The 144,179-nt window shown below is 41.5% G+C and overlaps 1 protein-coding gene across 1 annotated transcript; it reads right to left on the minus strand.

Annotated features, from left to right (window-relative positions):
* Positions 1–6,689: 6,689 nt before the first annotated feature.
* LOC124620126 (odorant receptor Or2-like) lies at positions 6,690–72,912 on the minus strand. Its single transcript, XM_047146797.1, has 6 exons — positions 72,577–72,912; positions 52,321–52,769; positions 34,003–34,102; positions 19,011–19,115; positions 13,889–14,050; positions 6,690–6,850 (listed from the first exon to the last, which is right to left on the minus strand). Exons 1-6 carry the CDS (start codon positions 72,910–72,912, stop codon positions 6,788–6,790), a joined length of 1,215 nt encoding a protein of 404 aa, XP_047002753.1. The 3' UTR covers positions 6,690–6,787.
* Between the last annotated feature and the right edge of the window lie 71,267 nt (positions 72,913–144,179).

Here is a 144,179-nt window from a genome sequence, read left to right on the forward strand (position 1 = left end):
TCCAACATCTCTACGATCGTCTCCATGGGAGAATAGCAGCCTGCATTGCTGCGAATGGTGGATATACACTGTACTAGTGCCGACATTGTGCATGCTCTGTTGCCTGTGTCTATGTGCCTGTGGTTCTGTCAGTGTGATCATGTGATGTATCTGACCCCAGGAATGTGTCAATAAAGTTTCCCCTTCCTGGGACAATGAATTCACGGTGTTCTTATTTCAATTTCCAGGAGTATATATATATATATATATATATATATATATATATATATATATATATATATATAGAGAGAGAGAGAGAGAGAGAGAGAGAGAGAGCGAGAGAGAGAGGGAGAGAGAGAGAGAGACAGACAGACAGACAGAGACAGAGAGAGAGGGAATGATATATATTTCTTGCTTTGGCTGGATTTAAAAGTGAATTGTTTTTAACGTTTGTTTAATTGATGTACTTATCAGCCCACAACTATAGAGGAAGATGTGAAAGTTACCAGAATAAATAAGCATGAGATACGTCTCGTCGAAACGCAAGAGCGCTGTCATGTCCACAAAACCCACGGCAGAGAGACAAACAGTTGATAAATAGCCAAGCTGGTGTAACCATTACAGAAGACTAAAATTGACTAAATACGCGATATGGATATAAAACACACAAACTATTGACAATAGACATCAAATGATCAGTTACTTGCTGACAATGCTACAGAAAATTGAACATAATAACATGGTGTTTGGGGCATCTGCTGAGCTGACAAATATTATTGATGGTGGAGGCAAATAAACAGGTTTACAGTAGAACAGCAGTGACACATTTAGAACGACACCAACACACAGTGTAAATAAGGAGGAAGTCCCCAGCCAGAACTTACTGCAGTTTGTAAACATAACTGTACAGTATGTAGTTGAAAGTACCGCATTGTGCTGGAAATGTGTGCATATCTGAGACCTTTAAACTGTGGTACAGCTTGCCTGACTTTAGGTGAATGTCATTTATTTTGTGGCACATAGGAATAGCTTAATATAATTTAAGTGATTTATTATTGGTAACTGAAGGTAGATGGGTTAACAATTTTAAAAAAAAGTGACAAAACGTCTGTATTTGAAATATTTATCAATGCAGAGATGGCGTCTCAGGTTAAGCACAGGTGAGATTGGTCGGTAGAACAAATGACGTTAAGCCTATATATTGGAGGCCTAATGTGTGGCTTAGGGAGATACTTAACAGTATTAATTGCGAGACTTTGTGCAGGTTGCACAAGCTGTTGTTTGTTTCTTACATAGATCAAATGATATTTTGGAGACAGCATAAATCAAGTGGCTTTCTAGTATCAGTCAGTTGATACTTAACAGGAATTTGGGAGACATTAGCACCACTCCATTTACACGAGATTTCTAAAACCATGGTATTACAAACCTATTTCGATCAACTGCAAGTAAGACCTATTTCATCCTTAAAACACCATTGAACACCTTTAGTGCAATGTCCTGAGATACAGAGGTGCTTCTCGAGGTGAAAGTTCTACCAATGTCTTTGAAAAGTTACCCTGCAAGTTAGTGTCAATAGTACATTTATTTTAATGTACAATTGTTTTTAGACGAAACAAAATTTTCTTCCTCATACAGTCGACCTACTGAAACAAGGAGAATTTTTGCTTTAATGTGAGTAACTGATATTGAGTATTAATGAATCACCTATGATCTGGTGTAATTATTACCGATGGACTACACGCGAACATAGAACTGCTCAGTAATGAAAAGGCACTGTATTAAGGAAGACGTCTATGTATTCAATTTGTTTGTACACACAGCTGTGTTCTTTGAAACTTTATTAACGGAACTAGGATAAGAACAGAAGCAGAGGCAGTGAGTTAAAATTTGTTAAACAGCCGGGAACCGAACGAGGTGGCGCAGTTTTTAGCACACTGGACTCGCATGCTGAAGAAGGGCAGTTCAAATCTGCATCTGGCCAACATGACTTAGGTTTTCCGTGATTGTTCTAAACCACTTCAGGGAAATACCGGGATGATTCCTCTGAAAGAGCAGTGCCGATTTCCTTCCCCATTCCTATTTAATCCGATGGGACCGATGACCTCACTATTTGGTTTCCAAATCAACCAACCCAACACATCTGAGACTTGAACCCACGGCCGATGTGCTAGCCACTACACCATCATAGGACGGTGCCTACGACACCAGCATGAACTACACTAGTCCAGTGATCTCCGTAACACAAACTTCAATACCGACTACTTAAGTACAGAGAAATGAGCTGAAGCTGTGTTAGAACGGACATCACAATGCTATGATGCTGTAGTAGTAAGCGAGAAACCTGGGTTCAAGTCTTGGCTATAGCACACATATTAATTCATTGCTTAAGCTTCTATCCACATCGGTGATAAAGTTGAGATTCATATGTCTCCTGTATAATGAAATTCCATCAGATAGAAAGATAACTTGGGATAGATACAGGGTATGTAAGTGGGTGGTGGTTGAATATTGTGACCCATGCAGGCTTGAGATCCTGAATGTCGCTGTGTTTCTCAGTTGGATTATTGGCGGTCTCAAAAGGGTTCATGAGGATAATTGAGGTATACTGAAATCATTAGCACATGAATAAACTGCCAAAGAATGCCACTCTATGTGGAAAAGAAATTGCTATATAGAAGCCAAGCATTACAGCACAGCGGTTCCTCTTCCATCTTGTTGTGGAATTTGAAATGTCATTTTGAAGGAGATGTAATAAAGGCCTTTTTTAAACTTTCTGGTCTGATACGTAGTATCGTGTGGGAAAGAAAGATAAGATTTGTAGGTCTTATAAGAAGAATTCCGAGGAATATCTAATTTGGTGTTAGTGAAGGGTTCTACAATTTTGAACGACACCAAGTAAACATGAAAGTGAGTTATATTTAGTACAACAAAATTGTTCGTGGTACTAGGAAAATACGAGTATGCGTGACTAATAAAGGAAGAATGAATGGACTTATAGAGTTCTTATATCATCTAGGGGCAGGCGCCTGATTGTGTTCAGGAAGCGGTAGGGACATGACTTCTAAAATAAGAGAAATATATCAGTAGCCAGATCGTATCACAGCGAATAATGGCTGCCCAAAATACTTACTACGGGATGAAGTGGAGAACCACATCAAACTTGTTACATGCAGATGACCAAGCAAATAAGTTGAATGTATATTCATATTCATTTACAACAGATTTCCATATATGTATGTTTGCATATCCAACTTCTACAGGAACTTCAGTATCTCAGATATTACTATTTTCCCCGTCGTAAGTTTTTTTACAGGTTAACTATGTTGGTCAACAGACGCTTTTCCCTTTTATTTACAAAGTAACGTCAGTGTTCATTCCGAAACCAGTGTTCAAATCACGTTTCTACATCTAACTATTTGTGGACGAATAAGAGTTTTGCTTTATAAATTTTTCTTGAGCAATTTCCTTTGGGTGTTCATTGCACTTATTACACACTATGAAAATATATCCAGTGGCCATTCTGTAACAAGTGCTCAAAATCCGTTTCAACATTTAACTGTCTGTAGGTGAACAAGGATTTTACTTTGGAAATTTATAGTGCTATTTTCTTTCCGTGTCTGTTCCTCTTAATATATATTCGGAAGTCGACAACTTTTTTCCTCGTTGTTGGCGAAATCCGAAACAGATGAAACTATACGAATATTCCTATGAAGAGAAATTTCGTGAAGGTTTACAAAAGGGGCGCAAAAAATCAAGAAGTTTGAAAGTGTATTGTGTCGGAGATGAGTGAATTTGAACATCGACAAACCGTTGGTGCTCATGTGGTGGGTAACAAAAGTAGCGAACGTGTTTGGTCTTTCACGAGGCAGATTTATAACGCATACAGAGAAAGTGAAAAAATATCATGTGGTAAGTCACAATGCGGATGAAAATGTGTGTTGAATGAGCGCACAGATGGTCATTGAAGTCAACCGTGGGGGAAAATAAGATGACGACAGTTGAAAAACTCATTACATAACTGAATGTCTCACTCTCGAAGCAACACGAAGACAGCTCCCTAAGCAGGGGACTGCAAGGCGAGCCGGAATTCTGAACCACTCCTCAGCGATGCAAATGATCGTAACAGGAAAACATGGTGCCGAAGCCATATAACATGGACTGTGGAGCGGTGGAAGTTACTCATTTTTCTGCATGAGTTTTGTTGGAGCTGTCAACTTCTGGCTGAGTTTCCATCCAAGAGCAAAACACTGTGAGGGTCCGGTGATAATCTGGGTAGCTGTATCGCAGTATTCCAGGACCTCCATGGTTACATTGCAAGGTCGTGTTACTGCCTAGAATTATGTGACCACTTTGGTGGATTGTGATGCTGTGTTTCGAGAGAACAGGGCCCGAATTCACACAGCTCTGATCGTCCAGGACTGGTTTTGTTAGTACGAGGATGATATTGGCTTCTCTCCCCTGGTCTCAACAAGCAGTAGATTTCAATATTATTGAGCCTTTGTGGTCTACTTTGGAGAGAAGAGAGCATTATACTTATCCAACTTTACATCGTAGCCCGAATGTGCCAATATTTTGTAGGAAGAACGGTGGTAGATTCCCTCGAAAACTGCACGGGACCCGTATTTCTCCATTACCATTCGACGAGAAGCTGTTTTGAATGCCAATGGGATTCCTACATCGTACAAGACATCACAAAGTGTTGTGTTTGTTTGACACTACAAGAGTGAAGGCATAGTCACGGTACATATTTTTTTTTCTTTGAAGTACATCATTTACTGTGACTATGGCTTCGCTATTGCAGTGTCAAATAAACATCTAAGTTATATTTTGGTCACACTCCTTACTTACGACAATTACGTCAGAATATAGGAGCGGCGTGTTGTGTCTTTGGGTTTTCTGTGTTTTTGTTTACCCACAGTATGTACAACAGTCTTCCTACCGTAAGTGCTTAAGATTGCAAAGGTAACTTTGTCGTTACCCCTACAGGGTCTCTTCACATGTGAATGGGAAAGTCGGAGGTTTACCATAAATCAACGAAATCCCAATACGAGCTGTCGACGTTGAAGATCGCAGCATCAGCACGAGTCGACTGGGACTTTCATTCCCCATACCCACCTCAATACCATCAGTCAACGACTGTTTGCCGGTAACACTGTAGTGTACAGGCAAATGTTGGCTTTTTAGTTAATGTAGGAAGATGCAGGATAACTAGTACAAAACTTTTATTTACTGTGATGGACGCAGCTTGCTGCAAATGTGGAAAAATGTAAGTTAATGGGGTAAGTAGGAGAAACAGTGTGGGAATGATCATTGTATTAGTGGTGTTTTGTTTCACACAGTCATGTTGATTAAATGTCTTCACGTTGCGCTGCAAAGATACATTAACTGGAAAGAGAACGTAACGTCGGTTGCATGGCAGCCGAATGGTCGACTTCGGTTTCTTCGATGATAACGGAAAACTAATCTCCTATAAAAAGGAGACAGCAAATAAGAGGCGTACTTCTACGTTCAGTTATAAAGCAAGTATTAATTGAATACAAACTGGGAAATCCTACACCGAACCATAGTTCTATTTTCGAAACAGTATTGAGAAACTATAGAACGGTGCTATTGCCACCAACATTCATCCTGGTGTAAGGACCGCGAAGACAACGGAAATCATGGGTCTCACTGAAGCGTATAGAGATTCGTTTTTTCCTCAATCTGTTTGAGAATGGGGACAAGAAATTTAATAATTATCCATCATTCAAGCTACTCTCAGACATGCACCATATGGTGATATATGGGGTATATACATGATTGTAGATGTAAATGAATAAACTCCAGGTGGTAAGAAAATATCATTGATTACTTGCTGATCAGCAAGGCGGAATACATTTTGACGAATAGTGCGTTATATTGTACATCACATATGTGTCAGATTTCCGACGGTGATGGCAATCAGGTACAGTGATATGTACGTCGGCAGTGCAGTGCGATGGATTCTACACCATTGGATACGACCTCTGCCATGCATCTGACAGCGCTTTGGAGAGTATAAATGCAGACGCAGAACTTAACTAGACATCCACTTCATAAGAGCAATTTATGATACAACTGCTAAGCCAGAGAGGAATAAGAGCACAATTCATTATCATCTAGAAAATCCCAAAGCCATTTTTCACAGCTTGTGAACATCCTGAGGTAGGTTATGTGAACTATATACATAACCGGACTTTAGTTTATTCCGTTTCACTACATGCTAATACGCTGACTGCACCTTGTACTGACTTCTCATAGTAAGGGCTCAAGCAAATATGTGCAATTCTGATCATTTGTGTACTGTCACATACCTAGTCATTGGTATGATGTTCAATTTAGTCTCATGTCCCGTTCTTGGTTTCGCAGTTTTGTATGTGATGAAACAACTCTCCCAAGGAGGGTATGCTACGTTAAAAATCATGTAGTATAGCAAATCGCTACTACTATTCTTGACGTGTGCGCTGGTGATTATGTTTTACCTGGAGTATGTCAGAATCACGGTCCAAAAACAGCGTTATTTATTCAGGTAATACATTTGCTGTGTAGTCGGGTTTATTGCTGTTACTGCTACAGATTAACTTTCATATTTGCGTACGCTGTTCTCATATCTGTTTAACGAATTATTTGTCGCAGTATATAAATTAATGGTACTATATAAAGCATCTGGAGCTATCATGAAGAAAATATACCGAGCCTCACAATGAAAAATAAAATGTTGTTGCTCAATTTTGAAGTCGTGTTCCTGTGTAACAGAAGAAAGCGTGAGAAAAGCATTAGAAGCGCGCTATTCCTCTTCATTCTTGAAATTTCGCAGTATTGCGAAGAATGAGTAAGACACATTGACGACCTGTAAGAGAAGAAAAATGATGAGTGCAGATTCTACACATATTCAGGTATTTGTTGAGAATTACTTCGTCGTTCTTCGAGGTCTGTTCAAAAAATTCTGGAACATTCGTAATTTCGCGCCAGTGGTGTGGTGCAGCGAAATGCGGTTGGCATTCCTGCACTTCCCTGTGCTTAATATGTTAACTGCTGGAAGTTTCATCGTTGTGTGTCTGTTAGTTATTGTTCAGTGCTGTATTGAGTAGTTCGTTGTGTCTCGCAGTTTGGGAATTTCGAAATGTTAGAGTTAGAGGAGCAACACGAATGCATTAAATTTTGTGCGAAACTAAATAAAACCTGTAGAGAGTCACACCAAATCATGCAGGGAGCCTACGGTGATGAGTGCTTAAGCCGTACTCGGTGTTACGAATGGTTCACACGGTTCAAAAATGGCCGGACGGAAGGTAAAGGTGACTCTCGTTGACGACGCCGTTCGGCGTCTACCGATAATGCTCCTATCAGGAACGTCAACGAAAATGTCCGTACCAATTGAAGGCTGCCCGAGGGATTGCAGAAGAGTGTAACATTTCAGTTGGATCATGTCATGACATCCTCACACAGCATTTTGCATTGCATCGTGTCGGTGCCAAGTTCGTCCCACGGCTCAAGAAAAGAAATACTTTCACCTCGCAGTGTGTGAAGAGCTTTTGGCTTGCACAGATGAGAAAGGGAAGTTGCTTAAGAGAATGGGTCTACGCTTATGATGTTGAAACCAAGGTTCAGTCTTCACAATGGGACAGGGAAGGTTTTCCAAAACCAAAAACAGCTCGTCAGGTCAGGTAAAATGTCAAAGCCGTACTGATAGTTTTCTTTGACTTTGACGGATTAGGTCATGAGTTCGTGCCACAGGGACAACCTGTAAATAGACAGTACTCAGTACTACCGGGGCGTGTTGCGACGCCTGTGAAAAAATATGAGAGGCTAAACGTGCTGAAATGTGGGGAGATAGGTCATGGCTCTTGCACCACGATAACTCTCCCTTTCATTCGTCCCTGTTGGTGCGTGACTAATGCACAAAAAACGAAATCATTGTCCCGCCTTATCCCTCGTTACCTGCAGACTTGGCTCCTTCGGACTTTCTTTATATTTCCCAAGTTGCGAATCCCATTGAAAGAATGACGATTTATAACGATAGACGGGATAAAAGAAAATTCGCAGACGGTGCTTCGTGCGATCCAGCAACAGGCGTACGAAGACTGCTTCCGCAAGAGGGAACTGCGTTGGGAGTGATGAGGAGTATTTCGAAGGAAACTATGCTCAATAAGTAGAAGACAAGCTTACAAAAATTTTGTAGACGATGTTCCGGAATATTTTGAACAGACCTCGTATAGTGGCAAATATGAATTAATCATTGATACCAGATTACAAATTCTTATGAAGTCAGAAACTACTAAGCCAATTTTTTGTTTTCGAATTGTTGCCAATACTAACATTTCAGAAACGCTATCCGATCCTGGCAACATATTATTACATTTACTTCATTGTCCATTCCATTGGTTTACAATGACATGTGTACGTGTAAACATCTAAAAATCTGAGATTTTAATATACTGATCAGTACGCTGGGAATCTCTGGGGAAGACACGGCCGAATGCCTTTTACTATATGCAGGCCTGCTAAGTAGTGGAGAGGTTATGCTAAAATTATCTACGTAGTATTTACGTTGCCCTTTATAGAAGGTGTTTAGCGTCATTGTACAACCCTCCCACTAAACAGTTTCTTAAAATTTAACAGTTATGTTTTAGTAAGAGAAAAAAACATTTTTTTCATTTTTGCAGGACTTGTGCTGTGCAGATCACCGCTTTAACAGAAGTGAACTGTGTAGTGTGTGTAACAGTTTCCTTCTATTAACCTTTGTATGGATGCCACAAGCTGGAGCAGAGTTCGAGAATAAGCAATATCAATTTTTGTGCGCTGATTAGTTCAGAAAAGATTGTAGCCTTTTGGATTCTGTCAGTAAAAAATTATGCAAAGAATAAATAAATAAATAGATACGAAAATCCAGTTCTAGAGACCAGTGAAGCCGTCGTCTGTGGTTCCAATATGTGACCATGTCAGTGACTTTTATACTTGTAGAGGACTTCAGGTGGCTACTGGAGGAGCGAAGTTATTACTGTCTCATAAGATTTGACTTTGAGCTTGTTAATACTGTAAAAAAAAAAAAAAAAAAAAAAAAAAAAACCAGTAAATAAATCAGGCTGAGAGAGGGCATGGGCATGGTTGACATTATCCTTGTCACAACAATAGGTTTTTTAACAAAATAGAAATACTTAACAAGTAATGATCACAACTCCTTTCGAAATAGTCCCCTTGGCTATCTACACATATTTGCCAACTTTTCTGGAGGTCTTGGAAGAAACAAGGGAAATTTTCAGCTGCTGTGCTTGTAGGATCATTTGTCAAATCCCGTTCGATGTCTGTAACACACTGATGAAACTTTCCTTTCAGCTATCAGTCGCCTTTCCACTCGCGGAAAGAAGAAGAAGGAAAAAAAAAAAAAAAAAAAAAACCACAAGGCGAGAGGTCGAGCGAGTATGGCGGATGTGGGATGGCAGTAACAGAATATCTGGCCAGATACTCAACAGGTGAAGCAATAAGTGGTCTTGCTTTGTCAAGCAGTAAGAACCAATCCTGAGAAAGTCACAAATCAGGGTGGCGACGTTGAATTGCTCACTTTTTCACCTCGAGGAAACATACACTTGGTGAACTAATCCTTTACTATCAAGCAATCAACATTGTCTTTGTTCTCGAAGGTTCTCGTTTGACAGTTTTCGAGACTGGTGATCCAATACTCCGCCATTCAGCACTTTGACACTTCGTATGAGAGTCCTACTGGTAGCACCAACTTTCATTCACAGCCGTAATCTTTGGCAGGATATGTGGGATCACATGTGGCTCTATCCATTAGTCCAGCAGATTTTCATCGTGTTTCCTCTTTCTGTCTGCATGTTAGTGTGTGAGATACAAGTTGTGCATTAAGTTTCCGTTTCCCTAAATCTGCGCGTAAGGCCTTATAACACACATTAACATTCAAATTAAGTTTTTCTGATACCGCACACATAGTTATATTACCGACCTCTTGCAATAACTGAATTACCCGCACCAAGTTTGCATCGGTATGTGCTGCTGACGGGTGACCAGCTATGGGATCGTCTTGCACTGAATCTCTGTGTGGTGTGCGTACTGTAAGACCTTCGGCACACACGCCATCAGATTATTTGACTTGTCGCTCTAACGAAGTAGGCGAGCGTCAGCAATATGTCTCGTGGTCTAATCGTGGCGTGCTTATCTTCTGCCGTTAGGTCAGACGATAGAAATGCCACTTGCATGCTTAGAGTAGCAGATTGACGGTGGCCAACTTTAAACAGAACTTGATTAATTTCACACACATTTATTAAAATAATAACAAGCATAAACAGTACGTAACTTGATTCTGGATGCTATTTAAATTGACAATCTGAAGTTCCTTTGGTCTTGGTACGTTAATCTTATTCTCACATATCTCTGATACTTGACAAAGTGTCTATACATTTATCTTCATGGCTATGTACAGGAATATGACAATCTTATTAGGCGCAGACTGAAACTTGACTACAGACTAATGCAGACTAATCGGAGGTCTGTACACTCGTTATAATACCTCGCGCGTTCATGTATCACTGGGCGAGTGTGATCCGCGAGGAGAAAAGGTTCTACGTTAGCAGCAATCTCATTGGCTGCGTTACATATTAATACGCGGATCGGCGGAAGCAGAATTTTGTCCGTCTCTATGACAGCGCCATCACGTAGTGCGGAGACGGACGAGCGCTGCGCCTGAGCTGTTGTGCTTAGCGGGGCGCGCTCTAGTGGGAAAGTTGTGTACGCGCTGACCACGCGGAACTATGTACACAACACTCTGCCTCCCGAAAACCTATTTTGCCACTCGAAAACACAACTCCTTGAAAGTGCCTCGCCTATGTATGTTTGCATAATGATTTTCCACGTTCCATTAGGGGTTTTCCTGAGATTAATTCACTGGAGTCAGAGAATGATTTCTGTGTTTCCTGAATCGCAAAATGTTTGGGAAGCTGTGGTATACAAAATGGAAACCTGAAATCGTCACTATGATCCTGACATCAGCTGGTAATGTGTTTAGTGACCCATCGTGAAACAGTGTGGGTACAGTGAGTGTATTGACTGGGAATGCGAAACGAATGAACAGTGTATCATTAGTCTTTTACATTATAGGCCTAAAGGATTTATTTATAGAACTCTATTGTACACTGGGGATGTAACTGACGAAGTAGCATGGTTTGTAAAGGCTGGCATCGTATTTCAGAGGGTGGAGTTGCTAATCTTCATTCGGCCATTCAAATTTAGGTTTTCCGTGGTTTCCCTAAATTACATCAGGCGAACGACGGGTTAGTTACTACTACATGGCCGCGACCGACTACGTATCCAATCCTTGTCAAACTAGACCTGTAAGAACGTAAATGCTTGTGTACACGAATTACGTAATTTTTATTGACCTTAAATCGTAATACCACGATATGTCTAATACTCTCATAAAAGTGATCGACATGTGAATAAAACTACTACTACTAATACTAAACATGTGGCATGATTGTTTAGTTTCTCAGTGTTGTTGACCTTAAGTCCCTAGAAAGCTCAACAACAGTAGTGCCGACCTTACCGGTCGGGGCGGATTACTCAACAAAACACTTCATCATTTCTTTCCCTGTCGTAGTCCAGGGAAGGAGGTAATACCAATTTTGTGCTGGTGAGTCATTATTGAAAAGAGCATTACCTACTCCTCAGTTGCACTGGTATAAAAAAATTTACTAAGTTTTGAGGTGTGAATATTCATATTAAGCATAAACCATAAACTTGTTCGCAGAAATCATTCTAGATTGGCGATATGGGGCAGTCACTAATGAATTCAACGGTATTAGTATACAAATTGCGACAGTAAAATAGGTATCTGTTTCATTTAATTCTTGAATTATTTATGATAAATATAGATGTACACTGAACACAAATAATATCTGAGTTATTTTTCAGTTTGATATTTCAAACTACAGTTAAAACAGTTTATGTATACTGATTTGACGTATATTTACATTTTAACGGTTTTTCTACGTTTTTATCATAGTGTGGTATACTTTTAGAATCCCTAATACGTAAAGACCTACTTAATGATTTTTAGTTTTTAAAATTATGTTTTGGAAATAATATGTACAACACACCGTGCCCAGAAATTTTTTAACGGAAACTCTCTACTGGCTCTGAGCACTATGGGACTTAACATTTATGGTCATCAGTCCCCTAGAACTTAGAACTACTTAAACCTAAGTAACCTAAGGACATTACACAACACCGACTCATCACGAGGTAGAGAAAACCCCTGACTCCGCCGGGAATCGAACCCGGGAACTCGGGTGTGGAAAGCGAGAACGCTACCGCACGCCCACGAGCTTCGGACGAAACTCTCTACTACTGTAGGCTGATTTTCATAAACAGCAGTTTTATAGTTAATGAACTTACCACTATCTAGAACAGAGAATTACAGAAAGCGAGATTTCAGCTTTCTCTTAATCACTGTCGATAAAAGTGTAAACGTACCGCTCGGAAATGCGTTTTAGTTACTGCTCATTTCACAGTTTTCAGACAGCATAACATTTTCTCTCGTAAAAACAAAAATTGCAAACTAAATGTCAGATATTAAATACGTACATAAAGTTTTAATTTGTTACTCATGAAAATATTCTACCATGACATTCAGAAGGACGTGAAAGTGCTTCAGTGAAAGTGAAAATATCTTATGTCCTGTCGATATCGACTTCATAAGAGATTGATAACACTTAGCACGAGAAAAGGATGGAGGAAGGCATTAGCTACTTTAGAAATCATTGTGATTTTTATGAATCGTAAGGAAAATCTGAAGAGATCTATATGAAATGGTCTCGGCCTGGATCTTCCTGAATACGAAAACATTACGATCACCACATCGCCACCAGAGCTGATAAAGTTCTTTGAGAACTTCGACAGATCAAGACCACCTGCGTTAGCAAATAGTATCTACCATAGAATTTGAAAGATATGGGTTCCAGGAAAATGAAAGAGAGACATTCTTCTGGTTCAGCTGGCAAAAATTTCCTTGACGGGCTGTGCACCACTGGAGCTTCCTAACGTTATTTTGTCACAAACAGCAGATGTTGTTTGCAAAATTCTTGGCTCTAGGAAAAATCAGTTGTTAGATGCAGAAGTAGATAACAGTCAATCTTGTTTTGTTTAGAGGGCTTAATTCTGTATGTACTCTAGGGTCGAAAATATGCTCTTCCACTGGAAATAGTACATAAATTTTGTAGCTTTCATCTGTTCCAACATTTCGTTTTACCATTACTGTACAATTTGTGTAATGAGCGGAATCCATGTATTACACAAAGAAACAACAACTCTTGTAGCATTGCAACCTGCAGGAAATTTTTTCTGGAAACTTTGGTAACGTATTATGGGACCAAATAGCTCAGGTCATCGATCCCTATGCTTACGCACTACTTAATCTAACTGATACTAACTTTCGCTAAGGACAACATAAACACCTATACCCGAGGGAGGATTCGAACCTCCGACAGGGGGAGCCACCCGGACCGTGAAAAGGCGCCCCAGACCTCGCGGCGCGACGCAACCTTCAAGGTTCACTAGTTGAAGAAAATGAATATTTTCTGCTGGTGCACTGGAATTTCTTAACAATGTTTCGAGAACCTTCAGGACAACACTTCAAACTGTTTCTGTAACAGTAGCTGCTATCAGTTCTTTTCTTCTTGAGAGCGAGGAAAGGAAAGTTACAGTTACAGCTGTGTAGCATTAGATCTTTCACACACAAGGTTATATGAAGATATGTAAGTTGGGCAACGTATAAACTATTGCTGATAAAAGTGAGAGTTTTCCGTGAGATGAGCTGTACTACAGGAGGAACATGAATTACAGAATGGGATCAGGAATACGGGACCAGTCGCCTTACCGAGACAAAGGACTCCCTGGAGAGTGGGAAGAACCCACCGGCGGTGATACACAGAGGACGCTGCGCGCGTTGCATCACGAGCAGCAGCGACCGTTTGATGGACACGGGGCACTCCAGCAGTGACGTCACCGCGTCGTACGCCGCCAGGGCCACGTTCTCGCTCTGCAAAAGTCCACCACCTTCAGCAGGCCACTCGTTGTGAATGAATACAATCATCTTATGCAGAATAGTTTCAACATTAAAATGACATAGAATACTGTATCTTGCGAATAAAAGTATGTGGCGTACATCGAATTATGGATAAAAGATTAAGGGACTGTGAAATCCTCAGTTTAACGTTGTCAGAATAACTTTGGAAATATGGAATTTTCCAAATCATCAGACTCGTGCAGTAGAGTTGTTACTACAACACGTAGCAGGGTGTGAATTACAAATAATATACTGCAGCATACCATTTTCCGTTCTGTGTTGCGCCGGCCGCTGTGGCCGAGCGGTTCTAGGCGCTTCAGTCTGAAACCGTGCGACCGCTACGGTCGCAGGTTCGAATCCTGCCTAGGGAATGGATGTGTGTCATTTCCTTAGGTTAGTTAGGTTTAAGTAGTTCCAAGTTCTAGGGGAGTGATGAGCTCAGATGTTAAGTGCCATAGTCCTCAGAGCCATTTGAAACATTTTTTTTTCTATGTGGCCTGTATATCCCTGACGTGTAATCAGACTTAATTGCCACATTTTGTGGAAGCAGTTTTCTTTCCAGATGCAAAAGTACTTTTGTATGAAGCATTTGCTGCGCAGCAGGGAGTATAATGATATGAAATTTCTGGAGCGAAACAACATTCTGAACCGAGTCTTGAGGCAGTACCCTTCCCTCTTTCAGAGAGTTCTCTGCCGGATGAATCGTCAGAAAATGTCTGAAGGATTCAATCTGCCGTTGAGAGTCGGTAAGGAACGTCTAGCGGTTGAGTAACGCGCTGAATGCTTGCTCTGAACCATGTTTAAATGCTGAAGTTGTTAAAGCGTTTCCTGCAAAAACTACGAGTTTGTGAAGTGCTCTGAATCGTTGTTCTCAGGAAAAGGAATTAATAAGGAAAATTAACGAGAATGAACTGAAATAGTTAGCGTCACTGATATTACAGTGATAACGTTGTGGGATAACTATTCCGTTAGTAGAAAATTGTTCAACTCTTTCTTTCAGTGAGATTTAGTAACTAAAGTCGAAGAAAGTAATTAAAACTTGCTTGTGGTTTCTATGTCAGTAATCATTGCTATGAAATTATTAAACAACTTCGATTACTGACAACATTTAGGTGAGTAACATGCTACATGTGCGACTTATATAACAACAATTTACAATACATTTCTGTATAGATAAAATCGTACTGACTAATCTATTCTAGTCGTGGTGAAACAGCAAATTCCAAAATACAGCTCCAGGAGGGAATATTTATTATCTGTAAACAGTAAAAATGGCATTCGATAATTAGCAAGTAAAATAAGTTTTCTCAAATGTGCCAGTTTAATTTGTTACAAATAATCTATACTCGTATTATTTTCAGTATTTTTTTACGCTATTTTACAGTTTTTAACATGGCTGTTATTCAGCAACCGTATACTAAAATGAGATTTTCACTCTGCAGCGGAGTGTCCGCTGATATGAAACTTCCTCGAACTCGGGACCTTAGCATTTCGCGGGCAAGTGCTCTACCATCTTTTTTTTTGTATTTAAAGTGTTCCCTCGTCTCCCTGAGCTAATTTTTTTCCCCCCTCAATTTGTTCGTTGTTGTTCATTGTATTTGGTCGTAGCGGACGTCATATGGCATCCATTGAAGTTCGTTGTTGATCGTTTCACTCACCGTTGGGTGGCTTGCGGAGTATAAATGTAGATGTAGATGTACAGAGGCCAGCTAGCTCTCTGATCGAACACGCTGAGCTACCGTGCCGGCACCATCTGAGCTACCGAAGCACGACTCACGTCCGGTCCTCACAGCTTTACTTCTGCCAGTATCTCGTCTCCTACCTTCCAAACTTTACAGAAGTTCTCCTGCAGAAGTAAAGCTGTGAGGACCGGGCGTGAGTCGTGCTTCGGTAGCTCAGATGGTAGAGCACTTGCCCGCGAAAGGCAAAGATCCGGAATTCGAGTCTCGGTCGGGCACACAGTTTTAATCTGCCAGGAAGTTTCAACCGTATACTAGTTTCAACTTTTGATCAAACAGCCAACTGCTTATACATACAAAGACACAAGAAGAAAATAGTTAAACACAGGATTTAGCAAACATTTCATTCTGATGAAGACACCTCTAATAGGTGTCAAAAACTGTCATTGTACCTATCGCTTATGTGCAACCGGTTGGCTGTTTAATCCTATGTTGATGCAGTTGATGAGTCTTTGGAGTAACATATAAATACTGTCTCAGTGTGTGCCAGCGTACACGTCCAAAGTGCTCGGGTTTGATCACCAATCAATACCAGGTTTTTTTGTCTGTCACTTATCCCATCTATCATTTCTTGCAATATTTGGTAACGTGAAAAATGATGAGTTACACTTTGGTTCAGAATCCACATTAAATCTTAGCCTCCCATGCTACTGGCTGGGTCGGAGGAAGGCATCGACATACCACCTCTAACAGGACCATGCCTAATGACGCACTGCGGTGTTCAGAACAACTGTCATATTGATGATTGCTTCACTTGCTTGCTTACATATCCATATCAATAGCAAGTATTTAAAAATTCAAAATTAACTTTGTAACTATGTACAGCTATGTACTATTTCAGTCCTTCCATGCTACAGAAACATCTGAGTGGCATTTATCAAATGTCTAATTTCTCTAGATATTGTTCAGTATTCAAGTGTTCAACGTTCTCACGACTTACGTTCGCATTAGCACATTTGTTCCAGTAACAAATATAAGTCTGTTGTAAGATACATGTATGTACACTCCTGGAAATGGAAAAAAGAACACATTGACACCGGTGTGTCAGACCCACCATACTTGCTCCGGACACTGCGAGAGGGCTGTACAAGCAATGATCACACGCACGGCACAGCGGACACACCAGGAACCGCGGTGTTGGCCGTCGAATGGCGCTAGCTGCGCAGCATTTGTGCACCGCCGCCGTCAGTGTCAGCCAGTTTGCCGTGGCACACGGAGCTCCATCGCAGTCTTTAACACTGGTAGCATGCCGCGACAGCGTGGACGTGAACCGTATGTGCAGTTGACGGACTTTGAGCGAGCGCGTATAGTGGGCATGCGGGAGGCCGGGTGGACGTGCCGCCGAATTGCTCAACACGTGGGGCGTGAGGTCTCCACAGTACATCGATGTTGTCGCCAGTGGTTGGCGGAAGGTGCACGTGCTCGTCGACCTGGGACCGGACCGCAGCGACGCACGAATGCACGCCAAGACCGTAGGATCCTACGCAGTGCCATAGGGGACCTCACCGCCACTTCCCAGCAAATTAGGGACACTGTTGCTCCTGGGGTATCGGCGAGGACCATTCGCAACCGTCTCCATGAAGCTGGGCTGCGGTCCCGCACACCGTTAGGCCGTCTTCCGCTCACGCCCCAACATCGTGCAGACCGCCTCCAGTGGTGTCGCGACAGGCGTGAATGGAGGGACGAATGGAGACGTGTCGTCTTCAGCGATGAGAGTCGCTTCTGCCTTGGTGCCAATGATGGTCGTATGCGTGTTTGGCGCCGTGCAGGCGAGCGCCACAATCAGGACTGCATACGACCGAGGCACACAGGGCCAACACCCAGCATCATGGTGTGGGGAGCGATCTCCTACACTGGCCGTACACCACTGGTGATCGTCGAGGGGACACTGAATAGTGCACGGTACATCCAAACCGTCATCGAACCCATCGTTCTACCATTCCTAGACCGGCAAGGGAACTTGCTGTTCCAACAGGACAATGCACGTCCGCATGTATCCCGTGCCACCCAACGTGCTCTAGAAGGTGTAAGTCAACTACCCTGGCCAGCAAGATCTCCGGATCTGTCCCCCATTGAGCATGTTTGGGACTGGATGAAGCGTCGTCTCAGGCGGTCTGCACGTCCAGCACGAACGCTGGTCCAACTGAGGCGCCAGGTGGAAATGGCATGGCAAGCCGTTCCACAGGACTACATCCAGCATCTCTACGATCGTCTCCATGGGAGAATAGCAGCCTGCATTGCTGCGAATGGTGGATATACACTGTACTAGTGCCGACATTGTGCATGCTCTGTTGCCTGTGTCTATGTGCCTGTGGTTCTGTCAGTGTGATCATGTGATGTATCTGACCCCAGGAAAGTGTCAATAAAGTTTCCCCTTCCTGGGACAATGAATTCACGGTGTTCTTATTTCAATTCCCGCGAGTGTATATCTCATTTTCTTACCATCTGCCGCAACCAAAAAAAAATCACATTTGTGACAACTTGTTTTTAACGGTGAATTTAATTTTTTGAATATCATTCCCATATTACACATGAAACTGCGTTGCATTTCCATGCATTGCAGGATGTGTCTGTCACTATTCAACCGGTGTGGTGCTTTGATATGCACTCGATGGAGTGATATGACCTCTTTTCCCAGGTAGGTAAGCAACTGTCTCTACTACATCCCACCACGGGGAATGTGAGCTCTCCAATGCGCCGACTTAACGTGGTTCCGGAAGAAGTTGCTCTCTCTCGTATACTGCTGCCCATCAAAGTAGTATCAGCCAGTCAGTGAGTTAATTAACTGAAATGTTTTTGTGTGTTCCAGTAGTACGTGAATTCATACTGAACTTTACTGAACGGATTTTGAAACAGAACAATCTCAGTAATGCCACCATTTCAAAACTGAAACTGAAATTTCTCAGATATCAAATACTAGATATTTTTGCTGACTTTCTACTAGTTAACTGAGTCTGCCAAATTTAACTTGTTGTGAAAATCATAATAACAGTTTGCACAACTTGTTGACAAAAATCGGTTCACCTTTTCTGGGCGACACGTTATGTTTTTGAGGCCTGGCACCTTACCACTTGAGAGCTCCTCACTTGCTAACCTGTTTCACTAGTAAACGAAATGTCTGCTGAAAGAAATCTTGGTAGTGAAATAAAACCAAGTGCAAGCGCAGATCGCATATTCTACAATGAAATACTCACTTCCGTAATGAGGTCATCTCCAAACCAGCAGTATTCAAAGAGCTCTGCAAGCATTACAGTCAAATGGCAGCCAAATTTTCCTGTCTCTTGCAGGCCGTTTTTATTCTGTAAAAAAGCTGCTATTAGGCACAAGAAATCAAAATATTTTGTGCGCTGCCAGAAAACTATGTGCTCAGTCTAAAGAAAGAAAAATTATTGTAAAATGCAGCAGAATGGAAGAAATTGGAATATAGATACATGGAAATCAGGAAGACAATGGTTAATATAGAAAATAGAAACTCAAAAGGTTAAAAAACTTTGAGACAGACATGAGGTTTCCAAGAAGTGAGCACTAGAGATCAGAAATACCAACTGGGATGAAAAAAATGTAGTCTTAGTTCGGAACCTAAAAAAATTTGTGGAGGAGTTTGTTTTAGATAAGTCAGCTGAGAATTTCTTTACTTTGCACTGATAATAATTATTTTCCTTTAATTTATTTTATATTGCTAAACAGTGCAAATGAAGGTATAATTCGATCAAATGGTTGCTGTTATTTACGTGACGCATCAGTGCATTTATCTTCTTCATGTTTCGTTGAAATGGATGTAATGAAATGCTGTACCGTCATCTAAATTCTTTCTGTTGTGTGACTTAGTGCCAGTGGGACTCATCTAGAAATACTGAAGATACATGGAGATACTTCTTCTTTGTTTTCGAAATTTAATAGATGGACAGCTGAATAGTGGAGTGGTATATCTTTCCAGGTATATGGTATTCTTAGTGGTCGTTTGAAAGTGAACTAGCAATGGAAAAGCAAAAAGTGCATGCTATGATAATGGACGTGCAGCTGCATAAAAATATTTGGCACCAATTTTGTTTCAGAAGAGAGGAGGGTACATTATACATTAAGAATTAATATTGAGCTAGGTCTGATGAGATGGAATCCCATTTGTTGAATTGAGACTAAATGCAAATTCGAAAATAACTGTTGAATCATTGTAAGAAAAAATCCAGTTGATTTAGCCTACCATTTTGTTACTACAGAAGATTGTGCCATTCTGTGCCGCAAACGGAGGGAGGAGGTTGATGGAAGCCTGTACTGAGGCGTGAGTAGAGACAAAGCTGGCTTCAGTAGTCAGCAAGATTATGACTGGCGTTTTCTGGAATGCAGAGGGATTCTTCTCATTGTTGTTTTTATAAAGAGTACGACCAGTCCTCTGGCCAACCGGATGGAGAAAAACCGAATGAAAGGGACCGTATCACAAACGATGAAATAACGAACCACGGTGGGTCTTTTAACTCCCACACGACTTTGCTCAACTAAAGCGTATCATTATAATGATCTTTAACCTGGTGTTCAACTTTATCAAATATGGATGTGAAATTTTCATGTTCACCCAGAAGGTAATGTGCAATATGTTTCTTGTCGCTCTTGGTATTCATGTTTACAGCAGAACTTAGTGATGTTGTAACAGCCTCTTGACCACTACCAACTCCCTGTTCTAAGCTGAGTCAGAAAGTTCAGGTCTGTTGGACAGCAACAGATAAACTCCTTCACGAGTCGGTTATCTCCGATTTACTGCGCAAGGAATTTTCGGCTGAAGCATTTAGAGCAATTTCAGACGACTTCATCCCACTTGTCAGCCATTATCACTTGTGTCTCCCAGACTGTACTGGTAAGTTGAAATTTGCATCTAAAACTGTGCTCGCGTAAGCTGTCGCCAGCACCCTGGTCAGCAAAGATGTAGTAAGAAGAAAGATAGTAGACGCTGGATCAAGCGCACCTATCGGGAGAGAGGCCAAAGACAGACTCGCAAGCAATACGCCGCTAATTCCCTCTTGACCACAAGTATTTAGATCAACGCCGCAGACTGGACGGCTCAGTCAGTCTCAGTGTCTGTCACTAGCACAGTCGCTCGATCACTAGCTCAATCACTGTCGCACCAACTCGCATACCAGTTTGATGTCTGTCATTCATCGTGTACCGGGACTTGTGCTTCACCAGCAGTAAGGCTAACGTGGACTATTACGGAAGAGCTTGTACCACAACACATGGACCCTCTTAAAACAAGTAGCTTCCAGTTAATGTAAGAAAAGAACCCTCTTAAAACATGTGCGCAGTAGTGTTGTAGAAAGAGGATACTGGCCACAAACAACATCCTCTCCCTTGCTCCCTATGGTACAAGACTCAACAGTTCCGACGAGGACACAACAAAAACTATAACTGACCGGAACGTTTACGCGATATAGTCTCCAAATTTCTCCCAAAATATTCTGCCACTGTTGCTTCTGAGGCATCAGGTCCATACACCGTTCCCTAGGTCTATATATTCAGGAAACCACCTGATCCCAAAACAGCATCAATTCGGCTCCACACCAGGTATTAGTTAGTGTTTTCCGGAGACGCAGGTCAGATCCAGACGAAATGTCTTAAGGTTCCACCATATCGGAAATATGACAGTTGGGATGACATGATATCTTTGCCAAAGGTATACTTTTACCTGGTCGGCAGAGCCTGAAAGAAAAGAGTTAGCAGGGACAAATTCCAGGTATTTGGTGTCAATTAGCAGTGAGTCCGCATAGCGGAAACGTACGAACAGGACCCAACGTCATGGTGGAAATGGCACAGTCTTACGTACAGAATGATGTGGTCCTGTGCAATATTGCAAATCTGAGTATGACAGCAGCCGACAAAAACTCACACGTGATGAAAGGAGTCAAATCAGACATATACCAAGCTCGTCTAGCGAAGAATATCACAAAAGCCACTGAATTCATCAGACGGTATCAGCGCATCAAGAGAGCGCAACAAGTTTTGGACGAAAGAAGTATGAGCGACTACAGAATTTGGTTCCTAATGCATATGTGGCACACCACCTCGATATCACCTCTCTGACACTCTAGGTGATGAGACAAGAAGTTTAGCATTTTATACAAGCCAGAACTGATGAAACGAGTACCAAATACAACCTACTCCTTCACCCACAGAACTAGCATATGGCGGACAAAGAGCAACATGCTGTTTTGTTTTCATTGTGGAAGTCCTGAGCATATTTTGAGCTACTTCAAAGAGAGAAGACGAGTGTTCGACAACTACTGCAACGCCAGATGTCAACCGTCAAAACAGATTTTCTCACGCCAGTCAAATGCAGACAATGACAGTCATCATGTCACACGAAGTTAAACACTGTACCCTAGTCGAGGGGCTTTCCAAGACTCCCTTTGCTATAACGAACTCATCCGCTCGCCAGATCGTCAAATTCAGGAAAACTAAGCTAAGCGAAAGTCTGTAGTGCTGAGACTGCCACGGATGAAGATAATCCAAGTGCGTCGGTCATCAAGATGTTGGGAAATCTCATCAACATCGTCATCGATGGCTAACCTGTCCAGAATTTAGTCGACTTGTGGACTTCTTTTTCTGTAATTTCAGATGCTTGTCATCAACCGATCGACTATGTTTCGTGATATGAAGGTAAATGTGCTGAAATTCTCAAATGGGACATACATCCAGCTGAAAGTGACACGGATTGGAAGTGCATCAAACAATGACAAAACATAGTCCTTTGAATATTCCGTTTTACCAGACTTCAGTGATAATATTATTGCTGGATGGGACCCCTCGCACACTTCCCAAGCAGTTACGGACTATGGGAGATCAGAGCTCCAGTTCGAAGAAGCTACTACAACAAGCACAAATAACTTAGATTCCTTTGAGCGGTCGTTTGCCGTTGGAAATATTGTTACACGGCCACGATCGACATTTCCAGTCGCCATTCTAGATGCTCAGCGAAACTGTGAAGATATTGTTGATTACAAAACGCTTCTCAGGCCTACAAACGAAATCTGCATACCAGCAACCGATCATAATCATTGCAGATGGACGAGGAGAACTAGGAATTACTAACTGTCACGAGCCCCACAGCTCATCCCTAACAGGCGAAGTAGTTCAGTAGAGGTAGCTATCATTAACTAATAATGGTTCTACAGGTAACGCAGTGGAGGAAACTGCTGTCGAATTGCCTGAGAAGGAATAACGTAAGGAAATGTTAGTCTTTCTACGACAACTTACGGATGCTTTAAATTCTGAAGAGGAGAAGACCTAGCATCCTATGGTGAAACACCGCATCAGGACTAAGAATCACTCACCATTAGGGTGTCGCCAAAAACTCACATTCCGGATCTAACTGGGGAAGATTCTGCAAGGTGAAATAACTGGACCTCAGGAGAGTCATTGGTCGTTTCCTGTAGTCTTTATGAAGAAGGTGGATTGGCATATGACATTTCTACCTCGACCATCATCGACTGGCCAAAATCGTGTCGAAAGGATCAATGAATTATTCAACTATGGACGTGAAGTTGGGTTACTGGCAAATTCTGTTGATGAGGGTTGCTAGGAAGAAAATTCTTTCATAGCTCCTGATAGGATGTATGACTTCAGGGTTATGTCGCTGGGACTACATTCTGACACCATCGAATGCATGATGGACACTCTGCTTCCGCACCTTAAATGGGCAGCACGTCTTTGCTATTTGAATGGCTTTGTAGTTTTATAAAGTCATTTAATTAACACGGAAGCCACCTGAAAACCTTGTCGAAGTGTGTTTAGATTGCAGGTCTCTGACCAACTCCGAAAAAGTGCCCATTCGTTCCCCCAGGGACGAAAAAACTTGAGGCAACTAGTTCATGGGCATGGTGTCTTTCCCGGTGCTGTGAAAATAATAAAAGTCACAGATTTAGTAACTCCTTCGCACATTTCAGATTTGAGAAGTTTTGTCGGAATGAGCTTGTACTTGGAAATTCATAAACAAATTATGCATCGGGGCACGTCTCTCACAAGAAGTACTATGAGGAGACGCGAAACTTCCATGGAACAAGACAAAGGAAAGATCTATCCTCGTTCTTAAGAGAGTGCAAAAATCTTCTCGAGACATAGCATAGAATAACGAGAATGTCGTGAAATTACTTGAAGCCGACACTAGCAGCTACATGATAATTGCAGTTCCAGTACAAGTTCATGAAGGGGCTTTAGAGGTGATTAGTCATGCTTCCAAAGTACTCTACATATCCAAGGTGAATTACTCTACAACCAAGAAAGAAATCCTTGCAGTTGCTTAGGGCTACAACAAATTCCCGTCATGTATTTGTTTGACAGAGCATTCATATTTTATTCCACTTTTCTTTATGGGCCTCTCAGGCCAACTAACGAGAAAGTCACTGAGGTTTCAGGTGGACTTCGTGTAGAATGTATGCAAAATCTGGCGAAGAAACGAGGACGATATTGCCTTTCAAGAAATCTTTTGGTGCATCGCAGCAGTGCGAACAGAATTTCAGGCATCGCTGCAATAAATAACATTGATGCTGATCAGGGGAAACATTCAGCATTACTGGAAATCATAAGAGCCTTGAGACTTAGGAACTATGCAAATGAAAATTTCAGTATTTAAATGTAACATTGTATTTGCAAAACTACACTCATGCTCATAAATTACGGATAATTGCAGAATGTGGTGCCACACATATGGCTGGCACACTCTGGATTAGGTGGTCGAGCAGCTGCTGGGGTACAGCCTCCCATTCTTGCACCAGTGCTTGTCAGGGCTCCTGAAGTGTCGTAGGGGTTTGAAGACGTGCAGCGATACTTCGATCGAGAGCATCCCAGACGTGCTCGATGGGGTTTAGGTCTGGAGAACAGGCAGGCCACTCCATTCGCATGATAGCTTCTCTTTCAAGGTATTCCTCCACGACGGCAGCTCGGTGGGGCCGTGCGTTATCATCCATCAGGAGGAAGGTGGGACCCACTGCACTCCTGAAAAGGCGGACATACTGGTGCAAAATGACGTCCTGATACACCTGACTTGTTACAGTTCCTATGTCAAAGACATCCAGGGGTGTACGTGCACCAGTCATAATTCCACCCCAACCCATGAAACTACGACCTCCATACAGGTCCCTTTCAAAGACATTAAGGGGTTGGTATCTGGATCGTGGTTCACTCCAGATGAAAGCCTGGCGAGAATCACTGTTCAGACTATACCTGGACTAGTCTGTGAACATAAATCTGGGACCACTGTTCCAATGACCATGTACTGTGTTCTTGACACCAGGCTTTGCAGGCGCTGCTGTGACCAGGGGTCAGTGAAATGCGCATTGCAGGTCTCCGGGCGATTAAACCGTGTCTGTTCAGTCGTCTGTAGACTGTGTGTCTGGTGACAACTGTTAGAGTGGCTGTGGTGAGGTCCCGAGCAAGGATACCTGCAGTACTCGGTGGCCGTCTGCGGGCACTGATGATGAGATATCGGTCTTCTTGTGGTTTTGTACACTGTGGACGTCCCGTGCTGTAGCGTCTGGACACATTTCCTGTCTGCTGAAATCGTTGCCATAATCTTGAGATCACACTTTGTGGCACACGGAGGGCCTGTGCTACAACCTGCTGTGTTTGACCAGCCTCCTATCGCCCTAGTATTCTACCACTCACTACGTGTTCAATATGTGTTCTTTGGGCCATTTTGAAAACACAGTCACCATTAGCACGTTTGAAAACGTCTGCACACTTACTCGCTCCACCGTAGTCTGACATCCACCAACATACCTCTGCGTATGTGGACTGCTGGCAGCACCACCGTGGGACGCCCGCAGGTTAAATGCACCGCATGGTTATACCCCGAGGTGATTTAAACTCGAAAACCGTCCACGAGAGCGTTGTTTCACCATGTATCAGCATTATCCTTAATTTATGAGCATGAGTGTATGTTCTGATGGGCAGAAAATGATTTATCATCATCCTAGCGCACTTATGACCTGCTTTCTTGATGTTTTTCCGTAACACAACAACATCTGATCACCAGACGTTCATGAAGGCTGAAGACAGTATAAAACGTAAATGGCACTTTCTACAGTAGTTCTGTAACGTTCCGTTACACACATGTGAAATACTGTAAAGAGTGCCAGTGATAGAAGCACATCCTACAGTTACCCCCTGAACATCTGTTACTACCAGTTCCAGCTGCAGCAGTGTCATTTCAACGATTTGGGAAAAACCTCTTTGCGTGGTTGCCCAGGTCTACAAACAGGCCCCGATGGATTTCTACACTGAGTACCACACCCTCTATGGTGTCACCAAAGCTGTGCCACTGCCAAAACTCCATAAATTGCAAAGTTCCTTGTAAAAGATATCATTTTGAAGCAAGGTGCACCACAAATAATTGGCTGTGATAGTGGAACGTTTTGTAGTTGTATATTATCAGGGGATATTTTGATTTCACCCACAGGATGACAATGACCTACCAGCCACTGACGAGTGCCACGCAGAATGCTTTTGTGAGATGTTGGTCAATATTCTCTCAATATGCGATGGTAATACACAGAAAACATATGATACAATACTGTCTGTCGTAGCACCTTCATATAAGACACTGAAGAAAGACACGACAGGCTTCACACCATTCTTTGTGTCCTCCTCCATAGCTGAGTAGTAAACACGGTAGGCTGTCGTGCATCGCACCCAGGTTCGATTCCCGGGCAGATCCGCGATTTTCTCCACTCGGGTACAGAGTGATGGGTTGTCTTGTTCAACATGTCATCCTCATCGACATGCGGGTTGCCCAAGTGGCATCAGCTGAATAGATTTGCCTCAGGAGAACGGTTTACCCGCTGGTAGCCTCTAGCCACACGAACGTTGATTCATTCCATTCTTTGTAGTTCACGATCGCGACGCCGAAATGGCAATGGATACACACGCTCCGTTTCAACTGGGCGAAGCTTAGGATGACTGCATGAAAGATGTCGTCATCAAGGGCAAAGAAGCAAGACATCTGTCTCGTATATATCGTATACTGCGGACAACCAGCGTAACAGCCGATAACGCTGTAACACAAAAGTCTGACCAGTGACATATACTCCAGGAAATATGGCATAGATTTTTATGACTCTGCGGAAAGTGGGACTATTGAAAAAGTTATTATTACCCTACATTTTGCTATATCATACCCTTTGTCGCTTGTCGGACGTCACTTATGAAGCTGAGATTTTTGATCCTTCATCAGGAAGTGAAAAGCACAAAGAGGTCGTCCATGTCCGCTGTATGAAGATATACAGCAGTCCTTGGGCGAGACCCACCATGTGGTCTTATCGTTCGAGGAAACTAGAGATCCTCTCTACTATCAAGAATCGAATATACTCGATAATTACACGATGCAACAACGAAAATCTAAATCGAATGAAAATTTACACTGTTTGATTACAGTGATTATAGGTATTTTTATGTTAAGTTTAAAATCAAATATCATAATGCTTTGTCAAAGTCGTAATAACTAGTAACAATGGATTATGATATTGTCCCTGGTCTTACTTGTGTGCAATATTTTGGATATAAATATTTTGATACCAATTTTAGTGATCTCTTTGCCTCCCTCCTCTTCAACTTCAGTGACCGTATTAATGCATGTAATAATTTTGCACATTTGTTTCCAGATTAATGACCAGTTGTTAAGTTGACTGCTACTGAAGTGAACAAAAATGCCACGAGTTTGTGTTAACAGTGCTGACACATTTTGTTATGTGTGTGGAGAAGTGACATTTGCTTCACAAAAACAGTAAATAGCTTCATTGATTAAAAAAGCTTACAGTTGTTATTTTGGGTGCAATATAGGTGATCAGGATAAATCCTGGGCTTTACATGTGATCTGCAATAATTGTGCCAGCAACCTCAGCAACTGGATGCATGGAAGAGGACGTTCGATGCCCTTTGCAGTGTATCGTAATATGGCGTGAGCCAACTAACCACGTCTGTGACAGCTACTTTTGTATGGTTCCTCCTATCGAGAAGGGAATATATAAGAAGAAGAAGCGGACAGTGATCTATCCCAACATTCCATCTGCCATATCTGCAATCTGCCATCTCATTAGAGATTTGGATCTCTCTAAAGCTAATGCTGAGATTTTAGCATCAAGATTACAGCAGCAAAATTATCTGGAAAGCAGTGTAAATGTTTCATTCTACCGCAGAAAAGAGCAACAATTCACTCTTTTTTTTAAACATGCAAGGTAGTCTTGTGGCGTGTGTAGACTTAAATGGTCTAACGAAGGTTCTCACAATTAATCACAGGGCTGATGAGTGGAGACTCTTTACTGATTCGTCGAAGTTGAGCTTAAAAGCAGTACTTCTGCATATTGGTAAAGAGCTTCCTTCTATTCCAGTTGGGCATAGTGTGCATATGGAAGAGTCTTACCAAAACATGAAAATTTTACTAGAAGCCATCAAGCATAATGACTCTCAATGGCAGATTTGTGGGGACTTGAAAGCGGTTGCACTGCTATTAGGTATGCAGTTAGGGTATATTAAATATTGCCCCTCCCCCCCAAGAAACATGGACCTTGCCGTTGGTGGGAAGGCTTGCGTGCCTCAGCGATTCAGACAGCCGTACAGTAGCTGGAACCACAACGGGGGGGGGGGGGGGGGGGTATCTGATGAGAGGCAAGACAAACGTGTGGTTCCTGAAGAGGGGCAGCAGCCTTTTCAGTAGTTGCAGGGGCAATAGTCTGGATGATTGACTGATCTGGCCTTTTAACACTAACCAAAACGGCCTTGCTGTGCTGGTACTGCGAACGGCTGAAGGCAAGGGGAAACTATGAGCCGTAATTTTTCCCGAGGGCATGCAGCTTTACTGTATGGATAAATGATGATGGTGTCCTCTTGGGTAAAATATTGCGGAGGTAAAATAGTCCCCCATTCGGATCTCCGGGCAGGGATTACTCAGGAGGAAGTCGTTATCAGGGGAAAGAAATCTGGCGTTCTACGGATCGGGGGGTGGAATATAAGATCCCTTAATCGACCAAGTCGGTTAGAAAATTTAAAAAGGGAAATGGATAGGTTAAAGTTAGATATAGTAGGAATTAGTGACGTTCGGTGGCAGGAGGAACAAGACTTTTGGTAAGGCGAATACAGGGTTATAAATACAAAATCAAATAGGGGTAATGCAGGAGTCGGTTTAACAATGAATAAAGAAATAGGAGTGCGGGTAAGCTACTACAAACAGCATAGCGAACGCCTTATTGTGGCCAAGATAGACACGAAGCCCACGCCTACTACAGTACTGCAAGTTTATACGACAACTAGCTCTGCAGATGACTAAGAAATTGAAGAAATGTATGATGAAATAAAAGAAATTATTCAGATAGTGAAGGGAGACGAAAATTTAATAGTCATGGTTGACTGGAATTCGGTAGTAGGAAAAGGGAGAGAAGGAAACGTAGTAGGTGAATATGGATTGAAGCTAAGAAACGAAAGAGGAAGCCGCGTCGTAGAATTTTGCACAGAGCACAACTTAAACATAGCTAACACTTGGTTCAAGAATCATGAAAGAAGGTTGTATACACGGAAGAAGCCTGGAGATACTGACACGTTTCAGATAGTTTACATAATGGTAAGACGGAGATTTAAGAACCAGGTTTTAAATTGTAAGACATTTCCTGGGGCAGATGTGGACTCTGACCACAATCTATTGGTTATAAAATGTAGATTAAAACTGAAGAAACTGCTAAAAAGATGGGAATTTAAGGAGATGAGACCTGGTTAAACTGACTAAACCAAAGGTTATACAGAGTTGCAGGGAGAGCATAAGGGAACAATTGACAGGAATGGGGGAAAGAAATACAGTAGAAGAAGAATGGATAGCTTTGAGAGATGAAGTAGTGAAGGCAGCAGAGGATGAAGTAGGTAAAAAGACGAGGACTAGTAGAAATCCTTGGATAACAGAAGAAACATTGAATTTAGTTGATGAAAGGAGAAAATATAAAAATGCAGTAAATGAAGCAGGCAAAGAGGAATACAAACGTCTCAAAAATATCGACAGGAAGTGCAAAATGGCTAAGCAGGGATGGCTAGAGGACAAGTGTTAGGATGTAGAAGCTTATCTCACTAAGGGTAAGATAGCTACTACCTATAGGAAAATTAAAGAGACCTTTGGAGAAAAGAGAACCACTTGTATGAATATCAAGAGCTCAAATGGAAACCCAGTACTAAGCAAAGAAGGGAAAGCAGAAAGGTGGAAGGAGGGTATGGAGGGTCTATACAAGGGCAGTGTACTTGAGGACAATATTATGGAAATGGAAGAGGATGTAGATGAAGATGAAATGGGAAATACGATACTACGTGAAGAGTTTGACAGAGCACTTGAAGTCCTGAGTCGAAACAAGGCCCTGGGAGTAGACAACATTCCATTAGAACTACTGACGGCCTTGGGAGAGCCAGTCATGACAAAACTCTACCATCTGGTGAGCAAGATGTATGAGACAGGCGAAATACCCTCCGACTTCAAGAAGAATATAATAATAATTCCAATCCCAAAGAAAGCAGGTGCTGACAGATACGAAAATTACCGAACTATCAGTTTAATAAGTCACAGCTGCAAAATATTAACGCGAGTTCTTTGCAGACGAATGGAAAAGTGGTAGATGCCGACCACGGGGAAGATCAGTTTGGATTCCGTAGAAATAATGGAACACGTGAGGCAATACTGACCCTACGACTTATCTTAGAAAATAGTTAAGGAAAGGCCAACCTACGTTTCTAGCATTTGTATACTTAGAGAAATCTATTGACAATGTTGACTAGAATACTCTCATTCAAATTCTGAATGAAGGTGGCAGGGGTAAAATACAGGGAGCGAAAGGCCATTTACAATTTGTACAGAAAGTAGATGTTAGTTATAAGAGTCGAGGAACATGGAAGCAGTGGTTGGGAAGGGAGTGAGACAGGGTTGTAGCCTCTCCCCGATGTAATTCGATCTGAATATTGAGTAACCAGTGAGGGGAACAAAAGAAAAATTCGGAGTAGGTATTAAAATCCATGGAGAAGAAATAAAAACTTTGAGGTTCGCCGATGATATTGTAATTCTATCAAAGACAGGAAAGGACCTGGAAGAGCAGTTGAACGGAATGGACAGTGTCTTGAAGGGAGGATATAAGATGAACATCAACAAAAGCAAAACGAGGATAATGGAATGTAGTCGAATTAAGTCGGGTAATGCTGAGGAAATTAGATTTGGAAATGAGACACTTAAAGTGGTAAAGGAGTTTTGCTATTTGCGGAGCAAAATAACTGATGATGGTCGAAGTAGAGAGGATACAAAATGTGGACTGGCAATGGCAAGGAAAGCGTTTCTGAAGAAGAGAAATTTGTTAACATCGAGTGTCAGGAAGCCGTTTCTGAAAGTATTTGTATGGAGTGTAGCCATGTATGGAAGTGAGACATGGACGATGACTAGTTTAGACAAAAAGAGAATAGAAGCTTTCGAAATGTGGTGCTACAGTAGAATGCGGAAGATTAGATGGGAGATCATATAACTAATGAGGAGGTATTGAATACGATTGGGGAGAAGAGGAGTTTGTGGCACGACTTGACGAGAAGATGGGATCGGTTGGTGGGACATGTTCTGAGGCATCAAGGGATCACCAATTTAGTATTGGAGGGCAGCGTGGAGGGTAAAAATCGTAGAGGGAGACCAAGAGATGAATACACTAAGCAGATTCAGAAGGATGTAGGTTGCAGTAGGTACTGGGAGATGAAGAAGCTTGCACAGGATAGAGTAGCATGGAGAGCTGCATCAAACCAGTCTCAGGACCGAAGACCACAACAACAACATAAATATTGCTTTCTCTGTGAATAGGATAGCCGAGCTGGTGTATTTCATTACAGTAATCATGAATGGCCCACCAGAAAAATTTTTCAACCAGATATAAAGAACATTAAGAGTGAACTTCTAGTAGACCCTAAAAAGATTCTGCTCCCTCCCTTGCACATCAAGTGGAGTCTCATGAAGAACTTTGTTAAGGGATAACAAAGCTGGTTACGTGTTTAAGTTTTTAAGGCAAAAATTAACTTACTTATGTGATGCCAAAGTAAAGAAGGCCATCTTTGTAGGCCCACAGATTCGAGAGATTTTTGGAGACCATACTTTTGATGGAATCATACAAGGTGATGAGAATCATGCATGGGAATGTTTTAAGACAATCTGTTTATAATTCTTAGGGAACAAACGAGCAATAAATTACAAGAAGATTGTAGATAACATTTTGTCATATTATGAAAACTTGTTTGCAACAAGTCATTGAAAATGCAATTCTTACATAGTCATCTTGACTTCTTCCCCAAATGTTGTGTTGCGGAAAGTGATGAACAGGGGGAGCGATTTCATCAATAAATTGCCACATTTGAGAAGAGGTATGCCGGAAAGTAGAGCCCTACTATTTTAGCAGATGACTGCTGGGCTGTTATAATGAATGTTCCTGAGTATGTGTGTAAACGTCAAGCCAAACCGAAAACGGTCATCTTCTGAATTTATCTCTGAACAAAATATGTAATTGTATATACTTATACTGTACATATGGTCATTTAACATTTCCAATCCTTTATATGCGTTTGTGACCAGTTAATTTATATTTTTTCTTATGTGCTTTACATAATTCTGGTACAATGTAGACTTACGAAGTATTGTCATTCATGTAATATTATCCTCATTTTTTCTTAATGTTTTACTTTTGTACTTCCAGAATGGCACTGAAATTTGTCAATGAATAACACATAACATAATAAAAGTAATTATTCACTTGAAATTTGTTATGCTGAACCTTGGAACATGAATGCATGTTTAGTTAGTGACTTATTTTTTAAAAATAAAATAGGTTAATTTTTTAAAAAAACATGAGCTAAATATTTATGAAGATGATGATTTTGTATCTTTTATGCTTAAATAAACATAAATAACTGAAAATCATGCAATTTACACACTTTCATTTCAAATTTGTTGTTCAGTGTTATCATAACGAAGAGGTTGTGACAACGAACCCGTGAGCACGCGCCAGCGCTGCCAGGAAGAGGGCCTCCGACGAGATCCACATCCAGAGTGCTGTGGCCGGCTTCTGAAATAGGTAGTGGGTGTGTTGCTCAAAGCGAAAGAAAGCAATGCGGTCAGCTGTGCCGTTTACAGTTTGGTGTAACGGTTCGCGTCGGTGGCTCGCGTGCTACTACGCGTCACCAGTTCAAAAGCGACCGTCAGATATTGCCTGCTGTTTCATAGTTATAATATATGGAAAGTTCTACAAATTTTTAATCATTGCAATGTTTTTACATTTTTTAATATTGGATGTTTATATAAACAGCTGAATGCAGCGCCCATGGGTTCGAAAAAATGGCTCTAAGCATTATGGGACCTAACATCTGAGGTCATCATTCCCTTAGAACTACTTAAACCTAACTAACCCAAGGACCTCACACATATCTATGCCCGAGGCAGGATTCGAACCTGTGACCGTATCAGCATCGCGGTTCCGGACTGAAGCGCCTACAACCGCTCGGCCACACGGTCGGCTCCATGGGTCGACTTCTCTATTATAGTATGTTGTTCTTCGGTAATAAACGTGCTTCGAGTGCTAGGCGTTGTTCTTACTGACTTCATCAACTGAGTTCAGGTTTGGAGAAGATTGTGGAATACGACGAGATAATATCTTGCCGCAGACTTCCTTCTTTACTACCATCTCCTCTGTTAATAATGTTGGTTTCAAATATTGAGTAATGGTAGGTCTTACATAGCTCTCAGTGTAATTTTTTCGACCCACATAGTCAAAAATTTTAGTGTAACGACTGGTAATATGTTCATACTATGACATGTATATATTTTTTCGTTCGATTTTCCTATATTCCACAGTTTGTATTCGCTTCACAGGAGACCAACATGCTCCCTTCAGCTCCTAACTTAAGTCTTCCATATGGGTTCATTTGAATCTGTGAAAGCCCAACATAGAAACCTATACACTGATTAGGGGAAGTAACCATAAAACTTACTCGTTCGACGTCATTCTAAATGAATCTAAGAGATGACCTGTTACATGAGGAATTAAATAAATGACTAACGTTAAATGTAGAATAGCAAATCAACAGCGCCTGGACAATAGTATAGGATAAACAATATGTACCATCATAACTCAGTTCGTATAGTTACTGCGTGGATTCACTCACCGTGGCAACTTGGAACATCTGGAAGCAGGCACACGCACCGATGGCTAGGCTCTGTGCGAGCAACATGGCTCCTAGGCTCTTCTCTAACAAGTCTGCATTCCTGTTAAATCACACAGCAGAGGAGATTTACTATCAGAAGTCCGTCAAGGAGTGTAATAAAATTGGACAATACCAAGCGCCATCCAGTTTAGGAAAAGCCAATATCCAACTGTCCCAAGCGAAGTGCTTTTATAACTCGCAGTTGTTTACAATTCCTTTCACATTCTTCAAAATACACGGACGATTTTGAAAATTATCAGCATCAGCAGGCGTGATCTAGTTGAATCGAAATTTACATCATAGTTTAGCTCCACGTAAAAACACGAATGATGTCTTACTTTGAGAAATCAGCGTGGGATGAGAATCTTACGTCCTGCAATCAGAGCTTCTCAATAATGTGGCCATGTTACTGGGGGATCTCTCTGCATGTAGTTTCTTACGGATACCATAAGTAACAGTGGACACTATAATGCCGCAAAGTACAGCTTATTATTCGACAGAGGGAACCGTGGATCCGGCTGCAGTGAGAACTGACTTGGACACAGTAATATGTACAACAGCGTTGTAGTTCAAGGCGATGCACTTTCTTTTCTGGAGGGTAAGCATGGCAAGTGGTAGTTGGAAATGGCTTAAGATGTTAGCCTCGAAAGGTTATTGTTAACGTTTTTAAATTTATGGACCGCTATAATAGCTAACCAGTGACAGTGCTGATGGAGAAAGTGACGGGATGTGCAATCGAACTGTTAATGTTGGTTAAAAATGGCTCAAATGGCTCTGAGCACTATGGGACTTAACATCTTAGGTCATCAGTCCCCTAGAACGTAGAACTACTTAAACCTAACCAACCTAAGGACATCACACACATTCATGCCCGAGGCAGGATTCGAACCTGCGACCGTAGCAGTCCCGCGGTTCCGGACTGCAGCGCCTAGAACCGCACGGCCACCGCGGCCGGCTTGGTTTAGTCGGTGGAATACAAATTATGACAGCAGGGTGAAAGGAGTGATAACCAAGTGTGTACCCTAAAGAAGCAAAGCAAAGTACCGGTCTGCGTTCTGTCTCTGACTGGCCAATCAGGGCCAAGCGATCGCAGTGTCTCCACTGGCAATGACGTCAATGGATGGAGTTGTGGGGTGCGGGATGAGCATGTCGCACTCCCAGCGATTGTTGGCATTCTTGACCTTGGAGACTCTATTTCTCACACATGTAGCTCCTCAGTTGGCATCACGAGGCTGGGTGCGCCCATTCTAGTCCTCACACCTAGGAAAAATCGCTGATAATACCAGAACATGGGTCCTCCATATGACAACCAAAAATTGAGAATATAGATGGACTACCCCAAACAAGAAGTTACAGTAGGTACTTCATTTATGTGATGGTAAATATGTTATTATGCAGTAAACTGAGAGATATCGTGAAGAATACAGCGAAACCTGCCCGGGTAGTTATGCGTGTTAAACTGCTGGCCCCAGATTACATGTATGTGACAGATTAACGATGAATATTAGTGTGCCGCACAGCTTGGTTAAGGTTTTTAGGCAGTTTCCTACATCTCAATGGGTGAAAAAAGGGCTGGTGCCCGAGTTCCACCTCAGTTACACCATTCACAAACATTTAGAAGAACTTTCGCTTAGCCCCACGTGGAAAAAACTACGTGAAGATAGTTCAAGAGCATCTGGCCATCCCTTAAATTAACCATGCCAAATCTGTTCATAAACATTCTGACACTGTGCTGATGCAATACAAAGGCAGAAGAAAAAGAATGGTATGTGGATTACAAAGAATTTTAGATTTTGCGAAAACTTGACAAATTTTGTGGGACACAACTGAACATCGTGACTTGCAAATAAAAACAACAAATACTGTTCTCTCTGTGGGATTTCGTTTTAAAAGAATCCAAAATAAGCATGCTGTCATGTGTGGGAATGCAACAACATAAATGGTACGGCCAGAAACTACCCAAGGCGTAGTTCAAGCATCCCCCCCCCCCCCCCCCCCCCCCAAGGCAGTTTTGCTGGATATTAAAAAATACAAATGGAAAGCGTGTGACAATGAAAAATGCAAGAAAATGACGATGTAACATTTAAGCAACTCTAAGGTGGCTTGGCATAAAATTTGGTAATACAAAGTTATCGATGGCGTAAAATTTAAAAATTTAAATAGCCACAAAAATTCAAATTGTATTTTTATAAACTCTACCCTTCCCACCCCTCTCCAGACAATCTTAGCATAATATTTTAGCAGTTATTAAAATGAAATAGAAAGTCACAGCCTAGAACTTTAGCAGGCACTAAAATAAAACAGTCACTCACAGTTTTTAATGGTAAACCTTAACCAGACGTATGCAAACATCACAGAACTCACATCCTGCGACACCTCACTTTAGTGAAAACTAACCCTTATTCAGAGATGGCAGTAGACCTTTTGAGTTGGCCATCATGCCGGTGTAGGCGTGGAGGGGATCCACCTCTGTTTAAGAGTCTGTCAAAGTGTAGCTGCCAAATTATGTAAGCTTCGCCTGAATTGCCTAAAAATGGCACCACGTTCACAAACGATTTTGCCAATACCATCGTACTTCCAAAACAGTTAAATGTTTTACCTGTATTGTATTAAATACTTATCAAGTTCAAAAAGTAATGCCAGTACTACACTACTTCCAAAATTCTGTACGCTTCATTCGCATTGTGTTAATTGGTGTCTTTCAGCACATCACCTCCATATTTCATATGCCAATCAAAAATGTGTTTTGGTCAAATACTGCACTGCCTGAATATTATATTTTATTCACCAGGTTGGCACACAACCTGCTTTATCATAATCAGTAAATTTTGTACACTACAACAAATGTTAATGTCAAACAATGTTGCAGTAAATTCTCTCTCTCTCTCTCTGTCTACCTATGTATCCATTGTCTGCAATCTTTACTTTAATGATGGACCAACATTTTATTTCAGAGTGAATGGGTGGTAAAAACGAAAAGAAAATATTCTAAATATCGTTTTACATTTCCTTATAATAAATCACATTTTCATACACACATTGTTGCCTTGCAGCACAATACGTTCGAGTTTTATGCCGTCACAATGTGGAAAAACGTGGATTTAATACATATCCTAATTAACATTCATCACTTTTTAGAATATCATGAATTCCAAAAGCAACTATCTGTTCTGAATGTGCAAAGCTGTCCTTCTTGAGTGACTGTTATTTTCACTTTCACTTCTGAAGAAACGTTTAGATCATAATCACAACCAATGAGATTGTAAGAGGAAATTAAAGATTCTTGTGGATTAAACGACGAGCCACAACAGTATTCTTTTAGAGAGTAAGATCATTATCTCTTGTAGCTCCACTGTGTGATACCTTATAAACAGAAGCTGATTTTTTATACACACCATTTTCTACCGGGTAAACATAAAAAATTTATATTTCGGTATATGACTCTTCTTTAAATCAAATGTGTCCATGTTGCTCACCCTCTATCACGATACATCATGCACACATTGCCATTAGTTAGAAAGTGAAATTCACTATTACCAATCGCCGAAGATCTTGATAGTCAATATATTTTGCAGACCTTCAGACAGACCAGCGCTGCCACTAAAAATTTGGCGTTGGCACATGTTGCACTCAGAACTGAACGTGATCTACCGTCTCCAATGCTGGTAGTCTTTCAGTGCATATTATGCTTCCATCCTCGCCCAGATGTTTCGGGTTACGCAACATGCGAACAGACGAACACTTGTTTTCTTTAATTAAAACATGTAGCTGATCGCCAAAATATTAAAATTATTAAAGAAGCAGCACATAGTGCAGGTTGGAAAGTTTTGTATCCAGTAAGGGGAAACCACTGAACAGTGACAACGTATAAGCCAACTAGATCATAGATCGTCCAGTAACGGTAACATGCCGACTGCAGTGGTTGCTCTTGTTAAAGACCTTCTTGTTGAGTTAAAAATTGGTTCTGACTTGTTACGACTTGCTCCAAATGGCAAAAAAAGAAACTGATCAACAACGTCTGACATGAGTCAGCAAGTCATGACAAGTCCTTCCCCTTTGACATCTGTAGCGTATTTCACTTCCACATTTCTAGAAACATAAAATACGATCTCAAAGGTATTTGTGGCATAATCAATGCAATCTCAAATGCAAATGTTGTGTCTTCACCGGTATGCTGTCATCATATTGTGCTTTCGCATTTAAACGAACAGGAAACAAAATCTTGAACATACGTGGCTCAAGGAAGTCAAATGCAGATGTGGCCTCTCGTCACATCTGTTCTGCACGGTTATGTTGACGGGAAGTAACCACAATTACGCAGTAAGAAAATTAACAGCTGCAGTTTAGTCTCGGAGTTGCCCCTTCTTATGCATCAAAAGAATTTTGAGTGGCTGACAGCATCACTAGGAGACGAGATTAGATATGTGTTCAGAAGAGCTGCATCTCGTACAGCCACTCTGTTAAGTGCCAGCAATCTATCAGGATGACCTCGTAATATTGTTCCTATAGCTCGGGCTATATTGTCAACCAAATATAATTCATTGTCATTTGCTGTTAGAATCAATTGTGTGTTGTTTCATATGCGAATTCCCGCGAAGTTTTTGTGTGAACTGTTTCCAAATTACCAAATCGCACTTTCTGCGGGAATCTTCCAGCTGATGGAGTGTTCTAATATGCAGCATCCCTTTGTGAAATTGCATACTCCACTTTATTATTTTCGGTAGCCGTCATGGACTTGAAGCAATACTCGACGCTTCTTTCAGCTCCGTAGATATTATTTCATTATCATGTGAATTATTACCTGCCACTCTCAAAGCTAGGAACAAAACAATCGTTCCACCAATTCATTCTGATTATTCCACTATACAAAATTATTATGTTCTTGTGATTCCCTAGAGACTATCTTTCACTCTCGAACTTCAAGTGCATTTTTGTTCTTTTCCATAGCAATATACATGTCACCATCACTCATTAATGAGTCACAACTTTTATTTAATACGGGCTTAGCAGAATGGGTATATTTACTGCGTCTACTAGAATTTACTTGTCTGTGGAAGAGATAACTCTGTTAATGAGTACTGGTAGCTCCGAGTACAGTCCACAATTTTGAAGGTCTTAAGTTGTGTAACTCCTTTTTAGGCATTTAATTTTAAACAGTAGGTAATATAATAGTCACTTTCCCCAGTATCTTGTACTGTGAAGTATTAAATCATTTCATTTTGAAAGTTGACCTGTCATGGGACGCCACAGTGAAAGTTAACCTGTTTGGAGCATATATAAAAATGGTTGAGAATGTATGCAAAATATAGTTTACTGACAACATTTGTTTTCCCAGAAACATAGACTGACATAATTTATGCAAAACACGTTATGATGGAATATCGTAAACAACTTACAGGTGGCGAAACACCACAATGGACAATGATCCTGGTTGGCAAAAGTGAGTCAAGTACTCTGGCCCTAAAAATATGAATAACGCAATCTGAATTGATCTGACGGTGAGCAGACTTTGATCGATAATTTACAGAAGTCTATATAGGTGCAGCTGAGAACAAGTGGCGATTGTGATTCGTACACCCTGGCAAGGCCGGAGCACCAGTACATTACCCTGTTCGCTTCGTGCACCGATGTAACTTGCAGCTGTGGGCGGTGGTGGCGAGTTGCAAGGCGGCACCTGTGAATCGATCGCGGCCACGACAGAAATGCAAAATCTCCCGTGTGGCGATGAGGCAGACTGATCGCAATTTACTCTCTAGCAGAACCCTGAAATCACAGTAGATTTCAGTGTGTGTCACATCCGTTCGCTGGTGCACCAAGGACCAATTTGGTTCACTTACACGACAGAGAGCACAAGGATACCAAACGTCGTGACTGGTAAACCAAAGACGTATAAGCGGGCTCTCAGTAAACGAGTAGTCAAAGACGTTTGAAGTCACACTTTTGGTACAGTAAGAACTTCACCACAGGTTGCCCAGTCTAAACTACTCGCAAGTGACGTCAGTCTTAGGACAGGTCCCAAGTACCAACCACACATGCCAGACCTTCGACCAGAAGTTGCTTCCGTACCAAAGTCCAGAACCCGAATGCCTCGCGCCTCTCCCAGAGAAAACAATCCTGTTTTTCCGCAAGGTGCACGAACGACACCGCCTTCACCCACCTCGAGGCCATCACAGAGCTTTAGAGGCACTAAATCCCCGTTCCTACATGACAGCACGAACTCATGTCGAACAAGTGCAAGAGTTAGAAACCTGCATCTCTGGAAAAAAAGAAACGGCTAATTCCTGTTTCTTTTTTTTTTTTAAAGTCTTTGCAGTGGGAGAAGATGTTTTTGTCTGAAGTCGCGTCGCTTTTCACAGCAACAAGCGAATGGATACAGTCTTAGAGATCTTTACCTAAATTTCCTGTGCTTTGGAGCGTGTTAGTCCTAGCTACGAGGTGTCATAAAGATTCTATATGTAAACCTTTCTCGGATGGAGTATCTGATACGACTCAGGCAGCCGATGGAAGTGGTTCACAGGCCTATTTGCAGTATTGGCAGACACGATAACTTTTGAATTTTTATTAGGCGGGGCGATGCACATAATTCATGTTTACAGTTCCACTGTGTAGACCCATCCCTTCAGTCCATCGCCACCAGCCCAGTCTTAGGCTGGCGCCAGTGTAGGTATAGTGGCATTGTCCTGCTGGAGACCTGTCTCGACTAGGGGGTGCTCTGTCTGCCCTCTGCAGCTGTGGGCCTGTCTGGCAAGATTTACTGAGGGATGGGCTCTCTGGCACGTGCTTTCAACTTCCAACATGCCTTTCTACAAACTAAGAACCATAAAAATACGTCATGCTTTTCGCCCCCTACCAGGCTCCATCAGCGCCTGTCAGGCCGTTAACTTTCTAGAGTCTCTCTCAATTTCCGTAGCATTGTAACAAAATCTTCATGCAAAATAGTAACTTGACCTCTCTCAATCTGAAACTTACCTGTGGATTACAAATCATTAACACTATCGGTTCAGAGCTGATGTTACGTAGATATCACACTCTCTTTCTGCTGATTTACAAAAAAAGTGATGTAGTTAGTCTCCCACCTGTCACACTTTAGTTTTGTAATTCTTCTTCATCACCATCACCATCTTCATCATATATTTCTTTTTCTTCTCCAGCTCTGCGTTCTGCTTTCATAAATACGTTGTTTTATTTGGCGTCATCTGCTTCATTTTGATCTGTCTTCACCTTTTGGATTTGCTGTCCTTGTTAAAAGAATCATCGTAAAGTTGGGAAAGGGGTCCAAATGCTGTTTCCGGTACTGACTCAATTTCATCTTCCTTTTTTTCCCCGCATCATCTGCTCTGTCTCAAGCCTGGAAACCAAGATTGTGTCTAGACTCTCTGCTGTGGTGAGAAAATATCTCCACTGTTACCTCGACATACCCTCGGCTGCTGCAGGGCTCAGACACTCTTGCCTGGAGCACGCTACATCTGCACATTCTTTCGCCTCCAGGTGGAAAAGTCCAGCCCTCAAAACACTGCCTGGCAGCAAGTCGGCGTGAGAGACGAACTACGAGTCTGCCGCACCGTGCAGTGCTGCAATGCGCTTTTCATGGGTGTACTCAGAATGAGTACCCAGAATTCAGCTGTCCACGTGTACCAAAGCTGGGTGTCATCAGTGACACTGATTACGTGCAAGCACTTGCTAGTGATGAGCTAAGCACACGGACCACTGAATACGGTCGATTGGACTCCTCCTCCATCCAGACGCACTGAACTTTTAACTGCTATCAGCCCACTGGAGTAATTCCGTGTAACACCACGTGGCCTCCTCTGTTGGTCTAGCTGCCACACTGGCTGCCCACGGGCCAAGAAGCTGTTTATCACCAGTGACACGGTACACAACGCCCAGCAACTTGCTACACATGCCTGGGCCTGTTGCACATTCGCCTACGAACACGCCAAATGAAGGTTCCAAGTTTAAGACTGGGGTGCAACACTGGACCTCGCCATCGTTGCAGCTAGCTGTCACTATTGGGTCCATGCCACCACCATGCGGGTGGCAAGTGTCTGCAGTCCGTGCTGTCCACATGCGCGTTGCTGCAACGATCATACGCACTTCACACGACAACATGCTATGTCATGTTGTGTCTACTTACAAGCCTGTAAGTGGTATAATTGCTTTGTGGTTGCACCAGTGATGAACCATTATAAGATGTCTACAGCATGTCGTACTATTGTTAAAGAATTTTCTTTCATTGCTCTTAACAATAATTTTTATAAATGATTCAAACATGAACTGAAATACAAATTCAATAAGGTTAGAAAATTGGCTGTTACACCTTCTAAGTAAAAATATTTGCTTGTACACGCCTCAAAATGAGACCTGTATAGCATTTAATCCAATTTTATGAGATCAATGGTTTGACTGAGTATGCGGTGACACAGTTGCTAAGAAGAGTTTCATTTTCACCTGTTTGTAATTTAATCAGCAGAGCATTCATTCAGTAGTTTTCATATCTCGTTACCATTGCTCTTTCTAGAGATTAGCTTAAATATATTTGTAATTGTGAATAGAAAATAGATACAACTCTCTGCTGGGTTTGAATACCTTCCGTTAGCTACAAATATGGTTCTCACAGAGGAACGACTCTGATTGTGTACAGCGTATTGGTAGATATATGCTCGCTAAATGTAACTTCTTAAGGAGATAATGTGCGTGACACAAGCTGGCGACAAAGGTGAAGCACACTTATACTGGTTGCTGCTGTTGCCTTAAGAGCGCAGCGAAGCACGTGAATAAGACGTTAATATGACAATATTTCAGCATATACACATACAATAAACTTTAGAGCTTTTTCAAGTTTCTGCAACAGCTGTCGTGTATACGTTGAGCACTGTCATGTACGGGCAGATCACATTTCCCCTCTTCTTCCCCTCTGGCATGGTTATCCCTACAACCTTCACACTGTTCGTATAGTTTCACTTTATAAATTTGTTTACCTTCCTCGCCTTATGAACTTATTGTATTTACTTTGTAGCGCTTAGAGTCAGGATTAATACTACCCTTAGATAATTTGATTAGTAATGTTACCGTTGAGTGTTTTATGCTAAGACATACACTGTACTGTGAATAAAGACTATGTTTACTTGTTTCCAGACATATCCGCAATAGAGAAATGTGTTAAGAGTGTACAACTCTGTATCAAAGTGGACGGTGTATATGTTTGTGAAAACAAGAAGAACATTGCAATGAGTAATCTCACACTACCAAAGAACTTGCTTGGTAAACGTGAAAGAAGTTCTTCCCGTTACCTTGAGTAAGAAGTCTGACAGCATTTACAAGTAACCGATCACTTGTGGATGGTATATGCTGTAAAGACCCAAAATGGCCGCACATCCGACCACATGATCATGACTTCATTTCTAGTGGAGAAACAGCAGGATTCTCTTCATATGTACAGTGTTAACTCTAGGATATATGGCTACGGCTTGTTAGCGAACTGGCTGAAGTTGTCAGTTCTATAAAAGAATCGTGGACGGTGTTTTTTCCTTGCATTTAAATTCTCATATTAATGACAGACGATGTCAGTGTTTCTTTACTTTTCATTGAACAATCGATGAAGTGAAGAAACTGCAGGATTCTCTTCATATGCACAGTGTTAACTCTAGGATATATGGCTACGGCTTGTTAGCGAACTGGCTGAAGTTGTCAGTTCTATAAAAGAATTGTGGACGGTGTTTTTTCCTTGCATTTAAATTCTCATATTAATGACAGACGATGTCAGTGTTTCTTTACTTTTCATTGAACAATCGATGAAGTGTATAAGTAACTCCAGGAACTCTGTGCGACATACAATCGGATTCTTTTTCAGTCCTCTCTGTCCGCAAGACAGCGACGGAAAATTGCACAACGTTTCATACCCTGGCACATTATTCTGTGTGGTGAAGTGAACTGAATAATTCTCTTCAGCAAATTTACATGAATTCATGTACCCTCAGTTCCTGTCTCACGATACCTGTTTGTCAATGCAAGCCCATCAAGCACTTCATGGCAAAGGGCAAATCAGAAAACTCCACAATAGTGGCTACATATAGGCTATAACAATACTTAGTATTATTTTAAAATCTAAAAATCATTTTAGGGAAGGGAAAGAGTACTTTAAGAACCGGACCAGTTCACAGAATTATAAAATGCCACACTTGAAACGGGGCTTGTCTGGGTGTGGGCATCTGCAAGCCACGTGAAGAAACGAAAAATTGACAGGAGGTGGGCACTTGTGTTGAATGTCGGAGAGAGAACTAAGATCAAATGGCTCTAAGCACTATGGGACTTAATATCTGAGGTCATCAGCCTCCTAGACCTAGAACTACATAAACCTAACTATCCTAAGGACATGCCCGAGGCAAGATTCGAGCCTGCGACCGTAGCAGCAGCGCGGCTCCGGACTGAATCGCCTAGAACCGCTCGGTCACAGCCGCTGGTGAGAATTAAGACAGCTGATTTCGCCTAAAGTATTACGGCCACTTCGGCGCAGGCTGGTTGGGATGCGACACTCATTCTGGCGTTGCACAACCTCCACGGGACGAGGGTGAGCGGAAGTCACTGTAAGGTGTGGAAGAGGGTTGGGGCAGGGAGAGAATATTAAATCGTGGTACTGCAAGAGCCGGCTGCGGTGGTAGAGCGGTTCTAGGCGCTTCAGTCCGGAACGGCGGTGCTGCTACGGTCGCAGGTTCGAATCCTGCCTCGGGCACGAATGTGTGTGATGTCCTTAGGTTAATTAGGTTTAAGTAGTTCTAAGTTCTAGGGACCGATGACCTCAGATGTTCAGTCCCATAGTGCTTAGAACCATTTGAACCAATTTGATACTGCAAGAACCGATAGCAGGCCGGAAGGGGAAACGAAGGCCACACTTTTCGCGCTAGATGTGCCAGTTTGCATCCTAAAATGACGAAAAACTTCGCATGATTTTACATACGGTTGCAGGACCACTGCCTGCATGGAACTAGCTACGAGTAAGACAGACAGGAAATGCTGTATGCGCAGACATAGCTATTAATTAAAATGAGGTAATAAGCACAGCCAAATTTCGATTTTACAATAATACAAATGGTGGCTATTTCAACGAGCAAAAAAACCCGTAGGACAACCTATTTCAATGTGACAAGCAAAAATTTTGCGTCGATTTGCAACGTTGGTGCAGGAAAGTTAAGGTCTGAAGAGTGAGGCAGGGTATTTCTATGTGAGTTACTGCAAACACAGATTTCTGAAGGCATTGGCTACCGTCCTAGCAATCCGTTGTCTCTGTGGAAATTATAACAGAGGCATGGCAGGATAACAAAGGTTTCAATAAAAGTACCAAAGAGTGTTAAGGACTATGTAACTACGATTTCAGAGACTATTCAAACAAGGGAATAAGGAAAGGGTACACATTAATTTCACTGGGCACAGGTACGTTTCTATGTACCTCAGCCTGGCGTCTGCTTGTTGTACAGATTATGTGGTCATTCCCCATAAGGTCGCTCCGGATTGACACTCCTAGATAATTTACGTTAGTTAATGTTTCCAGCACTTTGTCGTCGATGTTGTTGTACAGTAGCGGATTTCTCTTCGGATCTAACTGCAAGATGTTATATTTATTTACGTTCAGGGCTAACTGCCGGTCCCAATCGCCAGTCCCTGTACTGTTCGTCAGCCGTGTGTAAATTCTTCTGCAAATCACTGTCGTCTTCTGGCGTTGAGACCTCCTTATTGACAACAGCGTTCTACTCCGAACACCGTCCAAACAAGCCTCGGAAGCCGGAACTGTACTAACCGACCGTAGTATCTTCCTCAGCCGATAGATGTCACTGGTGCGGTTTGGAGGGGCGTGTTTTCGCCAAACCGCTCTCACGGCCGTAGTCAGTTTTCGCGATATGAGCTGAATTTTCTTCGTAATTAGCTCCTCAATTGGCCTCGCAAGGGTTGAGAGCACCCTCAGTGCCAATAGCTCACGGCAGATCCCGGACGGTCACCCATGCAAGAGCTGGGTGATGTGCCGGGAACCAGTGTTATCACTGCGGCAAGACCGTTTACTGACGCACTCTACCAGATCAGTTATATTCCATGCAAATAGTAACGGTCCAAACGCACTTCTCTCAGGTACTCCAGAACTTACATTTGTCGATTTCGTAAAGAGCGACGAATTGAATTTCATCTGCGAAGAATATCTAATCTTGTCCGATGCTCGGCAATGTAGTATTCATTAAGCAGCAATGCAGGCCAAATGCCTTCTTTAAGTTGAGGAACACAGCATCATCCCGACCACAGGTGTTTATAGCGCTGTGGATCTCATGGAGGAAAAGAGTGAGCTGAGTTTCGCTAGCACCAAAAGTGGGACAAAAATGTTAATCGATTGCCTTTATGGATCACCTGAGTAATGAGCTACAGTGGGAGAGCGTATCGGAGAGAGCTTCCAGAATGTGAATAATTTTCCTGAACATGCTCTTGTAATTGGGTCCAAATGGTTCAAATGGCTCTGAGCACTATGCGACTTAACTTCTGAGGTCATCAGTCGCCTAGAACTTAAACTAATTAAACCTAACTAACCTAAGGACATCACACACATCCATGCCCGAGGCAGGATTCGAACCTGCGACCGTAGCGGTCGCTCGGCTCCAGACTGTAGCGCCCAGAACCGCACGGCCACTCCGGCCGGCTGTAATTGGGCGTGACTTCAACTTGCCAGTAATAGATTGAGAGAGTCATGATATTGAAGCCGGTGCCAGAGGCAGGGATTCCAGTGACGGTATCCTGAATGCCTTGTTCGAAAATTACTTGTGAAGGTAGCGCCTTACATGTCCTAGAAACAAACGGAGATAAATTTTCCGACTTAGTTCACATAGAGGAGGGTATCACTGACAGAATCTATGACAATGGGTATTACAAAGAATGTTAAGAAAGATAGGAACATATTTTTGCTTAGCAAGATTGGCAGGATACAAATTACAGGGCATATGAGTGGTCGACGTGAGATATTCAGTACTGAGGGCAAATGTGTGGAGCACAAATGGAAAAAAAAAATAAATAAAAAGTGTAGTTCCGTACGGTCATAGACAAGTACGTTCAGAGCAAAGTCTTAAGGGATTAGCCGGCCGGTGTGGCCCAGCGGTTCTAGGTGCTTCAGTGTGGAGCCGCTCCACCGCAGCGGTCGCATGTTCAATCGTGCCTCTGGCATGGATGTGTGTGATGTCCTTCGGTTAGTTAGGTTTAAGTAGATCTAAGTTCTAGGGGACTGATGACTTCAGATGTTAAGTCCCAAAGTGCTCAGAGTCCTTTGAACCATTTTTTTCTTAAGGGATTATGACTACGCAACGTGTTAGAAAACTGCTACATATACAAGAGAGCTCCATCTCAGATTCAAGATAAATCAAAACCTAGCTGACAGAGAAAATCAGAATGAAGCTAAAATGAGAGTAAGGAGGGCGACGCTTTGAAAGTAAAATTTTGTCAGCTGGTCTGGCTAAATGCCCTAATAATTACAGGTTTTAGTCCTACACAGCGGTTCGAAATCATCCATTCTGTCACTGACTGACTACAATGACACGAAAACGAGAAATGACGGACAGAAGGTCAAAATATTGAATTCGGTCTTCCGTAATTGTTTCACCACAGAAGATCGGAATGCAATCCCTCCTTTCAGTAGCATTGTTTGAAGAGAGTCCGGTGTGAAGGGTTTGGTGTAAGTAAAGTGGATTAAGGATTTGCAGGTAGAATATGAAGCTTAAACTATTAAGAGCAGGGGCTGTCCCTCACTTACTGTGTTCTGAAAACAGGCAGTGAAAAAGAAAGGAAGAAAATGTAATGATTTTTATAATTAAATTTATACTGAGCGGAGTGAATATTATTCTTGAACGATGAAAGAAGAGAATTGTGTCTTACAGTAAAATTTACATCCCTACGAGACCATGGGGCAGAATAATGAAAAATAATGGTTTTTGAAATAAAATACACATTTCGAGATGTCTCTGTAGCGGAATAATGAAAAATGTTAATGTGTTTGATACCAAGAAGTGAGATGGACACTGCTGCTAAACAATAAAAGAAATTTAATGCTCTTTTTATAATTAAATTTATATTTTAACAAGAGCTTGTGGTTGAACAATGAAATAAACGTAATGTTTTATTGACGTCAATGAGCAAAATTGACGCTGTTGTTATACAGTGAAGAAAATGCAATATGTTTTTAATAATAAAATTAATATCTAGCCTATTTTATTTGTTCTCTCCTACTCCGTCTGTAACAAATTACATAAAGAAATATTTCATTGTTGATACCTCATTCTGACAATACATTACTCATGTTACTGCCTTCATTATACTCAGTGTGTAAGTCGAAATAGTTGAAGTACTGCATAATCCAGCACGCAAAGTTTATCTAAATAGAATGCTTATCATGAAACGAACTGATATCCTTCATCAAACAGATGTGGCTGACCTGTCTGCATATTCCAAATACCATTTAGATGTATTTTTAGCAGTAACTGACATTGCGGTGTTCCGGTGCATTGCAAAGCGTATAAAGTTCCGTTCACCTCGCACCACGCACGCCTCCTTGAAGTTACTGACATGCAGTTCTCACCCGGAAAAAGCTATACAAAAAAACAGCTGTATACAATGTAATTACAAATAGCACTGAAATTTGTCGGTGGGAGGATTAGTTAAATTACATTATCGATATGTGAGTCCGCTCGGTTAGCCGCGAGGTCTAACGCATGGCTTTCCGGGCGGGAAAGAACGCCTGGTCCCCGGCACGAATCCGCCTGACGGACTTGTGTCTAGGTCCGGTGAGCCGGCCAGTCTGTCGATGGTTCTTGGGCGGTTTTCCATCTGCCTTGGTGAATGAGGGCTGGTTCTCCTTATTCCGCCTCAGCTACACTATGTCAAGAATTGATGTGCAAACAAGTTCTCCACGTACGCGTGCCCCACCACTACTCTACGAGGCAAACATAGCGGTTACACTCGTCTGGTGTGAGACGTTCCCTCAGGGGTCCACCAGGTGCCGAACCGCACAATAACCCTGAAAGAGTGGTTCAGTGTGGGACAGCGGCGGTGGAGGCGATGGGGGGGGGGGGGGGGGGGGGAGAGAGAGAAGTGGACTGCGGTGGTTGTCACGGGATTGTGGATCACTGCGGCTGCGGCGGGGACGGAGCCTCTCCGTCGTTTCTAGGCCCACGGTTAACATACAGTACAATACAATCTACGTGTGAAAACTTTACTCTGTTACGGTAGTCTTGCATCACCAGTCACTACCGACCCTTACTGTAAACTGTACAAAGTCTGAAAAGCCCACATGTATACATCATTCATAGCTGTAGTCAGTTTATGGTAATTATGAATTATTCCTCACCGAAAATTTACAAATGGATTGTTTCTTTTAGAATAGCTTGCTCTGATGTTAGCGAGTGAGCAACACTCAACGCAGAATTTAGTTATTTAAATGTCCCCAAATGTTTCGAATTTGACACTGTGCTTTAAATCGAGCTACTTACCGCACTTTAGGGCGCATCTCAAACATTTTGGTAGCCAAATATCACAATATAATAATAATTTTCAACGGAGCATATGTTAGTAGGTCTGATCATTATGAGATCCAAGCCACGACTACACTCTGTCTACGCAAAAGAAGCTTCTAGTTCCCAAAATACAAGCGAATATGCTAATTTCTGATTGGCAGAGAAACATCACAGGCAGTCGGAGAGCAGCATCAAATCCGCTCAATCCCTCGCATATATACCGAAACAATCACAATTTTTCATTGAAGTGGAACAGTAAATTAAGATAAATAAATTTTGAAAACCCACAAATATAAAATTAATTCCCTCTTAACAAAACTACTTTACCAAAATCATAATCTCATTTTTCCTGTACCATTAACTGACGAAGTAGTTTATAACAAATGACTAACACACACTCCAATTCGAACATTCCCCACCTGACCAATTATTTTAGTGTATAATACAAAAACTTTCCATGAAACATGATTTCACATTCACACCTTCATTTACTCTCATAACTAAGCACAGTAATAGCAGTTATTAATAAAACAATTAGAAAATTAAACAAACACAACGGAAAATAAAAATTACAGTATTTTGACTACTGCTCAAACAGTATCCGTCAGCTAATGATCTCTACCAGATCGCAATGAAGCTACATACACACCGGCCTCCGACGCCAGCTGTCATGCGCTTAACTCATGCTACATGTCTTATCATTTCTGTAATGTCAGCACGATGTGAAGGCGCTACGTCTCAATATGTACTCTAAATATGGATGGATAGTTGCTCTGAATTCGTTTTTAGTACTGAGGTTTCAGATAAATTTAGGAAAACGTACAGAAGCTATAATTCGATTCCTAATCGTTTGTAAACAAACGTAAGAATTTTATAGTGCTCATTTCAACACGCTAATTAAAAACATAAGAATCGTCACTACTGACAATTTTTCCCCTTGAAAGCTCCAGTTGTGAAGTGATCGAACTGTACTCATAAAGAAAAGAGATTTAAGTATTTCATTGCTCTTTGAAATAGACTGATATAGCCCAATATCTAGTCAGTCGGTATTATCACACGTGGAATAATTAGCACTCCAGTGATCTATTTCCAGCTAGGGAGAGCTTTGTGAAGTCTGTCGTCTGGTACTTGTTCACACTACATCAAATTTAGTGTACTGTGTGTTTTGACCAATCTGAACAATACTTCTTTTCATGATTAAATTAATTTAATGTAAGTATTAGATGATGTAGATTGAATCCAGTGTAAATGTGAAAACGGTAATGGAATCGAAAGCAGAGTTAAAGTTCACAAAAATACTTGTACGTACAAGGGTCATTCCAAAAGAAATGCACACTATTTTTTTAAAATCCATCTTTTATTCTACATGTTTTAAAGTTTTACAGTGTATAGATACATCGCTTAGGAACAATATTTTCATTTCGCCACATAATTTCCATCTCTCTCAACTGCCTTACGCCATCTTGGAACCAGCCCCTGTATACCCGCACGGTAAAATTCTGGACGAACCTTTTAGAGCCACTGTTTGCGTGCACAAGGGAGTCATCACCTTCAAACCTTGTTTCACGAAGAGAGTCTTTCAGTTCCCCAAAGAGATGATAGTCACATGGAGCCAGGTCAGGACTGTAAGGCGGGTGTTTCAGTGTTGTCCATCCGAGTTTTGTGATCGCTTCCATGGTTTTTTGACTGACATGTGGCCGTGCATTGTTGTGCAACAGCAAAGCATCCTGCTTTTGCTGATATGGCTGAACACGACTCAGTCGAGCTTGAAGTTTCTACACTGTCGTCACCCATGCTTCACAAAAGTTATGGTGGTTCCACTTGGCATGATGTCCACAACCAAGAGTCCTTTGGAATCGAAAAACACCGTAGCCGTAACATTTCCAGCAGAAGGTGAGCTCTGAATTTTTTTTCTTGCGTGTATTTGCATGATGCCACTCCAATGATTGCCTCTTCGTCTCTGGTGAAAAATAATGGAGCCATGTTTCATCACCTGTCACAGTTCTTCCTAGAAATTCGTCTCCACCATTCTCGTACTGTTCCAAAAGTTCGCTTCATATCGTTTTTCTTGTTTCTTTGTGAGCCACTGTCAACATCCTGGGAACCCACCCGGCACAAACCTTTTTTAACGCCAACAATTTCAGTATTCTGCAAACACTTCCTTCCCCTGTCCCAACGTAGCGTGACAATTCGTTCACTGTGATGCGTCTGGCAGCAGTCACCAATTCGTTAACTCTCTGCACATTGTCTGGAGTGTGTACAGTACGAGGCCTGCCGCTGCGAGGACAATCCTCAATATTGACATGCCTGCTTTCATCACGTAACCTGCTTGCCCACCGACTAACTATACTGCGATCGACAGCAGCATCTCCAGACACCTTTTCCAGCCTCTTGCGGATGTTTCCCACTGTCTCGTTTTCACAGCACAGGAATTCTATGACAGCACGTTGCTTCTGGCGAACGTCAAGTGTAGCAGCCATCTCGAAGACATGCTATGACGGCGCCACTCACGGGAACAGGTTGAACTAAGTTTGAAAACAAGCGGGAAGGATGTATCTAAACACTGTAAAACTTTCACACATGCAGAATGAAAACTGTATTTTTACAATAATACTGTGCATTTCTTTTGGAGTGACCCTCGTAAATGCCCGCCACAACTACCCATTTCACGGACAAACACAAGAATTCATACAAACGTTTTCAGCAAACATGAAAATGTACTATTGTGACTAGCCGCTTTTAGTCTTACTTGATAATTGCTTGATGGTGGCGGACACACTTCTGCAGGCGATAATGAAGTTCACGATAGGCAGGCGTTTTTGAAGAGTGGACCGGTCTCTCGGACATTTCTTTCGCGAGACTGACAAGTTTACTATTGAGCAACGTGAGCTGTATACGCAGCTGTGCGATGAGGCTGACATTGAAGGAGTCGAAAACCATGGTCATCACCACGACGTGCATGGTCACTATCGAAACGTAGATCCACGTCACGGCGAAGCCGAACGGCTGCGTCACGTCAAAGGGCACAGCCAGTATGACGGGCAGGCCCTCGTCACTCACAGGGGAGAAAAGGTAGTAGACGACGGCGCCGATGCCGAACCAGATGTACATCAGCGTGAAGCGACGCACGGCGCGGCTCTGCGAGCGTAGCACAGGAATGTCGTCCAGAGTCAGGAACTCCGCGAAGTCATTACCAACCTGCAGGCAGAGAAACGCGTCAATGAGTACGATCTCAGGACATGATAGCTTCCGCCGTTAAATAGCATTAAGAGACTTCTCAGCAGAAAATACTTAAAATTACTAATAAAGGAAATGAATTCCCTAAATGAGTCTGTGATCGAGTTTGTTCGACAGCTCAGTTTAACAACAACAGAAACTGTGGAATTCAGTCTGGTTGGCAATGTAATGATCCAGCTACTGGGGACGGTATATTCCATAGTTTCTGACGATAGTATTGTAAGAGGTCCATGATTAAGGAATTTGTTGCTAGCGCGAGCAGTGTTGTATGCAGTAGGAACTGTGTAGCAGTTGTAGTAGCAGTAGCTATCAGTCTTGTGTATGGAGTTGGCTGGGCCGGTCGTGGGGAGCGATGGCGGTGCCTGAGCGTTGTAGTATAAGGTAAAAGCAGCCTCGCGCATATGTAGTATTGTTATATCAAGTACAATGTACATCTTTTTAAGAAAATCTCTTAATAATAATATTTCTTTAAAAAATTAATTTTTGACAATTATTCATGTCAATTTAAAGAATTTACTAATTTCTCCAATCCATGGTCATCCTGATAATTGTAAAGAAAAATCAGTTGTTTCTTTTTATACATGACAAATCTATCGGCCTGCATTGCACTGGGCTATGCCAGAAAAATTTCTTGTAGGAGCAGATATGTATGAGTTATCTGGTGACCTTATTGAGGTAAGAATTTTCAATTTATTCATAATGAATTTTCAGGTCCATGACGCAGCACTGCTGACGTCCAAAATTTACCAGTTTAAATTCACATTCAATTATTGAAAGGTTGTAAGTGAGCCACAATTTTATTGAAAGCTTAGTCACATTGTATTATTTGTAGGTTACGGAAATTTTTTTATTGGGAGGTTACGCTAAATGTCAATGTTATACTTATATTTTTTACTGTTGGGAGGTTATTATATTTTTTTATCTGTAGGGAGGTTACAGTATTCTCAAACTGAGCGAATACCGTCAAGAGAAAATATTGTTTGTGACATGTGGCTGCCCTAAATTTTTTTTTAAAACAGTGTTTTCTCCCCTTGCAGGCAATACCTGCTCTTGCTGAATCCATTGTCATTGTCGATTTTAGGGAATAAAGCTGTCTTGGTCGCTTAATGTACACTGTAAGAAAAAAAAAAACTAACAGGCACCACGAAAGATTATCTTAATGGGACGGGAATCAGTAGATACAATGCGCAAGTACAAATTATTACAATTTCAGAAAATTTCGATTATTTATTCAAGACAAAAAGATTCACAAATTGAGCAAGTCAATAACGCATTGTCAGCCTCTGGTCTTTATTTGGTTTGGAACTGATTGACAGAGATGTTGGAGGCCCTCCTGTCCAACTGGTGCGTCAGCTCGTCAAAACCCCGAGTTGACTGTAGGGACCTGCTCATGTTGCTCCAAACATTCTCAATTGCGAAAAGATCCGCCGACTTTGATGGCTAAGATGGGGTTTTGAAAGTAGAAAGGCAAGCGGTAGGAACTCTTGCCGAGTGCGGGCGGCCATTACCTTGCTAAAATGTAAGCCCAGGATTGCTTGCCATGAAGGGAAATAGAATATCATCGATGTATGGTTGTGCTATAAGAGTGCCGCCGATGACAACAAAAATGCGCTGCTTTGAAAAGATGTGATACCATCACACCTGGTTGTAAGACCGCATGATTGGCGACAGTCAGGTTAGTACCCCACGACCGTCTGGGGTGTCTCCAGACATTTTTTTCCTGGTCGTCGTGGATCAGATCGAAGCGAGACTCTTCATTGAAGACAATTATACTCCAGTCAATGAGAGCCCAGGCTGAACGCAGTCTATATACGAAACTTCCTGGCAGATTAAAACTGTGTGCCGGACCGAGACTCGAACTCCGGACCTTTGCCTTTGGCGGGTAAGTGCTCTACCATCTGAGCTCCCCAAGCACGACTCACGCCCCGTCCTCACAGCTTTACTTCCGCCAGTACCTCGTCTCCTACTTTCCAAACTTCACAGGAGAGCTTCTGTGAAGTTTGGAAAGTAGGAGACGAGGTACTGGCGGAAGTAAAGCTGTGAGGACGGGGCGTGAGTCGTGCTTGGGTAGCTCAGATGGTAGAGCACTTGCCTGTGAAAGTCAAAGGTCCGGGGTTCGACTTTCGGCCCGGCACGCAGTTTTAATCTGCCAGGAAGTTTCATATCAGCGCACACTCCGCTGCAGGGTGAAAATCTCAAAAGGCTTGGTAAATTTCTCCATTGAGCCTGTGTGGAAGAACGTGAGACCCTAACAAACAGTCACCAACAATGCCGATCCAAAAGTGAGCAAAAAGTGTTTGATTAAGACTTGATTGCAGAATTTAGTGAGGATTCTCGACAGCCCATTCGTGCAGAATGAGGAAATTTACAATCTGATAACGTTGAAACAAAGTCTCATCTCCGAAGAGCGCATTTGCACCAAAGCGAGGATTGACACGTTGTTGAATGAACCATTCGCTAATTGTACCCATGCAGGAAAATCAGTTGCCTAGAGTGCGTGCACATGCCTTACATGGTATGGGTGCTACAGTTTCTCAAGTAGCCCTCTCCACAGAGTCAACTGGTCGATATTACTTTTTGCAGTTATGGGGTTCCGCTAATAAAAGAATTGTCGTCAAATACACTCAGGAGTTGCTCCTCCAGTAGCCGTCTCCTAGTCCGTTGAAGCCTTCCCTGTTCGTAAGAAGTAGGCCTAAACGTGCCATGCTCCCTAATACAGATCAATTGCTTTAAATGTCCTCCTGTCACAGCACCGTCGTTCAGGAAATCTCTCCCGATGCAATGCTAATCCGTACAGAAAATGGGCATCTGCCATCTCCGAATATATTGCACTTGCCGACCGTTGTGGCCGAGCGGTTCTAGGCGCTTCAGTCCGGAACCGCGCTGCTGCTACGGTCGCAGGTTCGAATCCTGCCTCGGGCATGGATGTGTGAGATGTCCTTAGGTTAGTTAGGTTTAAGCAGTTCTAAGTGTGGGGGACTGATGGCCTCAGATATAAAGTCCCATAGTGCTTAGAGCCATTTATTGCACTATACCGGAAACCAAGTCCTTGATGAACAGCTGATGCTACGTGCTTGCACAGTACGTGATGAAAAGTAAACAACCGATGCTACGTGTCTGATGCTGGAACAGCAATGAGGTTAATCGCATATCATTACAGGTCATGAAGTGAATCGAATGTCAACAATACCGTCCGCTGATAACCAAGTCGCTGAGCGCCCCTAATGCACGAAATTGTCCGTCATGCCAGTGCAATTACAGACACCGATGGTAAACCTAGTCATTACCGTACATTCGAACCAAACGTAGCCAAGATGATATTTTAAACAATTCTTGTAAGACAAGTTTCAAACAATGCTGGTACATTCCGCTCCTGTGTGATTATCGTGATTTATCGTATCATGAAGAGAAGTAGAAAATGATGTCTAAAATAGATATAATACATTTTCTGACCCATGTCCATAAAATTCAATTTTTTTCTTCCATGTTTTAGGAATGTTTTCTGAGAATTCATCCATAACTTTTTGATAAATCCTGTATGTTCTCTGCGAAATTCAGGTGTTTAGTGGTACGTGTGAGTACATAATGTGGAAGATGCCTATAGCAGCTGGCATTCATCTTGTAGTATATCTGTATTTCCGTGCTGGCGCTGGCGTAATAAACGAAAGGAGGAACAGCTTGACGATCAGCGCCTGTGGGTGTCTATGTAGAGTGATTCATCTGTCTCAACTGCTGGGTTTTATACAGCCCACAATGCCTTCAAATACTATGTGCAAATTTTTCATACTCACTACACGTAAAGTACTGGTCCTTAAAAAAATGAACAGGACCTATTCGTAGGAAATTTAATCTAGTTAAATTTTTTAATTGGATAAGTTTTCGTTAGAGGCTGCAGTTTTTCAGTTATTCAGGAAAAACATACAAAAGTGATCTTCAAACGCGTTTTTCTTGAATAACCGGAAAACCGTAGCCTCCAGCGAAAACGTATCGCAGAACGTATTTTGACTAGATAGAATTTCCTACGAAAAGGTGCTGTCCATTTTCTCTTTAGGACTAATAGACTGCACGTAGCGAGCAATAGAATACGAAAATCTTGCATTCAGAATTTAAAAGCGTTGTGGGCAGCATAAAACCTAGTAGCAGGGGCAGCTGTTACATTCTCTGCAGTTGAAACGCACCAGTCTTGATGTCGATTGACACATGTCGCGTTTTTATCACAGTTAAGTCATCTTTTACTGTGGATTAATAAACTAATTAGGAGTGAGGCAAGTGATTGCAAAGATCAAGCCATCTTTCTCTGGTGTGAATTCCTTTATTTTGCATGATAATCTTTACAAGGCCATATCTTGTGGTTACATGAGCTACATGTTGGTGAGACACGGTAGGGAAAAGCAAAACGGAGAAGCTAGGTGTCCACAGAACCGGTCGCTAGAGCCAAATGGGCCACCGAATGCTGAGGGCGTAACATCCTGTGGTAGGGCGAGGAGACGGACCGTCGCCACGCCAGGTATTCAGCAGACTGGACGCAATGTGCCGCACGACGTCGTCTCGGCAGAGCACGTGAAGTCCTTCCATCAGTGAAGGACGGCACAGCGTGAGGCACGGCTCCAGGTGCGGCTGCCCCCGTCGGAGGTTCGAGTCCTCCCTTGGTGGGTGTGTTGTCCTTAGCGCAGGTTAGTTTAATTTAGATTAAGTACTGTGTAAGCCTAGGCACCGAATACCTCAGCAGTTTGGTCCCATAGAACTTACCACAAATTTCCAATTTACCGCTTCAGGTGAAACTCCAGGATAATGAATCATGATGAGATATTTGGGCCGGCGTGGAATCTTGCATATCGTACAAACTGGACTGTTTCTGTCAAGATACTGTGTAGCGGAAACTGTATGTTTCCGGGACAAGCGACCTCCCAGGACGGAAATAGTTGGAGGGGAGAGCCACATGATGCCAATCTTTGCTCACACGGTGAATGTGACGCAGTTGCAGAAGAAATTCCTTCCAATCTGGGCAATGAGATGTTGCGACTCTCAATTGTCAACACATTCGAGGTTAATGCTCTCATATCACAAAAAATACTGTGACGCGATGTCTTTGGCCTTTACTAAAAAGTGGAAACCTGGAAACAACTTCCTGAGAATTGCTGATGTGGAAGAAAGGCTTTTTCCCAGCTTGTAAAATTCCTTTCAGGGAGGAACTGAAGTGTTTGTAACGTGTGATGTAATTGGGGAACATTTAACAAAATGCTCCAATTGAGTGAGGAGAGTTTAGCTTCGGGTATATGGATTGCAGACTTGCAATGAGATTTGGTAGGAGTTCAGCTCTGGAGAGAGGGTTTTCAGTCCCCGATCTCTGAAGAGAGCTTTCTCGGTCTCAATCTTGCATAAGATAAAAGGTGTCTTCGCTGTGACGGCAATCACATCACCTACTACTGCCTTCCTCTGAGAAACGGCTTGTGGTAAGATTTCGCACCAAAGGTTCACCAATGGCACAACTTAGAATATTTCACTCTGTAATCCTATGCCCCACTGGCTACATACGAACAATCACTGTGCGCTCACTGCAGACAAACTGCTTCGAGGGTATTTCCTGAATTGGTACTCTTTTCCCTTTCCCGTAAACCCCCACCGCAATTTTCTAAGGTGATTGATCATTTGATTGGTCTCTTCAGTTACTGTCACTTGTGATTGTGTTTATTGCTCACAGTATAATTCTGTATTTTCCTCTCTTGTTCATGTTATTGCCCATGGAAACTGTAATAATAAATGTTAAATTCTGTGGAAAGTGGTTCACTTTTGCTCCCCCTCCCCGTCCGACCCCCACGTTCATTTCACTATTTCCCCTCATCCTGTGTTTCTTCAGTGGCTGTGATGACCCCTGCCTGAAAGACATGTAGAGAAGTTCACAAATCTCATTTCTTTGCTAGTCGTGCGAAACTAATACCATAAATTCCATTTCACTTTGCATTAAACTAAAATGATCCATACTTTCCCGACAAATTCATACAACTTATCGTTCCATTAGTCTTAGTTTATACAGAGACCCAGCTTATTAACCATGAGCAGGTGTAAGTACGACTACAGCATACGGCAAAACGGTAGATCTGGTATATGATGTTAGTTTAACATTTAGATATGATGGCTTCCTTTTGAAGGTTCTTTGATTTCCCCACAATGGACAGCCTTTACGCGGCAATGCCTGCAAGGATCTCCACTATATTAGAGTTTTTGATTTGCAGTTAGGTAACGTGTGTGCTTCTATTTCCAGCATTCACTGAATTCATGTTTGCATAATGCTCTACATCGTTGAAACACAGCATTGTTTGTAAAGTATTCTAATGTGTCCTTTCATGTGTGAAATTTGGTAGGATGTATCTGTGTTCATGAGGAAGAATAGAAAATGTTGTGGGGAAGGCTAACCAAAGGCTGGCTTTTATCGGCAGAACACTTAGAAAAAGTAAGAGACCCACTGACTCCCTACTCTATCCTTGTCCGTCCTCAGTTAGAATACTGCTGCACGATGTGGGATCGTTACCAGATAGGACCGACAGTACATCGAAAAAGTTCAAAGAAGGGCAGCACGTTTTGTATTATCGCGAAATATGGGAGAGAGTGTCACTGAAATCATACAGGATTTGGGCTGTACATCAATAAAAGGAAAGCGTTTTTCGTTGCGACGGAATCTTCTCACGAAATTCCAATCACCAACTATCTCCTCTGAATGAGAAAATATTTTGTTGACACCGACATACATAGGGAGAAACGATCACCACGATAAAATAAGGGAAATCATAGCTCTCACGGAAAGATATAGGTGTTCGTTCTTTCCCCGTGCTATACGTGATTGGAATAATAAAGAATTGTGAATGTGGTTCGATGAAATTCTCTGCCAGACACTTAAATGTGATTTGCAGAGTATGCATGTAGATGTAGATGTAGATATAGGTGTGGCTCCGCGCCTACATACACGACTTAAGCACGTGGGGGTCAGGTTTCGAGTCTTGTGTCGTCTTTTTTTTGCGGTCCTTTAGACAGTTATGTATTCTATCGAGGTAAGATTTATTATTTTATTTACCGGTCTCGTGGGCACCGCTGGTTAACTGCAAAGTACAGTGCAACAAAAACCTACCGTATTGCACCACAATTAAGTAAGTAAAGCTTCCGAATAGCGCCGATACAAGTAAATGGCCACTGTGTTCTATACTAAATGAAGTCTGTAAGCTAAGAAAGAAGAGAGAAAAGGAAAGAAACAGAAAATGATTACTGTTTTTGCTTGTTTACAAAGAGGACAATAATTTTGTAACGCCAACGTTTACAACAGATCACATTTCAAAAAGGTATTCGCAAAGAAGGGTAGCCTAGCGGAGCGATGTGGAGCCCTGTCTCCTACCGGTGAGGACAGGAAAGACAAACCCAATCGCTGCACGTGCAGCGAGAAATGTTATTTGGTAACGTCACAGGTTAAATACTTGTCATCCACGTTTGGGATATTTCCGACATTCGTGGCCCCATGTGTCTCATATTGGATTACTAGTCTCAGTATCATCTACATCGCTTCCGTGATTTTTAACCATTAATACGATCCACCCTGCATATCCAACGGCATCGTTACTACTATCACGATATTACAATACCGCCACATGTTGGTGTAACCCAATACAAAGCACACAACAGATTCCGCCTCCACAAACTCCTGTCTGGCCGGACATGGGGACTGCATCCTTCCATCATCCTTCACACCTACAAATCCTAGATCCGCCCCATCCCTTGCTATGCCAGCGGTATTTGGATTTCCGCCCGCCCAGGTTCTACAATGCCTTCCACATCGTCGAGCGCCATGCCCTCTTCATCGCCTTCCATATCCGCCTTCCATCCCCCAAGCTCATTCTCCACGACCTCACCCCTTTCCCCTCCTTCTCCTTTTCCTTGAACACATCCACACCCTGTTTATTGCCCACTGACTCAATCCCCCCACCACCTGGTCTCCCCCTTTCTCCCACCCCCAGCCTATTGCCACGCCCTTATCATTGTGTCCCACCCTCTCTCCATCTCGCCGGCCGGTGTGGCCGTGCGGTTCTATGGGCGTCAGTCTGAAACCGCGTGACCGCTACGGTCGCAGGTTCGAATCCCGCCTCAGGCGTGGATGTGTGTGATGTCCTTAAGTTAGTTAGGTTTAAGTAGTTCTAAGTTATAGGGGACTGATGACCACAAATGTTGAGTCCCACAGTGCTCAGAGCCATTTGAACCATTTTCTCTCCATCTCCACACCCTCCACCTCCTTTCCCAACGCAGCTTACAGCATTTACCCCTCCCAGATGATGAACTTCGCCCTGACATCCACCCCTCCAACCAACTCCACCTTCCTCCAGTCTCCTCCTCAATGCTCCCTCTCCTCCCCCTCCCTTCTCCTCTTCAGTGTCTATGCACTACCTCCTGGCTTGTGTTCCCTCTTCATCTCCCGCCCTGCCTGTCTCCTGCCACTTGGTGTGACTCCTATCCCCTTTTTTTTCCTCTTCCTCCCAATCCCCCAGCCTCCCCGTTGCATCTTCCTCCCCTCTTCTTCCCTCCACTCCAGTCTCCAGTCCCTCAGCAGTTCCCTACCAGCGGTTTTTTTATTCATCATGAGTGCTCCGCCGTTTTCAGTGTTTTGATTGCCACCTGTGTTCTTTTAACTTCATGGCGACTTTTTAACTGTCCCCCAGTACATGTCCCCATCTTTGTGTGTATTTTAACTCCCATCATCTCCATTTACTGTTTTTTTATGTCCCCTTTTTATCCCCCCTTTTTTGTGTAATCGTCCTACTGTATTTTTGTCAAGCCAATTGACTGAAGAGCTGTGGACTGTGCCGCTACCAGCCCCCCCCTCCCCCCCCCGCCCGCCCCATATGGGCAGGGGAATGAAATTACAATAACGAAAAATAATTTGTGTAACAATAGACTTGTTGATTTCTCTCACAACTCTTCCTACCTCATACACTAGAGCTTCAAAATTTTACCTCCATCAGTAAGGGTATCTATCCTCGTTTCTGAATAGTAGGACTAGCTTAAATTTAGGGAACATTATTCTGAGTAATGGACAGGTAGCAGTTTCTTCTTCTTCCTCTTCTACTAAGAACAATTCTCGTGCTTCTTCAAAATAGTGATGCTAGCATTCATTCATTATTTACATGTTACCTAGTACCCAAAGTCTCCAGTCAGTTCCTAGTAGGTCCCGTGTCGGCAGCTTTCAGCACGTTGCTGTTTAGGTTGGCTGTCTGCACTTCAGTAATTCCTACTTGTGTGATATGATTCTGAGGACTATCATCATGATCAAAATTAGCCCATTATCGTAATTATTTCTTGGAGGCACCGAAGTCTCCAGGGTCTGCGGTTCCATCTGCCATTTTTTCTAAGTTGTTGTTAAAAGGGCAGCCAAACTCTCCATTCCTCCGATCTGCAGTTGAAAGGATGACTGATCCGTAGTCGTTGCACCTGCGTTCATATCTCATTACTCCTGTCCTAGTCTAGTTCATTTTGAGACTGGAACACTAGTACATTATTCATATTCAACTGAGGCACCAAGAGCTCGTACAGTAATCTGAAATAGATGAAGTATGAAAACAACGAGACACATCTGCGAACCTCTCTGAAGTTGACTTCGAGCTTCGCCATGCTGATCAGTTTGGAGCTGTAAGGCGCCAGCATGTTACCACTTCCCAGCCAGTTCCTATCGCTTCAGTACCGTTACGGTAACGGAGATACAGGGGAGAAATCAGTCACGGAACAGTAGAAGAGAAATACACTCCTGAAAATGGAAAAAAGAACACATTGACACCGGTGTGTCAGACCCACCATACTTGCTCCGGACACTGCGAGAGGGCTGTACAAGCAATGATCACACGCACGGCACAGCGGACACACCAGGACCCGCGGTGTTGGCCGTCGAATGGCGCTAGCTGCGCAGCATTTGTGCACCGCCGCCGTCAGTGTCAGTCAGTTTGCCGTGGCATACGGAGCTCCATCGCAGTCTTTAACACTGGTAGCATGCCGCGACAGCGTGGACGTGAACCGTATGTGCAGTTGACGGACTTTGAGCGAGGGCGTATAGTGGGCATGCGGGAGGCCGGGTGGACGTACCGCCGAATTGCTCAACACGTGGGGCGTGAGGTCTCCACAGTACATCGATGTTGTCGCCAGTGGTCGGCGGAAGGTGCACGTGCCCGTCGACCTGGGACCGGACCGCAGCGACGCACGGATGCACGCCAAGACCGTAGGATCCTACGCAGTGCCGTAGGGGACCGAACCGCCACTTCCCAGCAAATTAGAGACACTGTTGCTCCTGGGGTATCGGCGAGGACCATTCGCAACCGTCTCCATGAAGCTGGGCTACGGTCCCGCACACCGTTAGGCCGTCTTCCGCTCACGCCCCAACATCGTCCAGCCCGCCTCCAGTGGTGTCGCGACAGGCGTGAATGGAGGGACGAATGGAGACGTGTCGTCTTCAGCGATGAGAGTCGCTTCTGCCTTGGTGCCAATGATGGTCGTATGCGTGTTTGGCGCCGTGCAGGTGAGCGCCACAATCAGGACTGCATACGACCGATGCACACAGGGCCAACACCCGGCATCATGGTGTGGGGAGCGATCTCCTACACTGGCCGTACACCACTGGTGATCGTTGAGGGGACACTGAATAGTGCACGGTACATCCAAACCGTCATCGAACCCATCGTTCTACCATTCCTAGACCGGCAAGGGAACTTGCTGTTCCAACAGGACAATGCACGTCCGCATGTATCCCGTGCCACCCAACGTGCTCTAGAAGGTGTAAGTCAACTACCCTGGCCAGCAAGATCTCCGGATCTCTCCCCCATTGAGTATGTTTGGGACTGGATGAAGCGTCGTCTCACGCGGTCTGCACGTCCAGCACGAACGCTGGTCCAACTGAGGCGCCAGGTGGAAATGGCATGGCAAGCCGTTCCACAGGACTACATCCAGCATCTCTACGATCGTCTCTATGGGAGAATAGCAGCCTGCATTGCTGCGAAAGGTGGATATACACTGTACTAGTGCCGACATTGTGCATGCTCTGTTGCCTGTGTCAATGTGCCTGTGGTTCTGTCAGCGTGATCATGTGATGTATCTGACCCCAGGAATGTGTCAATAAAGTTTCCCCTTCCTGGGACAATGAATTCACGGTGTTCTTATTTCAATTTCCAGGAGTGTAGTTACTGCCATCCGGTTATCTTACTTCAAAGAAAATTTCGTAACATACAGTTAAACTTTCTTATATCGACATGGGATACAACTAAATCTCAGCTACAATGTCGTGCTTTCTGTAGCATGGCCATGTTCCTCATAAAGAACGTACTTCTCATCTTTGCTTGATACGATGAATGTATATGCGTGTACCACGTAAGTAACGTCAGTTTCAGCCTTAGTAACTATATTTTCTAAGAATCAATATATCATATAGGGAAATCTGTTCAAAAAAAAAAAAAATGTGTGTGTGTGAAATCTTATAGGACTTAACTGCTAAGGTCATCAGTCCCTAAGCTTACACACTACCTAACCTAAATTATCCTACGGACAAACACACACACCCATGCCCGAGGGAGGACTCGAACCTCCGCCGTGACCAGCCGCACAGTCCATGACTGTAGCGCCCCAGACCGCTCGGCTAATCCCGCGCGGCCGGAAATCTGTTGCTGTAATATGGAAACCTGGCATATGATTCTCTCTCTGCCCTTTGGTCAACAATAGGTGTATTATAGAATCCTCAGCCCACTGTGTGTGTATTATCCAGATGTTACAACGTGTGGACTTCCCCGTTCCGTTGTTTACTCTCCTCCAGTGCCTAGAGATTACGTTGGGTACGCTGGCAGCTGCTCAAGGCAGGTTGCTACAGCACTTGCAGGACGAATCGCAGTATAACGTAATATTCAGCGTCCACCCTCTGCACTTACCCCATTCCACAAGACACAGTGCGTTGTCAGTGGTCCTGCTGTGTGAACAGCTTGGAACAGTACCTTACTGCTTATGGACCTAATGGTGACGCAGTACAACTATTTCTGTATATGTAAATAAGTGAATTAAGTTACACAGACATAAAGCATAAAATTAAGCGCATATTTCCTGGAAAACTTTCCTGTGGCAGTGGTAGCCCATGAGCTTTTTCCTGTGTACAAACAATCCGGACAGCCACATACCAAATGGATCGCTTCCTTGCAAAGCCCTGCCTGCGAATATTAGTTTATATGTAAAAACCCAAACCGTGCCTTATCTTACTCATACACCGGGTGTGAGACATGTCTATACCGAGCTTTGGAACGATCTCCGCACAGTAGCTCGTTAAATGAGTGTCTCCTATGCTGCATGCTTTTGAACAGGTTCAGATCTAAGTTCAGGCATTTCTGTATGGTGGTTCTGATAAGTTTCAGATGATTTTTCAGCTTCCTGCTGTTATTGACAGTCAACTGTTGTGTAGTCAGTGCCAGCCACCTAGGCCGCCTCGACCTATGGCCACACCTCATGCTCCTGCTTGTTGTGCACTGCAAAGGCATCGTGCTGTGCTTTGGGACCCAGACACTTGCCGCACCTGAGGATCATTCCCCCCTCTTCCTGTTCCTGGTGGTTGTCCATTGAAAAGGCATCTTACTGTGCTTTGGGACCCAGAATCCACTTCATTGCCATTCTTCCTCCACCAAGGCCTCCAGTTATGCCACAGGACCAGAACTCACAACTTGCTGGTAATCTATCTTCATCCATCAAATCTTGCCCGCATGATTTATCAACCACAATAGTCCTCCTTTGCTTTCGGACACCTGCAATGCCTCTTTCGCCACAGCCGGTATTATAAAGCTGAAGTGTGTTTATAAAAACTGCATGGATCCTTCTGATGTAACAGTGGTCCTGCTCTAATGTGACCTGCACCCAAAGAAATGAGAAACTAATACTTGGGCCCCATCGTTCGGGATGCTATGCCCACTTCATAGAGTGGGATCCGTTTGAACAGACCTTCAGAAAGCTTCCTCCATCAGTCACTAGCCCTCATGCAGAGCCTTTCTGATGTTGTTCGTCTGGTGGATGTTATTCTTCCTTTTCTGCTGTTCTTCGAGGCTGTCTTTGCTTGGGGTCGCGTCCAAGTGAGTCTCTCAAGCTCAACAGGCTGCTCTTTCCATTTAGGGCTGTGCATTGTCTTCACGACTCTCCAGTGTGCTACCGGCTCAACTACTGCATTAGAGCAGCACCCCAATTAGGCCTTCTGATTTTTGTCAGTGGTGTGAGTGCACTGACTGCTCTTACAACACTGACCTATACCTGTGAATCAGTTCTTTCGATGTGTCCCCATCTGAGAACACTTTTCAATTACAGATGTCATTACCCATGTCCAGAGGCAGCGACAAACTATGTCAATATTGATGACAGCACACCAGACGGACGTCACACTGAATGTGCTTGTTTCCCTTTCTGTGAAGGAGAGGGATATTACCTCGTCGGTCACTCGCCAGACAACATCCAATGGTAGGGTGCTGTGTGACTGGGTGCATGATCAGCACATGTGGGACATTCGAGAAGGCTGACAGTGAGGGCCGCCTTAAGAAGGCACCACAGTGGATTGATCTACATTGTCGCATCTTCCATGAACGACGATCTATCGCCGGAGGACATCGTGTTACGTTGTGAACCAATGTGTAACTAACCTGGCTGCAACCAGTTACGAGGATCGACTTTTCTCATATGTGTGATAGTATAACCAACACCGTTGGGCCTCAGCAGGCAATCTACACTCGGCTCACAACAAGTACAGCTGGAGTTAACATCAACAAACCATCGAGTTACGTCCTGCAGACGTCATCAATAAGTGGTACCACCGCCAGTACAGTGAATTTTCAGGAAACCATCTCAGAATGCAGTGGGGTCGATACAGACACGTAAGAGGGACTGCCATACTTAAGCTGCATTGTCAAGTTACGGACTTAGATATTGGAAGACAAAACTATTTCAGGAAGTGATTTGTGTTCATTTATACAAGAGCTCTATGTTCTGTGTGACTATTCTAAAAAATAAAGCTATGTAATTGGGATCATTTATTCGTGTTCTTGTCTGCCATACTAAACTTCCACGGTCGTATTGAGGTGACGTGCTACTGGTCGGATTGCCAAGTTACAACAGGCGTCAACACTGTTTTATAAATCAATTTTTGAAGAAAGCTTGTGTTTTATTTGTCTTACTTGTAACTTGCACGTATTCAAAATTGGTCTCTTATTCTGTTGCCACAAATCGAATAATTTTTAATACATTCTATTTTAAACGCAGTCACTTCGTCAATTTTAAAACCCTATGCAGAAGTTTGTGGCGCTCTTGTACTGGAAAAGGTGAATCTGACAACGGGCCAGTTAACAACACCGGTTTCAATGTTGGAAGGCGTAAGACGTTGTATTAGTTATTTGAATATAGCCACGTATTTTTTATTAACCCAATGGCGTTGTGACAGTGGTAACACCGTTTCTCATCAGATCACCGAAGTTAAAATGGTGTCAGGCTTGGCTAGAACTTGGATAGGTGAAAGTTCGGCTCTGCCAAGCGTTGTGGACAACTGGGGCGCTCCAAGCCCTTGTAAAATGAAATGAGAGGCTACGTGACTGAGAAGTAGCGGCTCCGATCACGAAAACTGACAACGAACGGGAGAGCGGTGTACGAAACACATGCCCCTCCATATCCGCATCCAGTGACACCTGTCAGCTGAGGATGACGCAGCGGTTGGCCGCTACCGTTGGGCCTTTTATAGGCCTATTCTGACGGATGGTTATGCATTCTTTATTCGATAGTTTTTAATAAAAGGATTATTGTGTTGAAAATTAATACAGATATATATCAGTGCCTTTCGTCAACAACAATCACACTCGTTTATGTCTCTCAATGTTTTATCCACCATCCATGTTTGTCTAACGCTGCAGTATTCTAGTAGAGGGTCAACGTAGACCACATCATATGCAGGACACTGCTATATGCTTTCTTTGAGAGTTTTTTTCGTTGCTTCACGTGTTCATGTTTAGTCTTGTGTGCTTCCGTATCAACCCACATGTTTTATAGTCAGCTTATTAAAACGCTACGACCTTTCTACAGACAATGGTTTAAAATCGAAAGAGCTTCACCAACGGTCGAACTTTACAGAAATGCTATTTGTATATAGTCTTCATTACACCGTACTTGACGTTTATAAGGAGATTCATTAGAAGTTGCTGTGGGTTGGCGTTTATCTGCAGGAGGATGATATGCAGAACTTTCAGTTACTAACCAGAACACAGTCTGAGGCTATCGTTGCAGCAAAATAATGCTCATTAAATGTAACGATCTCACGTCCTTCGAACCGTTAACTGCATTAGTAACTGTAACAGATGTAAGGAGTGCTTAATAGATGTGACGGAATCGTCAACTTGCACCTTTTCAGTACTCTATATTAAGAACGTTTCGTTTTTGGAGTAAGTCTAACACGAAGATGACAGGAATAAGTAATCACTGTCAAACGCATATTTTTTGTTGAGAATCTACAACAAAGTATAACAAAACGTGTTATCAGTTTTTATATAAAGAGTTGTGTTAAATCTCACGAAACTTAAAACACGTCAGGTAAAATACTCCAGAATTAACTGGTGCCCACTAAACTCACTGTGTGTGTCATTAGAAGCGTCTGTATGATGAGTAAACCAAGAAGTGTGAATGTAAACTATGTGATAAGTACTTGAATGGATTGGAAATAACAGCTAACGAGATCCAAAATACGGGTTTGTTAAACATTGACCATGGTTTCGATAGTTTTAAAACTGTCTTGTTCAGAAGATATTGTACCTCTTCACAAATATTATAACATTACGTGTGGAATCATTATAATAAGCAAAATTACAGGAAACATACTCACGTAGAGTCACGTATTATTTATGATCGATGCGGGAGGCTAGTACATGTACGTGTCATCCTCTTATTCACCATGATTTTAAAATACCGCAAATTTGAGATTGGATCCAACAACGTGAACAGAGCTAGGCGCTAGTGACACCCACCGACTGGCTTAAGAGGCACTAGTCTTAGATCACCTTTGGTAGGTAGGGCTCCTGCGCGCCCTGTATACGCGTAATTGCAATCAGCAGCGTGTGTGATTTCACAAGTACATATTCTCTACTGGAATTAAGATACTAACTAAAGGATTGAAAGGTGGAGAGGGGGTAAAAGGTGTGTCGTTGAAGTCATATGGCTTATAAAGTGACTGCAGGCTCAAGTAAGCACAGCAGACTCTATAAAATATGGGCAAAAACGCACGGGAGGCACTTTTGAATGAACGCGGAACGGTAGCAAGCATTAGTGTCAAAGCATAAAAATTTCAGTGAAATATTATCAAGTGTATAAAGGAGCCAATACTAGACATATTGTCACCTGCCATGAAGGAATACTGTAGAAGGGCACACTGTGACGGACAGACAGCAAATATTGAACGACAGATGCAAAAAGTGGAAAGACAAGAGGAGAGGGGTGGGGGGAAGAAGGGGTGGAATGGGGGATAAATCATTACTTGTGAAATATCGTGCTAAAGGAAGAGGTCGTACTGATAAAAGATGCTATATGAACAAACGTACTAGAAAGGGTGTGTCATAAAATATCCAGTAAAAAATGCCTAGAAATAACGATGTTATGGGCTGAATACAAGACATTAGAAACCGAAAAAAGGTGGGATGTGTCCAAGGTGTTTCATTAGTACGATGTTGATCAGCTACTTAAATGTGGATGATGAAGTGTACATCGTAAAATAACGAAATAAAAGACACTCTTACTGAACATAGAATTTTGAGGAAACCAAATGCAGAGGCCGGCACGGAACGGTAAAATTGTATATTCGGCCAGAAGAAGAGGTTTAAAACTTTCCAGGAATATCGAGTGACGTGGCACAGTGGTTTGAGCACACAGGACTCGCATTCGAGAGGATGACGGTTCAAACCCGCGACCCGCCATCTTGATTTAGGTTTTCAGTGTTCCCTAAATCGTTCCAGACAAATGGTTCCTTTTAAAGAGCACGGCCGATTTCCTGCCCCATCCTTTGTCAATCCGATGGGACCTCGCTGTTTGGTCCCCTCCCCCCAAAATCAACCAACAGCAACAATAACCTTCCAGGAAATGCCCACTTGCAAATTGAAGCTGATTATTGGAAATGTAGCCAACGTTTTCCTCTAAGTGTCTGAAAATATCGAGGTCTTCCCATAAATCTTATCTACCCGCTTTTACTTCTCTGTATACGATTAAGGCATCCTCTTTTTATAGGCTATATGACTTCAATGGCACATTTTGTAATACCCTCCTCTCTCCTTCTTTTTATTTTTGTAGTTAATATGTTAATTCCAGTAATGAATACGTATTTGCGAAATCACACACGCTGCTCATTGCAACTACACGCATAAAGGATACGCAGCAGTGCCACGTACAAGCTGTGCCCTAAGGGTAGTAGCTCAACTGTCAGCAAGTCGGCGCGTGCCTCTAGCTCTGTACGTGGCATAACTACGCTCTGAAGGATCCGATGCCACCTTTTCTATGTTTTTTATGCATACATTTCATATACATACAAATCTTTCGAGTGTCACACTACACGTTGTCGGATCCATCGTCCAACGTGTGATATTTTAAAACGTTTTAAGACAAAACCTTACAGTAGAGAATTACCACTTTTAAATCATATATTTTAAATGGCCCGGTTTCGATTCCCGGCGGGGTTAGGGATTTTCTCTGCCTCGTGATGACTGGGTGTTGTGTGATGTCCTTAGGTTAGATAGCTTTAAGTAGTTCTAAGTTCTAGGGGACTGATGACCATAGATGTTAAGTCCCATAGCGCTCAGAGCCGTTTGAACCATTTTAAATGGTGAGTAAGTGGATGACACGCAAATTAACTAGACAGAATTAACGACACCCCCATCGCGTACGGTTAATATGAGATCCTACGTAAGTATGTTTCAGTAAATTATTTGTAAACATTTCCTGAAATTTTGCTTATTGTTATGGTACCATCTCTGTTCCACACACAATGTTTTAATATTTGTTAATACTTACAATATCTTCTGAAGAACTATCGAAACCACGGTCAAGTTATAACAAACCTGTATTTTGCTACTGGCTGGCTGTTACACTATGGGCTGTTAAAATAGCTACACCAAGAAGAAATGCAGATGATAAACGGCTACTCATTGGACAAATATATTATACTAGAACTGACATGTGATTACATTTTCACGCAATTTGGGTGCATAGATCCTGAGAAATCAGTAAACAGAACAACCACCTCTGGCCGTAAAAACGGCCTTGATACTCCTGGGCATTGAGTCAAACACAGCTTGGATGGCGTGTACATGTGCAGCTGCCCATGGAGCTTCAACACGATGCCACAGTTCATCAAGAGTAGTGACTGGCGTATTGTGACTAGCCAGTTGCTTGGCCACCATTGACCAGACGTTTTCAGTTGGTGACGGATCTCGAGAATGTGCTGGCCAGGGCAGCAGTCGAACATTTTCTGTATCCAGAAAGGCCTGTACAGGACCTGCAACATGCGGTCGTGCATTATCCTGCTGAAATGTAGGGTTTCGCAGGGATCGAATGAAAGGCAGAGCCACGGGTCGAAGCACATCTCAAATGTAACGTCGACTGTTCAAAGAGCCGTCAATGCGCACAAGAGGTGTCCGAGACGTGTAACCAATGGCACCCCACACAATCAACGCTGAGTGATACGCCAGTAAGGCGATGACGAATACACGCTTCCAATGTGCGTTCACCGCGATGTCGCCAAACACGGATGCGACCATCATGATGCTGTAAACAGAACCAGGATTCATCCGAAAAAATGACGTTTTGCCATAAGTACACCATCGCAGGCGCTCCTGTCTGTGAAGCCGCGTCAAGGGTAACCGCAGCCATGGTCTCCGACCTGATAGTACATGCTGCTGCAAACGTCGTCGAACTGTTCGTGCAGATGGTTGTTGTCTTGGAAACGTCCCCATCTGTTGACTCAGGGATCGAGACGTGGCTGCACGATCCGTTACAGCCATGCGGATAAGATGCCTGTCATCTCGACTGCTAGTGATATGAGGCCATTGGGATCCAGCACGGCGTTCCGTATTACCCTCCTGAAACCACCGATTCCATATTCTGCTAACAGTCAATGGATCTCGACCAACGCGAGCAGCAGTGTCGCGATACGGTAAACCGCAATCGCGATAGGCTACAAATCGACCTTTATCAAAGTCGGAAACGTGATGGTACGCATTTCTGCTCCTTACACGAGGCATCACAGGAACGTTTCACCAGGCAACGACGGTCAATTGCTGTTTGTGTATGAGAAATCGGTAGGAAACTTTCCTCATGTCAGCACGTTGTAGCAGTCGCCACCGGCGCCAAGCTTGTGTAATTGCTCTGAAAAGCTAATAATATGCATATCACAGCATCTTCTTCCTGTCGGTTAAATTTGACGTCTGTAGCACGCATCTTCGTGGTGTAGCAATTTTAATGGCCAGTAGTGTATTTCCAATCTGTTCAAGCTCTTGTATGCACAGTTGTTGAAGCGAAGCCATGTTCAAAACCATAAGTGGTTTGCCATCTGACCGCGTTCATCAACTTAGCCTGGCCTCCCCTACGATAAGTAGGTTAGCTGTTGCCGCAACTAGCAACCGACTAAGAAATATCCACACAGAACTTAGCTACTCGAGATACAGCGCGTCAGGAGCCGCAGTAAGAACACTCATTGTAATGTGGTTCCCTCACTAACCTGAAGAGCAAGCTTATGGAAGGCCCGCTCGCACAGAGTTATGTGAACCATGCGAAAGAGCCAGATGATGTTTGTGTCAGCAACGCCGAGCGTCATCGTGAAGGCGGTCAGGTCTTCCGTGCCCTCGCGGTACAACACGGTGACCTCAGAGATGAAGAACGACAGGATGAGAGACGTCATGGTGATGGTGCAGAGGCGAAAGCAGAGAGGTGACCTGTCGGCGCCGTGAGGGTGTCGCAGCACGGCCGTCCAGTGCAGAGGCTGCAGCAGGTGGTTGAGGTCGCTTGCGGCGTCCGCTGCCGCCGCCACTGCAGCAGGCGCTGCTTCGCTGACCATATTCCGTTTCTACCTGCACACAGAAACAGGACTGCAGTAGTGTGACTTCGTCGGTTTGTGGTTCTTAGCGAAAAAGGCTTGGTTAATACAGTGTAATAATTACACTGAGGTGACAAATATTAAGTGAGAGAGATATTGACATATACAGATGGCTGTAGTATCGCGTACACGAGGTATAAAAAGCAGTGAATTGGCGGAGCTGTCATTTGTACCCAGGTGACTCATTAAAAGGTTTGCTACATGATTATAACCGCACGATGGGAATTAACACACACTGGAAGCGGAATGGTAGTTGGAGGGAGACGCGTGGGACATTTCGTATTCCCTGATCCACAGTATCAAGAGTGTACCGAGAATAACAAATTTCAGGCATTACACCTCACTACGAACAACGCAGTGGCCGACGGCGCTCAGTTAACGACCGAGAGTTAGTGTAGAATTGTCAGTGCTAACTGACAAGCAACACAGCATCAAACAATAGCAGTAATCAACGTGGGACGTAAGGCGAACATAGCCGTTAGGACAGCGCGGCGAAATCTGGTGTTAATAGGCTATGACAGCAAACGACCGACGCGTCTGCCATTGCTAACAGCACGATATTGCTCCTGGGATGGTGAAGAGGTTGGTTTGACCCTACACGACTGGAAAACCGTGGCCTGTTCAGATGCGTCCCTGTGTCAGTTAGTAAGATCTGATGGTAGGGTTCGAGCGTGGCACACACCCCACGAGGCCATGTACTCAGACTGTCAACAAGGGACTGTGCAAGTTGGTGGTGGCTTCATATTGATGTGGGCTGTGTTTACATTACATGAAACCGATCATTGAGTGGATATGGTTCTGTTCGATTACTTGGACACCATTTGCAGCAATTAATGGACTACAAGTTTCTAAACGACGATGGAATTTTTATGGGTTACAATTTTTCGTGACTGGCTTGAAGAACATTACGGACAATTCGAGCGAATGGTTTGGCCACCTAGATCGCCCGACATGAATGTCATCAAACAGCTATGGGACATAATCGAGAGGTCAGTTCGCGTAGAAAATCCTGCACTACTAACACTTTCGAAATTGTGGGTGGCTAAAGGGGCAGCATGGCTCCATATTTCTGCAGATGACTCCCAAAGACTGGACTGCCACATCCAGTTTCTACACTACGTTGGGCAATAGGAGGTCCAAAACGATATTGCGAGGTATTCTATGACTTCTGTCACCTCAGTGCAAGCTGTTTAGCGTACGCAAGCTATCAGGAAAACTCGCGCAAATACGAGGGTTCTAACTTTAACCCAGGCAATTATTTATTTACGTAAAAAATAAATACGAGTTTCAAAGTTTTACTGATCTTCAAAGTAGTCACCAGCAGCGCGTATAACCCGTTGGAAGTCGTAGGATACTCTTAGCAGTGCCTGTTATGTTGACAGTTCGAGCGGAGCGGTCTATTGCCCGACTAATTTGTAGCAGTTCTGAAGCGAATGCCGTGAAGTGTTTCCTTCAGTTTAGAAATCGAGTTGAACTTACGAGGGCTTAAGTGAGGGATGTGCAGTAGGTGGTATAGCACTTAGCAGCCCCATCAGTCAACCAAATCAGTAACAGCTTGCACTGTACGTGCTTGAGCGTTGTCCTGCAAAATGATTTTCAGGTGCTGCAAAAAGTGTCATCACTTCTGTCTGTAAGCTGGTCGCAAGTAGTGTTCCAAAAATGAACAGTATAGAGACAAAAGTGATGATATTTTCTTCAGGGCCTGACCATCATTTTGCAGGACAATGTTCAAGCACGTACAATGCAAGATGTTACTGATTTGTTTCACTGATAGGGCTGCTAAGTGCTATACCACCTAGTGCACTCCCCTCACTTAAGCCCTCGTAAGTCCAACTCGTTTTCTAAACTGAAGGAAACACTTCACGGCATTCGCTTCAGAAACGCTACAAATTCTTCGGCCAATAGACCGTGCCGCTAGATCTGTCAACACAACTGCCACTGCCAAGAGTATCCTATTACTTCCACATCGCTGGCAACGGGTTATACAAAATGCTGATGACTACTTTGAATGTCAGTAAAACTTTGAAACACATGTGTATTTTGTACGAGCTGTAAATAAATAGTTCCTACTACTTAAGTTGCAGCGCTCGTAATATGGCCTGTGCGCAGTAACACATCCTAGTACTGAGCGCTTCCATACCATTGTCCTGAAATGGCAGGCTCCTCGGTTAACAGCCACGTGCTGATCTACGCATCAAACAGCATGGAATTGCACTCTTCGCGTACTTTATGTGCAGGGAACGTTCTTGATAATCCGGCACGTGATTCTGACAAGATAGGTGCGTTGAGCGAAAAATGGCAATTGATTATAAATAATGAAAATAGTGAAGTAATCCATATGAGTACTATCAGAACCTGCAAAATTTCAGTTTCACGGTATATCACACAAATCTAAAGGCTGTAAATTCAACAAACTATTTAGGGATTACAATTACGAATAACTGGAACTGGAATACTCACATAGATAATGTTGTTCTGAAAGTGAACCAAAGACTGCGATTTATTGGCACAACACTATGGAATAGCAATAGGTCCACGAAAGAGACTGCCTAACTACGCCCTTCCAACCTCTTCTTTAGTACTGCCGTGTGTTATCGGTTCAGTATCAGACAGGATTGACGGATGTCGCCGAAAAAGTTCAAAGACGGGAGGCTCGGTTTGTATTATAGACAAAGAGGGGCGGGAATGCCATGAATATAATACACGAACTGGGGTGGCAGTCATTAAAACGGAGGCGTTTCTCGTTGGGGCAGGATCTTCTCATGCAATTTCAGTTACCAAATTTCCGTTCAAAGTGTGAAAATATTTTGTTGACATCCACCGTAATAGAATAAGACAAAGATTTAAGACTCGTTCTTCCTGCGCGCTGTTCGAGAGTGGAACGGTAGAGAAATAGCTTGAAGGTGGTTCAATGAAACCCCTGCCAGTCACTTACCTGTGAACTGCAGAGAAATCATGTAGATGTAGATTATATGAAGTGTCATTAAATTTTGTCGAAAGAAGCTACTTAGGGAACAAAAATCGAAATAAAATGTGTGTTTGGTAATACAGAAGGAGGCACTAGCTATTCCAGTCCCACAGTACAGAAAATGAAAGAGTATGTGAAAATATAGGTAAAAGTATCACCCAATCCTGCACTACTTGAGGAAAGTACTGCAGAAGGAAATGAAAGTTTAATATTTTGGTAATAATGTCAAACGGGTCGTCAGGGGACTGATACGTAATTTCTGCATGAGACACAATCCTTATTTTACATTGCCAGTATCGCAGTAAGCGACATACTCTACCATACAACATAGTTGGTTAAAACCCATTGCTTCGTTGGCGTATACTGTGTGGTGCACACAGCCTGTATGGTTTCTATTTTAATAATAGAATTTTTTTGTTATTCACACATTGCAGCAACTTCTAAACTTTTCATGATAATTAAGGCCATGAAAGCACGGACTTTTCTGAATGTTTTTCTGAGCAAAAATCGATTCTTGTAACTGGAGTCCAAGGTTTCTGTTAATCACGTCTTTTCCGTTCTTGTGTTGATATTTCCACAGAAGATTTCATCGACTACCACATATATCTTATTAATTTTCAAAGATTTAGCTTTAATTTTCCTTTAATATGACGAAATATTTTCTTAAAAATTTGTATCCCCTATTTCAACCGCCTAGGGGAAGAATTTCCAAAAGTAGTGAAACACATATTCCTTTTATTTATAACACTAAACCAAATAAATATTTCCATAGATTTAGCTTTGAAAATCCTTTCACAACGAAATAATTTCATAAAACGTTTCACCTCTGTTTCACTCCTTCAGGGGCCTAAATGTCCAAAAACATTGAAGCAAGTATTTTTTATTTCTAGCATTGATGTCATGTACCAATTTTCATAATGTATCTCTAAAATTGCTTTAGTAGATCTTTAATAATGATTCATTTTCAGACAAATTTTAACTCAATACTTCACCCCAATATAGGTTAAATTCGGGAAAAATTCTGAAACACCTATTTCCTCTGACCGAGAAATCAAATACCAGTTTTCGTAGGTCTAGCTTCAAACTTGCTTTTATAGCGACATATTGTCAAAAAATCCCAGTCATGGGTAACTGGAATTCGGTAGTAGGAAAAGGGAGAGAAGGAAACGTAGTAGGTGAATATGGATTGGGCCTAATAAGTGAAAGAGGAAGCCGCCTGGTAGAATTTTGCACAGAGCACAACTTAATCATAGCTAACACTTGGTTTAAGAATCATGAAAGAAGGTTGTATACATGGAAGAACCCTGGAGATACTAAAAGGTATCAGATAGACTATATAATGGTAAGACAGAGATTTAAGAACCAGGTTTTAAATTGTAAGACATTTCCAGGGGCAGATGTGGATTCTGACCACAATCTATTGGTTATGACCTGTAGATTAAAACTGAAGAAACTGCAAAAATGTGGGAATTTAAGGAGATGGGGCCTGGATAAACTGAAAGAACCAGAGGTTATACAGAGTTTCAGGGAGAGCATAAGGGAACAATTGACAGGAATGGGGGAAAGAAATACAGTAGAAGAAGAATGGGTAGCTTTGAGGGATGAAGTAGTGAAGGCAGCAGAGGATCAAGTAGGTAAAAAGACGAGGGCTAGTAGAAATCCTTGGGTAACAGAACAAATATTGAATTTAGTTGATGAAAGGAGAAAATATAAAAATGCAGTAAATGAAGCAGGCAAAAAGGAATACAAACGTCTCAAAAATGAGGTTGACAGGAAGTGCAAAATGGCTAAGCAGGGATGGCTAGAGGACAAATGTAAGGATGTAGAGGCTTATCTCACTAGGGGTAAGATAGATACTGCCTACAGGAAAATTAAACAGACCTTTTATCAATATCAAGAGCTCAGATGGGAACCCAGTTCTAAGCAAAGAAGGGAAAGCAGAAAGGTGGAAGGAGTATATAGAGTGTCTATACAAGGGCGATGTATTTGAGGACAATATTATGGAAATGGAAGAGGATGTAGATGAAGATGAAATGGGAGATACGATACTGCGTGAAGAGTTTGCCAGAGCACTGAAAGACCTGAGTCGAAACAAGGCCCCCGGAGTAGACAACATTCCATTAGAACTACTGACGGCCGTGGGAGAGCCAGTCATGACAAAACTCTACCATCTGGTGAGTAAGCTGTACGAGACAGGTGAAATACCCTCAGACCTCAAGAAGAATATAATAATTCCAATCCCAAAGCAGGTGTGAAAATTACCGAACTATCAGTTTAATAAGGCACAGCTGCAAAATACTAAAGCGAATTCTTTAGAGACGAATGGAAAAACTAGTAGAAGCCGACCTCGGGGAAGATCAGTTTGGATTCCGTAGAAATGTTGGAACACGTGAGACAATACTGACCCTACGACTTATCTTAGAAGCTAGATTAAGGAAGGGCAAACCTACGTTTCTAGCATTTGTAGACTTAGAGAAAGCTTTTGACAATGTTGACTGGAATACTCTCTTTCAAATTCTGAAGGTGGCAGGGTAAAATACAGGGAGCGAAAAGCTATTTACAATTTGTACAGAAACCAGATGGCAGTTATGAGTCGAGGGACATGAAAGGGAAGCAGTGGTTGGGAAGGGAGAGGGACAGGGTTGTAGTCTCTCCTCAATGTTATTCAATCCGTGTATTGAGCAAGCAGTGAAGGAAACAAAAGAAAAATTCGGAGTAGGTATTAAAATCCATGGGGAAGAAATAAAAACTTTGAGGTTCACCGATGAATTGTAATTCTGTCAGAGACAGCAAAGGACTTGGAAGAGCAGTTGAACTGAATGGATAGTGTCTTGAAAGGAGGATATAAGATGAACATCAACAAAAGCAAAACGAGGATAATGGAATGTGGTCGTATTAAGTCGAGTGATGCTGAGTGAATTAGATTAGGGAATGAGACACTTAAAGTAGTAAAGGAGTTTTGCTATTTGGGGAGTAAAATAGCTGATGATGGTCGAAGTGGAGAGGATATAAAATGTAGACTGGCAATGGCAAGGAAAGCATTTCTGAAGAAGAGAAATTTGTTAACATCGAGTATAGATTTAAGTGCCAGGAAGTCATTTCTGAAAGTATTTGTATGGAGTGTAGACATGTATGGAAGTGAAACATGGAGGATAAATAGTTTGGACAAGAAGAGAATAGAAGCTTTCGAAATGTGGTGCTACAGAAGAATGCTGAAGATTAGATGGGTAGATCACATAACTAATGAGGAAGTGTTGAATAGGATTGGGGAGAAGAGAAGTTTGTGGCACAACTTGACCAGAAGAAGGGATCGGTTGGTAGGACATGTTTTGAGGCATCAAGGGATCACCAGTTTAGTATTGGAGGGCAGCATGGAGGGTAAAAATCGTAGAGGGAGACCAAGAGATGACTAGACTAAGGAGATTCAGAAGGATGTAGGTTGCAGTAGGTACTTGGAGATGAAGAAGCTTGCACAGGATAGAGTAGCATGGACAGCTGCAACAAACCAGTCTCAGGACTGAAGACCACAACAACAACAACATTGTCAAAAAACATTTCATGCCCTATTTCATCCCTTAGGAGTGGAATTTCGAAAAATCTCTGCGTAAACGACTCCTACGGTATGAGATCAAAGGCCTCTTCCAACTTAGATTACTATCTTTAGCTGTCTGGGCTTGGGGATGATGTGTCAGCCAGTCACGACATTGAGTTTTATATGTCTAGGTATACCCCTGGCTATATTACGAAATTTCCTTCTGGCACCAAGTGATGGGATGTGCCTGTAATTGCTAGATCCTGTATGTACACGACTATCTCGTATGTGCCACTCTGATGAGGAACCATGGATTCTGAATGTTTATTTTAGCCGAATATTTCAAATGACATGTCAGGAGATATGCCACCCAGTACGAGGGTGGGAACTTCAATAGTGGCAACTATTTATTTACAGATCTTACAAAATAGATACGTGTTTCAAAGTTTTACTGACATTCACAGTAGTCACCAGCATTGTGTATAACCCGTTGCCATCGATGTGGAAGTCGTAGGATACTCTTAGCAGTGCCAGTTATGTTGACAGTTCGAGCGGAGACGTCTATTGTCGACGAATTTGTAGCAGTTCTGATGCGAATGCGATGAAGTGTTTCCTTCAGTTTAGAAATCGAGTTGAACTTATTAGGACTTATGTGAGGGGAGTGCAGTAGGTGGTATAGCACTTAGCAGCCCCATCAGTTAAACAAATCAGCAACAGCTTACACTGTACGTGCTTGAGCATTGTCCTGCAGAAAGTGTCATCAATTCTGTCTCTAAGCTGGTCGTAGATTGTATTCCAAAAATGAACAGCACAGGGAGGCCAATTTCACACGAGGTATTGTAGAGTAATTGCACGTGCCTGCTGGTTTACAGCAGTGATTCCCAGTTTTCCTGCGACCATTATCCATGAATGTGATCTTATTGCAACTCATCCCCCGAACAGAATATATAACATATGTAAAGTTTAATGTTCGCACATGTATATTTTTAAAATCAGTGGTAGATACGCAATACTTGATCGTCACTGTCCGAAAATATTCCTGAAATCAGTCTTAAAACCCAGGCAGTTGTATATCGACTTATTAGTGGTGATAGCAGCTGATAAGACAGGTCACCGAAAGAACTACGTCGAAACAAGGCTCCAGGGGAAGACGACAGTCCGTCAGAAGTACTGTCAGCCTTGGGAGAAACAGCCATGACAATACTCTTCCATATGATGTACAAGATGCGATCTACCCTGAGACGTCAAGAACATCGTAGTAGAAGTAATTACAACTCGAAAGAATGCAGGTGATGACAGGTGTGAATATTACCGAACTATCTGTTGAATAAGTTATGGTAGCAAAGTATTGTCACGAATTCTTTACAGAAGAATAGAAGAAGTTACAGAAGCTGACGGGGAGGGGAAGATCAATTTGGAGTCAAGAAAAATGTACGAGGTAATACTGATCCTACTCCTTGTCTTAGGAGATAGAGTGAGGAAAGGAAAACGTACATTTGTAGCATTTGCAGACTTAGCGAAAACTTTTAACTATGTTGACTGGAATATTCTCTTTGAAATTCTGAAAGGGCCCAATTTTGTAAGATGCACGGAGCGAAAGGCTATTTGCCACTTACACAGAAAGCAAACGGCAGCTATGAAAGTAGAGGGACATGACCGGGAAGCCGTGGTTGAGAAGGGAGTAAGGGTCGTAGCCTATCCCCGATGTTAATCGATTTGTACATTGAGAAGATAGTAAAGGAAACCATAGAAGAATTTGCTGTACATCAGGGTGAAGAAAGAAAAGCTTTAAGATTATGCTTATCCATTACGGATATTATAGAAGTGTGACTGTAAATTGAGTGCAAATACGTTATGTAAAACTGAACCAGTCACTTTTTTGAATAATTATGTTTTATTCCATTAGCCGATTTTGGAACCTTCTCGGGTTCATCTTCGGATGGTTTCAGAAAGTTACATCATTATTGCTAGCGTAATGCTGGGTGCTGATTCTATGACAAAAAGATGGAACACGCTTTAATGCATCGCATGACTATTGCTTATCTGTCGATATGCATGTAAATTTAGATTTTTACTTACTGCGAGAGTATAGGTGGCTTTTTTAGGTTAGTGTCCATCTGTCGCCTCCGTTTTGATGTCCAGTTGTTATATCACTAAACACACATCCACCCAAACTACATTAATTTAGACTTTGACAGCGAGACTTTTCCAGCATCCAGCATGCGCTTTACAACTGTTGTTTGTAACAAAGAGCTGGACAAAAAGATATGGCATAGGCCTACTTTGCACAGAGATGTAATTTCTTCTTTTTTGCTTGTATTAAAGTCGATATAAGAGCAAATATTTTAATCAGACTGGCGATAACATGAGAGCACAAAATAAAATAAATAAATAAATTACTACAAGAACAAACTTCAGTTGACCTAATATCTTATTTCTGATTGCATGTTAACGTATAATACACGCGGTTTATAGCAAATATTTTAATCATGATTGGCATTAACATGAATGCCCAGGAATCAATGGTACAGAGTTACTGTATTTGCAATGAGATACAGCTGTCTGTGTCTGCCAAACCCTGCATTGTACGTCAAAGCCGCCAAATTCTTCCCCAATTGAGGACTTTCGGAACATTATGGGCAGGGCCCTCCTACCATTTCGCCATTTTGATTATCTAACGCGTCAGTTGGACAGAATCTGGACGATATCGCTCAGGAGGACATCCAACAACTCTGTCAATCACTGCTAAACCCAATAACTGCTATTTGCAAAGCTATTTCTCTTGATAAATTAACCATTTTTTTCTGAAACTCTAGTCATTTACTTGACTGTACATGTTCATAACACGTCTGCCAGCCGTCGTGGTGGCCGAGCGGCTCTAGGCGGTACAGTCTGGAACCGCGCGACCGCTACGGTCGCAGGTTCGAATCCTGCGTCGGGCATGGATGTGTGTGATGTCCTTAGGTTAGTTACGTTTAAGTAGTTCTAAGTTCTAGGGGACTGATAACCTCAGAAGTTAAGTCCCATAGTGCTCAGAGCCATTTGAACACGTCTGCCCCGATTTTCATCCCATTCTGAAAATTCATTCGTGGTGCATTTTCCTGATATGAAAGATTATTCAGGAAACGTTTCATCATAATACAGACACTTAGAACACGTATTATGAAAAAAAAACACTCTTTGGTTAAGTACGGCAAAACGCTTTTATCAAAGGTTTTCTGCCCCCACTAAATCAGGAGCAGACTTTGAAACTGGAATTAAGAATGTTCGATAACAATAATTTTGTAGCGCTCTGAACAGGTTAACCAGACAGTTATTATTATTTTCGATTATTCCCATTTAAGAGAGCGTTTGAACTTGAATTCCTTTATGATGATTGTGTGTGTTTTTTCTGACTCCAAATTTTCTTCATGTGTTCACTGTGTTGTTTCTTTCGCTCCGCTGTCCATTTGCATCCTGGTCTCTTCTGTGTTGTGGTGTCAAATTTATGTTTTTTGATGATGTTCCTGAATTCAGTTCTATTTTCTGCATCGTTTACTGTTATGTGTGCTTGTCTGAGGTCCTCTTAAACTTCTTTTATCCATTTTGTTTTTCCCCTGCCTGAGTTGATGACTTTAAGAATTCGCTTTGAAATTCTGTTTTCATTCATCCTGTGGATACGTCCGTAGAACTGCATTCTTCTTTTCCTTATTGTATGCGTAATCTTGTCTGTGTATTTATATCTTTCTGATATTGGTCTCTTGTTCCAGATTCCTTGCTCTTATATCGGGCCAAAAATTTTCCTGAGAATCTTCCTTTCTTGTTTCTCTATTTCTTTGATTTTAGTTTGCCCACCTATTTGTGTTGTTTCAGATGTATGCAGTGCCTCCGGAAGTACGACAGTGTTGTAGTGCCTCAATTTTGCGTTAATGGATATGGAATTTTTGTTATAATAGTTCCAAGTGAGTTTATATGCTTTCTGTAGTTTTTTTATTCTTTCCTCATTGGCCTTTAGGTTGATCCCTGATGGATGGATAATTTCTCCCAGGTACTTAAAATGTGGTATTTGTACGATTTTCCCATGGGTTGTCACAATAGGCAATTTGTCTTGTGGGACTCTTTCTATGTACTGGGCTTTCTGATATGAGATTTGCAGGCCAGTTCTTTGTGCAATATCGTGTAACTTCTCTATGGCGTCAGTGGCTTCTTTTCTATTATTTGTGAGGATTGCAAGGTCATCCGCAAAAGCTAAACACTTCACATTGAATCTATTATCTTTTCTAATGCCAATTTGGATTCCTTTGACTTCTTTTTCCCATGTCCTGATAATTTTTTCAAGAATGATATTAAAGAGTAATGGTGAAAGTCCGTCACCCTGTCGCACTCCAGTTTGGATTTCAAATGGTTCCGAGATATCCCCCATAAATTTAACCTTGGAGACTGTGTCAGTTAATGTTTCCCGAATGATTGCTGTTGTCTTTCTGTCAATACTGAATTCTACCAGCGTCTTGCAGAGCGCTACTCTGTCTATTGAGTCGTAGGCCTTTTTAAAATCTACAAAAGTAACCACTGTGTTTCGGGTGTTTCTCATCTGGAGAATCATTTTCAGATTCCATATCTGCTCTATGCATGATCGTCCCTTGCGAAAACCAGCCTGGTATTCTCCTATTTGTGGGTCAGCTTGTTCTTCTAATCTATTCATGAGAACTTTTGATAGGATTTTATATGTGACCGGTACGAGTGAGATACCCCTATAATTATTTGGTTCAGTTTTGTCCCCTTTTTTGTGGAGTGGATGGATAAGTGCGCATTTCCATTCAGAAGGGATCTGTTCTGTTTCCCAAATGTTTAATATGATTTTGTGAATTTTTCCTTTTAATCTTTCATCATTTAGTTTCCATAGTTCTGCAATAATTCCATCTTCTCCTTGGGCTCCATTGTTTTTCAGTGTCTTCATAATTTCTACTATTTCGTTGATGGTTGGCGGTTTAGCGTCAGGATTTGGTGTAGACGTCTCGTAGTGAATATCCTCTGTAGGTCTTTCGCAGTTGAGAAGTTTGTTGAAATAGTCTGCGAGGATTTGGCAGTTATTCTTCGTGTTAGATTCTAGTGAACCATCCGGTTTCTTGAAGCAAAGATTGGGTGGCTGGTATCCTGCAATATGTTCTTTAAACATCCTATAAAAATTCCTGGTGTTGTTCTTCTTAAAGTCTTGTTCTATCTCATCTAGTCGCCGTTTGTCATAATTTCTTTTTTCCCTCCGAATAGTTTTCGATGTTTGTTTTCGGATTACTAGAAATTGTTGCCATTTTTCTGATGTTTTGTGACTATTGAAGTTTTTCCAGGAATTGGTCCTTTCTTCTATTGCTTGGTCACATATTATATTCCACCACCTGTGTCTTCTCCTTTTCGGGGGTTGACCCAATTTCATCGTGGATTTGAGGACGTCCACAAGTTCTGTCCAGTTTGTGGTGTTTGTAGACAGTTATTTTCTACCAAATTATTCTTAATTGATAGAAAATCGTTATTGTCAAAATTGTGTTTGAAGGTAGAGATTTTATGATTCTAGCAAAGAAGTCATGAGAAGAACATACTGAGCGTAGGGGCAGTTTATGTGTTATATGTGTATTGGCTGAAAATCTGGAAGCTGTCAGTCCCACCAAGGGCTGCTTTGTGCTCACCGACACTTCAGACGTTAATCTTGACTACTGAATCTTTCATTCAGTTAATCCCATATTTGCTTCGAAAATATTTAGTGGACTGTCGTAAATTTCAGTCTTACAATCTTGGAAGCCGTTTGGGATCCTGTTGACAACTAAATCGGGCAACTATCACATAAGCTACGACCAAGTGTTGGAAAAAGAAAGAAAACGTAGACTTAAAATTAGGTTCTGTTTGCTGCTCAAAATGTTTATACAGGGTGCTCTAAAATTCTGCTTTACAGACTTCTACAACTTGTAGAGTGGACTGAGCAGACAATATTTCCAATTGGAATTCTCGTCCGGACACGTCATCCAACGACGCTACAAAGCTGTTGGCACCGGCGCCTGTAAATATATGCATACAGAAGGTGATTCCGCGGCCATAGCTCCTAGGGTATGCACTTTATAACTGATCTTAATATGCAACTTTTTCCTTGTTTTTGTCCATACTACTACCTTTGAAAGTTGACTCCCCAAACATTCTTATCAACTGCAATATTGGTACATGTAATTGCACTGACACAGGTATCAGAAATTTTTCGCTTTTAACTTTCGACTCGTTCGCTTCCGAACCAGGGACCCTTGCCTCAAATTGATACATTTATCCGTATTTATCATACCTGAAGTTTTGTAACATCGCCACGGAACCACCCTGTATATACATACATTAACAGCCACCGGCGCCTACAACATCAACAATATGTAGCATCGTTGGATGACTTTTTCGGACAAGGGTTCCAGTTCAAAATATTGTCTACTTAGTCCCTGCACAAATCCTAGAAGTTGGTAAGAGAAATTTTAGAGAATCCTGTATACACTTTTAAACTCTGATTTCTGTTCGTCATGAACGAGATCATAATACTGATTAGCAGCTGTTTTCAGAAATACTAAATTTAAAATTTAAATCAGATGCATTTCTTGCGAAATTTTGCCCTTATTAACCCACACGTCGATAAAAATTCTGCAAAAATCAAAATGTTATGTGTACTGCATCGTGTAGATGAATGAAACAGTAGAACTTGACCATTCATATTATGATTTGAATAAACAAGAGAGCTGCGACTGTTACAATTATTTATGAGAGAACATGACCGGTTCCGCAAATTAAATTTGCGTCTTCAGGTGCTTCAAGTCAAAAGATTAACCGTCGTGATCTCCAATAAAGAATTCTATCAGTCAGTGGTCTTGTTCACTCAAATCGGGGAATATTTCACCTGTGGTTGTCCTACACATAAAGTAGTGTGTCGTTCATTAAGGACTTGAATAGAGGTAAACTAAAATAGCCCATTTCTACGAGGTAAAACACTTTACCAAGAGAACATTCTGCTCGGCATTTTAGAATTAAAGACAGCCCAGAGACACCTGTAACTGTGTTGCAAGATCTGACTAACGAAGTAATCGAGATCAAGGAAGTACAAAGTACATTATCTGAAATTGTACAGCAGCTATCTGAAAGCGTAAAAAAATAGCTGCCAAGCAAGGGATATCTTTCCAGGAATAATTCGAACTACAACGAAAGAAATTCGCTGACAATTTCACTTCTTGGTTGCCCAGAACGGACGATTGAATAAAAGAAACAATCGGTAATAAGCTCCAAGATGTAAGCTGAAGAAACGAAATTAGTCTCAACAAGATCACTCGTCTAATCAGGTATAACTTCAAGTGTGCAGAGCAATGCCTGAGGTGTACATGATATGTCACAATCATGTAATGGTATTAGTAAACAGAGCCGGCCTCAGTGGCCGAGCGGTTCTAGGCGCTTCAGTCCGGAACCACGCGACTGCTACGGTCGCAGGTTCATATCCTGCCTCAGGCATGGATGTGTGTGATGTCCTTAGGTTAGTTTGGTTTAAGTAGTTCTAACTTCTAGGGGACTGATGACCTCAGATGTTAAGTCGCATAGTGCTCAGAGCAATTTGAACCATTTTTTATTAGTAAACACATCGGCTGCAACATTATTTACTTTCATGCTACTAGAGAAATATTTGATCAGGCACTGGCAATATCAAGTATTCGTGCCTGACAAAAGGCACATCTACCCATTTCTGTCCATTTAAGAATTTCATGGAGCACTCCCTCGTATACGATCGGATGATTAGGAAATGGGTTTTATCCACGCTGCACTCTGGGACAGCAGCTGAATGAATCAGGAACGACTTTGTAATGGAGCGTGGCGGTGCCCTTTGTGCCAGAATTGACGTAGTTGTACTACTCATGATGTGCAGAAGCCGAAGAGCTGTTGGACAGAGGAAGAAAAGGCAGGCGGTAAAAGAAAAAAAAATTAATACCTCTGTGCTGCAAAGAAGGCTTTCAAAAATTCATTTCAGCTTGTCAGCGCGTCCCCTAAATGCCTTAAACGGAAAAAAGCGTCATTGTGTTTGGTGTCATAGACCTGAAAGTTTTGTTTACTAGGCAAAAAGGTCGTACTCTATAGAATCTCTGACGAAATTCGGGAGACGCAAGCGTCGCCCTCAGTTTCAATATTTATCACTTCCTAGCAAAGCTCAGCATCTGGCCCTGATAGAACAATTGTAATTAACTGACCATTGTCTCTTTCCCAGCCCATGGTGTAATGCGGATGCTTTATGGACGGGCATGGGGCGAGCACACCACACTCTCGGCCGTTGACGGCATTCTCACACAAGTAGCCCATTCATAAGTGTCTCGAGTCTGATGGCACCGCGGTCCGATCGTCCCCGAAAGGAATAATCGCTGGCAGTACTTAGAATCGAACCTAGTTCCTACGCATGGCTACCGGGCACGCTTATTACTAAGCTATGGAGGTGGACATTACTTCGCAGCGAAAACGGAAAAACAAATGCAGGGAAAATAGAAGACAAAGGCTGTTGGTCTTAATGTTGTCTGAGCATAGAAGATACCCACTGGATTCCAGCAGGTGCATTACTCATCCGAGTAATACGCGTGCAGCAACAGTCTGCCAGAGAGAGCGCGAATTCAGTTGATGCACCTTGGCAGAAGTTGCCGAAGACGACCAATACAGTGCCTCATCTGACTGAGCACTTGCCGGAGGCCACGCGGAAGTCACTCGCTTGCCCACAACTAGATATTTATTGCTCCAATATTTTACTGTTTGTTAAATAAATGTACTTGTTGATTTAAATAATACAGGGTGCACATGAACTCCGGGAACGCTTTCAGTTGTTTATTGCACAAGAACTAAATATTGAACAGATGTCATACATACCGCATTTTGAAGAGAAACTCTGAAAGCTTTTCTTACAAACATTCGATATGCGAACCATGAGTGACCCGGCAGACTTCATACGGTAACCGAATTCTTGCCGTACCCGTCTCAGCATGGCATCGTCGACTTGACAGTCGATTCCCGTATTCTCTCCCAGAGCTCTGCTACATCACGTGGTACAAACGGAACATACACCAGACCTTTAATGTGTCCCCACAGGAAAAAGTCACAAGGATAAGATCTGGTGATCGGGGAGATCATTTCACGAAACAGCTGTCCTCTTCTGTAGCACAGCTCAAAACGCTTGTCTTTGTCGCCGTCATTCAGCTTTGCACTAGCTCCTGTCTGAATGGTTTCATAGACAGCTTCTGTCGCAAGACTTTCCATACTGTCATTGGAGCTACTTCGAGTTCACGGGATGCACGAGGCACCGGTTTCTTCACTCACACTGGGATGTCTGCTTCTCTTTGCCGGGTACAAGCAACCCGTCGTAACGAATTTGCTGTGCCAGTGGTAAATGGCCTTCCTTGTTAGTGGCTTCTTACCGTACTTGGTTCTAAACATCCATTGAACAGCTGTAGCATTCTTGTTTTTGTCGAACTCCAACACACAGAAAGCTCACTCGGCACCTGAACTCCTCATGTATGTGACTAGTGCTAACTATCAGCAAATTTCTAGACTATGCTGCGGCGGTATACATGAAAAAAAGGTCTTCAGATTTTACCTTCGAAATGACATATGTATGATATCTGTACAATGTTTGGTTTTTGTGTAATAAATAATAGAAAGTGTTCCTGGACTTTATGTAAACCCTGTATATTAGGAAAACATCTCAACAGAAAGAGTATTTGATTTGGAAATATGTGGCATTGTGACGTACTGAGGAAAACACTGTCTGCATGTACAAAGAGCATATCGGGGTGTTATTCCTCTTGGAATCGTCTTTATTTCAGGATAACAATTTATGACTTTCAAACCACAATCCTCTTCTGCAAAAATTGAGAAATCATCAATTCTGATGTAGTTTTTGGCAAATAACTTCGTTGTGATTCTGCATTAGTTTCAGCTCCCAAATAACGTTCAAAATAAATTTCATCTTTAGATCTTAACATCATTTGCAGCTCTTGAATAGATTCTTTGACATTTTTTTCGCAGTTATAGTTTAATAACGTTAGCAGTGTCGCGATACAATCGCTGAATCACTGAAGAAATACATAAGCGAGCGAGTGTGCCGGGACTTCCCCAGTTCACTGGCTGCACTACGGGCCATTATAACTGCTACACCGCAAAGATGACATGCTACAGACACGAAATTTAACCGACAGGAAGAAGATGCTGCGATATGCAAATGATTAGCTTTTCAGAGCATTCACACATGCTGACATGAGGAAAATTTCCAACCGATTTCGCATACACAAACAGCAGTTGACCGGCGTTGCCTGGTGAAACGTTGTTGTGATGCCTGGTGAAAGGAGGAGAAATGCGTACCATCACGTTTCCGACTTTGATAAAGGTCGGATTGTAGCCTATCGCGATTGCGGTTTATCGTGTCGCAACACTGCTACTCGCGTTGGCCGAGATCCAATGACTGTTAGCAGAATATGGAATCGGTGGGTTCAGGAGGGTAATGCGGAACGCCATGCTGGATCCCAACGGCCTCGTATCACTAGCAGTCGAGATGACAGGCATCTTATCCGCATGGCTGTAACGGATCGTGCAGCCAGGTCTCGATCCCTGAGTCAACAGGTGAGGACTTTGCAAGGCCACAACTATCTGCACGAACAGTTCGACGACGTTTGCAGCTCGGAGACCATGGTTGCGGTTACCCTTGATGCTGCATCACAGACAGGAGCGCCTGCGATGGTGTACTCAACGACGAACCTGGGTGCACGAATGGCAAAACGTCATTTTTTCGGATGAATCCAGGTTCTGTTTACAGCATCATGATGGTCGCATCCGTGTTTGGTGACATCGCGGTGAACGCACATTGGAAGCGTGTATTAGTCATCGCTATACCGGCATATCACCCAGCGTGATGGTATGGGGTGCCATTGGTTACATGTCTCGGTCACCTCTTGTTCGCATTGACGGCACTTTGAACAGTGGATCTTACATTTCAGATGTGTTCCGACCCGTGGCTCTACCCTTCATTCGATCCCTGTGAAATCCTACATTTCAGCAGGATAATGCCCGACCGCACGTTGCAGGTCCTGTACGGGCCTTTCTGGATGCAGACAATGTTCGATTGCTGCCCTGGCCAGCACATTCTCCAGATCTCTCACCAACTGGAAACGTCCGTTCAATGGTGGCCGAGCAACTGGCTCGTCACAATACGCCAGTCACTACTGTTGATGAACTGTGGTATCGTGTTGAAGCTGCATGGGCAGCTCTACCTGTACACGCCATCTAAGCTCTGTTTGACTAAATGCCCAGGCGTATCAAGGCCGTTATTACGGCCAAAGGTGGTTGCTCTGGGTACTGATTTCTCAAGATCTGTGAACCCAAATTGCGTGAAAATGTAATCACATGTCAGGTCTAGTGTAATATATTTGTCCTATGAATACCCGTTTATCATCTGCATTTCTTCTTGGAGTAGCAATTTTAATGGCCAGTAGTGTAGTAGTGCCACATCACCACAACGCATCTGTGCGTAGCACTCAAGTATTGCACCCTCATTTAAGAATGGAATTAACCGTTAAAGTTGCTTTTCCTAACTTTGTTAGCATTAGCTTTAGTACATTAATTGTAAACTGTCAAATCTCAGAATGATCTGGTCAGTATTTTCCCCTTAATACATCGTTTTAAGAAAAAAGTAAGTGGCGCTAAATAATAAAGCTAGAAACCCGAAAATTGGTCATAATGTGCAGAAACAGGTGACAACTGGTACAAGTCTCAACGAGATGAAAGAAATATTTTGGTCAGAATCCTCATTTTTAAGAAAAATTGGAGGCACTAAATATTAGACTTAGAAATATGAAAATTTTTTTGAAGCTTCAGTTCAACATAAAAACATTAATTATGTAACCCCAATGTGCTACCTCTGATAGTTTTCGAGTATTTTGCAGAAAACTAAATCTACAACTAAAACATCCTTATTTGTAGTAGATTAAGTATCTGTTATATTAATGCTTGATAGATTTGGTTACAGAAGATGATGAAACCTATTAAGTAATAGAGCTATAACAGGTTTGAAGGCCTGAATCCAAATAATAAGAAATACAGTCTCTTAAAGTTGAAGTTCCGAGGTGAGTTTCTACTGTCAGTTCCACTCTGAAAATTCTAGACAGCAATGTTTAAATGCAAGCACGCTACAACTTTTTCTGTAATTTTAACCAACTTAACTACATGCATACAGAAATTACGGAGATTCTAAATTAGCAACAACAGTGTTATAATATATTATGTGTTCGAGAAAGCTGCCGTTTAGAGGCTGCTACTGTGGGCACAGGGCAGATGACAGCAGGAGTCCCTTGGCCGACCGCTGCGCCACATATATAAATACGTCCCGAAAGTCGAGAATAGGCTCCACTTCGAACCCAGACACCGGTCGATCCGCGCGAGGACTGTACACCGCCCTGGATCGCTTAGATTTCACGGAAGAAGCTGTTAGTATGCCACCCATAATGTTAACAAATCCACATAGCAAGTGGTGATACTTATTTTCCACTTTGGTGGGGAGCAATTATTTTGATTACCAGAGATCAGGGCAAAAGACAATTTAACAGTAACCTCTGAACTGCTCATAGTGCTATTTAGGACAGAGACATTTACTGTCAGTATGAACATAATCAATATTACAATATTGTGCATGTGAAACTATACCAAATATATGTATCAAATAAAACTCAAAAATCTTGATTTATAATCATACTCCTGATCCTGCGGAACAAATAGAGGATAGAAACATATCTTTCGGTGGGCTGGACAGGAATGTGGACTTCCAGACGGGGAGCTTTGGTCAGTATGTTCTCCATCGCTTTCTGGCTGACCACAGAAATAGTTTCCAGGCTCTCATAGAAGATAGCGAACAATATTCCAACATTTACAACAATATTCATTCCAGTATTTCCATTTTCCAACTCATGATATCTGCTGCTTATTATTGGTATGTTATTATTATTAAGAAAAACCTGCTGCCCTACAGTAGTGTCTTTTCTGCTTCTCTGTTTGCATTTGACCTAGGAACATGTTGTCAAATGGCTTTCTTCAGGCTTTTATTAATAGTTCTGTTAACAGTTGTAGTATTTGGTAACAGACATGTGTGGATTGTGGCATTCATTGTGCAAACACTGCCACTCAGCGTTTATTAGTAATATCAGGCACTGTCTGTGCAGCCTCAATAGGCCAGGCTTGAGAACGAACCTGTAAGGTTCGAAACTAATTGCCTAGTAAATACTGCAGCTGTTCGCAAAACCATTGATAAATTCTTTAAGGAATTTAATTGAAGTTGCTGTTCCCTGTCAACGAAATGTTGAAACTGAGAGAAACGTTTTTTTTTTTTTCCAGCTCGGACCAGCAGTGATTTGTATAACCATTCGTATTACTGCAGCTTTGTCACAGTACAATAAACAAGACTTGAAGGACGAACCGGAGCTGGTGCCCAGGATAACAGTACGAATGGATTAATTCATTTTGCAACAGATTTTAATTGGACAGAAATTAATGTTCAGCTCTTGGCAGCGTTCGGATTTTACGTCACCCTTTTATACACTGATAAACCAAAACATTGTGACCGCTGCCCACCGCGAAGTTGGATGCCGCCTGGTGGCATTGTGGGCACGTGACGTGGTAACAAAAGTGTGTAAGCGCAGTAGACACGGACGGGGCATCACAGTGGGAAAGATACGTGCTGCAAGTGGGGAAATTCATTGAGGTAAGAGAGTTTTACAAAGGGCAGATTATTACTACTAGGCAGAGCCTGTGAACGAGTATCTCGTAAGCGGCGATGCTGGTCGAATGTTCACATGCTACTGTCGTGAGTATCGATGGAAAGAGGTAGAAAGACAGTGAAACTAGCACTAGGCACTAATTGTTGAATGCCAGTGTCTCTTTACAAAACATGGGGTCGGAGGCTTGTCTGCTGTGTAATGTAGGATAGATGGTGATCTCTGGCATCTCTTCCGAAAGATCATAATGCTGGTGCTCGCTGAACTGTTTCGGATCACACCGTTCATTTATACTGAACATGGAGCTCCGCAGCAGACCGCCTCTATGGCTTAAAATGTTGTCCAACGACACCGTCAGTTACGATTACAGTGGGCACGGATGCATCGGGATTCGACAGTCGAACAATGAAAACGTGTCGGCTCTTCGGGTGAATAGCGTTTTGTTACAATAGGTCAATGGTCGTCTCCACAAACGCCGTCACCGAGGTGAACGGCGGCTCGAAACGTGCAGCGTGCCACGAACGCAAGCTGGTGGCAGCAGTATTATGCTGTGGGAGACATTCTTCTGCGCTTACATGGGACCTATCGTAGCAATCTAAGAGACGCTGACAGCTGGCAACCTCCTGCATTCCTTCATGGCCAATGTCTTCCCCGACGGGGATGTCGTCTTTCACCGGAATAGTTGTCTGTGTCTCGGAGCGAGAAGCGCGGTACAGTGGTCTCAGGAGCATTTAGTGAACTAACATTGATGTCTAGGCAACCAAATTCACCTAATGCGATTCCTGTGGAACCCATCTGGGCCGCTATTGGGAGCCACCACTGCGTACGCAAATAAGTGGCCCGTTATTTAAGAGAATTACATGACCTGTAGTAGACATCTATTGCCACTTACCTTCATAAACATATCAACAAACTGTTTGATCACTGATACGCAGCAGAAGCCGTGTACTTCGTTCCAAAGACGGACATGCAAGCTATTAAGCAGGTGGTCATAGTATTCTGGCTCATCAGGGTAATTCTGGGGTGGTATCAGACTGATGATTTAAATTTTGTACACCGTTGTGTCGGGCCTTGGTCCAAGATAAATTTTACCCGTTTCAAAAATCTTGCTTCGTTTGGATTATATGTGTAAAAACACACATCTTTCTCATGGGTCTATGAAGAGATCTACTGCCATGCTAGAAACTGATATGAATCGCTTCAAAATTTGCACAAAAGTAGATAAATGGATGAAGTCAAAACGATTTTTTTTATCGGATGACCTACATCCGTTGCAGAAATGCTATGATTTAAACTCGATCTAAATGAATCTCATACAATTTGTCCTTATGTGAAGTGAATGCCTCGAAATTTTTTAGTGTGCGTCAAATAAATAAAAAAAGTCCCTTCTTACAACATAACTGAAAACTTTCTCTAAAAAATTTACTTCATTTGGAATTTAGGCTAAAACTATTTTTTTTTTAACCACAAGCGATTTCCATGTTTCAAATTTGTGAGAATTAAAGGACAAATGCTTATAAGTAGTGATTATCGTGATTTTTGTTAATGTTTTATCCGTGCCACGATATAGCATTTGCACATAAAATGCACTTATAATCCGGTTTTACGCGAATCACACGTCCTTAGACGGTTTACATTGCTGTAGATGATAACAAAAAATATTTTCTTGCGGTCGCTGTAAAAAGAATTTGCAAAAATATTTCATCCTTCAGGTTTTACCATGAAAAAATCACGCGTTTCCACTTGAATTTGTGTTTCGTTCAAAAGTGCTGCACTTTAAGCACTGCATTTCGACCTAATTAAAAACTGGGTATTACAGTTGAAAATGTCTACATGTTCAAGATTTTACTCACCTGTTCCTTAAAGTTACTGAAAAATCAAGGCGATGCATATACCAAACCAGAACTATAGCCAGCCGCCTTGTGCAACTTCATATACTGTTTTATCGAGCGTTTAACGCTCTATTTAAGGCTACGGAGAAAATTACACTAATACTAAAATTTCTCTAAAATAATTGTCAGAAAAATGTCACGTTATCTCTAACCAACAGAAAATGTTCTACTGCGTTTTCTTGAAAGACTCTTATACTATCTTCTAGAAAATTTAATTTCGGACAGAGTAAGCATATGTTCGTTAATTCACATACGGGTTTGAGAAATTGCTAGTACTTTGTCGTATATACATTGTCTCGCAGTTCTTCTGCTTGTTTCGGCCAATATCATTCGTATTTAACTCTGCACTGTTATTGCAACATTTCGTGCCAAAATTATTCACTTCAGTTCCTGTAGCGGCTTTCCGTAAATTTTCTTTTTTTATTATTGCCCGCCTTACATAAACAATGACCCGAATTTGTAGATGAGAGATAATAACAAGATTTATACCCTTCAGTCTTTTATTATTTGTTGTGCAAAACGATCAGTGTTCACGTAGTGAGTGATTCATTACACAGCTACCTATTTTCTTGTATTGTTTGAGATGCAACATTTAATTTACATCATTCGGGAAAATTTTCGAATGCTTCGTAATGATACGTTCGCTCAGATGATAGGTAAATTAGGTTTAGCAACGGATCAGTAGGGTTCCCAATAAGTTGGGCACATATTAGTCCATCAGTTACCTGGTCAACGGGTTAAAGCCTCATCTAGTCAAATCTTCAAGTGAGTTGTCAATTCGTCAGATTAGTTACATTAATTAATTTGGTTCTTTTTGTGTTCCTGCTGGTCGTCAAGTTATTGGATGTTCCAGAGCCAGCACATCCTAGCGCATTGTTGCCCGCACTTCGTCATTCATTATAAAGATTTTATAATGACCAGTAGCCAATTAGTATGTTTATTGTTTCGTAATACATCATAACGTAATTGGGTCAGATGGTTCGTGTGGGTTCCTTTGCAACTACTTTTAAGAAGCGCAGTATTGCACAATTCCGTGTTGCTGTGAAATCAGGCGAGAACCTTCTGCCGCTCGGGTGCCATTTAACAAGTAATCTTTTATAACAGCATTATGTGGATATGAATGGACGCACAAAATTTCCGAAGTTTCGAGACTGCTACTTCACATGAACCATGTGACCACGTAATTTTCTGTACTATCATTCAACATTTTTTTTCGCATTTAAGTTTTTCTGTGTAATATTGTCGTATTGCAAGTTTGTCTAAGTAATATGCCACCAGACAGCGCACGCAGGAGTAATATTAGTTTTTCCATCAGAAAACAAATTCTGATTATATTGGCGACCAGACAAGGCATTTAATAATTATGATTTATAAATGTTAACATAATGTTACAAAAATGTTTTGTCTCTTTATATTTCATGTTCTCCCAGTGCAGAGACGATATAAAATGTAACCAGTACAGAAAACTGTGGTACACTGAGAAATCGAGAAACGATCTTTGGGGGAGCAGCAAAAAAGGAATCCAGAAATTTCATTTATTTTTCATTAACCTTTCATGGGGTTTTGAGCGCTTAGAATAGCTCAAAGTGCACTTATCAATTTTCAAGTACGGAATAAAAAATTGTCGGTGTGACAAGTAAGAATTGAGTGTAATTCGCGAGTGAAATTACCCGCTAACGCTACAATACGCAAGAGCGTGGTCCGAATATTTTCCCTGTTACCTGGTTGTGAGGTAGCTAGTATTGGCGGAGTTATAAAAACTGGGGAGTCTGTTGATTGCCATATTAAATATCATGTAACTATGTTCACTTACATTTTAATATTTTAAAGCAGATGCATGTTGTGTGAAGATTGCCAGACAGTTAACCATGGACTGTGAACATGAAAGTCATGTCGAATCGGAGCCTGAGATAGGAAGAGCGAGTATGCATGAATTACGACCCATAGATCCGATGACTGAATAACTGAAAAAAATCCATCAACGTTTTTGTCTACGTCTGATATAACGAAGGAACAGAAGGCAACCAGATTTCAGAACATTCTAATGGCTAATGAGATTTCAGAAAGTTCTGAAAGTCGCGATTGTATGGCTGGTGAAATAGCGCAGATTGAAGAGACTGCACAGAAGCAGTATGACCTTGCGTCTGAACTTACGGCATTTTCAGAAAAAAAAGGCTAAGATCTTCCAAAAATTAACTGATAAGATATCAGGACTGAAGAGAGCGCATGAAGGTATTTTGGAAGCTGTGCTGACTTTAACTGGGGAGGTTAATGTTTTCGAGTGTGACAAAACAAGAGCAAGTTTTGAGCAAGCAGTTTGATATTTAGAGCAAATATTTTACATAACAAATCATGGGCAGGGCATTCAGGAAGGACATGAGATTATACAAATATTAAATACGAGGCTAGAAAAGGCAGTGGGAAAGACTTAAATCGAAGTTAAGAGTGACTATAACTATTCCGATGAACCTGTAGGATCTGCACTAATTACCATAAAAGAAAAACTGGGTCAGATCTATCCAGATGGAATGATACGTGAAACAAGAACTGGAAAATGTAGAAAAGGGAACTGAAGAAGTTAAAAACCCTGTGCAGGATGAGCAGTAGAAAGCATGCGGTTCAGTAAGTAACTCTGTTCCTGGACTGGTGATGTGTAGACAGCAGTATTGCGTGCAATATAGGGACACCACCACTATGTGCTGCTATGCTGCTGTAAGAAGTTGTAATCCGTTACAGACAAGTTCAAATCTTTTTGGCAGAAATTAAATCTGTTAATCTCATCGCCATCATTCACACATTTCACGGAGCAATGCCCAAATCTTGGATCTTGGTTGGATGCTCAGAGTATGTGCAGGGCGAAGAAGCAAATGCGGGCCACAGAAGCTCCAGAACTCTGCAGAACGTATGACGAATTTGAAAAGACGTTTTTGCGTTTTTGGCAGACTGGTCAAAATGGGTATTAAACGTCGCACCATTTCAAATACAACAATGGTTCTTGTACAAATATTTGACAAACATAAAAAAAGATCAAATAATCAGACGGGGTGAAAGAACGGCATTGTAATGATGGATTAAACCCTGAACCATTTGAAATGCAGCAAGAGAGGCTGCACAAATGTTCTGAAAAAGATATATCAACAAAACGAGACTTTGCATGAAGTCAATGCTTCACAGGAACAGGTCTAAACCCTAATAAAAGAGTGATCAGAAAACGCCAGTACACAGAGAATGTAGTAAGCTTTGTCCACATCCTTAATAGCAAATGTGCATCAACGGAAAAGACTTAAATGTATTGTACGATAGGGAAACTTGTGTCTTGCCAATGGAATATTCTGGTCGTTTCCGTTAATCAATTATTCTGAGCCGTAGGGTGCAACCATTCCGATGTGTTCAGCGAGGAAACGTCAAAACGAACGTAGAGAGTAAAGGTTTAACGTCCCATCGACGATGAGGTTATTAGTGATGAAGTACAAGCTCTGAATCGGAGGAAATCGGTTATAACTGATTTAGAAAAGGAACCATAAAAGCATCAGCCATCAGCGATTCAGCGAAATAATGTAACAACAAAATCTGAATGGTTGGACAAGAATTTTGCCCCCACGGTCATACTATTGCAGGCCATCCCTAGGTGTCAGAAGTATTGGAGAATGTAATCTGATTGCAAATAGTTTCTTTTTAAGACGTACTTAAATAAGTGTCGTCCAGTTTTCTTACTGATCACTTTTTACTAAATTTGCGAGAAATTAATGTAATTAACAGTAGTCCTACACTTAACTAGAAACAGTTTATTTAGTGCATTATGTTTTGGAATCCAGAAGGATCGCTGGCCTGAGAATGCAACTTCTACATTCACTAACGATATACAACATTCCTTAAATAACAACATAGCACCAGTTGAATAACAACATAGCACCAGTTGACATTTTTTGTGTGTTTCCGAGGCGAATGGTTAAATGCATCACTTTCCTCTCTTAAAAAACTTACGTTTCATGGAACTGTCGGCGTTAAAAGCAACTGGTGAGAGCCATACTCAACAAATAAATTAGAAAATTTTGCACTGAATATTTAAAACGATGTTGAAAGAACAGAAAAATGTAATGGCTCGAGGGATATTATGAAAGGAGTCCGATAAGGTTGAATTTTTTATCCACTTATGTTCCTTACATGGGTGAATTAACTCTTACTTAACATTCATCAAGTAGACTTGGTAGGTTTCCAAATGATGGTAGTATTATAAGAAATTGTTAACGATCTTTTTCAAAGAATTATTGAGTAGTTCTATGAAAGTGCACTCTTCCAACATTGTGAGGAAACACCGTATATTCATTTCTGTGCAACAAATGGTCATACCAACAATTAATTTAGATAACTAACAGGTATCAGTGATGAGGGTAGAATGGTCGCAGTTTAGGATTTACTTAGTGGTGAAAACTTGAAGTGAAAGAAATATATTACTGAGCTGCTCAAACAATAAAGTTCAGATGCATTAGATCTTCCTGCAACTGCTGGCTCCTAACAGAGATTGCATATTTCTTCTCATAATGCCTTACGGAAAAGTTGCCTTGAATACCTCATCACTTAGAAAGAAAGCGTTGATCACACCTAGAAGACGGTGGGAAAACTAAGTCAACACAGGTTTGAAGGTATTTGGTGTCACTTCAGTGGTTCCAAAATCGATTTATGTTGAAAAGATCTTTGAGTATGAGTGAGTATGACGTTGCACTCACATGGCCTAAGCGTGTGCACTGTTTCTGGTCGTAAGATACAAGATGAGGATGACACGGCAGTCGGTCAGTACCACTCCGTCTTCCGAGACCTGTTCGGACGGAGTACTTATTTTACAGGGTATTCATTTTAACTGAAGACATTGAAATATCTCGAAAACTACACTGTCGGAGCAAAAAAGTTATAATTTTAGTTTGTTTGTCTTGGATGGGACATCAAACCATACCGCACTCAAACACCACCCGACGGGTTTTTTATTGCAGATTACGATTTTACGGAAAAATCAACATACAATTAGTCTGAAGCATTTTCTTAGTTTCGCTTGGTGCCGCTGTAATCGGAGGAATATTAATAGGTACACAATCGTAATTTTCCAAATTCTACTCAATAGCCCTTGAATATCCAATGGCATGTCTGATCCCACGTCAATGCTGCGAGGGTATGACATGCCAGTATTTCAGAAATTCTAATTGGGAACCCCGTTCGGAACGTTGTGTTCCTCCGACATATCGAACTATGACGTATCAAAACAGACGTACACTGCGACCGGAGGTCACGTATCGTGCAGACCTAGAACAGATAGAGGCTCTATATACTGCATTACTGGCGCAGTGTTGATTGCACACCTACTACTCGTGCTGATATGCAAGTGGACGATGAATGTAGCAACCAAAGAAGAAAAATAACAGAAATGATCATGATTTACAGAGAATATAGGAGAAATGTTGAGGCTCCTATTGCCTTGTATGCCGAGCGTTTTCCAGATAAAGCTCGCTTTCGTTCGTTCTTTTACAAGGTTGTAAGTGTACAGACTGGCTAAATGAAATGAAGCAAACGTGTTACGGGAGAAGCTAATGAAATAGTATTACTAGTGTCAGAGCACCACAACCCACGTATAAGCGCCCAGCAATTACACCGAAATTCTAGGATGTCCATAGAGAGTATTCTCACAATACTGCATCGCCATAAGTATCATACATACCACATGTCACTGCATCAAGAATTTCATGGCGCCGATCTCTATAATTAGTAGTTTCTTGTGTATGGCCGTGTCAATAAATGCAGACGACTCCCACGTACTTTGTCGAGGTATTATTTTCCTACGAGCATACATTCACAAACCATGGTAGCATTAACCGGCAAAACATGCATTACTGGAGTGTAGACAATCCCCACTGGTTACGGCAAGTTGACCATCAACGTTCTTGGCCGCTTGATGTATGGTGTGGCATCATTGGTCCGTATTTTACCGACGGCGCCTTGAGTGGATACAAATATCGGAACGTTTTGGTTCAAATGGTTCAAATGGCTCTGAGCACTAAGGGACTTCTGAAGTCATTAGTCCCCTAGAACTTAGAACTAGTTAAACCTAACTAACCTTAGGAATCACTCACATCCATGCCCGAGGCAGGATTCGAACCTGCGACCGTAGCGGACGCGCGGTTCCTGGCTGCAGCGCCTAGAACCGCTCGGCTACTATGGCCGGCGAAACATTTTGGAACAGGAACTAACAGTACTATTGTGGAATGTTATCCTTGACGTTCGACAAAGTATGCGGTAACAGCACGATAGCTGCCCAGGGCATTACGCAATTGAAGCGCTTAGGCCGTGCTTATACAGGTCGGTGGATCAGCAGGGTTGGTCCTGTTAATTGGCCCGCTAGGTCTCCGGATTTCACGTCGGCGGATTTCTTTCTGAAGGTAAGGTGTACAGGGAAGTGAAAACAGGCCGTGAAGATATCGACGACCGCATCAAAAACTCCTGTGCTTACATTCCCGTGGATAATATTTTGTCTAGTGTACGCTCATTTGAAAAGCTGATCAGTATGTGTACTGAAGTTCGCGGTACTACGTTTGAACACTTACTCCAATTGGAAAAGTAGAGTAGCGTTCGCCTCCCGCCTCGGGCACAGTTGTGAGTCCAGTAGTCCTCTGTTCGAGATGTCGCGCCGGAGGAACACAACGTTGCGAATGGGGTTCCAATTAAAAGTTGGTAGTACCTAGCTTGCGCTTGTATGTGATGGAGACACTTAACATTTATAATGTCATCTCTCTTGGACGCCTATGTGCTACTTACGACAATTTTGTAAGGCCCGCGTGTTATAGGCAACTATTAATATTACCATAGTTTGCCTTGATGTTGTAACCTGTATGTGTCATAATATCCGATGATGGCGGATTTAGTTTCGCCAAAACCGGTAACTATGGAATAAAAAGAATTCTTACGATTTTGGCTACCAATTTATTGTTTTAAAAGTTTTGAAATACTGGCCTGTTGTAACCTCGCAGCATAGAGTTGGAATCTAATGTGCCAATGGATATTCAAGAATCATTAAGTAACATGTCGTAAATTGAGATTGTGTACCCATTTCTATTCCTCAGATTATAGCGCCACATGTGGCGAAACGAAGCAAATGCTTTAGAGAAAATGTATATAGATTTTACTGTGGACTCCCTAAGTTGTCCCCGCCATCTGCCCACGAGATGGGATTGGGGGAGGGGGCGAGTGTGGTATCATTGGATGTCCCCTACCGAGAAAAACAAACATGAATTTTAACATTTTTGATCCAATGTGTACTTTTCGAGATATTTCAATGTCTTAAAACACTACACGTTTGTATCTTAGAAATTTCGCTTTGCTAAATGCTAAACCAACTCGTTAAGAGGGTTTAAAACGTAAGGAAATTCTGAAGAGGCGCATGTAATTGAGTAATTGATATATGAAAACTAAAACCGTTCGAAAATAAACTGATTTTCTCCTCGTCTTACAATTACACCAACTGGTGTTACAGAATGCAAGAAATACATATTTCAGCATGGCAAGTAATTCTGATTCACATTTTTGCAGGTGCTTGAGCAGCGTTGTATTGGACTGAATTGCTTGAGGAAGTAGAGCAACTAGCGCTTACGGTATAGCTTTATTTACGACAATATGCGTATACATCTTCGTTCATAAACCGCTGTAATGATGAGGATATGAAAGTGTAATGGCAACACAAGATAGATGAAATCGCTTCTGGGAATAAATGAAGCTATATATGTGGACTCATTGCTCTTTCAGGTAAAGTATGTTTGACGACCACCAACTCTAATGTTTACCGACTTACAACTGTAGTAGTTTGGGATTGAGGGATAATAGAGGTACGATGCACAGACGAGCTACACAAATCACCATGCGTTTGCAGTCAGCGCGGAGATATAACAGAAATGTCGCCGCGCGTAGTGGCCGCGCGATCTAAGGGCGCCATGTCACGGATAGCGTGGCCCCTCCCGTCCGAGGTTCGAGACCTCCCTCGGGCGTGGTTGTACGTGTTGTTCTTCGCATAGGTTAGTTTAGGTAGTGTGTAAGTCTAGGGACCGATGACCTCAGCAGTTTGGTCCTTCAGGAATTCACACACATTTGAACATTTTGAGCAGAAGTGCCCAGCAAACCATAACTAAACAAGTAAATGAAAGTCTGTGCGGCTAACTTGACTGTTGCGTACTGTATGACAGTTCTTCAGTACGAATTCGTCGCTCATTGCGGGCAGAATTTCAGCAACATCGACGCAGTTTCTGGTGAAGAGACAGTACAAGACAAGCACCAGCTCCCAGCTACATCCACATGGCTACTCTGCAAATCATACCACTTTCACACTAATTCTCTATTAGTCCACTCTGGAACAGCACGCGGAAAAAACGAACACCTATATCTTCCCATGGGTACTCTATTTTCCCTTATTTTGTGATGATGATCGTTTGTCCGGCAATAAAATATTTTCACATTCGGAGGGGAAATTCGGCGATCAAAATTTCGTGATAGATCCCGCCACAACGAAAATTGTCTTTGTTTTAATGATTTACACCCCAAATCCTGTATTATGTCTGTGACACTCTCTCTCATAGCACTCGATAATAGAAAAAATGCTGCCAATCGTTGAACTCTATCGATGTACTCCGTTAATCTTAGCTGGTAAGTATTCCACACCATGCAGCAATATTCCAAAAGACGACGGACGAGCGTAGTGTGGGCAGTCTCTGTAGTAGATATCTGGAATCGCCCGCATCTCGTGGTCGTGAGGTAGCGTTCTCGCTTCCCACGCCCGGGTTCCCGGGTTCGATTCCCGGCGGGGTCAGGGATTTTCTCTGCCTCGTGATGGCTGGGTGTTGTGTGCTGTCCTTAGGTTAGTTAGGTTTAAGTAGTTCTAAGTTCTAGGGGACTGATGACCATCGATGTTAAGTCCCATAGTGCTCAGAGCCATTTTTATCTGGGATCGTGTAAGTGTTCTGCCACCTTTTTCTATATTTTATTTCCTATTTAAGATCGTAATTACAATTCGTAGGTATCTAGTTGAATGTACAGACTTTATTTACATTTGATTGATTTATCGTGTAACACTAGATTAACGGATTCCTTCTAACACTAATATGGATCACTTCACACTTTTCATTATTTAGGCTCAATTGCCAATTTTTGCATCATACAGATATCTTACCTACATCGTTTCGCTATTGGTTTTGATCTTCTGATTACTTTACTAGTCGATAAATGAAAGCATCATCTGTAAACAACCTACGATGGCTACTTTATAAATAACAGCAGAAGGCCTATAACACTACCTTGGGAACGCCAAAATTGACTTCTGTTTCACTCGAAGACTTTCCGTCGATTACCGCGAACTGTGATTACCGCGAACTGTGACGTCTCATACAGGAAATCTCGAATTCAGTCACATGACTGAGACGATATTCCATAAGCACGAAATTTGATTAAAGGTCGCTTGTGAGGTATGGGGTCAAGAGCCATTTGGAACGTTAGAAATATGCATTAATGTGTAATCCCTTTGCGATAGCACCCAACACTTTGCGCGAGTGAACAGCTACATTGTTTCTCAAGAACGAGGTTTTTTAAATTCGTGTTGACTATGTGTCAACAGATCGCTCTCTTCGAGCATAATATTCGATTACAATATATGTTCTGAAGTCCAGCTGCATGTCGACGTTAGTAAAATGGACCTACAATTTATTGGACTATTCCTATTACCTTTCTTGAATTTTGGTGTCACCTGTGCAACTTTCCAGTCTTTGGGTGTGCATCTTTAGTCGAACGAGCGGTTGTATGTGATTATTAGGTATGGTCTACTGCATCAGCATACTGGTACACAGTCTGGACCGGAGGACTTTCTTTTATTAAATGATTTAAGGTGCTTCACTACTCCATCTAATTCTAAGTTACTCATGGCGACACCTGTTTTTGATGCGAATTCTGGAAAATTTAATTCGTCTTCTTCGGTGAATGAATTTCGTGAGGGTTTACCAGCACTGTCATCGATAGTATTTCCATTGATATCGCTCAGAGAAGATAGTGATTGTGACTTGCGTCTAGCATACCTGACATACGACCAGAATCCCTTTGGATATTCTGCCAGGATTCAAGTTTCGTTTTTGAAACTATTATAACTACCTCGCACTTAAATCCGCTCTAAATCTGGATATTTTATTTTTTATTTATTTATTTAATCGTTTGGCTAGGGCCCCCCGCCGGGCAGACCGTGCGCCGGGTGCTGGTCTTTCAATGTGACGCCACTTCGGCGACCTGCAGTCGATGAGGATGATAGGATGATGATGAGAACAACACAACACCCAGTCCCTGGGCTGAGGAAATTCCCCGACCCAGCCGGGAATCGAACCCGGGCCCAGACGATTGACAATCCGTCACGCTGACCATTCGGCTACCGGGGGCGGACGGATCTTCTACAAAAGATCACCAATCTTGGAGATTCGCGTTCGCTTAAATTGGCATGCTTTTTCTTCGGAATTACTCTCAATATTCAGGGAGCCCAAGGTCCAGTACGAGACAAGAAACTTATTACTTACTCCAACTTACTTGTGTTACTATGAGGACGTCAAATTTAGAGGAATTGGGATTTATGCAGAGGGAAACCGAAACTGTTCACTCATGCGCCACTCTAGAGAGGAAAAGAGAGTCATGATTCTCCTAGAGTGGTTTTCAGAGTATGAATTTAGACACAATGAATAACGATCGAAAAATATGAGCATCTGCACACAGGAAGTAAAAACTGATAAACAGTAAATAACCTACTTGATATTCAAACGTTTTCATCGGAAGTAAATAACTTCACTTCCAAAAACATAGTGATACATAGAAGGCTCTAGAATTTGATGTTATAATCCATAAGAAATGCAATACGGCATACAGATGTTACATGTACTCTTAACTTGCTTTGTAGAATGTGCATATGGCCATAATACGGCGTTCCTATCAAACCATTAGCATTTGTTAAAACAATTTTTTGGTACAGACGCCGGTTCTTAATGAGCTCAAAAAATCGTTGCAACCATTATTACACAAACATTTTTCTTGGTGTAAACACTAAAACCCTTGACGCCAAGTAAATCAATAATATTTTATGGTATAAATACGGCGTGAATCATGAAAAAATGGAATTTTCGTACCAGTGTTGTTCAGACGCACAGAAAATGCCGAGAATTTCCTTGCCGCTGCAGCTGGGATACCCGCGCTCCAACCTCGTGAACTGCTTTTTAAGAGCTCTGGTGCGTGAGAATGCTTGCTTCTCTTCTGTGATTTAATCATGTTTTAATCATATCGGCAACAAGACGTTGCGCACTTATTATTTCCGTATTACGACTTGATGCATTTTGTGGTGATCTCCGAAAAAGCGAGAGCTACGCCTTTGCTCCTCTGCATAAGTAAAATCTCTTCAGTGAGGTCTCTTGCCCGTGATTAACAACTGAATAAATTTTGTAAAAATGTCACTGTCTTCCTTTTGTCCGTTGGTCCTTGGAGACAATCACAATAAATTTTTCATTTGTAGCCTCCAGTGACACCAAAACGTTTGCTCCGGAATTTTTTCCGTGCCTAAAATCTGTTACATAATCGAACTGCAGAAGCTCAGTAAGAGGCAATTCGTTTAGGATGAGGATTAATGCCACGATTCTGCAGGTATTGCATCAGAAAAGTAAATTGCTGCCTTCAGTCTGAAGCATGAGAGCTCGAGCGAACAAACGTATAGATGTGACCTTTCGCTCAATTGTCAGTAGCGACCCACCTGTAGAAAGTGTCGAGTTGTTCCAGTCTAGTGTAAGCATTTTGGCTTGACGCGAGCTCGTAGCGTGTGTGTCAGTTGCATTAACGTTCACACAAAATGCATTGCGTGTTCGCGTTTGAAGCGTAGTCCATCCAGTTTCGACACGCTACAAAGTAAAAAGAAAATTTTCTGCGAGAACTGAACTAATGTCTTCCACAGATTGATGTTTACCTAAAGTGGATATCTAATTGCAGCTATCAGCGTACCGGTCAATGGTTATCGTATTTCGTGGTAGGCATGTTACGGTTAGTCAAGATGTGGCACAAGCTTACCGGTGTCACTCCAACGCAAAAGAAACGCCTGGTGAATCTGTACCCACATGATTCTATCGCTTTACGTATCCAAAATTTTTAGAACAAAACTAAACGCTTGAAAGCCGGGGCGAGGGTTACACTGTATTCTGTAGAATATTCGAGCGTAAACCGCAATAAGTAGATTGATATGCTGACTTGAAAGTGAATTGTTTCACTTTCACCAGTTGCTGCAATTCGGATGCAATCAGAAGCAATATTAATGGATAATGCAGATGTCCTATCGAAGCTCATGTAATTTATACTCACGTCATCTGTGTGTAACGCAAACGACTGTTCAATAATGTTGGCATCATTTGCATTATCGCTAATCTCGAAGCCACGTTTTGGCCCAAACAATGAAAATTACAAATGACCTGTATAAGTGTCTTTACATTCGAGAGAATTGTTAGGCTGATTCGTATTATAAATAAAAACTGATTATAATCTTTCTCTATGGTGAAATACATTTTCTCCATACTGGAAAACAAAAAGCGTTTCATTGCAGTAAAGAAATAGTAAAACTGCCATTTGCCTACTGACTTCTATTGTTGTTTGTGTGTGTGTTTGTAGGAGGATGGAGATATACACAATATATGTGATGTTGAGCTTGTAACTCTGGGGATTACTTTTCCAGTCCATGACTTGACAAATATAGTGAGACATAATGAACTGCGTATATTCTATGTATACTCCACAAAAATTTTGTAATTCATCGTTCTTAATATGTAACAGGTAACCTTCCGAGAAGATTAATAAATATCAATTCCTACAGAAGTGATCAGCGGAGAATAGTCTAAGATTGACAATAACACACCATAATAACGATCCAACAGTGGCCTAGACATTCTGACCCGCCAGGTTAGCCGAGAGCGCTAATGTTCTGCTTCCTGGACTTGAGCAGGCGCGCCGACCCTGGATAAAATCCGCCTGGCTGATTAACGACGAGGGCCGGTGTGCTGACCAGCCTTGATGTCGTTTTTAGGTGGTTTTCCACATCCCCATAGATGAATACCAGGCTGGTCTCCACGTTCCAACTCAGTTACACGACTTGCAGACTTCTGAACGCGTTCGCACTATTGCATGTATTGCACTAGACGACATCTGGGGTACACTAATTCCGTCCTGGGGGTATGGGTTGGTGGCAGGAAGGGCATCTGGCCACCCCTTAACATTAACCGTGCCAAATCTGTACCTAACCATGCTGACCCTGCGACTCACAGGATAAAGGCATACTTACTTATCAAAGAAAAAATGTTATTTACGTACAATGAAATCGAAAGGAAAAAAATTTTCACACATTCTACAAGATGTCATTCCCATGACAGGTATTTTTTTTTTGTCTGTCTGTTGTGTTTAGTTATCTGGCTTTTTTCATGAGAGCTATCCCTTGAAGTCTTAATACCTGTTCTATCGTCCTTGATCAGTATTCTACTACATGTTTCTCTCATGTTTCTTGTTCAAAAAAATACACTGTCATCCACCTTTGTTATAAGTCTTCTTAATTTTCAGCATTCATCTTTAACAACATATCTGATATTAGACTATTCTCTTTCATTCGGGTTTTCTTGTAGTCTATGGTTCACCTTAATATGACGTTTTGCTCCAGATGTACATTCTCACAGATTCTTTGTTAAAATTATGACTTCAGTTTAACGTCTGATGTTCCCTCAAGAACAGTGACTAAGAGTAAAATATGTGAAGAGAAAAGAAGTTTCCAAGAAATATGGGAAGAAGGGTTTTGCTTTATAAGTGGACACAAAGAAGGTACTGCCACTTGCTTAATATGCTAGGATACGATTGTGGGACGGAAGAGATACAATTTATTTCGCCACCACACAAGTAAGAGCAATTCATTTACAGTAGCTTTTCCTTTGAATTCAAATGAAAGAAAGGAAAAAAAAATTGCTCATCTAAACTCTACCATTCGTCGTCAACAAAACGTTATGTTAGCAGTAATTGGGTAAAGTGAGGCTATCACAGGAGCATCATACCAAATATGTAATATTCTGGCAAAAAATGTGAAAGCTTTCACTGATGCTGAATTAGTGATGTGTGATGACTGTTTCTGAAACTTTGTTTCAAAATTTCTCCAACAGTAAACAAATATCAGCTGGAATAAATAAGCTCACACTTTCAGAATCTAGCCGGCTGCTGTGGCCTAGTGCTACTAGGTGCTTCAGTCCAGAACCCGCTGCTGCTACGGTCGCAGGTTCGAATCCTGCCTCAGGCATGGAAGTGTGTGATTTCCTTAGGTCACTTACGTTTATGTAGTTCTATGTCTAGGGGACGGATGACCTCAGATGTTATGTATCAGAGTCCTTAGAGCCATTTTTGAACTTTCAGAATCCACCTGTCGATGTCGTATAGAAGATATTTCAAAATATATGGTTGAGGCAGTAATTAATAAAGGCAAACTATGCAAACACTTCAATCTTGCATGTGATTACAGTACAGATTTAGCTACGATGGCTCAGTTTTCATTAAGTGTGCATTGCTGCACAAATGATGGGGTAACAGAGGAAGATTTTTTAGCAATTATAACCATGAAAGGTCACACAAAAGGATGTGATTTTGCGTATGCTATTAAAGAATTTGTAAAGAAAATGACACATCTAAGAGCAAATTAATATCAGTATGTACAGATGGTTGTCCATCAACGATGGGCGTCAGCAATGGTTTGATAGCACTGTTTAAGAAGCAAAGGAATTTGCCAAATTTACTCTCCATTCACTGCTTACTGCATCAAGAAAGTGTGGCATGTCAAATTTCAAATGTCTACATGAAGAATGTTATGCGAGCGGTTATAAGAGTTGTAAATTTCATTCGTGCCCGTGAACCTGATCACCAGAAATTTAAAGAACTTCTGCAGGAATTTCAAGCCTGTTACAGTGATGTTCTCCTACATACTGCTGTCAGATGGCTAATCAAAGGTAAAGTGTTGGAACGGTTTGTCAATTTGAAATCTGAAGTTATTTTATTCTTACAACAAAGTGGTAAAAATTATCCTGAACTTGATGATGATGAATGGTGGAAGCTTACAGCTTTTTTGACCGACATTACACAAAAATTCAACACACTTAAGTTGGAATTACATTTGAAGCTAAACTGCAGTTATATATAAATGAACTCGATGTAAAAGGTCTGACTAACTTTCCAACTATTGCTCTGCTCTGATGAGACTTAATTATCGCCGAAACTATTTACCAAAACATGAAACAATATTTGGAAGCCTATTTGGAAGAAATAAAAAACAGATTTGCAGATGTTAGAAATATTCGAAGCTGTTTCATTCTCGTAGAGAACCCTTGGCATGTTGGGTATGATGGTCTCAAAATATTCTGTAAATTTGGATTTCCTCAAAAATAATTTGCCAAATGAACTAATCGAACTTAAGCATGACACACAGCATGAAGCTCTGTTTATAGAACATCGTGAAACACAACAGTAGACTGAATTTTGGAAATGTGTGCCTAACAAGTATAAAAATTTACGAGACTGTGCACAGTTGATTTTAACACCATTTCCTTCAACTTTGTGAAGCTTCATTTTCAAAACTGAAGTACCCGAAAAATAAATATCGTAATCGGTTGTTCAATCATTTAGAAGACGCAATGAGGATTGCATGTAGCCCAAACGAAGCAGATATGGATGATATAGCCAAAAAAGTTCAACATCGAAAGTCACATAACTGAAAATTATGTATTTGTATTTACGCTTGTTTTGCTGCCTAGCTACATGAATACTGTAAGATTATGCAAGTCATGTGAATTTTATTTTCACAGAGATAATTAAACCGGAATGAATTAGTCAGATGCAGGGTATGCTTTTTTCCAGTTTATTGAAATTTGATCAGTAGCATTTTATGCAGTTTTCAACAATCGTAAACATGGTGAGAGTCATTCTGTGAAAGTCTGTGAATGGCACATGTCATCGTTGATTCATGCTACCACAACGATTATTCCAGTCGGTCTGAACACTCGACTCCTGTGCAGTCTGACTAAAAATGTAATTCCTGACATCGTGACACAACTACTCGTATGCCTCCTACGAATATATCTTTCATAATCTAACAGTTGTCAAACCGGCGGACGGTTATTTAAAAATCTTTTTCCCTGTATTATAGAATTTAAGTGTCATAAAAATGGCTTACTGTTGTGAGCAACTGCGCAGCAATGTTATTTGGCGAAGGAGTCACATACATCCAACAGTTGCGAGTGGTTTGTTTCCGAAAGTACTACTTCATTTTTACAGGTGCTAATGTTCACGGTTTCTGAAGAACGATAAATGATATATATCCAAATCTGATAAAAAGTAAATGGTTAGCAGCTGTCGGCTGTACCTGTCTCCTTCGTCAAATGAAAAACATTCCAAGAATTGTAAGTAGGAGCGCGTAAAGTTGTGCTATCACCTTTACAGGTGCCACTTGGCACAGGGTCAGATAGATTTGTTGTTGCAGTGAGAGGGGACTTAATAATGGAAATTTTTTCTTGTTTGTTTCTCAGTGCTGACAACAAATGAGTGCATGTGCCTCGTACAAATTATCTGCTATTGTTCAAAAATGGTTCAAATGGCTCTGAGCACTATCGGACTTAACTGCTGTGGTCATCAGTCCCCTAGAACTTAGAACTACTTAAATCTAACTAACCTAAGGACATCACACACATCCAAGCCCGAGGCAGGATTCGAACCTGTGACCGTAGCGGTCGCGCGGTTCCGGACTGTAGCGCCTAGAACCGCTCAGACACTCCAGCCGGCATCTGCTATTGTATTAATCTTAAATGAAAGTGCGTTGGATTCATGAATACGCATTATAGAGATGGTGATACGTGGTACATATTTGTTCAAAGAAATAATTAGTCATTTGCTCTTAAAAATGTATGTATGTATGTATGTATGTATGTGTGTGTGTGTGCGTGTGTGTGTGCGTGTGTGTGTGTGCGTGCGTGTGTGTGTGTGAGTGTGTGTGTGTTTATCCTCCACGTCTCCTCCTAAACCCTCGGATCGATATCAACGACACTGGTACACATATTATTTTCAATCTGTAAAGAAATATTGTGGGGCAAGCAAAGGAAACGTCTTATTGGGGCGGGGGATGGTAGTGTGGAGGGAGAAGGGGGAGGAGGACCTGGACACATACAGGGGGATTGGGAAATGGACATTTAAAGGGGTGAAGAGATGGTGAGTGAGGGGAAAGTCGAGATGGACGACAGAGAATGAGGGAAGGAAGAGACAGAGTAACATAAGATTGGAATAAATACATATCTAGCCAATGCCAGGTACCTCATCTAGCATGAATTAAAATTAAGGCTGTTTTAGTTCAGTCACGTGAGTTGAAGAAAAATGACTTCCAATACATGTAGAAAACAGTTGTGATCGTGTCTCGTGTTACATAATACATTTAGATATAAGACCATTTGCTGTTATTAGCCATCTGTTCACAAAGACAATGCAGGAACATTTCGTCTGACAATTACAGTGTTACTATTTATGGGGCATTTAGGGTGGCAACAATCTGAAACAGAGAACATTCTACATGTAGTGGCTCGAATGGTATCGACTTTAACGATAAGTACTAGAAAGTCAGTGGTAAACCTCTCGTTTCTTTACTATAAACACGCTATAAACAGAAGAAACTTGATTGTAGACGAACTCCAAGATGTTACGAGAAGAATTACGTCCCCAGTAATCGTGCACTAGTTTCGGACTCGAAGACATAAAATTCTATCGTTGTTTTGACACCTGATTCTCTCGTTCCATGCAAACTGCAAAACTGCTATGAGAACATACTAACTCGCGCGAAATAGGGATCAAATAAACAACAAAGTTTCCACTGTGAAAACGACTCATTCTACTCTCAACTATTGTAAATAGTCAGCTCTGCGAAGACCATCTGTACATCTATAAAGTTGATACATGTTATGAAGAAATAATTGTACAGTGAAATTCTAACAATGCCTAGCTCTTACGACTGGCAATTATGCGAGAAGTTTCTATGCTAATCACCATGGTGGAAATACAAAAAAAAAAAAAAAAAACTAAAGAAATGATTGTTTCCTTCAACACTATTATAACTGAACAAAACTTATGCTACTATGCTTATGTTGGTCTGTCACCGACAATTAAACTATCTGAGACTTGTTCAGAATATGAAACTTCTAGCAACGTTTCTTCATGATCGTCGTATCTATGTGCAATACCATTGATGAGGCTAGGTCCGAGTTCATTTGCAGATAAGTTTAGTGCCTCTTCTGCCTATTCAACTACTCATTGGCGTTGGTTGACATTTCTTCGCGCCTCTCGACCTGAGTTCGGTTCCCAAATATCAATTACGTCTGCCTGACCTCCATTTCCGTTTCCTCCATTGTCCATTCGCGCACATTTTCTATTGTCATTGAAACCGGATCCATTGTTTCGCCATCCATTGTTTTGTGGTCCACAGACTTCATTCCTTCTTCCATTCCAGCCTCTGCTGCATATTACATGACTATTGCGGTTCCCATTCCAGTCTCCCGAAATTTCCCGACCGTGAATTGTTTCCTTAAGGCCTTACATTTCGTACATTTCTGTTCCTATTATTATAATTGTTATGTTGTGGACGCGACATTGGGCCTGCGACGTATCTGTCAGAGTTTCTTCTGTGTTCTCTTATATTCTCCGCTTGGAATGCGTACTCTAACTCGTATAGAGTGTTATGAAAAGTACTGAGTTCTACATTACATCTGTTAATACTTGTTGACATGCTGACGGAAATTTGCTGTAACAGTGACATATGATTTCACCGGTAGACCATGTTACGTCAGCCGGCCGCGGTGGTCTCGTGGTTAAGGCACTCAGTCCGGAACCGCGCGACTGCTACGGTCGCAGGTTCGAATCCTGCCTCGGGCATGGATGTGTGTGATGTCCTTAGGTTAGTTAGGTTTAAGTAGTTCTAAGTTCTAGGGGACTGATGACCACAGATGTTAAGTCCCATAGTGCTCAGAGCCATTTGAACCATTTGTTACGTCAAGATACTGGTTCTTGTCAATCATTGCATCAAGGAACTTGACTGGGCTTTTGTAGCCTGAGCGCTCGAAATCTTTACCAACAATCACCATGTACTTTATGCGCTCTTGTGCCTCCTTGGACCAGTAGATATTTAGGAAGCTGTCATTGAACTCCTGGTAACTTCTACACGTCGCTGATATTAAGCACATTTTCTCCGCAACTGACCCTTGCAAGTGTCCACAAACAAAGTCTAATTTGTATTTTAAAGGCCAATTTGGAGACAAAGAGAGGTCAAATTTTGATATTCAAGTGCGTGGGTGAGTTAAGTTACCCTCATCTAGGAAAATTTCGAATTTTCTGGTTTCTAAGAAGTGTTGGAAAACAAGTGGCGTTTCGTCGACAGCTTCCGTCCCATGGAATATATCAGTCCTTTGGGTGTCCTCGTTCGACGTCCCCTCACTTGTGCTGCCTCCACGGCTTCGAGAAAAAGCGATGTTCATCTCACCATGTCCTCTGCTCGCTGCTAACGGTATGCAGTTATCCCTCCCGTTCGAATTTGCTTCTGTTTCTGTTGCGTTCGCTCTTAGCCGAATTTGAAATTGTTTTCTTAGCACATCATCCAATTTTTTTCTCCGTACGCGTGTTGATAGCTTCCTGTTGAGATTTGAACGAAAGGAGAGTCTGGACCTCTTCAGTCTCGCTCAATGGAGTTGCAGTGGCCACGTCCGAACCAGTCCCTAATTTGCACAGCTCAGATTCTATTTTGACCATGGCCACTGTCGCATGAAGATCCGTGACTTCATGTATTTTCGTGTCGATGCGCAGCTCCACGTCATTTTGCCGCTTTTCCACAATTTCGACCTTCTTGTTCAAATTGATCACTGCCTCCCGTCCTTGCAATTCTGCGCGTTTACTCGTTTTCAATGCTGCAGCTGCTACTCGCCTTGCGGAAATTGCTACTGTCCTGGCTCCCTCTGTCGTCTTATTAACTTCGTGAGCCGCACAGGTAGCCGCTCGGTCTAAGGGCGTCTTGTCACGGTTCGCGCGGCTTCCCTTGTTGGATGTTCAAGTCCTCTCTCGGACATGGGTGTGTGTCCAGAATGAGATTTTCACTCAGCAGCGGAGTGTGTGTTGATATGAAACTTCCTGGCAGATTAAAACTGTGTGCCCGACCGAGACTCGAACTCTGGACCTTTGTCTTTCGCGGGCAAGTGCTCTACCATCTGAGCTACCAGTTTTAATCTGCCTGGAAGTTTCATGGGTGTGTGTGTTGCACTTAGTGTAAGATAGATTAAGTAGAGCGTAAGCTTAGGGACCGATGACCGCAACAATTAGGTCCCCTAAGAACTTACCATAAATTTCCAAATCAACATCATTTGCAATCTTTAGCCGCGCGGGATTAACAGAGCGGTCTGGAGCGCTGCAGTCATGGACTTTGCGCCTGGTCCCAGCGGAGGTTCGAGTCCTCCCTCGGGCATGGGTGTGTGTGTTTGTTCTTAGGATAATTTAGGTTAAGTAGTGCGTAAGCTTAGGGACTGATGACCTTGGTAGTTAAGTCCCATAAGATTTCACAAACATTTGAACATTTTTTTGCAATCTTTAAACTATTGATTGCTTTGGTGTTTACTTTACATAGGTTTTTCTGGAGATAACTGGCCTATGACTTGTGTTTCTCTCTCATCAGATTTACCTGAGCACCGATATTTTTCATGTCCATCCTCATCTCATTAATTTTTTCCTCCATTCCTTTTAGTCCAGTCTCCATTCCCTATAGTCTGTCAAGTTTCTTCTTCATTCCCGTTAAAAATGCCACCAGATTGAAGTCTTCTTCCTTTTCCTCAGCATAGTGATCGACTTTGCTCATACTTGATTTCTGCAGTGTTGTTTCCGCATCATTGCGTTCTGACACGTCCCTGTCTTCTCTGTCCAGATTTCTAATAATCACCTCTGCTTCGATATGTTGTGGTACGCTCATCACACTCGATCTGACACTGTCCATCCCCTCAAGATAAACCATATCGCTTTCGTCTCCTTGATATCCTTGTTGCATGACATCGTTGTTACTAACCCCGTTCAACAGCAACATGACCCTGCGTTCAAACTGTGCCTCCACCATTTCATTTCACTCTTCCTCCATGACATACGCTTTATTTATTAGCTCCCAGCATACTTGTGTCCGTGTCGCACTTTTCGTTATCATAAAAACTCTCTATCCACAACAAACTTTAATTATCCGTGCAACAAGTGGACAACTTTATTATCTAACTCACATGATATACGCACTACTATACAATGAGGTCACAGAAGTATATACTGACATACAGGTGACAAAGTGGGAGAGAGAGTGGAACTTTAACTTTTTTTCGGTTTCAGCATTTTGTTGACAGGGGAAAAACAACTTTATTAAATTCCTTAAAGCCTTTATTAAGGATTCTCTCAGCAGTTGCAGTATTTACATAGGCGAATCCAAAGGACCTGCCGTCTTTCAACATCGCATTTGAATATTTGTTGATTGTGAGAAGAGTGTGTTATTCCTTGTACGAGAACAAGAAACGTCTACCACAACATATTTCAATTCGGCGGTAACAGGGTCATGATCTATAGATTCGGCTGTATATCTTTATTGCTTCCTGCGTTGCTAGGCATTCCTCGACTGTCATGCTAATATTGGAACCATGGAAAGAGAAGGACCATACTGAATGCCATACAAGAACTAAATGATCCCAGAACATTAGCACCTAAAACACCATATTGACCTGTCGAATTCATTTGGCCGTTTAGAATCCTAGAGTAACGTTACGGTCCTTGAGTCAGGATAAAGGCATTGTTCATCGTTGTAAGTACGCAGATGGACTGTTAATGATATCCAGAATGCCACGGAGTGTCAGCATAGCGACAATTGGTGAAGCTTACCGAGATACGACAGCAAAGGGAAGTACTCCTACGAGAACATCGGACACTGGAGTGGCACCACGTCGTCTTTTCGGACGATTACCAGTCATCATCATGATGGGTGCCGTGACCCCAAGGAGAACTTATATTTCCAGACTGTATTCAGCTTCTATCGTGATGATTTTGCTTGCCATTGGGTATACAACAAGATCAATTATCGTTCGTTTAACGCGTAATATAGGCAGCAATCTTTACGTTTGTGACATGTTACTGCTTATCTTGTTAGTCTCTCTGACGTTATTTTTCATCAGTGTAACGCTAGACCGTATGTCGTACGCGCTGTCCTGTCCCACCTCCATGTAGAGTGAGTTCGACTGTTAGTCACGTCTCCAGGTCCCTCACCGATTGAAAACACGTGTCTTGGGATACAAAGAGACTGTCGCCAGTACTTGGCACCCCCCATGATTGATGAACTCTGGGAGAGAACTGGAGAAGGACGGAATGACGAGCGTACATGCAACACTCAAGCTCAGTTCTGTTTGATGTCCAGCCATCGTTTGTGCCTCAGGCAGGATCTTTGTGTTCTGAATTTCATATTCTATATCCCCCAAAATCATCTACAAATATAATCATATAGCCTTCCTACTATACAGCAACAGCTAAAATTCCGATACTTGCTATCCTTCTTGGTAAGCACATAACAGTGAACAGTGACGTTTCTCTTTTTCTGTACACTTCTTTTTCATGTGTACTAAATGAAACGTTTGATAATGCTAGGGATACATAATCATGTTGTATGTGAAGCTCTAGTCGGCGCTAAAGTGTAGTCGCACCTACTTTTCTGTTCTCAAACTTCAACTTGGATACATTATTGAACCGGATTCAATAAATCAACAGGAGTATGTTCAAGTCCAAGTGATGTTCATAACAGAAATGCTGAATCTATGTAGAGAACAGGCATTCCCTGTTTACGCTATGCCGATTGGTTGGTTGGTTGATTCACCTAATCGGTGCCATCAGATTAGGGAAGGATGGGAGACGAAGTCGGCTGTGCCCGTCCACATGATCCATCCCGGCATTTACCTGAAGGAAATCACGGAAAACCTAAATCGGGATGGCCGGACATTGGTAGGTACTGCCGTCCTCCCGAATGCAGTCCAGTGTCCCACTATGCGTGGTGTCGTATCGGCCCATACAAGTATATCTATGCTCGACGCGATAGTTCGGTCTGGCCCACTACTAATTTTAGTCTCTAAGGACTTGTTCTCTTCGTCTCCTTTTGGCATAGCAAATGAAATGAATCGCTGAAAAGCAAAATTTTTTACGTTCGTACCACCACTCTTCATTACGTTGAGCTGTCAGTACAGTGCTTTGGCCAACAACGATAAAAGGTGACGCTCAACTACCTAGAACAAATCGAATCCAATAGATACGTGAATTACATGAAAAATAGTGGTTTGTTACTAATTTTACAACTGAGATATTAATGACAAATGAAAGAAATAATAATTAACTATCTGTGTTACAATAATAATTTATACCAGTGAAAGAGATAATTGAGTAAGGGTAGTTGAGGTAAATTAATACACTGTTTACAGATCCGTACAGTCTGGAGTCCACATACTTGTGATAACTTCGTAGCTATTACTAGGGTGAGATGGTGATGGAGCGCTCCTTGCCTGCTCTGATACCGTATCCAGTTAAATTTTCCGGAAGAAAGTTTGCAAATGGAGACGTACTTAGCAATTTATAATGACCTGCAGAGATAAGAACTCACAGGTTTAAACACCTTTTATCAACGCTGTCTTCTTAGCAAACATGAAATCTTACTTTAGTGAAATTCAGAGCCATTATTACAGCATTGGAAGTAATTAATAAAAATTGCCCTCCTGGATGCTTTAGAAACCACAGAGGTTGTTTCACAAGACGTCGACGGGTCCTTCTTTTACGTGGCTCAGAAAATGGCAGACATTTCTACTTCCGAGATTTTTGCCCGCCTTATCCCTGTAGCCTCGATGTTATGAGATGAATTAGTCTGCAATTCTGGGTGGAGTTAACGAAGGCAGCTCGATGCTCCTTCCGTACTGTCAGTGTCAGCTGGGAACAGGCGACGCGTCCCTCCTACGCCACAACACGTCGATGGCACGCTGCGCTCTGCCACTGTCTACTGTATCTCGCTCACGCCCACGGTGATTCCTTTCTCCGTCCACCATCTCGCTACTTCTGTTACAGAGAACGGAGAACTCACTCTGCTGTCCCTTCTGCTGCTTTTGCTGCGCCCCACCAAAAAACGATCTCTTTGGTGGTCTTTCACAGGCTATCTTACGTTGCCATTTGTGTGCTTCAAAACAGAACCAATTTCAGTAGCTATTCTCATTGTCTAAATTAAATAATTTCATGGATATTTAATGGTGAGTGTAGTGGAATAATAGCTTACTTAAAAATATACGAGGCCCCTTAGTTTGAATTTGCGTCTCAGGTTTTCCACCAATGAGAGATTTCAATCTTATCCTAGTATCACGCAATGTCTCATAACATTTCAACATCGTTTGTCCAAATACATTGTATCCCAGGAGGAATGGTCAATATTCAGGGATATTAAGGGAATGATCATTTGAAAAAAAAAAAAAAAAAAAGCTTCAGATGGACCTTTGCCCTACTCCGAATGGTTTCCAAAATAGAAAACGTTTGATGTATATAGTTATTTACTTTCTGTATTATTCTCTATAGAAAAACGATTTTTAAAGTGGTATTTCGTATGGCCATTGGTTAGGGAGGTTCCAAAATAGTCGAGTGAGATTTTTTTATCCATATGTATTGACAGTGACGTAAAACACGAACAATTATGAGTTGTTTCATGGTGGCAGTAGTCAGCACGGGACAGGGTGATGCTGTCAGTGCTGTCGCGCTGGGGTTTTTCTATGACCTCTAATACACATCTATGAAACAAATATCGCACCCGAATAATTTTGGACCCCTCTGTTCAGTGGCCAAGTAAAATTCAGCCTTAAAAATAATTTTCTAGTCTTGAATAATACAGAAAATAAATAATGAAGTCCACTGAATGTGTTTTATCTTGGAAACTATTAATATGGGGCATATGTCCGTATGAAGCATTTTGCTACAAACGAACGTTCCTGTGATATCCCTGAATGTTGACATCTCCTCCTGGGACCCCCTGTGTCGCAGAATTAATATAAAAGGCAGCTTCCATTTCTTCATAAAACAGCTGAAAGCGGATATACATTCCGGTATTTATATTACAGTTTGGAGCGTCTCCCCGGGTGCTAATGATTTTCTGTCTTTCGGTGTCAAAACATACAACAACAAAAAAATTATGGGAAGTGCGCGATGTTTTCAATACCTTACGTATAATGCGACACTCCACAGATGTGTGCTGCAGGCTACTAAACTAAGAAACGTTTATTCAGTCACACTCACTATGCACTGCATTCGAAAGCAATGGGCTTTTTCACTTTGCCATGTTTAAGCATCTCATTATAAACTGTATTACTAAGTATTTTCGGGTGGACAGTATTTACTATACGACGGACAGTGTTACGAATCGGTTCTGACGATGTTTCAGTATCCACTTTTGACTGTGAATGTGAGTGAATAATTAGCAAGGAATCGTAATGAAGTAACGTTTGGTGATTTTAGACGCAGAAAAACTCGCTTTACTGCCAAAGTTATTGCAAAGAACAAGCTAAAATAGGAGACGAAAGTGGAATTGAACATAAATTACAAAAATCCCGTGAATACTTTTGAAAATAAGTGGGTCTTGCAAATTTTAAAATCGATAAATAGACTTTACTAAAGTGTTTAAGCTCACTCGTGGCTTTGTGAGTGCTGCAATATGACGAGTTTCTGAACTTACACATGTTGTTGTTGTTGTGGTCTTCAGTCCTGAGACTGGTTTGATGCAGCTCTCCATGCTACTCTATCCTGCGCAAGCTTCTTCATCTCCCAGTACCTACTGCAACCTACATCCTTCTGAATCTGCTTAGTGTAGTCATCTCTTGGTCTCCCTCTACGATTTTTACCCTCCACGCTGCCCTCCAATGCTAAATTTGTGATCGCTTGATGCCTAAAACTTGTCCTACCAACCGATCTCTTCTTCTAATCAAGTTGTGCCACAAACTTCTCTTTTCCCCAATCCTATTCAATACCTCCTCATTAGTTACGTGATCTACCCACCTTATCTTCAGCATTCTTCTGTAGCGCCACATTTCGAAAGCTTCTATTCTCTTCTTGTCCAAACTAGTTATCGTCCATGTTTCACTTCCATACATGGCTACACTCCATACAAATATTTTCAGAAACTACTTCCTGACACTTAAATCTATACTCGATGTTAACAAATTTCTCTTCTTCAGAAACGCTTTCCTTGCCATTGCCAGTCAACATTTTATATCCTCTCTACTTCGACCATCATCAGTTATTTTACTCCATAAATAGCAAAATTCCTTTACTACTTTAAGTGTCTCATTTCCTAATTTAATTCCCTCAGCATCACCCGATTTAATTTGACTACATTCAATTATCCTTGTTTTGCTTTTGTTGATGTTCATCTTATATCCTCCTTTCAAGACACTGTCCATTCCATTCAACTGCTCTTCCAAGTCCTTTGCTGTCTCTGACAGAATTACAATGTCATCGGCTTCTTCTCCATGAATTTTAATACCTACTCCGAATTTTTCTTTTGTTTCCTTTACTGTTTGCTCAATATACAGATTGAATAACATCGGGGACAGGCTACAACCCTGTCTCACCCCTTTCCCAACCACTGCTTCCCTTTCATGCCCCACGACTCTTATAACTGCCATCTGGTTTCTGTACAAATTGTAAGTAGCCTTTCGCTCCCTGTATTTTACCCCTGCCACCTTCAGAATTTGAAAGAGAGTATTTCAGTTAACGTTGTCAAAAGCTTTCTCTAAGTCTACAAATGCTAGAAACGTAGGTTTGCCTTTTCTTAATCCTTCTTCTAAGATAAGTCATAAGGTTAGTATTGCCTCACGTGTTCCAACATTTCTACGGAATCCAAACTGATCTTCCCCGAGGTCCGCTTCTACCAGTTTTTCCATTCGTCTGTAAAGAATTCATGTTAGTATTTTGCAGCTGTGACTTATTAAACTGATAGTTCGGTAATTTTCACATCTGTCGACACCTGCTTTCTTTGGGATTGGAATTATTATATTCTTCTTGAAATCTGAGGGTATTTCGCCTGTATCATACCTCTTGCTCACCAGATGGTAGAGTTTTGTCATGACTGGCTCTCCCAAGGCCATCAGTAGTTCTAACGGAATGTTGTCTATTCCAGGGGCCTTGTTTCGACTCAGGTCTTTCAGTGCTCTGTCAAATTCTTCACGCAGTATCTTATCTCCCATTTCGTCTTCATCTACATCCTCTTCCATTTCCATAATATTGTCCTCAAGTACATCGCCCTTGTATAAACCCTCTATATACTCCTTCCACCTTTCTGCTTTCCCTTCTTTGCTTAGAACTGGGTTGCCATCTGAGCTCTTGATATTCATACAAGTGGTTCTCTTCTCTCCAAAGGTCTCTTTAATTTTCCTGTAGGCAGTATCTATCTTACCCCTAATGAGACAAGCCTCTACATCCTAACATTTGTCCTCTAGCCATCCCTGCTTAGCCATTTTGTACTTCCTGTCGATCTCACTTTTGAGACGATTGTATTCCTTTTTGCCTGCTTCATTTACTGCATTTTTATATTTTCTCCTTTCATCAGTTAAATTGAATATTTATTCTGTTACCCAAGGATTGCTATTAGCCCTCGTCTTTTTACCTACTTGATCGTCTGCTGCCTTCACTACTTCATACCTCAGAGCTACCCATTCTTCTTCTACTGTATTTCTTTCCCCCATTCCTGTCAATTGTTCACTTATGCTCTCCCTCAAACTCTCTACAACCTCTGGTTCTTTCAGTTTATCCAGGTCCCATCTCCTTAAATTCCCACCTTTTTGCAGTATCTTCAGTTTCAATCTGCAGTTCATAACCAATAGATAGTGGTCAGAATCCACATCTGCCCCTGGAAATGTCTTACAATTTAAAACCTGGTTCCTAAATCTCTGTCTTACCATTATATAATCTATCTGATACCTTTTAGTATCTCCACGGTTCTTCCAGGTATACAACCTTCTTTTATGATTCTTGAACTGAGTGTTAGCTATGATTAAGTTATGCTCTGTGAAAAATTCTACAAGGCGGCTTCCTCTTTCATTTCTTTCCCCGAATCCATATTCACCTACTATGTTTCTTTCTCTCCCTTTTCCTACTGACGAATTCCAGTCACCCATGACTATTAAATTTTCGTCTCCCTTCACTACCTGACTAATTTCTTTTATCTCGTCATACATTTCATCAATTTCTTCATCATCTGCAGAGCTAGTTGGCATATAAACTTGTACTACTGTAGTAGGCATGGGCTTTGTGTCTATCTTGGCCACGATAATGCGTTCACTATGCTGTTTGTAGTAGCTTACCCGCACTCCTATTTTTTTATTCATCATTAAACCTACTCCTGCATTACCCCTATTTGATTTTGTATTTATAACCCTGTAATCACCTGACCAAAAGTCTTGTTCCTCCTGCCACCGAACTTCACTAATTCCCAGTATATCTAACTTTAACCTATCCATTTCCCTTTTTAAATTTTCTAACCTACCTGCCCGATTAAGGGATCTGACATTCCAAGCTCCGATCCGTAGAACGCCTGTTTTCTTTCTCCTGATAACGACGTCCTCTTGAGTAGTCCCCGCCAGGAGATCCGAATGGGGGACTATTTTACCTCCAGAATATTTTACCCAAGAGGACGCCATCATCATTTAATCATACAGTAAAGCTGCATCACCTCGGGAAAAATTACGGCTGTAGATTCCCCTTGCTTTCAGCCGTTCGCAGTACCAGCACAGCAAAGCCGTTTTGGTTAATGTTACAAGGCCAGATCAGTCAATCATCCAGACTGTTGCCCCTGCAACTACTGAAAAGGCTGCTGCCCCTTTTCAGGAACTACACGTTTGTCTGGCCTCTCAACAGATACCCCTCCGTTGTGGTTGCACCTACTGTACGGCCATCTGTATCGCTGAGGCATGCAAGCCTCCCCACCAACGGCAAGGTCCATGGTTCATGGTTCATGGTCACACATAAGCCCCTGATATCGGGCAACTATGAAATTCTGAGTTTGCACAGTGTTTACGCTCTCCAAAAATGAGAAATGACATGCTTTACTCTGATACCTCGTGACACGAAAACTAATGGCGGATGCAACGCAGCACGCTTTTTACGTAATACGGCATTTAAAGACTTAAAATTAACTAGCAAAATCAGTGTGCACACATGTGCTGAAGCATATCCGTTCCCCAACCTTTTTTGGGTGAAATAATTGTCTATATTTTCTCAGAAAAAGTACAAGTTTCCGAAATTTAACTTTTTTCATAGAAAATTCGAACAAAATTGCAGTTTCTTTGATTAATTAACATAATGACATTATTTTGTAATTACAAACATAAAAAATGTTTTACGACATCAATTAGCTCAGCATCAAGATTACACCTACAAATCAGCACATTATCCACACATAAAAATTGGCTGCTTCATACATATTGGCTTCTCGCACTTCGAACAACAATGTTTTGATTTCTTGTCTTTTTTTTCAGTACAGTTACCACATCTGACCTATGGACCAGGCATTTTTTTTTTTTTCTTTTGTGAACTGGCGATGAAGTTATGAAACTTCTTCTAGTTGATCAGCAATCCTCTTTCGAATTTTCGAATTTCCCTTGGAAGAGGTACGTTTTCCAGTCTAATGTGACGGCTCTCATTTATCAGATTCAGACCTAAATTACGAATAAAATTTCTGCGCTTCATGCGTGTTTTGTCACCTTTGTTATTTTCTCTGTTGACTGTATATTGCGTATACCATAAAAAATTGGCATAGGCCAACGTTTGCTGTTGCGGGCAACATCACAAGTGGCGCTCAGTTCATCTGCGACATCGTCACTGGCTTTAGTTGCATTGTAATAAGTAATAATTTTCGGTTTTCTTTTATCACCCGTCGATGGTAAAGTTGACTGTGTGTAAAGTTACCATAACCAGCACAACTTTATTTTTTTAGGTACGTAGGATACCAACGAAACGTCATTCTCGAACCCAAATCGAGAACTCGTATATACTTATGTTACTTTTTTGAAAATCTCAGATGCACTTCTCTTGTTTTTACGGGCTGTAGCGACAGAAGTCAGTGAATGTTCTTTCAAGAGATGGATCATGAGGGGTTAGCTAGTATACCAACTATCTAAACGTCAAATTCGTATTCGTTTTCGTTATTGGCTCCATTAAACGATTTAGATATGATATGCTTGATTACTAAGCTAGTAAGGTCCTGGTGGTTGTTATTTCTTCACACCTACAAGAGCATATACTTCTGTGTCGTATTTCGCTGGCTTGTTTGGTATCTATATACAGAAAGAACATCTCCCTCGGAAAGATCCAGCATCTCATCAATTGTGAACAAAATTATCAAAAATATTTCTTACAGCAACCAGATTGTTACTTTCCTTTCGTCCCGAGTGTGTTCTTATCATCGAGTCTCAAACAATTTTGGAGGAAATAAAACCTCTGCAGTGATATTGTAGTCCCAAAGACTGCAACTCCAGTATCATCTGTACACCACAAAACGTTCAAGTCTTGCCTATTTCAGCGGTTTAGGCCCGATATATACAAAAGTCCCATAAATGCCTTCAAATCCTCCAAAGTTGCCTCGTTCATGTGGTACTGCTCTTTATTGTCCCATGATATTCCTTATTTGATTATTCGTATGTGTAAGTATAGTGTTCAACATAGTTTGTTGTAAAAGGACTTAGCACACTTTGCCTAGGACAATCCTTCATCTATTTTGTAGTATCTTTGGACGCACAAAAATCCCACGAACCTCAGGTGACTGTCTAGGAGCCGCTAAGTCAGATTTTGGCTCATCCGAATGATACAAAAACCCTCTTGCTCCGAATCACTTTTTGTTCAGTGCTTTCAGAAACTTGGTCAATCTCTTCTTCACCCTCCGAATCGCAGGAACTAGCATTTGAACAGTTCTCTAAAAGATCTTCTAGTAGTTCATGTAGACGACGTTCATTTTCTTCATAAGACATCTTGAGTAACATAAAATATAAAAATAAATCAAAGAATACTATAAATAACTATGTATCCCATAACTTGCTGACAGATCAAAAATGTAACACCGACTACGAGGTCGGATGTGACGTACCCTAGCCACGTTTGCACACGTGTATTTCCCTCTGACGCTGGCGCAACAATAAACTCAACACTGCATCTGGCTCTCCTCTTCCTTATCTCCAGCTACTGTGACAGCAAGATATGTGTTGCAACACTGACATTCAATAATCATCGCTTAAAAACACCTCGGGTATGACATACCCAACCTCACTCACGCCGGGTTAATCAGTCGAAGGTAAGTTCGAGTTGATGAAATGACAATGAGAGCACCACTGCTTTCAGTAACCACATTGTAATTTTGCGCCCGTATTAAGAGGATCCTTAACCGATTTATTGGACTTGCACTTAACACTGAACGTAATCGTGATGAAAAGAACCTGCCATGTGTCTCTTATCTTCCATCTAATGATCAATGCTGTATTCGGTTTTGCCATAAATGAAAATATCGGCAGAAAGAATACCAATAAGTGTAAATGATATCTTCTCACCTTGCATTTACAGCATTTAACCTTTCTTTCACCATTACAATATCTGACCGTTAAGATGCCTAAGCTGCCCCTGATTTTAGTTCGTTAAGTTTCATTATAGTAATTTAGCACCTGTAAATTCATAGTTTACTTCTTTTTGAACGCTACCATGCTAACTTCTGGGAAATTGAATGAATTGTTTCCAATGGTTTGGTCCCATACCACCCTCTATGCTCATGGCATCTCTCTCTCTCTCTCTCTCTATTCGTTTAGTCGGTTCCAACTCTTCGTGACTCCATGAACCAAATCACGCCACTTTTTCCTGTCTTGCACTTTCTCCCGTAGACCTTCCAGGTTGGAACACATTGCTTCTGTGATGCCATCGATCCATCTCATCCTCTGACGTCCACTTCTTCTAGTTCCTTCAATCTTCCCCAGCATTAATGTGTTTTCCAGCGAGGTATGCCTTCGCATTGTGTGTCCAAAGTAGGTCAGCTTACATAAAGCAAATTATATCCGTAGCTCTTCACCATGTTCATGAATATGGTTTATCCTGTTTTAGGTGACCAAATATTAAGTTTGTGTCATTATTCTTGTTAACTGCAGTTCATGTGACGAATTATGTGTCTGTTGTAAAGAACTGGATCAGTTGGGTATCTTAAGGGGAAATAATTCGACATCATTTCTAATCATCTTTAATTGATGCCTTGTGCAAAGCTAAATTTCATGAGTGGCCATTTTTCAACATCTACTTACAAGGTATTGAATACAGAACAAAGAGAAATTAAATAAACCAATACAAACTACATAAATTTAATCAATACACTACCACAAACCCTTCAGCTTTAGACCTATCTTGTATATTCTGTAGTAATCACTAATTGGGCTATACCAGCGTTTTGGAGAATGGATCTGTGTTTTCCAACTTGACTTTGTCTCAATGACCTGGACTTGTCATTATTATATTTGTTTTACCACAGACTGAAGATTTTAGGTAATTGCAAGTATATCAGCAGGATGGAATGAGTCATTTCTGTCTAGTCTTACTTTTTTCTATGCTATCACTTCATGTAGCCATTTGATCTTGGTGAAGATGTTGTTTTCTACATACAAACATACTGTCGACATTGAATACAGGCATATGAAGAGATTTCCACTGGGACAAAAACAAAATGTAGCTCATATTTCCTTTATTATATATAAGCTTTTACAAATTGTTGGATAACAAAGCAAACATAAATAGGATCTCAGTTCTGTAGATGTGTCTAGTGTGTTAGGCTCTGATGCATTACCATGCACTGCAGCAGAACACAGATGAAGTCTTCTGCATACATATTCTTCAGTTGGACTTATTTCACTACCAATTAATTTTGTATTAATTAAATACTAAAATTTAATTACATTAAATTTGCCAATGACTTTCATAAATATTTTTCTTGAAGGTGTATATACTTATTCCTGTTAAAAATTTTCAATGACTGCTGAAAGTGTCCATTGCAAACTGCATGATGTTTCAACTACAAAAATGAAGCTTCAGCATTTCGACTCTCACAAAGCTGTACCCACTCTTCAACTGATAATACATTTTACTAACGCAAATGTAAGGATTTTCAATCAATACAACACAGGAAATTTGAAGATCCTGAGGCATGCTAAAAATAACTCTTTTACAATTGCTTGCATTTAGGCAAAACAATGTAGTTAAAATCGTCTCTGCTAGTTTGTATTGTGGTGGTGTTTCCTCCATCACTGGGTACTCACAGATATCATTTGAAAGAATAACAATAAGCAAAAGTTGTTGGTGTGCATATATAGATCTATACTATATATTAGAAACTTTCAAGTTAGTGTTTGCTTCAGTTTTTTCAATAGGAACGTATATGTATCGTCTGAACTTTCCTGTGGATGCTTTGTCAATGAGTTCTTACAGGTATCATATGAAAAAAGCAACAATAGTGGATAACTAAAATAATGTTGATAGTACCAGTACATAAAATTGCGATTCTTACATGATTTTGAAGGTTTATCTATTTGGGATATTTACATACTGCATTCCATTTTCGCTCTACACTTGTTACCCTCTAACTGACAACGCTTCTTCATGGTCGTTATTTATAATAATTACTATTATATGTAAGGGTTTTTAACTACCACTACTAGTCACAAAATTTGTTAACCAAAGTATTATTTATTTATTGTGTGACATGTTTCGAGGGTACACCTCATTATCAGGGTATATGGCATTACAAAAACAATTTCACAATAGGTTCTTGCAGATGTTAAGCAGTCTTTCCATAAATATTATTGTTATCTTCGTTCTTATGGTGTGGCTCTCTTGGCTTTCGTGGTCATTGTTCACAAATTTTCACAAACGTACCACTAATTTGGAAACATGATCACAAAAACAAATCTGTAGTGCAGTGGACAAGATGGTGGTCAAAATACAGCTGGTTTCGATTTGACAATCGATCTGTCGATATATGTGGTGTCAGATGTTCACATGTCTTTTGCATGTCTTGTTATCGTATTACAGATGTAGGTTGACGAAATACATTACAAATGGAGCATCTGTTACAATATTATTTTACAACTGATGGTATAAAAACTATTTATTTTACACAGTTCTAAGCTATTACTGGGGCTAGAGTCAAATGACTGTGATGTTATGTGAGTTTTATTCTGAGAGCACTGTAGTGAAATTGGAAAAGAAATGTGAATTTTTGATGTTTGTCATTTCACTCAGAATCTCGTTATTCCCTATGGGCCATGGACAGATATTTCCATCTCTTCCAAGAAATGCATTTTCCAGCTCGTTTCTATATTATGTAGTACTTTGAGATCGTTGTCTATTGTAATACTGTGTCCTGTTTCATTTATATGTTTCGCTACAGCTGATTTATTCAGTTTGCCATATCTGAAACAGTCAATGTGTTTTTGAAAGGAGGTTTTAAAATTTCTTCCCGTTTGGCCAATATAATATGTGTTGCAATGACTGCAAGTAATTTTATAAATTCCTGATTTGTTAAGTTTCTCTGTAGGACGTGAGATGTCATGTATCAGTTTCTTTTTTAAGTTGTTATTGGTGGCAAAGGTGATACTGCTGTCTGTTTTATTTTAAACAGCTTTTGTCTGATATGACACCTAAATACGGTCATGGTATATATTTGGGTTTTTCGATGTTGTGTGAGGAAGCTATGTCACATTGTTTGTTGTCATTTTTAGTTGTGCATTGCGAAAGTGATTCTGTATCACTCTTGTCATAGTCATTATTATGTGCAATGTATTTGATAGTGTTCATTTCTGTCTCATAGTCGGCAATATTAAGTGGGAATTTCTGTGCTGTGTTTAAGAACGATCTGAATGCAGCTTGTTTATGTGATTTGGGATGTATAGAAGATTTATTAATGACTATGTCTGTGTATGTTGGTTTTCTGTATGTACTGATGTTTAGGGTTTGGTCTGTGTTAGTTATTCTCATGTCTAGACAGTTAATTTTGTCATCTTTCTTGAGTTCTATCGAGAACTGGATATTATTGTGTAAATTATTGAACCTCTGTAATAGAGTTTCTATTCCTTCATCAGTTTCATTGTATACAATAAATGTGACATCAACATATCTGCAGTAGTGTACAATTTTCTGGGTTATTATGTCTTTGATGTTGAGAAATTTATTTTCAAAGTGTTTAATGAAAATTTCTGCAATTATTCCAGTTAGAGGACTTTAAAGCGCTAGGCCTACATCTTGTTTGTACATTTTACCATTACATATGAAATAATTGTGTGGAAGGACAAGCTGTAGCAATTCTATTAATTTTACTACTTCAGCTGTGGACATAGTCTAACATTTTAGTAAATTATACTTGATTATATCTATGGATTCTTTGATAAGTACACTGCTATATAAGTTTACTATGTCAAAGGAGATGAGCTTTGCATTGGATGGGATATGAAGATCTTTAATACTTTGAACTGCTTGGTAGCTATTTTTCTCTGAAATAGAGATTCTCAATTTTTATTGTTTTTGTAAAATTGAATGCAGCTTACGCATAACTTTGTAGGCTGCATTACTTATAGCATTGACAATTGGTCTGATAGGGCCATTAGGTTTATGTATCTTTGGATGGGCTCTTAACTTTGGGGCTGCTATGTTCATAAATGCTAATCTCTGTGTTTCTTCCATTGGTATCTGTGCCACTATGAGATACAAGGTCTACAGCTGATTACTGTATTTCTAAACTAGTTGCAAGCGAATAAAGTATTATTTAGGGGCTGCTTTAGGTGGAAAACACAAACCTCGTTCATGCAACAGTGGATAGATGGCTGAATGGATGGATGTACTTAAGAATTGTTGGTGCACTGTCTTCTTAATTCATACCTTTGCACAATTGCTTCTTGGTAACTGCATAAAGTATAATCTACCTGGACTATTAACATGCCGAATCAGGAAAACAATCGCGATGCAACTGCTTTTACTGTAACGGGACGATTCATCAGTCTAGAGTCATAATCCCGAATCAGACATAAAAAGTAGCAACTGGCACTCAAAACTAAATACACTCCTGGAAATGGAAAAAAGAACACATTGACACCGGTGTGTCAGACCCACCATACTTGCTCCGGACACTGCGAGAGGGCTGTACAAGCAATGATCACACGCACGGCACAGCGGACACACCAGGAACCGCGGTGTTGGCCGTCGAATGGCGCTAGCTGCGCAGAATTTGTGCACCGCCGCCGTCAGTGTCAGCCAGTTTGCCGTGGCATACGGAGCTCCATCGCAGTCTTTAACACTGGTAGCATGCCGCGACAGCGTGGACGTGAACCGTATGTGCAGTTGACGGACTTTGAGCGAGGGCGTATAGTGGGCATGCGGGAGGCCGGGTGGACGTACCGCCGAATTGCTCAACACGTGGGGCGTGAGGTCTCCACAGTACATCGATGTTGTCGCCAGTGGTCGGCGGATGGTGCACGTGCCCGTTGACCTGGGACCGGACCGCAGCGACGCACGGATGCACGCCAAGACCGTAGGATCCTACGCAGTGCCGTAGGGGACCGCACCGCCACTTCCCAGCAAATTAGGGACACTGTTGCTCCTGGGGTATCGGCGAGGACCATTCGCAACCGTCTCCATGAAGCTGGGCTACGGTCCCGCACACCGTTAGGCCGTCTTCTGCTCACGCCCCAACATCGTGCAGCCCGCCTCCAGTGGTGTCGCGACAGGCGTGAATGGAGGGACGAATGGAGACGTGTCGTCTTCAGCGATGAGAGTCGCTTCTGCCTTGGTGCCAATGATGGTCGTATGCGTGTTTGGCGCCGTGCAGGTGAGCGCCACAATCAGGACTGCATACGACCGAGGCACACAGGGCCAACACCCGGCATCATGGTGTGGGGAGCGATCTCCTACACTGGCCGTACACCACTGGTGATCGTCGAGGGGACACTGAATAGTGCACGGTACATCCACACCGTCATCGAACCCATCGTTCTACCATTCCTAGACCGGCAAGGGAACTTGCTGTTCCAACAGGACAATGCACGTCCGCATGTATCCCGTGCCACCCAACGTGCTCTATAAGGTGTAAGTCAACTACCCTGGCCAGCAAGATCTCCGGATCTATCCCCCGTTGAGCATGTTTGGGACTGGATGAAGCGTCGTCTCACGCGGTCTGCACGTCCAGCACGAACGCTGGTCCAACTGAGGCGCCAGGTGGAAATGGCATGGCAAGCCGTTCCACAGGACTACATCCAGCATCTCTACGATCGTCTCCATGGGAGAATAGCAGCCTGCATTGCTGCGAAAGGTGGATATACACTGTACTAGTGCCGACATTGTGCATGCTCTGTTGCTTGTGTCTATGTGCCTGTGGTTCTGTCAGTGTGATCATGTGATGTATCTGACCCCAGGAATGTGTCAATAAAGTTTCCCCTTCCTGGGACAATGAATTCACGGTGTTCTTATTTCAATTTCCAGGAGTGTACAAGCAGTGCGTAATAAGTTACCACAACCGCAGATGTGCAAAGTACTTCTGCAACTGCGTGCGTGTGTATGTGTGTGTGTGTGTGTGTGTGTGTGTGTGTGTGTGTGTATGTGTGTGAGAGTATGTGTGGGCGTGAGTGTGTGCGTGTGTGGACTTCTACACTTCCAAAGAAAATTTACACAATGTACGTCACTGTAAAATGTGAATTACTCACATTTCGAGTACTCTTTGTATACGTAGAAGCCGGCCGCGGTGGCCGTGCGGTTCTAGGCGCTCCAGTCTGGAGCCGCGCTGCTGATACGGTCGCAGGTTCGAATCCTGCCTCGGGCATGGGTGTGTGTGATGTCCTTAGGTTAGTTAGGTTTAAGTAGTTCTAAGTTCTAGGGGACTGATGACCACAGCAGTTGAGTCCCATAGTGCTCCGAGCCATTTGAATCATTTTTTATACGTAGAAAAATAAATAATATATTAGGGGTGGAAACCAATTTTAGTTTTTTATTTATGCCACACTATAAAAATGTGATTCCTGTGATATCGATGAGGATTAACAGCTATTATAAATGTGACCTTTTCGCCTTTTACTGTAGTAGGCGGTCGCCAGTACTGTTGCACCACCCCTTTACCCTCTCTTGATTCTGCTTATTGCCAAAGTGCTACTTCTTTTTAGTGCTTGCCCTACAATCTCTTGTAACGTTAGTACTGGCGAAACTTGCTGGAAATTCAACAAATTGGAGGGAAATTCAAACTGATCTTGTGTTACAAACTTTTTTTTCTAGTGCATTGTATTATTAGCCCAAGACCTGCTTTTTCCTCGGAAATTCAAAAACTATGACGAAATTCAAATTTTTCCAAACGTGCATTGACACTGCCCGAGGACTATACTTATGTAAATCTGCACTGGAAAGTAACTTTAGCCAGTCACATCATCATACGAAAAATTACTGCCTTAACACTACCACACTGAGGCCGCAGTTACTGTGTGATCTCAACAAGTCAAAATTATGGTGGCAACATTAAGATAATACTGATGAGTAGCTTAAGCTGGTAGAATCCATGTCTGACACACCTATAGTTTGGAGAAATGGATGGGCTACATAAATACAGCAAGCGAGGATTGAGTTGAGGAATGAATTGCAGTTAGTGATTGACAAGGCGAACTGTCAACGTCAAAATACTGCAATACAAGACAAGGAAAAAGAATATTTAATATGAGAATAACAGTCTGTAACATAACTGCGAAATGCACTTTTTCGAGAACAAACATACAGAACCGAGTATGATGCAGTGCAGCATCATCTATGGATATAACAGTCAGACATCGCTTCTAGTGCTGACTCATCTCGGTGGATGGGAGTCCAAAGCTGATAGTCATGGCGAGTGGAGAGCTATATACAATTTCAACTTATTCTGATAGACACATTCAGTGTTTTCTTTTTAATCAGCAGTCTTCTGACTGGTTTGATGTGGCCCACCATAAATTCTTGTGTGCCAACCTTTTCATTTCTGAATGGTAGTTGCAAAGTATGTCCTTAATTATATGATGAACGTATTCTGTCTCTGTCTTCCTCTACAGTGTTTACCTCCTTCAACTGCCTCTAGTACCATGGAAGTTATTCCACGATGTCAGAACATAATGTCCCTTCTTTCTGTGACGTTTTTCCATTTATTCCTTTTCTCGCCAATGATGTGGAGAACCGACTCACTGCATACCTTATCAGTACACCTAATTTCCAACATTCTTCTGTAACATAATATTTCAGATGTTTAGATTTTCTTCTGTTGCCGTTTTCCCACAGTCTATGTCTCGCTACCATACAAAACTATGCTCCAAGCGTACGCCATAAGAAATTTCTTCTTTAAATAAGGGTCTATGTTTGATACTATAGCCGATATCCCTTGGCCATGGATGCCCTTTCTGCTATCGCTACTCTGCTTTTTATGTTCTCCTTGCTCCATGCCTTATGGGTTATTTTCCTGTCTAGGTAGCATAATTACTTCAGTACATCTAGTTCGTGATCACCAATCCTGATGTTAAATTTCTCGCTGTTCTCTTTTCTGCTACTTCTCATTAATCTTGTCTTTCTTCGATTTACTCAATCCATATTCTGTGCTGTTCATTCTATTCAGTAGGTACTACAAGTCTTCTTCATTTCCACTGAGGATAGTAATGTCATCAGCGAATCTTATCACTGATATCATTCCACCTTGAATTTTAATCCCATTCTTGCACTTTCCTTTCATTTCCACCATTGGTTCTTCGACACGTAGATTGAGCAATAGGGGTGAAAGACTGCAGCCCTGTCTCACAGCCTTTTTTGTCCGACCACTTCGTTCTCGGGCTTCCATTCTTATTGTTCCCTCTTGGCTCTTATATACATATTGTATATTATACGTCTTCCCCTATAGTTTACCCCCTTTTATCTCGGAGTTTCGAACACATTTAATCGTTTTACAATGTCGAAAGCTTTTTCTGGGTCGACAAATCCAATGGGAGTGTCTTTATTTTTCCTTAGTCTTGCTTCCATTAACATCAGCAACTTCGAAACAGCCTCTTAGGTGCCTTTATCTTTCTTAAAGGCAAACTGATTGTCATCTAACACATCGTGTTCTTTCTTTTCCATCCTGCTGTATATTATTCTTGTCAGTAACTTTGATGCATGAGCCGTTAAGCATAGTGTGTGATCATTCTCACACTTCCAAACCCTCGCAGTCCTGGGAATTGAGTTAGTAGTGTTCCTCTGAACGTCAATTGGTATGTTGGAAGACTCATATGTTCTCCACACCAAAGTGAGTAGTCGCTTTGTTGCCATTTCTCATAATTATTTCAGAAACTCTGATGAAATTTTATCTGTCCCGTCACTTTTATGTGAACTTAATGTAATTTAGTATTCCAGGCATATAAAAACATTAAAATGAAAATACTGATAACTATCCTAAGCATCAAGCTTAACAAAGTCCCTTTGAACAAGGATTTGACCCCAAATATTTAAAACCAAAAACAAATAACAGTTCTTTCTCTGCCAAGTCGGTACGAAATAAAGGTGAATAAATCTGATTGAAAACTGAGGTGAAACAACAGTAAAAAAAAACACTTAAATGTGTTAGGATATAAATTGCAACTAGAATTACCCATCCATCTCAACAACTTTTCACAAAAAATGCCATAAATGAAGCTCTAAACGAAAATTACAACAGAATTAAGGCTACACATATGAAGAATCTAGGTCAAATCAGGCAATCAGACACTTACCTTACTTACAGCACCAAAAGTCAGACTTCTCACAAATTCTTTCAATAGTAGTCAATTCCACAAACATTCATTGTAACGACAACAAACTTTCTTTAATAAACAAAGGACTTAAAGATAACATAAGACCAAAACTCAATCAGTGGAACATTAAAGACATAGTCATAATAGCAGCAGATATAGCCAAATTAAACAAAAATGAAGAAACAGTAACAGAACATATAACTAACAAATTAGTAGAGAAACACCTTTACGATAAACCAGTAAAAGAAGCTAAAGAAGAGAACCATTTACTTAAAAATATCAACAAGAAGCCCATTGAGGGCAATGTACTAGCAGTAAAATCTGACAAAGGCAATACAGTAGTTATCATGGACAAATGAATATGTAAATAAAACACTTGAGTTCTTTCAGAATAATCACATACAAGAAATCTCTCATGACCCCACATAGACATTCAACAGCAAACTAAAGAACCAACGTTTGGACAGTAGCTCATGTACCTGTGGGTGAGTGTTTGGAATAGTGGTAGTTAAACCCTGTGTCTATCAGAGTCGTTGCTGGATCTCAAAGCCGCTGAAACATCGACTAATGCCAGAAGTGAGCAGCAATTAAATCCTATTTTCGGTTTGGAAAGTACACTAATGAGCCAGAACATGACCATTCCAACCATAAGACTGAATGCTGCCTAGTACATGAGAGGTTGCAGGTACGTGGTGGGTTAAATCAACTCTATGACAACAGAATAGCCAGAATCGATAGCAGACCAACGCTGATAACAATAATCCAGGTATACATGCTGAGGTCACAGGCAGAAGATGAAGAGACAAAGTGTATGAGCACATTGAATGGGTGAATTAGTACATAAGGGGAGATGAAAATCCAAGAGTCAGAAGGCATTAGAATGCTGTTGTGGTAATGACGAAGAGTAGACTGAAGTTTAAGACAAAAGTCAGGAACAAGAGCAAGAAGTGGCATACAGAAGTACAAAGAATTGAAGAGATGTAGTTGAAGTTTCTTGAGGCCTTAGATTTTGTGATAGTTCAGTTGAAGAGGAGTGGAAATTTTTAAAACGGGAAATCATAGAAGTTTGAGACAAAAACGTTGGTACAAGGAAGGTAGCTGCGAAGAAACTATGGGTAATTGAAGACATACAGCAGTTGATCGAAGAAAAAGGGCGGACAACAGCGTTCAGGGAAATTGGGGAACACATAAATACAGGTCTGTTATTAACGAATTAAACAGGGAGTACAGGAAGCTAAGGTGAAATGGCTAAACGAAGAATGTGAAGAAATCGAAACTAAAGTGGTTGCCGGAATGACTGACTCATCATGCAGAATGACAAAACAACCTTCGATGGAATTACAAGCAAAGACAATAACATTAAGAGTGCAAAGGGATTTCCTCTGTTAAATGCTAAGGAGATAGCGGATAAATGGAAAGAGGCCTCTATGAGAGGAAAGACTTAAATGATGATACGATAGAAAAAGAAGCATGAGACGATACAGAAGACATAGGCGATTCAGTAGAAGAATCAGAACTTGAAATACCTCTGGAAGATTAAAGATCAAACAAGGCAAAATGGCTACATAGCATACCATTCTTATGCTCCACCTTGTATTCATTGATTTGATTATTCAGTAATTTTTGTCATTGGCTTTATGCTCTGAATCTGATTTATGATGCCTGACAGTGTTATTACGAATCAGGCATGCAGCTTGACTCTTAAGAATACCGACATGAATAATTATTTCAGCGGCAAGAATGTCAGAAGAAAAATTTACAGCATTTGTTCTACGAAATTTCTATGTAACCTGCTACTTTATTTACACTACTGATATGCAACAGTCTTGATGACATAAATTATTTCTTCAGTTCGACGTCTTGTGTTCTGACGCATCATACTACTGTTACATATATATTAACACTTTTCAGATTGGTAGAAATTTTTTTCGTACTTTTCAGGAAACATGAGTTTGCATTAACAGTAAATGTCAATATATACTTTTTTTTGGTTGTACATACGGGCTCAAATACTTATAAAACACACCAAACGTTTACTTGTCATATCTCCCATACTTATACAAAACCTATTGGTACTTTGTTTTCAAGTTTCCTTGATTATTCAGCATTTCATTAAGTGGTCATGTGCCCGATAGGTAGAACCTTGTAGGTCAGTTCTCTTACTGTAAGTTTACACCTTGCAAATTTTTCTGTTTTCATATGCATGTGCATAAAAATAAAAACTGAAAGAGACACCATTTATTTTGACATGTCTCCACCGGAACACATCCCTTGGAGGGGTTTGATTGCTGCGAACTGTAGCTCAAATATTTTCGCCATAATAAGATAATGTGTATCTTGCCTCTATATATCTTATATTTGTTTATCTCAGATGCTATTTTGTCGTTACTGATACAATGTAATGTGCTATTTTTTATGATGCTATGCTACTCCACTTTCTCATTATTGCACACCCTATACAAGATACTATTACTACTGAAATTATGCTATTGGCTGATGTATTATTATTCCATTTTTTGTTAGGTTATTTTATGGTGTTGCCATGTTTCGTTTATGCCCAGTCTTGTGCTTTATTTTGCTGTATATCTCTTGTATATGATGATGTCACTAGTTTACTTGCTTTCATCTATGTAGATTTAAGAAATCAATGTACCCTGCTACTCATGTCCATTGCATACAGTCATCCATTTCAAATATTTTGCAGAACCAATGTACTGAGGTCTCATTGCATCTAAACATGATACTATGCTGATAAATAGAAGCACATGACAGTGAGGAATGTGCCACCCATAAAGGTGTGCAGGAAATGCATTATATAGAAATCATGACATAAGCCACTTATATGGGACATTGAACATCATTGACACTGCTCACACTGTTTTCTGACAGCCTTTTATAGCCATTTTGCTATTAGTGTATTAGGTAAATCAAACAGATTGCCTATAAATATTTAGGATTAAGTATTTTCTTCTCAATTTGTTTTAGGTATAAGAGTACTGTTAGGATATTTAATGAGTGTTTATGCCATGAGCGTCACGAATGTTTTGGGAATAATCATGGACTGTTGATGTTTAATGAGTGCTCATGCTCTGTGTTGCACTCCAGTAATGAGGATTATATTGATGTAGTATGACTCTTCTATAATATAGTTTGATATTAATATTGTCTTACCTTTTGACACATTATTGGAGGTGTCTGTGGAGGGTTGTCATAGAAGCTTTGTACCTAAAAACATTTTTCACCATTCCTTATGAGATTGCATATGATACTGCCCTCTTATGTTAGCATGCAAGCCTGTTTTCTTTTTCCCATTAATAATCACATTTCCAGGTTCCAATATTTCTACAATTCACCCCCATCTTTGCATATTTATCTCATGGATTACTGTGATATGGCAAATTTACCTAGTCAGTAAGCTATATTGTACTTAGTACTACTGTCTTGACACTTGCATGTAGTATAATGGCATTTCTTCTTAACTTTGGCCACAGCAGCCCTTGACTCAAGGTGTATGACGATTGACTGTTAATCATTGCCTTTACAGATAAAGTGCACGACCCTTATCAATCACTGCCATATCCTTCCCTGTAGATATTCACAGTGTTAGAGATCTAGGATAATCAATAGACTGAAATTTATGAAGTCCCAAGGGTGCTATACAACCTATAAATATTGTGTTTTACTCATACAATGCCATACTTTGATTTCATGATGCTATTTGCCTAATATGTAGGCCCTACTCATAAAGGTCATCCATAGCCACACTTTTATGTAATGCTGCTATTCATGCACTTTAGTTCTTGCAAAAGCCATATCGAGTCACATATTCTCATTATGAATTTTGCATAAGCCTCTGAGTGCCATAAAAAGTTATTGGTAAATGATATTTTATGATGCTTTGTAAGGTTTGATGTAAAACTAGGCAACTTTGACCCATAAAGATGACTTCTGTCACACTTTTAGCTATTAAGGTCGGCATTTATTCCATGTAAAAGTAGACCACTTTGAGCCACTTGATTTCTGTTACATTTTAGCTACTAAGTTCAGCATTTATTTCATGTAAAACCAGGGCATTGTGAGCCACCAAGAATTTTTGTTACATCTTTAGCTGCTAAGGTTAGCATTTATTTGAGGTTAAATGAAGCCACTTTGAGCCACATAAATGATTTCTGTCACATTTTTAGCAATTAAGGTCAGCATTTACCTCATGTAAAACCAGGCAACTTGGAGCCTCCTACTGATATTTTATAAGCAATTGTTTTAAATATTAACCTTTGTGTATATTCTAAGTACAAGGCCCCCTGGAGCCATTCAATTCATGATTTTACTGTTAGGTTTCCTTAAGTAATTATGTTACAATATTGTATATACAAGACCACTGAGAGCTGCAGTATAATATTATGAACCAGTGATATTGTCTGTCATGTTAGGTCAATCAGTGTATAATTGGCAGCCTGATGCCACATTTGATTTTGTCTTATTGAGAGTTTACTTTCAATTTTGCCTATTCACTCTGATATAAAGCATTGTTTGGTGATCTTCACACTCATTTCTTATAGGGTGTGTGAAAAATGCCGCTTTCTTGGATAGCTATTCAACAATTGAAGCAAATCACATTAATGGTTTTTATTACAAAAAGGACATTGACAATACTTAACTTCAGACTCCAAGCAATTATCGACATGCAAATAATCAACATCATCTCTATATACAATGTTCATGCAAGTAATTCTCACACAGTCATATGGATCACAAGTTACGGTTGTTCCAGTGCCTCTCTGCTAGTGCATGGTTTCTTGTCTGGGCCCGCTAGTGCATGTCTTCTACTGTCCGCCCGAGGCTGGCAAGAGTGGCGCTTATATTCTCTTCGGCTAGAGGCCGCTCCTGCCGTGGTCCGGTCCTAGTCAACATACTATTGGCTGACATCGTCTCACAAGCTTCTCTGAGGTTACGTTCCCTATCTTCATGTCGCCGCCGTCGTTACACCAGAACACATTGTTGCATTATCCAGTCTCTAACTTCCTTAGGATATTGAACTTTTTCTGATCAGATAGACTAATCGATATTGACTTAGATAGAAATGGTCTCTGTATATAACTGACGCAAATAATAAGGAACTGAGATGTCTTTCTACACTGAATGCAATCCACATTGCTCACTTCTCATTTGTTGAACATGCAAAAAACGAAAGGAAATGTACTTTATGATGCAGTGAAAGAAATTATCTGGGTTCATACAATAGCTGAAGATATCATCTCATTCTATTCAGTGCCCCAGTAGGCACACTGGTCCTGGGCAGCAGTAGTTACTTAGTTTGACATATGACAACAGAAGTTGGTCGTGGAACAAAGTGGTTATGGCACAATCTCCAGACTGGGTAGGTGGCAGCAGTGTAGGAGCGAAGTGTATCTGTCGACAGGAACAGATAGCTGCGTCAGGCCTGTATAAAGGATAGACATGCTGCAGCATCAAACTTCAGTGTGAGTTTGTTATGCCATTAAGCATACATGCGTAACCTGCCAATAGTCTGGGGTGGGCGTGTTGCAAGGGGCACCTGGGTGCAGACTGCAAACCAAGCACCCCGAGGTAGGTTCACTGAAGTCTGCTTAAGTCAGTTAGCAGTTGTTACCAGCTGGAAGGCAGCACTTCATCTTCTGTCAGCCTTAGTACAAGGCAGAGCCAGCAGTCCTCCAGCTGGTATAATTAATGACAAATTAGCCAAATCAGATGAACGACTGAGATGGAGTACTTCTCAGTGTTGTTGGTGACAATGAAAGATATTGCACAGCCGGAGCGTATACCACATGTCACCACTCGAGCCACTTGTTATCGGCCATCATCTTCTATTTTATGGATCATGGAAGTGGTAAAGCGCCACGCAGAGGCATGGTGTAATTCAAGCTACCACTGGGACAGTATGGCCCTCATACTACGTTGCACTGACACTGTTCGAGCCCAGAAACAGGCATCATGACAGTTTTACCAGCAGAGGAGCATGGACACTTGTAGAATTACACCGGCACACAATGTAAGTAAGAAGAAACGCCTAGTCAGAGTTGATATACCTTGTAAGCATAGTGGTACCATATGAGATGGAAGCTAATGAATTTAATTGAAAATGAGTGTATATGAGGCCAATGGAGATGCTTGACTGAATACAGGTGAACCAGAGTTTGTATGGAGTCATTAAAAATGGAATATTTTCGTTGCACCTTCATTTTAGATAAGCTTGATTATTTCAAGGATCGTGTGAAGATCTTTGAACATGTACAGTGTACTGTTTATTGTTGAAAGTCGTCTTAATTGGTCAGTGTGTCCACTACCATTACCAATAGAGAAATGCGAGTTTTGTGCTGTTACTAAACAGTTTCATTTGGAGGATTGGGCTGTCGCACAAATCAAAACAGAACTGGATAAAGTTCACGCGCACACTGCACCAGCTCTGAAGACCATTTACATTTGGATCAGTGATTTTAAACATGGTAGGACAATCACCGAAGACGAAGCGCGCTCTGTCCTTCCAATTAAGGACGCCACAAAGGAAACTATTGAGAAAATCCATTGTTTGGTAAAGCAAGACCCCGAATAAAAAGTCGTTAGATTTCTGAGACTGTAGGCACGTCAGCTTAGCAAATGCACAATACCCTGCACGGAGAACTGCGTATGATGCTGCCTGGTGCAAGGTGGGTGCCGCAATTGCTCACAGTTGTCGATAAACGCATCAGGTAACACAGTGTCTGGTGATGTTTGATCAACGCTGATTTGTGACTGTTGATGAAACCTGGACCCACCATTACACACCAGAGTCGAAACAATGGAAAAACCCTAGTGAAAATGCACCAAAGAAGGCAAAGACCATTTTGTCACCTGGTAAGGTGATGGTCACTACTTTTTCTGATTCCCAACTTGGATAAAGGCAGATCCGCAATTGTGTCGTATAATGATTCATTGATGAGTCGTTTGATGCTTGCGTTGGCTGAAAATAGACGAATGTTCACAAGCAAATAAAGTTCTTTTTCACATAGATAATACACCATTGAACACATGAGCGGCAACAATGGTGACAGTACATCAAATGCGCTTTGGATTAGTTTCTCATCCATTCTACTTACCAGACATAGCCCCATGTGACAAGTTTTGTTGCCTAATTTGAAACTTTGGCTTGCTGCGAAGAAATTGTCATTAAGTGGGGAAGTGATAGTTGGAGTCAACGATTATTTTGCAGAACTTATCACAACCTATTTTTCCGATGGTATGAGAAAGCTGGAGGATCGCTGTTTATATCCCTCAAAGTAGAATGTGTCGAGTAGTAAGATGAGTTCCTTCGAGAAAAAAATTTTTTTCTTGTTTTTTACGATACCCATCAAACCATTCTCGTAAACAACATCTATGCAGCAAGAAAATGGAATCACTTAAAATCAGTTACATAATATTATCAGAAACTGAAGATATAATAATCGAACAAATTAAACATTTTACAAGATTCTTGAAATATTTGTCCATTCCCTTAACACTTCTCAACAGAAGCAGAAGTGCTGCCGTTGAAAAATCTCAGGGGATAGATTACGCTATGTTAATATAGTTTTATTGAAGAACCAGATACCACCTTCAACAGTGAATCTAGCGAAAAGATATAATGAACAGCAGCAAGCAGCACTTTCATCCAGCTCACCTGAGTGACTTTAGGCTAATTCTAGAGCCTTGTCACCGTAACTCTGACGCCTGTAGTTCTTCTGTACACTAAATGTCTGGTTACGACCACGAATCTGCTGCATTACAGGCCTGGTATTTATTTGCTCGCCACAGTTCAGTAATGTATTACTTTTTCCTTCTACTTTATCCCATGATTTAGAAACCTTCAATGATTACATTCGCTTTATATGAGTTTCTCTATACACCTCAAAAAACATATGAAAATCATATTTAAGTTACAGATCTCATAATGCATTCAAATCTTCTCCTTCTAGTTCATAATGGCCACGTACTGCACAGCATTTTAGGAAAATATGATACTGATGCCTTATCGAGCTTCTAACATTCTATCTTGTTAGAACAACTGTGTGAAGTGGACAATAAAGCCATTTACATCTGGCATTC

The sequence above is a fragment of the Schistocerca americana genome, chromosome 6, assembly GCF_021461395.2.
Source record: "Schistocerca americana isolate TAMUIC-IGC-003095 chromosome 6, iqSchAmer2.1, whole genome shotgun sequence".
Classification (NCBI taxonomy): domain Eukaryota; kingdom Metazoa; phylum Arthropoda; class Insecta; order Orthoptera; family Acrididae; genus Schistocerca; species Schistocerca americana.

Bases quoted from the DNA above. Each gene is read 5' to 3' on its own strand.
- LOC124620126 (XM_047146797.1), bottom strand. From the start codon at position 72,912: ATGGTCAGCGAAGCAGCGCCTGCTGCAGTGGCGGCGGCAGCGGACGCC. The intron at 14,051-19,010 runs GTGAGTATTTCA...GGACTTTTGCAG, and splicing joins GAGATGACCTCATTACGGAA to AGCGAGAACGTGGCCCTGGC. The intron at 6,851-13,888 runs GTAAGGCGACTG...CTTCTCTTACAG, and splicing joins CCAGGGAGTCCTTTGTCTCG to GTCGTCAATGTGTCTTACTC.